Source organism: Bubalus bubalis, chromosome 7, assembly GCF_019923935.1.
Source record: "Bubalus bubalis isolate 160015118507 breed Murrah chromosome 7, NDDB_SH_1, whole genome shotgun sequence".
In the NCBI taxonomy this organism is placed as follows: Eukaryota; Metazoa; Chordata; class Mammalia; order Artiodactyla; family Bovidae; genus Bubalus; species Bubalus bubalis.
The window spans coordinates 80515216-80648586 of NC_059163.1; the positions used below are offsets into that span (position 1 = coordinate 80515216).

At 38.2% G+C, this 133371-nt stretch overlaps 1 protein-coding gene and 1 long non-coding RNA gene across 9 annotated transcripts; one reads left to right on the plus strand and one right to left on the minus strand.

Moving 5' to 3' along the window:
- Positions 1-55389: 55389 nt before the first annotated feature.
- On the minus strand, positions 55390-111656 carry LOC102402718. 8 transcript variants are annotated; one of them, XR_006552358.1, is made up of 6 exons: positions 111517-111651; positions 89136-89161; positions 60920-60966; positions 60618-60677; positions 56038-56236; positions 55390-55531 (listed from the first exon to the last, which is right to left on the minus strand). It is a non-coding gene; the product is annotated as an uncharacterized LOC102402718 (long non-coding RNA). The 8 variants fall into 8 exon arrangements; XR_006552359.1 differs by having other exon boundaries at positions 89136-89286; positions 111517-111642; XR_006552353.1 differs by lacking the exon at positions 60618-60677 and having other exon boundaries at positions 111517-111648.
- A 2182-nt stretch (positions 111657-113838) lies between these two features.
- On the plus strand, positions 113839-120931 carry SPP1 (secreted phosphoprotein 1). Its single transcript, XM_006042272.4, has 7 exons — positions 113839-113994; positions 115084-115151; positions 115270-115308; positions 117791-117871; positions 118364-118405; positions 119177-119482; positions 120183-120931. Exons 2-7 carry the CDS (start codon positions 115098-115100, stop codon positions 120501-120503), a joined length of 843 nt encoding a protein of 280 aa, XP_006042334.3. The 5' UTR covers positions 113839-113994; positions 115084-115097; the 3' UTR covers positions 120504-120931.
- Positions 120932-133371: the final 12440 nt, after the last annotated feature.

Genomic DNA, 133371 nt, shown 5'->3' on the forward strand with positions numbered 1-133371 from the left:
GAGGATAATTTGCAGTTAAATATAATAAGTATGTATCTAAAATTACTCTGAACCATACTTTAAAAAACATTAATAGCTAGACAAACTAATCAAATAAAAATTTGTTGGCTTTGGAGTAAACATACAGCCTTTCCATTTTTTTTTTAATTTAGTTATTTACTGCAGAGTAAAATCACAGAAAAGAAGAAACATTATCTGTTTGAAGGTTTAAGCAAACACTTTCTGTGTTTGCCTAATTTGAGTTCACACTGCAAGAACTGACCAGGTGCTCTGGGCTATGGGTCTTGTTTCACAAAGCAAATGCCCTAGAAAAATGTCAGGAATGTGTTCCTCTAAATGACTACACAGGTATTCAACAATTTTGTCCTTTAATTTAAAATGCAGGAAAGTGAGCTGACCATAAACTCAATATGAATCAAAGGTGGGACATGTGTCAAAAAGCTAGGAATTACTTTAGCTCACAAACAAATACTCTGGCCAGATTATACCTGTCTGAAAAAGTTAAAAAGCTAACATGTATTAGGTATAGATATTGTCTATTTTTACAAAGAGAATAGCACTTAAAATGGAAATTGGAAGAAAAGATTTCAGCCCAATAAAAAGGAGTTTTCAATTAAAATAGTTGATCTTGCAAATTAGTAAATCCTCCGTGCCTCTCTCTACAGGTTTAAACAAAGAATGCAAACTTCTCAGGAAATGTTAGAGTGGGGATGAAAAGTTACAACAGAGATGCTAAGGATTTGAAATTCTAAGCATGAAAAATTTTATATTCCATGTCTCACTAAGTCTTATGAACACAATCTAAAACTTTCAATTCAAGCAAAGTTGCTAGAACTCACAGAAATGGAGAAAATGTATTACAGGACTATGGGAGAGTAGAAGTTTTACGGGAAATTGATTGAAAATACCTATTATACCAGTTCCTCCATTTGAAATGTATTTAATCAAATAGAAGTTACTAAATATGAGCATGATCATACTTACTGGCTGATTTATTTCAAAAAGCATAGTATTCTGTTACTCTTTTGAAATCTAAAAATACCCTTCCCCTTGAATAAATAAAATATGTTATTTAGACATAATAGTGAGGGAACATGTAGGCTTGACTTTGGTTTAAACAGCAAAACAAAGCATCCTGCTTTTGCCAGTTACAAAATATGGAAAATTGTAAGCAGTACTGTTGGTTGCACTAATCATAAGACCTAGTGTTTCTATTTTTCCCCTCCTCTGCATACTGCTTAGACTTGTTGCTTTCCTTTGCTAAATATAGCTAGCTTCCTGCTATTTTCACAGCCAACTGGAGAATTTCATTAGGAAGGTGGAAAGCTAACACTGTCACTCCGATGAGTAAAGTGGTCAGCTGATATCTCTCCTTGCTCCAGTGGAAAAATTTACAATGACTAGAGGTGCTGAGAGGCAGAGTTTCACTAAAATAGCCACTTAGTGCAATAAGCAAAAGGTAAAAGGTGTTAGTCTTCTTGTCACTGTTTTCTTTTGGCAGGCAGGTGTTAAAGCTCCTGTTGGCTCAGAGTACAAAAGAATATAGTCTTCTCTTCTTGTTCAAACCTCATCTCAAGGGTGATTTCATGCCTGTAGCCTTATAAAATATGATAAGTGATCACTCTTCCCTGATTCAGTGCAGTTCAGTGAGTCTCTCATCTACCAATTAATCCTATAAGTTTTCAGTGACTTCTCACTGACTGCAGAATAAAGGCCACACCTCTAAACCAGGCTTCAAGGCCCAGATACATTTTCTAACCATACCTGCTTGCACTTCCTCTCTAAGTGAACCCTTAGTGCCAACCAAAGAAGTCTGCTCGCCTTTGTCCAAGCACATCATTACATCTTTGTCTGAAATGCCAATCACACCTGTCCTACCTATCCAATGTACCAAGTCAAGCTCAGTCTCCTCATCTCATCTCTGATCATTCTTTCTCCAGTTAGAACTCATTGGTCCCTCTATCACTTACATAATATCATGCCCTAATCCAGTGTTCTGACCTCCTTCCAACTGACATGAATCATCAATGCAAAGAGCTAAAGTTCCTAACTATTGCTCATTGCCATTGGTTAATAATGCTCAAGATTTAAAGCGAGATTGACCCTCATGATTTAATGACTGTCAACTGTAAGATTCTGCATATGCACTAAATGTCCTTCCAGAAATACTGAACTTCTATCAAATTATTTTCCCCATCTTATCTAAAATTATAGATTACTTATTAGGTTTTATTTTTCTTTTAAAAAGTATTTTCATTTTTTAAAAAACTGTAGGATTGTACACAATTCATAGAAACAGACTTCTACTTCCTGCTGGGTCACAAACACTGAGTTCACAGACTGTAAACTCTCCATATGAGTACACAAAGGTTTACTTAATACTTTCTAAAAATGTCACAGCAGTTCACTTGCTAGGATGTAAAACTGATCAGTCTTCTGCTAAAGGAAATTGAGGGTTTTCCCCCTTAGTTTTTATTATAAATAATATTTTAATAATTTATTCATATATCCTTGGAAATTTATCTATAGGATAAGTTTCTTAGAAGTGGAATTTCTAGTTCATAGGTTTTCCTGCATTTTTGATTTTGAGAGATCTTGCAAAATTATACTTTAAAAATACCAACTAACTCCCTAACCAATAACTTAAAAGTTGTTTTGGTGCTTACTAGTTGAATTAATTCATTAATTTTTCTTATGACTTAAAGATATTAATGTTCCAAATTATTAAGAAGAAATACATTACTTTGATTCTTGTATTTCAGGAACACATGACCTTAATTCCAAGCCCATGCAGATGTGTCAAGGAACTTGTTGATAAAAGTCGACAAATTTATGGTTACCAAAGGGTAAAGGGGAGGGGTGGGATAATTAGCAGTTTGGGATTAACATATACATTCTTTAGGTAGCTCAGTGGTAAAGAATCCACCTGCCAAGCAGGAATCACAGGTTCCATCCTTGGTTCGGGAAGATCCCTTGGAGAAGGAAATGGCAACCTACATCAGTATTCTTGTCTGGAAAATCCCACAGACAGAGGAGCCTGGTGGGCTACAGTTCATGTGGTTGTAAAAGAGTCAGACACAATTTAGTGACTAAACAACAGCTACTATATATAAAATAGATAATCAACAAGGAGGACCTACTGTAGAGAACAAGGAACTATATTCAATATTTTATAATAACCTATAATGAAAAAATCTGAAAAAATAGATATATATGTAAAACTTTGCTGTATATCTGAAACTAACACAACATTGTAAAGCAGTTATACTTCAATAAAATAGTTAATTAAAATTTAAGTCTATAAACATTAATTCTAAGTTGTACCTTAACATTTGTGAAAAATTGAGAATTCTTTTTTTTTTTTTAGTTTCCTCTCTTTTATTGTTTTTTTTTTTAATTTAATTTTATTTCTTAGCTTTACAATATTGTATTGGTTTTGCCATATATCAACATGAATCCGCCACAGGTATACACATGTTCCCCATCCTGAACCCTCCTCCTTCCTCCCTCCCCGTACCATCCCTCTGGGTTGTCCCAGTGCACCAGCCCCAAGCATCCAGTATTGTGCATCGAACCTGGACTGGCGACTCGTTCAGGTCCTGATTCTTGTTGGGAGAGGGAAGAACAGGACATAAGTCATTCTATTACTAAACAGAGATTAAAAGTCAGTAAAATAATACCATTATTCTTCAACTCTAATGAATTAATAGGTATTTGTTAACCTTACAAAAATGGAGATAGCCAGGAAATGTGTGCCTCCTGATGAAAGCACTTGTAGAAGTATATACTGAAACACTTATAAATAATATGACATGATACCTGGCATATGCCTCAAAATACCCTTGATGGGAATAGAAGTGCAGAAGAAACAAGATTGGCTAAAAGTTATTAATTGCTGAAGCTGGTTGAGAGGTACATGGAAGTTTGCTTTGCTATCCTCTGTATTTTCTGTAGGTTTGAAATTTTCTACAGTCAAACATTTAAAAACAGACAAGGTTTGCATTAAGATGTTTTGGAATATTCCTTCCTAACTACTAGGATGCATTTAAAGAGGGTCGCTTTAGGAAATTTGAATGCTCTCACATGATGGCCACAAGCTTCACTAAATGCCCAGAGGCTCTTTTCCAAGCACTCTGCCTATGATTTCAGGCAAGAGCAGAACAAGAGTTAGATGGTATGGAAAACATACCACCAAGTTGGATCATAAGCCAAATGAAAACTATAATTAAGGGAAGGAACTGACTATCCTCTTTAGCTTTCAAAATGTTTTTGAACTCAGAAAGGAGCACGAATGGTGCTCCAGCACAAACGTGTAATCTTTGGCGCAGACAAATGGATGCTTTTGTGGACAATGACAATGTAGAATTTGTCATTTCCTTCACATGGAATTTCTTTGGTTACACCGTCTCACCACATCCTTCCTTAGGGGTCCTCTTTTTCCTCTTCCACTTTATACATTCTCCTCCCACTTCAAACTTGTACCAAAGTAAGGAAAACATACTAGTTTCTTTGCCCAGCTATAGAAAAATGTCAGTGTGAGAAATTACCTTTCAATTCATAAAACACTGGATTACTTCTGACCAGTCTTGTTTATTTATTTCTTTATTATTTATTTGGCTGCACGTGTCTTAGTTGTGGCATGCAGAACCTAGTTCCCTGACCCAAGATCAAAGCCAAGCCCCCTGCACTGGGAGCTCAGAGTCTCAGATTCTTAAAATGGACCAGCAGGAAAGTCCCAGTCCTCTTTATTAATCAACTCTTTACTTATGATGCTGGGAGGGATTGGGGGCAGGAGGAGAAGGGGACGACAGAGAATGAGATGGCTGGATGGCATCACTGACTCGATGGACGTGAGTCTGACTGAACTCCAGGAGTTGGTGATGGACAGGGAGGCCTGGCGTGCTGCGATTCATGGGGTTGCAAAGAGTCGGACACGACTGTGACTGGACTGAACTGAACTGAACTTACTGCAGTCAAAGCCCCAGACTGATTAGTTTATCAGAAGGCTGAAAACATTGCCCCTCTACAAGTTCACCATTGTTTACCAGAGTATTCCTAGAGAAGGAAATGGCAACCCACTACAGTGTTCTTGCCTGGAGAATCCCAGGGACGGGGGAGCCTGGTGGGCTGCCGTCTATGGGGTCACACAGAATCGGACACGACTGAAACGACTGAGCGGTGGCAGCAACCAGAATATTCCATCATTTCTTTGTTTTTTTAATTAAAACTCAACATAGAGTGACCTTGAAATGTGCCTTTATTTCTATTCAGTCATAACATTACTCCTTCAGCTTCATCATTTCATTAATTATATGTAATGGTGGTGGTTTAATCACTAAGTAGTGTCTGACTCTGGCAACCTCATGAATCTAGCCTGCCAGGTTCCTCTGTCCATGGATTTCCCAGGCAGGAATACTGGAGTGGGTTCCCATTTCCTTCTCCAGGGGATTTTCCTGACACAGAGATCGAACCCTAGTCTCCTGCATTGCACGTAGATTCTTTACTGACTGAGCCACTAGGGAAACCCAATTATGTGTAGGGGTCATTTAGGAATCTTGGAGCTAGAGCTCAGGAAGTATGTTCTAAATCTCTGAAAACTAGCAAGATATTCCAAAGCTAGTATAAGGGAATAAACCCAGGAGTTGTACATGTTAGTCCAAGGAAAGAATCTTCCCACAAAGTGACTTAAAGTCTCTACTTTCATTGTGTACCTTTTTTGCTTTCAAACTTTCATGCATTTTAATATGTAATTTTGTCTGTTGGTGGGTGGGTGAAAATATTATTCTAAATCTTAATGCAAAATTTTTAAATTATAATTTACTTGGTTATCCATATTATTATGTATATCACTCCCTGTCTGCTCCTCGAAATAATGAATTTATCAGCCTATTCCCCTATTCAGGAATTTATTACCTGGGAAAGTTGGAATATACACTAACATTAAAAGTCCTCAGAAATTCAGCAGTAAAGGAAACTATTTAGCACAGTTTTCCTAAACTTACTCACCTTTTTACTTGTGAGATATATTAATATCCTGAAAATACATTTTAGACTTGTGAATCTCCCTCTCGATCACTTTAGGAATACTTTGGATTAAGGAAAAGCCAAAAGAAAGGGACAGCAAAGATGAGTAAGTTGTTTCTTTGAACATTTTCATGGGACTTTTATTTTAGAAATGAATACATGGCATATTCTCTTCTGGGAAGATGGCATGGTCATACTTTTCCATACTCTTCCCACTAAGGGAAACTACAAACTTTGGGCATTATATATAAAATAAACATAAGAAGACTGCAAGGCAGACTGGCTAGGGACCTTGGGACTTGAGAAACAACACAGTGGTTAAGTTCCCTAGGGTGTGTTTGTTTGTTTTTTTTTTTTGTCTCATACATTCCAGACATGAAGCTGAAAATCCAGCAATCAAGAAAGGCCAGTGGGAACAGACTATAATCCCCAACAAAAGTCCTATCTCTCTAACCAAAGAATGAAGCCAGGGTAGTCTAGCCAAACAGAAAACTTTCAGCCGATAACCTCTCTGTGTGCTGTGCTGTGCTTAGTCGCTCAGTCATGTCCAACTCTTTGTGACCCAATGGACTGCAGCCTGTCAGGCTCCTCTGTCCATGGGGATTCTCCAGGCAATAATACTGGGTTGGGTTGCCATGCCCTCCTCCAGGGGATCTTCCCAACTCAGGGCTCAAAACCAGGTCTCCTGCATTGCAGGCAGATTCTTTACCAACTGAGATACCTGGGAAGCCCAATAACTTTTCTACTCCAATCAAATGCCACAGAAAAACTGATGTCCCACTCCTTTCTTCACCAGCAAAGACTCAGTAGGAAGCCTAGGCTTCCACCCTCGAGAGGCTGTGACAAGGCATATTAATCCTTCCATCAAGGTGGCATCTGAGAAAGCCAACTAGGAAGCCAGGGCTTTCATCTGCATTAATCTATAAAGAGCCTCCACACACCCCTTCCCATGGTGTCATGGGGGCTCTGTGAGGCATCTGGATTTCTACCCCTTCCCAGTAGTAAAGAAGTAGTACTCCTTCACCAGAGGAAATCTCATGGAGATTCAAGACTTTGACCACTGTTCAGCATAATGAGGCCACCACCTATGGGGTCACTGGAGACCACATGGGAAAACAGGCCTTTCCAGTGACAAAAAGGAGCCTCTAATACCTTTCAGAGTATATATGTGTGTGTGTGTGTGTGTGTGTGTGTGTGTGTGTGTGTGTTCCAATGGGAAACCTGGGTTTCTATCTCTACCAGACAGTAATGGGTAGAAGTTTTCTTTGCTGGAAAAAAAAAAAAAAAGGTAACAGTCCCCAAAAAAAGCCAATTAAAAGAGAAGGTTTGAAAAAGACACAGTCTCATAGCATAATCTGAAAATGTCTAATTTTCAACTAAAAAAAATCACTCATTATACCAAGAAACAGGAATCTCAAACTGACTGTAAAAAGAAAATTCACAGATACTAACACCAAGATGATGGAGCTATTAGAATTATCTGACAGAGATTTTAAAGCAGCCATAATACAAATGCCTCAGTGACCAATCACCAACACATTTGAAACAAATGAAAAAAAAAATCTTAGTGAAGAAATTTTAAAAGAACAAAATTAATTTTAGAACTGAAAAGTGCAATAATCCAGACAAAAACATCAGTTAATGGGTACAAAAATAGAATGGAGAAGATAGAAAAAAGAATCAGTGAACTGGAATATGGAACATGGAACAATATAAATTATTCATCTTGAATAACAGAGAAAAAATGGAAAAACAAATAAATAGAGCCTCAGGAACATTGGAACTATACCAAAGGAACTAACATTTGTGTCATTAGTGTTCCAGAAGGAGGGGAAATTTTTTTTAAGGCAAATTTTAAAAGTACTTGTAGAAATAATGGTTGAAAATTCCCATATTTGGCAAAATATAAAAACCTACAGATTCAAGAAGCTGAATAAATGCCAAGGTACATCATAATTAAACTTTTGGAAACTAGAGACAGAGAAAACCTTGAAAGTAGCCAGAGAGAAGAGACACTTTTGTATGAATGAGAAAAACAAGTCTGATGGCAGATAATTTCTCATCAAAATTCATGGGGCCAAAAGAAAGTGGTATGTGAGCCTACAATTATCTCAAAACAAAATGTTTATTTTTTACAAATCAGTCACTGTGATACACCACATTAATAAACTGAATAATAAAAACCATACAGCTCTCGAATAGATGTAGACAAAGCTTTTGACAAAATTTAACATCCATTTAAGATAAAAACTCAGAATAACGTGGGTATAGAGGGAACATACCTCAACATGATAAAGGCCATATGTGGGAAGCCCATAGTGTAACATCATACTCAACAGAGAAAGGCTGAAAGCATTTCCTATAAAATCAAGACAAAGATAAGGTGACTTACCTTCACAGCTTTTATTCAACATAGTATTGGAATTAGCCACAATAATCAGACATTAAAGAGAAATAAAAGGAATTCAAATTGGAAAGGAAGAAGTCAGATTGTCAGTGTTTACAGATGACATGATACTATATGTAGATAATCCTAAATACAGTTCGGTTGCTCAGTCATGACCGACTCTTTGCAATCAAATGGCCTGCAGCATGTCAGGCTTCCCTGTCCATCACAGACTCCCGGTGCTTGCTCAAACTCATGTCCATTGAGTCGGTGATGCCATCCAACCATCTCATCCTCTGTCGTCCCCTTCTCCTCCTGCCTTCAGTCCTTCCCAGCATCAGGGTCTTTTCTAGTGAGTCAGTTCTTCACATCAGGTGGCCAAAGTATTGGAGCTTCAGTCCTTCCAATGAATATTCAGGACTGATTTCCTTTAGGATTGACCTAAAGGTCAATAATACATAATCTTAAAGATTCCCCCCCAAAACTACTAGATCTCATCAATGAATTAAGTTACAGAATTCTCCAAGCCAGGCTTCAGCAATACGTGAACTGTGAACTTCCAGATGTTCAAGCTGGTTTTAGAAAAGGTAGAGGAACCAGAGATCAAATTGCCAACATCCAAGGGATCATCAAAAACCCAAGAGAGTTCCAGAAAAAATCTATTTCTGCTTTATTGACTGTGCCAAAGCCTTTGACTGCGTGGATCACAATAAACTGTGGAAAATTCTGAAAGAGACAGGAATACCAGACCACCTGACGTGCCTCTTGAGAAATCTGTATGCAGGTCAAGAAGCAACCATTAGAACTGGACATGAAACAACAGACTGGATAGGAGTCTAACAGATAGGAAAAGGAGTACGTCAAGGCTGTATTTTAACGTGTATGCAGAGTACATCATGAGAAACACTGGGCTGGAATAAGCACAAGCTGGAATCAAGATTGCCGGGAGAAACAACAATAACCTCAGATATGCAGATGACACCACCCTTATGGCAGAAAGTGAAGAGGAACTCAAAAGCCTCTTGATGAAAGTGAAAGAGGAGAGTGAAAAAGTTGGCTTAAAGCTCAACATTCAGAAAACGAAGATCATGGCATCTGGTCCCATCACTTCATGGGAAATAGATGGGGAAACAGTGGAAACAGTGTCAGACTTTATTTTTCTGGGCTCCAAAATCACTGCAGATGGTGACTGCGGCCATGAAATTAAAAGACGCTTACTCTTTGGAAGGAAAGTTATGACCAACCTAGATAGCATATTGAAAAGCAGAGACATGACTTTGCCAACAAAGGTTCGTCTAGTCAAGGCTCTGGTTTTTCTTGTGGTCATGTATGGATGTGAGAGTTGGACTGTGAAGAAGGCTGAGCGCCGAAGAATTGATGCTTTTGAACTGTGGTGTTGGAGAAGACTCTGGAGAGTCCCATGGACTGCAAGGAGATCCAACCAGTCCATCCTAAAGGAGATCAGTCCTGGGTGTTCGTTGGAAGGACTGATGTTGAAGCTGAAACTCCAATACTTTGGCCACCTGATGCAAAGAGCTGACTCATTTGAAAAGACCTCGATGCTGGGAAAGATTGAGGGCAGGAGGAGCAGGTGACGACGGAGGATGAGATGGTTGGGTGGTATCACTGACTCAGTGTACATGAGTTTGGGTGAACTCCGGGAGTTGGTGATCGACAGGGTGGCCTGGCATGTTGCAGTCCAAAGAGTCGGACACAACTGAGGGACTGACAGAATTCAAAATTAATATATAGAATCTGTTGCATTTATATATCCTACTAACAAATTGTCAGAAACGGGAATTAAGAAAATAATCTTATTTACAGTTGCATCAAAAAGAATAAAGTACCTAATAATAATTTTAATCAAGGAGGTAAAAGACTTGTTCCTGGAAAACCACAACACTAATAAAAGAAAATGAAGACAACACAAACAAATAAAGAGACACACTGGCCTTATGAATTGGAAGAATTATACTGTTAAAATGACCATATGAAAAAAGACAATCTACAGATTCAATGAAATCCCTATCAAAATTTCAATGGCATTCTTCACAGAACTAAAACAAATACTTCTGAATTTGTATGGAAGCACAAAAGATCCAAAATAGACAAAGCAGTCTTGAAAAGAAAAAGAACAAGAAAGAAGATTTCAACATACTACAAAGTTCCAGTAGTATTAAAAAATATGTATGGTAATGGCACAAAAACAAACGTATAGAACAATGGAACCGAATAGAAAACCCAGAATAGCCCTCACTTGTATGCAGGTCAGTAAGCAACAGATAGAACTGGACACGGAACAACAGACTGGTTCCAAATAGGAAAAGGAGTACATCAAGGCTGTATATTATCACCCTGCTTATTTAACTTATGTGCAGAGTACATTATGAGAAATGCTGGACTGGAAGAAACACAAGCTGGAATCAAGATTGCCGGGAGAAATATCAATAACCTTAGATATGCAGATGACACCACCCTTATGGCAGAAAGTGAAGAGGAACTAAAAAGCCTCTTGATGAAAGTGAAAGTGGAGAGTGAAAAAGTTGCCTTAAAGCTCAACATTCAGAAAACAAAGATCATGGCATCTGGTCCCGTCACTTCATGGGAAATAGATGGGGAAACAGTGTCAGACTTTATTTTTCTGGGCTCCAAAATCACTGCAGATGGTGACTGCAGTCATGAAATTAAAAGACACTTAGAGACATTACTTTGCCAACAAAGGTCCGTCGAGTCAAGGCTATGGTTTTTCCTGTGATCATGTATGGATGTGAGAGTTGGACTGTGAAGAAGGCTGAGTGCCGAAGAATTGATACTTTCGAACTGTGGTGTTGGAGAAGACTCTTGAGAGTCCCTTGGACTGCAAGGAGATCCAGCCAGTCCATTCTGAAGGAGATCAGCCCTGGGATTTCTTTGTAGGGAATGATGCTAAAGCTGAAACTCCAGTACTTTGGCCACCTCATGTGAAGAGTTGACTCATTGGAAAAGACCCTGATGCTGGGAGGGATTGGGGGCAGGAGGAGAAGGGGACGACAGAGGCTGAGATGGCTGGATGGCATCACTGACTCGATGGACGTGAGTCTGAGTGAACTCTGGGAGTTGGTGATGGACAGGGAGGCCTGGCATGCTGCGATTCATGGGGTCGCAAAGAGTTGGACACGACTGTGCGACTGAACTGAACTGAACTGATACAATCAACTAATCTACAAAGGAAGCAAGAATATACAATGGAGAAAAGACAGCCTCTCCAATAGATAGTATTGGGAAAACTGAACAGCTGCATTCAACATACTCACTTTTCCACACCATATACAAAAATGTGCTTGAAATAGAAATAAAAACTTAAATTTAAGACCTGAAACCATAAAACTCCTAGAAGAAAACACAGGCAATAGATTCTTTGACATTGATCTTAGAAATATTTTGGGGGGCAGGTGTCTTCTGAAACAAGAGAAACAAAAGCAAAAATAAACAACTGAGACAACATCAGATCAAAAAGGTTTTGCACAGTGAAGGAAACCATCAAAAAAACAAAAGTGTAGCCTATTGAATGGGAGAAGATATTTGCAAATGACAGGTCTGATAAGATGTTAATATCCAAAATATATAAAGAATTCATACAACTCAACAGAAAAAAAAAATTTTTAATAGATATTTTTCCTAAGAAGACATACAGTTGACCACAGACACATGAAAAGATGCTCAACATCACTAATTATCAGGGAAATGAAAATCAAAACCACAATGGAATATCACCTCATACCTATCGGAATGGCTATTATCAAAAGCAGAATGAATAACAAGTGTTGGTGAGGATACTGAGAAAAGGGAACATAAAGTGGTACAGCTAGTATGAAAATCAGTATGGAGGCTCAAAAAATTAAAAACCTAACTACCAAAGGATACATCAACTCCACCTCAGTGTATTTTTCTGAACAAAACAAAAATAGTAATTTGGAAAGATATATTCACCCCTATGTCCATTACAGCATTACTTAAAATAGCCAAGATGTGGAAGCAAAGTGTCTATTGATAGATGAAGGATAAAGAAGATGTGAGATATAGATATATATCATATATGTATCATATGTGCATACATATATATAATTTATATATGAAGTTACTTAGCCATAAAAAGAATGAAATCTTGCCGTTTGTAACATGGATGTATCTACAGGGTATTAAGCAAAGTGAAATAAGTCAGACATAAAAAGACAAATGCTGTATGATTATACATGACATTTCTCCAAAAGAAAACATACAGATGACCAATAAACACATGAAAAGATGCTCAACATCTCTCATTATTAGAGAAAAGCAAATCAAAACTACAATGAGTTATCACCTCACACTGATTAGGATGGGCATCATAGGAAAAAAAAAAATCTACAAACAATAAATACTAAAGAGGATGTGGAGAAAAGGGAATCATCCTGCACAATTGGTGGGAATGTAAATTGATACAGCCACTATGGAGAACAGTGTGGAGTTTCCTTAAGAGACTAGGAATAAAACTATCATATGACCCAGCAATCTCACTACTGGGCATATACCCTGAGAAAATCATAATTCAAAAGATGCACGTACCCCAATATTCATTGTATCACTATTTACAATAGCCAGTACCATGGAAACAGCCTAGATGTCCATCAATGGATGAATGAATAAAGAAGTTGTTATATATACAATGAGATACCCCATGCCCCTAAGCCCGAGGCCAGGGGCGGCGGCCGGGAGGAGTAACCCCAGGACCGAGGAGCCATGGCTGTGCGGACGCAGGAGGGCCTAGAGGAGCTATCCCATGTTGAAGGTCAGGAAGGGTGACGGTGAGGAGATACCCTTCGTCCAAGGTAAGGAGCAATGGCTGCACTTTGCTGGAGCAGCAGTGAAGAGATACCCCACGCCCAAGGTAAGAGAAACCCAAGTAACACAGTAGGTGTTGCAAGAGGGCATCAGAGGGCAGATACACTGAAACCATACTCACAGAAAACTAGTCAATCTAATCACACTAGGACCACAGCCTTGTCTAACTCAATGAAACTAAGCCATGCCCGTGGGGCAACCCAAGACGGGGGGTGGGGGTGGGGGAGGGTCATGGTGGAGAGAGCTGACAAAATGTGGTCCAATGGAGAAGGGAATGGCAAACCACTTCAGTATTCTTGCCTTGAGAACCCCATGAACAGTATGAAAAGGCAAAATGATAGGATACTGAAAGAGAAACTCCCCAGGTCAGTAGGTGCCCAATATGCTACTGGAGATCAGTGGAGAAATAACTCCAGAAAGAATGAAGGGATGGAGCCAAAGCAAAAACAATACCCAGCTGTGGATGTGACTGGTGATAGAAGCAAGGTCTGATGCATAGGAACCTGGAATGTCAGGTCCATGAATCAAGGCAAATTGGAAGTGGTCAAACAAGAGATGGCAAGAGTGAATGTCGACATTCTAGGAATCGGCGAACTGAAATGGACTGGAATGGGTGAATTTAACTCAGATGACCATTATATCTACTACTGCAGGCAGGAATCCATCAGAAGAAATGGAGTAGCCATCATGGTCAACAAAAGAGTCCGAAATGCAGTACTTGGATGCAGTCTCAAAAACGACAGAATGATCTCTGTTCATTTCCAAGGCAAACCATTCAATATCACAGTAATCCAAGTCTATGCCCCAACCAGTAATGCTGAAGAAGCTGAAGTTGAACGGTTCTATGAAGACCTACAAGACCTTTTAGAACTAACACCAAAAAAAGATGTCCTTTTCAACATAGGGGACTGGAATGCAAAAGTAGGAAGTCATGAAACACCTGGAGTAACAGGCAAATTTGGCCTTGGAATACGGAATGAAGCAGGGCAAAGACTAATAGAGTTTTGCCAAGAAAATGCACTGGTCATAACAAACACCCTCTTCCAACAACACAAGAGAAGACTCTACACATGGACATCACCAGATGGTCAACAGCGAAATCAGATTGATTATATTCTTTGCAGCCAAAGATGGAGAAGCTCTATACAGTCAGCAAAAACAAGACCAGGAGCTGACTGTGGCTCAGACCATGAACTCCTTATTGCCAAATTCAGACTGAAATTGAAGAAAGTAGGGAAAACCACTAGACCATTCAGGTATGACCTAAATCAAATCCCTTATGATTATACAGTGGAAGTGAGAAATAGATTTAAGGGCCTCGATCTGATAGAGTGCCTGATGAACTATGGAATGAGGTTCATGACATTGTACAGGAGACAGGGGTCAACACCATCCCCATGGAAAAGAAATGCAAAAAAGCAAAATGGCTGTCTGGGGAGGCCTTACAAATAGCTGTGAAAAGAAGAGAAGCGAAAAGCAAAGGAGAAAAGGAAGGATATAAACATCTGAATGCAGAGTTCCAAAGAATAGCAAGAAGAGATAAGAAAGCCTTCTTCAGCAATTAATGCAAAGAAATAGAGGAAAACAACAGAATGGGAAAGACTAGGGATCTCTTCAAGAAAATCAGAGATACCAAAGGAAATTTCATGCAAAGATGGGCTCAATAAAGGACAGAAATGGTATGGACCTAACAGAAGCAGAAGATATTAAGAAGAGATGGCAAGAATACACAGAAGAACTGTACAAAAAAGATCTTCACGACCCAGATAATCACGATGGTGTGATCACTCACCTAGAGCCAGACATCCTGGAATGTGAAGTCAAGTGGGCCTTAGAAAGCACCACTATGAACAAAGCTAGTGGAGGTGATGCAATTCCAGTTGAGCTATTCCAAATCCTGAAAGATGATGCTGTGAAAGTGCTGCACTCAATATGCCAGCACATTTGGAAAACTCAGCAGTGGCCACAGGACTGGAAAAGGGCAGTTTTCATTCCAGTCCCAAAGAAAGGCAGTGCCAAAGAATGCTCAAACTACTGCACAATTGCACTCATCTCACACACTAGTAAAGTAATGCTCAAAATTCTCCAAGCTAGGCTTCAGCAATATGTGAACCGTGAACTTCCTGATGTCCAAGCTGGTTTTAGAAAAGTCAGAGGAACCAGAGATCAAATTGCCAACATCCGCTGGATCATGGAAAAAGCAAGAGAGTTCCAGAAAAACATCTATTTCTGCTTTATTGACTATGCCAAAGTCTTTGTCTGTGGATCACAATAAACTGTGGAAAATTCTGAAAGAGATGGGAATACCAGACCACTTGACCTGCCTCTTGAGAAATTTGTATGCAGGTCAGGAAGCAACAGCTAGAACTGGACATGGAACAAGAGACTGGTTCCAAATAGGAAAAGGAGTACATCAAGGCTGTATATAGTCACCCCATTTATTTAACTTATGTGCAGAGTACATCATGAGAAACGCTGGACTGGAAGAAACACAAGCTGGAATCAAGATTGCCAGGAGAAATATCAATAACCTCAGATATGCAGATGACACCACCCTTATGGCAGAAAGTGAAGAGGAACTAAAAAGCCTCTTGATGAAAATTAAATTGGAGGGTGAAAAAGTTGGCTTACAGCTCAACATTCAGAAAACGAAGATCATGGCATCCAGTCCCATCACTTCATGGGAAATAGATGGGGAAACAGTGGAAACAGTGTCAGATTTTATTTTTCTGGGCTCCAAAATCACTGCAGATGGTGACTGCAGCCAAGAAATTAAAAGACGCTTACTCCTTGGAAGGAAAGTTATGACTAACCCAGATAGCATATTCAAAAACAGAGACATTACTTTGCCAACAAAGGTTTGTCTAGTCAAGGCTATGGTTTTTCCTGTGGTCATGTATGGATGTGAGAGTTGGACTGTGAAGAAGGCTGAGCGCTGAAGAATTGATAGTTTTGAACAGTGGTGTTGGAGAAGACTCTTGAGAGTCCCTTGGACTGCAAGGAGATCCAACCAGTCCATTCTGAAGGAAATCAGCCCTGGGATTTCTTTGGAAGGAATGATGCTAAAGCTGAAACTCCAGTACTTTGGCCACCTCATGCGAAGAGTTGACTAATTGGAAAAGACTCTGATGCTGGGAGGGATTGGGGGCAGGAGGAGAAGGGGACGACAGAGGATGAGATGGCTGGATGGCATCACTGACTCAATGGACGTGAGTCTGAGTGAACTCCGGGAGTTGGTGATGGACAGGGAGGCCTGGCGTGCTGCGATTCATGGGGTCGCAAAGAGTCGGACACGACTGAGCAACTGATCTGATCTGATATATACAATGGAAAATTACTCAGCCATAAAAAGGAATGAATTTGAGTCCATTGAACTGAGGTAGATGAACATAGAGCTTGTTATCCAGACTGAACTAAGTCAAAAAGAGAAAAACAATATCATATATTAACACATATATATATGGAATCTAGAAAAATGGTACTGTTGAACTTATTTTCAGGGTAGGAATAGAGATGCAGAGATAGAATCAGACTTGCAGACACAGTGGAAAAAGAAGAGAGTGGGATGAATTGAGAAGTAGCATTGAAACATACACATTGTTGTTGTTGTTGTTGAGTTGCTAAGTTGTGTCCGACTCAAAGCCCCATGAACTGCAAAACATCAGGCTTTCCTGTCCTTTATTATCTCCCTGGGTTTGTTCAAACTTATGTCCATTGAGTCAGTGATGCCATCCAACCATCTCATGCGTTGTCACCCCTTGCTCCTCTTGCCCTCAATCTTTCCCAGCATCAGGGTCTTTTCCGGTGAGTCATCTCTTCCCATCAGGTGGCCAAAGTCCTGGAGCTTCAGCTTCAGCCTCAATCCCCCCAGTGAATATTCAGGGTTGATTTCCTTTAGGATTGACTGGTTTGATCTCCTTGTTGTCCAAGGGACTCTCAAGAGTCTTCTCCAGCACCACAGTTTGAAGGCATTAATTCTTTGATGCTCAGCTTTCTTTATGGTCCAACTCTCACATCCATCCACGACTACTGGTAAACCATAGCTTTGACTATATATAAAAATTAGCTAATGGGAAGTTGCTGTATGACACAGGGAGCCCAGTCCAGTGCTCTGTGATAGCTTAAAGGGTTGGGATGGAGTGAGGTAGGAGGAAGGTTTAAGAGGGAGGGCACATACATAGGTCTATGTCTAATTTGCACTCATGTATGGCAGAAGCTGATGTATGGCAGAAATCCACACAATATTGTAAAGCAGTTATATGCCAATTAAAAATAAATAAATTTTAAGTAAAGAAAAAAGATAATTTTGAGACTTAGAGACAGTGAATACTAAGAAAAAGCAATTTTAATTCAAGGAAATTCTGCCCCTATCAACTATAACACAAAATGAAGCAATTTTATAAGATCTGTTTTTCCATGTTCCTTGAGAAAGAGTTAAAATACAACCATGAATTCTTAATCTATTAAATAGTACATCCCACTGATATTCAATTCTAGTTAGTATGTTTAAGGACATTAAGTTATTATTTATCTTAGTAGAATATTTCTGAAATAAATGAAGGAGGCTGACTTGGTTAGAGTAGGCAATTTAGGGTAAGGAATTATGAATAACAATAAAATTTGCATATTAAATAGAAACACACTAGGTATTTATAGAATACTAGTTTCTTACGTAAGCCCACATTTACTGAGAGGTTCCTTGTGTGTCACTCATTGCACTGGGATCTACAGGCAATCCATGAATCATTAAACAGATTGTTTTCTAAAGATATATTTATGAAACTGTCTTTGAGTTGTGTCATTATATGCATTTTTTTACATAATGTGTTAAATGTGTTATATCTATTAATCAACAGATATATACAAAATCAACATGTACAACAAGATATAAACATAATCAACATATACAAAACATACCACTTACACATTTATATAATATTTTTATTGATTCCCTGGTGGCTCAGATGGTAAAGAATCCACAAGCAATGAGGGAGACCTGGCTTCAATCCCTGGGTTGGGAAGATCCCCTGGAGAAGGGAACAGCTACCCACTCCCGTATTCTGGCCTGGAGAATTCCATAGACAGAGGAGCTTGGCAGACTATGGTCCATGGGATTGCAAACAGTGGGACACGATTGAGCAACTTTCATTTCACTTTACTTCAAACATATAACATATATACCTAAGAAATCCGAGGAAGGCTGAAATAATTTTATAAATATATTTTATATGTGTATATATAAATAAATAAACATGTATATATATGTGCACACATATAATTCTAGAAAACAAAAAATACTCTACATCATACCTATACAAATTTTGCAAACCAAATAAAAAGGGTGAAAGCTTACCTAAAAAAATACCTGGATACAATCATTAGAGAAAAAGAAAAACTAACATTTTGTAAAACTTTCATTCCATTTAAAACTCACAACCACCCATGAGAAGATCATCATATTTATTTTACCAGTGAGGAAATGAGACTCAAAGAAAGTAAGGGACTGACTTAAGGTCACAAAATCGGCAAATAACAGAGCTGAAATTAGATTTCAGGTCTTTTCATCTTCAAGTCTCTGCTTTCTTCATCACAGTAAATTGTATTATAATACAGGCAAATAAGAATGTTTTAAATGTGTGAAAGTATCTGAATATGCTGTAATGGAATCCTAAAATGATCCCATGAGTTCAGAGGGTAGATGTTATTCTATGCACTTTACAATCAATGAAACAGACATGGGAAAAGGATAATGACTTACTCAAGGTCAACTGGCAAATCAGGGCTGAAGTCAGGGCCAGAAGCCAAATCCCCACTTTACTGGGCTGGAGCTATGTTTCACAATGTCATACCCTCTCTGGTGTCCCTTTAAAATACAAAGTTCATGACAGGCCTAGGAGCTGTTGAAGGAAAATCCTCACCAGCCTCAGGAAGTGGCATTGAGCTGGCAGGAGAGGGTGGCACAGCTATGACTCAGAGCTAACAACGTCCCAGGAGGGCCGGGAAACCCACCCTTCAGGTGAAGCAATAAGCCACATCCTTGACTATTTCTGTGGAGACTAGAGGAGGTCCCCTAGGACCTTCTTTAAGCACTGCTCTTTGACCTAAACTTGCGAATTTCAGTTGAACAGAAATACTTTTCCAAGAATTGTAACTAGATACCCTTTTCTTGACTTCTTGACCTGCAAGTGTTCCTCAGCCCTGTGCAGTTTTACATGACTCTCTCTACCCTGGAAAAGCCTGTCCTTTCAGGATAATCACACTATTCACAGTAGTAAAGTTCAGGTAAGAAGAAGAAGAACATAAGAAAGATAAAATGAAGAAGATGAACAGAGAAGGAGCTAATGTTTCAGGGCTCGGTCTATGCCAGACATCATGCCAAGTTCTTTATATGGATAAACTCATTCAATCCTCACAACACACTGTGAGGTAGGTGCCATTATCATTACATAGAGAGGCTGTGTAATTTGCCTAAAGTCACACAGCTTGATAAAACTAAGGTTTGAAGCCAAGAGACTCAAAAATTTTAACTCTGCTGGATATGATATCATTTAACCATCCAGCTTTTATATCCTTGTCTAGAGAGTAAACAACTAATGACCCATACTTATAAGCTGAAACTACTACGTGTTGTTGCTCAGTCGAAAAGTCATGTCCAAATCGTTGCGACCCCATGGATTACAGAATGCCAGGCTTTCCTGTCTTTCACTGTCTCCTGGAGTTTGCTCAAACTCATATCCATTGAGTCAGTGATGGTATCTAACTATCTCATCCTCTGCTATCCCCTTCTCCTTTTGCCTTCAGTCTTTCCCAGCATCACGGTCTTTTCCAGTGAGTCAGCTCTTCGTATCAGGTGGCCAAAGTATTGGAGCTTCAGCTTCAGCATCAGTCCTTTCAATGAATATTCAGGGTTGATTTCCTTTAGGATTGACTGGTTTGATATCCTTGCTGTCCAAGGGCCTCTCAAGAGTTTTCTCCAGCAACACTCTTTGAAACCATCAAATTCTTCAGTGCTCAGCCTTCTTTGTGGTCTAATTCTCACATCTGTACATGACTACTGGAAAAACCATAGCTTTGACTATATAGACCTTTCTTGGCAAAGTGATGTCTTTGCTTTTTAATATATTGTCTAGGTTTGTCATAGCTTTCCTTCAAAGGAGCAAGTGTCTTTTAATTTCATGGTTGCAATCACTGTCTGCAGTGATTTTGGAGCCCAAGAAAATAAAACCTGTCACTGCTTCCACTGTTTCCCCATCTATTTGCCATGAAGTGGTGGGACTGGATGCCATGATCTTTGTTTTTTGAATGTTGAGTTTTAAACAAGCTTTTTCATTCTCCCCTTTCACCCTCATCAAGAGGCTCTTTAGTTCTTATTTATTTCCTGTCATTAGAGTGGTATCATCTGCATATCTGAGGTTGCTGATATTTTTCTGGTCAATTTTGATTCCAGCTTGTGACTCATCCAGCCTGACATTTTGCATGAGGTACTCTGCATGTAAGTTAAATAAACAGGCTGACAATATACAGTCTTGTCATACTCCTAACCCAATTTTGAACCAGTTGTTTCATGTAAGGTTCTGTTCTTGATCTGCATACAGGGTTCTCAAGAGACAAGTTAGGTGGCCTGGTATTCCTATCTCTTGAAGAATTTTCTACAGTTTGTTGTGATCTACACAGTCAGAGTCCCTTGGACTGCAAGGAGATCCAACCAGTACATTCTAAAGGAGATCAGCCCTGGGTGTTCTTTAGAAGGAATGATGCTAAGGCTGAAACTCCAGTATTTTGGCCACCTCATGCGAAGAGTTGACTCATTGGAAAAGACTCTGATGCTGGGAGGGATTGGGGGCAGGAGGAAAAGGGGACGACAGAAGACGAGATGGCTAGATGGCATCACCGACTCAATAGACGTGAGTTTGAGTGAACTCTGGGAGATGGTCATGGACAGGGAGGCCTGGTGGGCTGTGATTCATGGGGTTGCAAAGAGTTGGACACGACTGAGCGACTGAACTGAACTGAACACAAAGGGTTCTGTGCAGTCAATGAAGCACAAGTAAATGTTTTTCTGGAATTCCCTTGCTTTCTGTATTCTACAGTGAATGTTGGCAATTTGATCTCTGGTCCCTCTGCCTTTTCTAAACCCAGCTTGTACATCTGGAAGTTCTTGGTTCACATACTGCTGAAGCCTAGCTTGAAGGATTTTGAGCATAACCTTACTAGCATGTGAAATGAGCACAATTGTCTCATAGTTTGAACATTCTTGGCACTTCTTTGGTATTGGTATGAAAACTGACATTTTACAGCTCCATAGTCACTGCTGAGTTTTCCAAATTTGTTGGGATATTGAGTGCAGCACTTTCACAGCGTCATCTTTTAGGATTTGAAATAGCTCAGCTGGAATTCCATCACCTCCACTAGTTTTGTTCATAGTGATGCTTCCTAAGGCCCACTCGTCTTCACACTCTAGGATGTCTGGCTCTAAATGAGTGATCACACCATCATGGTTATCTAGGTCATTAAGACCTGTTTTGTACAGTTCTTCTGTGTATTCTTGTCACATCTTATTAACCTCTTCTGCTTCTGTTAGGTCCTTACCATTTCTGTCCTTTCTGTGCCCATTCTTACATGAAATATTCCTTTGATATCTCCAATTTTCTTGAAGAGATATCTAGTCTTCTCCATTCTATTATTTTCCTCTACTTCTTTGCACTGTTCACTTAAAAAGGCCTTCTTATCGCTCCTTTCTTTCCTCTGGACCTTTGCATTCAGTTGGGTGTATCCTTCCCATTCTCCTTTGTCTTTCACTTCTCTTCTTTCCTCAGCTATTTGTAAATCCTCCTCAGACAACCACTTTGCCTTCTTGCATTTCTTTTTGTTTGAAATGGTTTTGGTCACTGCTTCCTGTACAATGTTAGAAACCTCCATCCATAGTCCTTCAGGTACTCTGTCTACTAGATCTAATCCCTTGAGTCTATTAATCACCTCCGCTGTATAATCAAAAAGGATTTGATTTAGGCTATACCTGAATGGCCTAGTGGTTTTCTATACTTTCTTCAATGTAAGTGAATTTGGCAATAAGGAGCTCATGATCTGAGCCACAGTCAGCTCCACATCTTGGTTTTGCTGACTGTAAAGAGCTTCTCCATCTTTACCTGCAAAGAATATAATCAATCTGATTTCAGTATTGATCATTGGGTGATGTCCATATTTAGAGATGTCTCTTGTATTGTTGGGAAAGGGTGCTTGCTATGACCAGTGTATCCTCTTGACAAAACTCTGTTAGCCTTTGCTCTGCTTCATTTTCTACTCCAAAGCTAAACTACCTGTTAGTCCAGATATCTCTTGACTTCCTACTTTTGCATTCCAGTTCCCTATGATGGAAGGACATCTTTTTTTGGTATAGTTCTAGAAGATCTTGTAGGTCTTCATAGAACTGGTCAACTTCAGCTTCTTTGGCATTAGTGGTTGGGGCATAGACTTGGATTACTGTGATACTGAACAGTTTACCTTGGAAATGAACTGAGATCATGCTGTCATTTTTAAGACTGCACCCAGGTACTGGATTTCAGACTCTTTTGTTGACTGTGTGGGCTACTCCATTTCTTCTAAGGGATTCTTGCCCACAGTAGTAGGTGTAATGGGGATCTGAATTAAATTCACCCATACCTGTCCATTTTAGTTTATTGATTGCTAAGATGTTTCCTCTTGTCATCTCCTGCTTGACCACATTCAATTTACCTTGATTTATGGACCTAACCATGGTGTGATCACTCACCTAGAGCCAGACATCCTGGAATGTGAAGTCAAGTGGGCCTTAGAAAGCATCACTATGAACAAAGCTAGTGGAGGTGATGAAATTCCCATTGAGCTATTTCAAATCCTGAAAGATGATGCTGTGAAAGTGCTGCACTCAATTTGCCAGAAAATTTGGAAAACTCAGCAGTGGCCACAGGACTGGAAAAGGTCAGGTTTCATTCCAATCCCAAAGAAAGGCAATGCCAAAGAGTGCTCAAACTACCGCACAATTGCACTCATCTCACACACTAATAAAGTAATACTCAAAATTCTCCAAGCTAGGCTTCAGCAATATGTGAACCGTGAACTTCCAGATGTTCAAGCTGGTTTTAGAAAAGGCAGAGGAACCAGAGATAAAATTGGCAACATCCAATGGATCATCAAAAAAGCAAGAGAGTTCCAGAAAAACATCTATTTCTGCTTTATTGACTATGCCAAAGCCTTTGACTGTGTGGATCACAATAAACTGTGGAAAATTCTTCAAGAGATGGGAATACCAGACCACCTGACCTGCCTCTTGAGAAACCTATATGCAGGTCAGGAATCAACAGTTAGAACTGGACATGGAACAACAGACTGGTTCCAAATAGCAAAAGGAGTACATCAAGGCTGTATATTGTCACCCTGCTTATTTAACTTATATGCAGAGTACATCATGAGAAACACTGGGCTGGATGAAGCAGAAGCTGGAATCAAGATTGCTGGGAGAAATATCAATAACCTCAGATATGCAGATGACACTACCCTTATGACAGAAAGTGAAGAAGAACTAAGGAGCCTTTTGATGAAAGTGAAAGTGGAGAGTGAAAAAGTTGGCTTAAAGCTCAATATTCAGAAAACTAAGATCATGGCGTCTGGTCCCATCACTTCATGGGAAATAGATGGGGAAACAGTGGAAACAATGTCAGACTTTATTTTTTGGAGCTCCAAAATCACTGCAGATGGTGATTGCAGCCATGAAATTAAAAGACGCTTACTCCTTGGAAGGAAAGTTATGACCAACCTAGATAGCATATTCAAAAGCAGAGACATTACTTTGCCAACAAAGGCCCGTCTAGTCACTGGTTTTTCCAGTGGTCATGTATGGATGTGAGAGTTGGACTGTGAAGAAAGCTGAGGGCTGAAGAATTAATGGTTTTGAACTGTGGTGTTGGAGAAGACTCTTGAGAGTCCCTTGGACTGCAAGGAGATACAACCAGTTCATTCTAAAGGAGATCAGCCCTGGGTGTTCTTTGGAAGGAATGATGCTAAAGCTGAAACTCCAGTACTTTGGCCACCTCATGCGACGAGTTGACTCATTGGAAAAGACTCTGATGCTGGGAGGGATTGGGGGCAGGAGGAGAAGGGGACGACAGAGGATGAGATGGCTAGATGGCATCACCGACTCGATGGACATGAGTTTGAGTGAACTCCGGGAGCTGGTGATGGACAGGGAGGCCTGGCATGCTGCGATTCATGGGGTCACAAAGAGTTGGACACAACTGAGTGACTGAACTGAACTGAACTGAACTGGACTGATGGACCTAACATTCCAAGTTCCTATGCAATATTGTTCTTTACAGCATTGGACTTTACTTTTACCACCAGACATATCCACAACTGAGTGTCAGATTTCCACTTTAGCCCAGTCACTTTATTCTATCTAGAGCTATTAGTAATTGCCATCTGTTCTTCCCCAGTAGCATACTAGACACCTTCCAATCTGGGGGGTTCATGTTTTGGTGTCATATCATTTTGCCTTTTCATACTGTTCCTGTGGTTCTCACAGCAATAATATTGACTTGGTTTGCCACTGCCTCCTCCAGTGGGCCACATTTTGGCAGAACTCTTCACTATGACCAGTCCATCTTGTGTGGCCCTGCACATCATGACTCATAGCTTCATTGAGTTATGCAAGCCCCCTTCTCCATGACAAGACTGTCATCCATGAAGCTACTAAACTACTTCTAGTATCATTAATACCAATAATCACAGTCAATATTGTTTGTGTACTTGTCATTGCTAAGTACTTACAGCTATTATATTTAATATCTGTAGCAATTTTTGAGGAAGGTATTATTATTACAGTCAATGAGCAAACTGGAAAATTGAGATGAAGAGACATTAAGTAACATCTATTTCTGCTTTATTGACTATGCCAAAGCCTTTGACTGTGTGAATCACAACAAACTGGAAAATTCTGAAAGAGATGGGAATACCAGACCACCTGACCTGCCTCTTGAGAAATCTGTATGCAGGTCAGGAAGCAACAGTTAGAACTGGACATGGAACAACAGACAGGTTCCAAATGGGAAAAGGAGTACGTCAAGGCTGTATATTGTCACCCTGCTTATTTAACTTATATGCAGAGTACATCATGAGAAACACTGGGCTGGATAAAGCAGAAGCTGGAATCAAGACTGCTGGGAGAAATATCAATAACCTCAGATATGCAGATGACACCACCCTTATGACAGAAAGTGAAGAAGAACTAAGGAGCCTCTTGATGAAAGTGAAATTGGAGAGTAGAAAAGTTGGCTGAAAGCTCAACATTCAGAAAAATAAGATCATGGCATCTGATCCCATCACTTCATGGCAAATAGATGGGGAAACAGTGGAAACAGTAGCAGACTTTATTTTTGGGGGCTCCAAAATCACTGCATATGGTTACTACAGCCATGAAATTAAAAGACACTTATTCCTTGGAAGGAAAGTTATGACCAACCTAAAAGTTAAAAGTTAAAGTTAAATTGCTTGCTCAGTCATGTCCAACTCTTTGCAACCCTGTGGACTGTAGCCCACCAGACTCCTCTGTCCATGGGATTCTCCAGGCAAGAATACTGGAGTGGGTTGCCACTTCCTTCTCAAACCTAGACAGCATATTAAAAAGCAGAGACATCACTTTGCCAACAAAGGTCCGTCTAGTCAAAGTTATGGTTTTTCCAGTAGTTGTGTATGGATGTAAGATTTGGACTATAAAGAAAGCTGAGTGCTGAAGAATTGATGCTTTTGAACTGTGGTTTTGTAGAAGACTCTTTAGAGTCCCTTGGACTGCAAGGAGATTTTAAATTAGTTTTTACTGTTGCATAGTTGCCTACAAGGAGATCCAACCTATCAATCCTAAAGGAAATCAGTCCTGAATATTCATTAGAAGGACTGATGCTGAAGCTGAAACTCCAATACTTTGGCCACTTGATGCAAAGAACTGACTCATTGGAAAAGACCCTGATGCTGGGAAAGATTGAAGGCTGGAGGAGAAGGGGACGACAGAGGATAAAATGGTTGGATGGCATCACCTACTCAATGGACATCAGTTTGGATAAACTCTGGGAGTTGGTGATGGACAGGGAGGCCTGGTGTATTGCAGTCCATGGGGTCGCAAAGAGTCAGACACAACTGAGTGACTGAACTGAACTGAACTGAAGATAGTAAAATCCAAGAAGTATAATTACAGTACTATCAATTTAAAAAAATTATTTGTTTATTTATTTTTGCTGCACTGGGCCTTTGTTGCTGTGTGTGGGCTTTATCTAGTCACAATAAGTTGGGGCTACTCTCTAGTTTTGGTGTGTGGGCTTCTCATTGTACTGGCCTCTCTTCCTGCAGCACATGGGCTCTGAGGCACTCAGGCTCAGCTGTGGTGCATGGTCTTAGCTGCTCCTCAGCATGTGGAATCTTCCTGGACCAGGGATTGAACCTGTGCCCCCTGCATTGCCAAGCTAATTTTTAACAACTGGATCACCAGGGAAGTCCAGTACTATCAATTTTTAAAAATTTGCTTTTTAAGGAGAATCTTTGATCAGTTAATAGGACCAAGTTTATTCATTCAAGAATCATCCACTCAACTGTTTTAAGAGTATTGTTCTAACCAGCTAAGTGAACTAGCTCTTGACAAATCCAGAAAAGAAATATAATAGCAATCATTTGAGAACATTTCAATAGGAAAATATCAGTGTTTCATATGCAATTGAGTTTCAAGAGCTCTACAAGGTACCCACTGACAGCAAATTTTTCATATCTCCTCCTTAGCACATCATATTCCACATGGTAATTTGCTATTTACTTAAAAATACTAGAAAATTATCAAATCTACTCACAGCCAAAATAAAATAACCTCGATATTTCAAAATGTATTACACCTAAAGCATTAACCTTGTCTAAAAAAACAGGGTAAAACAGACTTTCCACTGTGTTTGGGTACTGAGATTCTCAGATCTAGGACCTCAGTATTCCTATACTTTTAAAGAAAGCAGGAAAAATGTTTAATTGTAGCAGTAGTTTCCTATTACTCTGGGCAGTGGGAGACTTCTTGGGGAAAAGAATGAATTTGGCACAAAACATAATGGGTCTTCTAGCTGTGCAAAAGTGAACGTCCAGCCTTCAGTTAGAGAGAGAGAGCTCTAAGTCTTCACGTAAAAAGCAGTCTTCAGTGCAGACTGAGTTCAACAATGATCATGATGAGGAGGAAGATAACTGGAGGGCTGGCATGCACAGTCCATTTCCCTTGGGACTGAAGAAACTAGGACATGAGAACTGATACATAGCCATCTGGAATAGCACCTGGACTGCCACCAGCAAGAAGATGGGGCCTAGAAACAAATGACTTTCAGCGATGGTGTGAGGCTGACAGATGTTACAAGAACCTTGAACTTATATCTTGATCTAATACAGAGTTTCATGGTTTTCTTTCTTTTCTGCATTTTAATTTCCCTCTGTCATGCATGAGTCTTCTGCAGAGCTTTGCTAAATGCAACTACCTGGTGATAGTTATGCTTTGGGGAAGTAAGGAAGTAGCTTACATCCACAATTGGGGAAAATCTATAAGGGGACAAAAGAAGACTGGAAAGTCAGCTCAATGGTAAGAGGTGACAAGGGAAATAAACGGCCAACAACAGTAAAACAGATAGAGTAAGAGAGAAAGAATCTGATAAACTGACTGGATTCCTATGGCCATGTCTGATGGGAGTAGGAACCATTTGAGTTTTAAACAGGAGATGCCTGAAGGCATCTTGGATAGGTTTACTTACATTTTTTTTAACCTTAAAATTTTCTGAATTATTTTTATCATGAGCAAATAGTCACTAATGGCTCTACTATACACACATTGTAGAGCCATAAGAATTCCATGGACTGTACGATCCATGGGGTCGCAAAGAGTCAGACATGACTGAGCGACTTTCACTTTCACTTATCACTTTCTTACACACATAGTTGCCTTGAGGAAAATAGGGTAGACTACACTAGTAACAGTTTGATCCCTGAGTCAGAAGATCCCTGGGTGGAGGGCATGGCAACTCAGCCCAGTATTCTTGCCTGGAGAATCCCATGAACGAGGAGCCTGGCAGGCTACAGTCCATAGAAGCGCAGAGTTGGACATGACTGAAATGACTTAGCACGCATGCATGTATGCATTCTAGTAAGAGCATTTGGTACAGGGTTAGAAAGCCCAGGGTTAAAATACCAGTTCTGTCCTTTATTCTCTCAGAACCTCAGTTTCAGTATCAACATAACATGAACAATCAAGTTGTTTTTGTTCAGTCACTAAGTCACATCCGAGTCCTTGCAACCCCATGGACTGCAGCATGCCATACTTCCTTATCCTTCATTATCTCCCAGAGTCTGCTCAAACTCATGTCCATTGAGTTGGTGATGCCATCCAAAATCATACCAAGATTTATATGGTTTTATGGTTATATGATGAAATCAAGTATTAACAATATATATTAAGTGACAGTATTTTTTTTTAATTAGAAATGAAAAAATCTAAACAAGATGCAAAAAATTAAATGTTTAAAAAGGAAGGGTTAACTGAGGAAGTTCATACAATCATTCATTCAGTGCTATGGCAAGTCCATTAATGTTGTATTTACCATATGTCAGCAAAAACAATACCGGAAACTGTCCGTCTTCTTTAATACTAACTCTCTAGTTGCAGTCTCTCTTTTTTTAAAAAAAATATGTATTCTGTATCCTATGAACATTTTCCTAAAAAAATAAAATAAAATAAAGGAAATAAAGAGTGGCCCTCCCCAAAATATTGAACAGTCAAGTGTTCCTTTGCTCTTGGTCTACCAATGCAAGAGGAAGAATTGCTCTCTTTTAGGGAAAACATAGCTTTTCTTCAAAGGCATTAAGGAAAAAGAGAATATAAATTGGTTGTGAATCTTACGTTGGTCTAGCACACTTGCTTAGAAATCTGTCTTATTTTTCACACTCATCTTACCTGAGCTCCCCAACACCACCTATACACACAAAAGAAACCTGTCTTCCAGTGATACAATTTTGAAAAACTTTAGATCACTCAGCAAAAAAAAAAAAAAAAAAATTAAGAAACCAAGAGTTTTTTAAGTGAATGAATCTTCATTCTGAATACATCTTAAAGGATACAGAGTGGCAAAATAAGTCTTCTCATCTAGAACTGAACTGTGTGCAAAGAGAAAAGAACAAAAGAGCAGCAGCATTTTCCTTCTTATGTTAGTTTTAAAACTGTTGGTAAGATCTTGCCTAGTTTAAACTGTATCCAAAGCAGACGGTGAGCTGCCCACACAAAAAACTAACAATTTAAAATTCCTACCTCCCTTTTCCTCCTTCAAGTTTAAAAAGTGACCAATATTAATTTCAGTGTTCTGCATGGTTATTAAGTCCCAAGCCACACTGGCTGGTGAGAAACAAAGAAAGAAAAGAGCCATTATTCCAGGCAGACCAGACAGTCTCACAAATAGCTCCAGAAAAGTCAACCAGTTTATGATGTTCACTCCTTCATGAGTCAGAAGAAAACGGTTCTAACTATCCAGCTATGCAAGTTTGGGGTGCCAATTAATTAGACAAGTAAACAGAGTGTACTTAAAGGAGATAAACGATCAGTAGAGAAAGTATAGTCGGGTAGGGAAAGATGGGCCAACTTTTCCTCTTCTGCTGAAAATGCGATATAGGGCCCAGTGAGCCTGGGATCAAATGGGGTTCTCGCCTTGTCTCCTCCCCATGTTATTGCACACTGCAGGCCACCCCACTGCATAGTTCTGCCCTACCTTGCTGTCACAGGTCTTTCTTTCTGCCTTGCCTTTCTCCCTCATCCCACTTGCTCTCTGCTTCCTCTCCTTCCTCCCAGTAGAAACTTCCCACTCCCACTTTCCTTCAACCATAATGGACATCTCCCCCTCCAATTCGCCCCAAACATTTTATATTTCCATTGTATTACTTCCCCTCATTCTTCTTTCTGAGTGTTGACCTAGGGCAACCCCTGTTCCTCTGCATGCCACGTATATAACTGCACATTTGTCTCCTTGCTTCATCTTTCTTGGCGTGGCGTGATGCTTAGTCGCTAAGATGTATCCAACTCTTTGTGACCCCATGGGATATAGCCTGCCAGGCTCCTCTGTCCATGGGATTTTCCCAGCAAGAATACTGGAGCATGTTGCCATTTCCTTCTCCAGGGGATGTCAGTGACCCAGGGACCTAACCCACATCTCCTGCTTGGCAGACAGATTCTTTGCTACTGAGCCACTAAGAAAGTCCTTTATCTTTCTTTGTCCTGCCTTATTCTTGGCTTCGAAAGTATATGGTGTATGGGAGACAGGAGGAAGCTGAACTTATTAGTAAAAGATTATACATTAGAAAATAGTGAAATATATGATGTCTGTTTCATGTTCAAAGCACCCCCAGTAAATGTCTTATTCTCTCATCAGAATCCAAATCAGATCTATAGAGAAAAAATTTTGGAATTTATTAGTATTTCTATTATTTTCTGATGCAGCATATTCTTAAAAGTTTCTGGGTTTTGCCCTCAAAGCTAAATTTGAATATCAGTTTTGCCCCCTGTTAACTTCTTGATCGTGACAATCTCTCTGAACCATAATAAAATAATAAAATTAATTATTTCTTAGAATTATAATATCAATTGAGTATCCACAATAAAGTTTGTGTGAAGATTTAATGAGATGATGAATTTAAATTTCTTAGTGCTGTGCCTGGCCTGTGGTAAGTCAGGATGTTAGCTATTGTGAGACAAGTACTAGAGTAAGGATTTAGTGTGTGTTTATTATATTTAATCCAGACACTAGCCCTGGGATTTGGACATTATTATTCTCCCATTTTAATCAGGGAGGGAACAGGTTTAAAAAGGTTATTCACTCAGCTGGATTGTTAATAAATAGTGACAGAGAAAATTGACAAGTCTATTTAACTTCTCATCTGTGAAATGGGGATAATAATATCTACCTTACAGCACTGATGTCAAGATTAAGTTAGCTGCTGGAGCATATAGTAGTCATTCACTATGCTTTCATTTTCCTCTCCTTTCTGCCATCACGTAACACTGTCTTTTGCATTCAATCCAATTAAATAAAAAAGTATTAATGTTATTCCTTAGTATCACTACCCCCAAAAAGATCCAACTTTTGCCAACAATTTTTTTAGTAGAACTATTCACATTCCCATATAGAGCATGTTAATATTTAACTACCACATTGCCATATTCCCAAAACAAAGATAAATGCAAACTCCCAAGTTTACCATTACCTATTGACCATAATAGATATTTAGATGGTAAACCAAGTAGCAACTTACTTGATTTACTCAGATTCAACATCATTCTAAAAAAAGATATGGATATATAATCAAGATTGATTTATTCTTTAGAATTATTTTTAAAGGGCTCATTTTTCCTTTTTAACGCATTCTAAAATCATTACATTTTAAATTTCCCCAACCCCTAGGCAATTCCCAGCCTCTTGTTTAAATTATTTTCTCCTGAAGTATCCTTCTGAGGTCAGTCTTAATCCTTATTTGTAAGTCTGTGAAGGTTTCCTGCTACTCATTGAATTAATTGCAAAATTCTTAATCTGACATTCAAAACCATCCAAGACCTTACTCAAAATGGATTTTTCTGCCTTAATCTCACTCCCTGTTGTGTGTATCCCATCCTGTACAATACTGTTCCCTAAAAATGACCACTCACTGTCTTTACTCATGATATTCCCTTTATCTACAATCTTTCCTCTCCAACTCCTGGAAAGGGGGTTAACCTCTTGACCTCTTTCTGTTTTTTCCAAATGTTTTCCAGAAACATTTTGAACACTTTAATTAAGTTTATTCTTTAATACCTTATAGCTTGTGTCACTATTTTGAGTAGTATCTTTTTTTCTAATATGTTTTCAAATAGATCACTGCTTGGTAAAAGAATATTACTGATTTTTATATGTTGGTCTTGCCTCTAACAAGTGTGCCAAATTCTTTAATAAGTCTATTGCCAGTTTTCTATGGAGTATACATTATTTTTATAATAAAACCTAAAAAAATAATAGTAGCAATCACTCTCATACCACTAATACATATGGGAGCTGTTCTAAATGCTTCATATGGGCAAACTCATTTACTCTTACTGAAGTGCACTTTTATTTTTAACCCTCATTCACAGATGAAGAAAAGGATGCATTAAAAAATGAAATTATTTGCAAGAAGTCTCCAAACCAGGAAGTAAGAGAACTGCAATTGAAGTCCTGTTAGTTTAGCTCAAGTATCCATATTCTTAATTTTAGGGCATATTGTTTACTCCTATGAAGACGGGCCATGGAGTCAGAGACCTGAGTTTAGGTCCTGGGTCTTCTGATATAGGAAAGTCACTGCCTTTCCATGACCCATTTTACTCATCAGGAACGTGAAGTGAACAATAGCCACTTACAGAGTTTTCCTAAAGACTCAGTGAGAAAGTATGTGATGGCATTCTATTAAGTGTAGCATAGAAATAGGGTTACAGATACCATCATTTCCTTCTCTCTCCAAAGATTCTTAACTGCTTTTTTTGTTAAAATCTCAACCATCTGGCTCTGAACTCCCAAGAACTCTGTATTTTTCTCTTGGTAGTTATCATGTACTTTCTTGCCAACCATTTGGCCCCAGTCTAATCTTCTCTGCTGGACTATATCCTACTTGAGGACAGGAAGTACACCCCATTTATTTCAGGCTCCCCACAAAAACAGTGTCTCGTCTTACACGTTGAATTTGCTCAGCAAATGCATGTACCTGAAAGAATTTTCAAAATCACTGGTTGTAAGAAAATGTAAATGTATCTAAGTCTGGTAATTGTTTACAAAATAATGTTTTCATCTCAGAAACACAAATTTACATAGAGGTAATCCTGCAAGAAAATCATCTTGCTTTCCATTTATACACTGTGGGCATTCATATGGTCTATTTACTACAAACCCTTTGTATTTTTACATAAAAATTACTTATATTCAATATCCTATAAGAAATCATAATGGAAAAGAATATGAAAAAGAATATATATGTGTATAACTGGAACACTTTGCTGTAGATACAAATTACCTATTAGCTTTCAGGTTGAAAAAAAAAAAAAAGTCCCTGGTGATTTTATGTGAAAATGGGTTAATCCTAGTGACCTGCTTGGTTTTCATTCACAGGAGACAGTGGTTGGTGGAGGGAAATAAAAACAGGGAAGCTATGTTGAAATCACCGTCAGAGAATGAGAAGCCATCTCTGAGTAGAGCAGCCTGCCCTGCATCACGCCCAGAGAAGCTGACTCATTTCCTCTTCTCCCCGTCATCACCTCGGAAGCCTTCTCCCCTTACTCCACCTCTCACTGAAACCCACCACCCTTGCCATTGATTCAGTGAATCACAGGAGGAAAATCTAAAGTAAGAGAAGAAATAAACTTTCTTTTTTATAATTAGAGAAAAACAAATGGAACTCTCCATTGGAAAGTGTCTTACAATTATTAAAAGAGTTTATTGGACTACGCAATAATCTTTTCTTAAAAATCTTCTTGTTGGGTTATAACATGTACCATAAAGTTCACAAATGGTAAGTATGCAACTCAATGAATTTTTACATATCGGCAAGATGCCAGTTCATACATATGTGTGTACATGTGTGTAAAAAACATGTAATCCCACCCCAGATAAAAGATAAAATATTTCCAACACACAAAAAGACTCATATCCCTTCCCAGTCAATAAACACCATTTGCCTCCACAGAGGTAACTATTCGGACTTCTCTCACCACAGATTTGTTTTCCCTATTCTTGAACTTCCTGTTATTGAAATCCAGGATACAATTTTGTGTCTGGTTTCTTTCACTCAGCCTTGTGTCTGTCTATGAGATTCATTTCATATTAGAGTGTATATCAGCAATTTGTTCTTTTTTATTGCTATTGATCATCTACTCTATTGATTTTGTGAATAAAGGTGCTGTTACGAAGGTAGTACCATAAACACTAATGCATATCTTTTGGTGGATATACAAAGACTATGCATTAGCCTGTTACCTAATCTCCTACTTACGCTTCTCTACCTCAGCCCCCAGCATGCCAGGACTCTCCCCAGGTCTTCTCAGTCACTGGATCCCTACAGAGCCTTCAGTGAATCCCCACAGTCTACAGAGTTAGTTAAAACTCAAACCAGGCCTTCCAGGCCCTCTGTGATTTGCCCATGTCCTACCTTCAGGCTTATTTCCTGAATAATTTCAAGATTTATTACCCTGCCACAGTCTCCAGTCAAAACACATAACTCACCTTTCTCCACACACACCTCAAAATTATTTATGAGCATACCAATCCCTCCTTATTCAGAAAGTATTTTCTCACCACTTGTAAATTAAGAATAAATATTTCAAATTTTAAAAAACGGTTGGTCTCAGATTATTTTAAAGGCATCTTCCTGATATGACATTATGGAGAGGTTATAAAAAGTAACAACTTGAATGGAATTTTCCATTCAGTCTGGAGGAAGTTAGAAGCATACACCTGGGACAATTTTACACTCAGGTTCAGGTTATGGTTTGGGGAATACCAGTTCTGCCATTTCCTAGCTATGTGACCTTGAGTAAGATATTAGTTTTCTCATCTGAAAACTAGAAGCAAAAACTTTCTTCATAGGGTTGTTTTGAAGAATAAGTGAAATATTGCATAAAAACTACTTTAAAAATGATGACAGCCACAAAGGAAGCACAAAATAAATAGTATTTGTCATTATTAATAAAGAAGCTGTACATCATAGAGGTTAAGAGTAAGACATTGGGAACCAGATTACCTGGGTTCAAATCTCAGCCCCACCATTTACTAGTAATAAGACTTGCACACATTGCTAACAAACTGTGGCAGTCTCCTTGTACATAAAAAGATAATTACAGTAGAATCTTCTTAAAGAGGCTATCAGAAGGATTCAAAAACTCAGTATATGGAAATGCATATATTTTCAATGCATCTGCCACACAGTAAGTGGTACATAAGTCTCAGCAGGTGGTGCTAGTGGTAAAGCACCCGCCCCTGCCAATGCAGGAGACACAAGAGACACGGGTTCAATCCCTGAGTCAGGAAGGTCAGCTGGAGGAGGACAGATGGCAACCCACTCCAGTATTCATGCCTGGAGAATCCCATGGACAGAGGAGCCTGGCAGGCCAGATCCATAGGGTTGCAAAGAGTAGGACACAACTGAAGTGACTTAGCACAGCACAGCACAAGTCTCAGCCACTCATAGAGCTACCATTATTATGTATCAACACTGCCATAACTAATATCATTAACAGAACACTATCATTCTTATAAATTTAAGTCTTGATCGATAAGAAAAACACTAAAGGAGATTAACATAGAGATAGAGAACGTTTTAGAAGGGTCATTCCAAATGAGAGAAATTCTGTAGAAGCAGAATCGTAGACTCCAAAGTAACAGTAGTTTGAACAGAGTGTAGCCAATGAGATGTGGGAAGCCATATTACAAAGCTGTCAGTGTCCAAGGTGAATTCATGATTCAAAATGGGCATCTCTGAGAGTCTTCAGTTTTAACTGATGGGCAACAGGCAGAAGGTGGTGCCAAATCATTCACACTGATGCCATCTCTGCATCTTGAGACCCAATATCAGCTTCACCTTTAAAGCTTTATTATCTCAGGAAAGTGGCTAACGCTAGCTTCTAAACTGTTCCAGAGTAAGTCATACTTTCTGAAGAAAAGTAACAAGTTAACAAGAGATGGAAACTAGAGTTCAATGTCTATAGTGGAAAAAATGATTACTTATTATCTTATTACAATTTCAGATAAACAAACTGAGATAAGAGCAAATTCAGTAAGTTGCCTATGACCAAAAGCTCAGTAGGAACAAAGACAGGATAGAAATTCACAAACTTGAATCTAAAGCCTATGCAATTCCAACACATAAAGCAAACTTTAAAATTTTTCTGTTGGTAGGGATTTCTTAATAACTCTCAACAGAACCTCTTGGAAAAATAAGTTCAGATAAGAAATTCCTCCATTTTAGAGTCAATGAAATAAAAGAAGCAGTGACTTCAGGGTCTATTCTTTCTGCGAACTTCTCTGGAGTAGAGCTTGCTGGCTAAAAAGAAATGCAGAGTGGAGGAGGCCAGACAGGAGTAAACTTGGGCCTGCCTTCCACAACAACCTAATTCTCTGATGAGAAGAAACAGATGGACTTCTCAAAGTTGAGCAATAGTCTCTGAAATCTCTAGGTGATGCATATGTATTGCAGGAAGAGGGATCCCTTCCAGGGCCCAAACAGGGGCTCTAGTCTAACACTCAGAAATGAATTCACACATGCTGACAAAGTAAAAGACTTTTTTGGGAAGGGGTGCCCGGACAGAGAACAGCAGGGTAAGGAAACCCTGGAGGACTGCTCTGCTGGATGACTCACAGTCTTGGGTTTTATGGTGAAGAAGACGTGGCAAGAATACACAGAAGAACTTACTAAAAAGATCTTCATGACCCAGATAACCATGATGATGTGAACACTCACCTAAAGCCAGATATCCTGGAATGCAAAGTCAAATGGGCCTTAGGAAGCATCACGACGAACAAAGTGGAAGTGATGGAATTCCAGCTGACCTATTTCAAATCCTAAAAGATGATGCTATTAAGGTGCTGCACTCAATACACCAGCAAATTTGGAAAACTTAGCAGTGGCCACAGGACTGGAAAAGGTCAGTTTTCATTTCAATCCCAAAGAAAGGCAATACCAGAGAATGTTCAAACTACTGCACAACTGCACTCAGCTCACACACTAGAAAAGTAATGCTCAAAATTCTCCAAGCCAGGTTTCAACAGTACGTGAACTGTGAACTTCCAGATGTTCAAGCTGGGTTTAGAAAAGGCAGAGGAACCAGAGATCAAATTGCCAATGTCTGTTGGATCATCGAAAAAGCAAGAGAGTTCCAGAAAAACATCTACTTCTGCTTTATTGACTATGCCAAAGTGTTTGACTGTGTGCATCACAACAAACTGGAAAATTCTTCAAGAGATGGGAATAGCAGACCACCTCACCTGCCTCCTGAGAAACCTGTAGCAGGTCAGGAAGCAACAGTTAGAACTGGACATGGAACAAGAGATGGGTTCCAAATCGGGAAAGGAGTACATCAAGGCTGTATATTGTCACCCTGCTTATTTAACTTATATGCAGAGTATATCATGTGAAATGCTGGGCTGGATGAAGCAGAAGCTGGAATCAAGATTGCTGGGAGAAATATCAATAACCTCAGATATGCAGATGATGCCACCCTTATGGCAGAATGTGAAGAAGACCTAAAGAGCCTCTTGATGAAAGGGAAAGGGGAGAGTGAAAAAGTTGGCTTAAAACTGAACATTCAGAAAACTAAGATCATAGCATCTGGTCCCATCACTTCATGGCAAATAGATGGGGAAACAATGGAAACAGCGAGAGACTTCATTTTCTTGGGCTCCAGAATCACTGCAGATGGTGACTGCAGCCATGAAATTAAAAGACACTTGCTCCTGGGAAGAAAAGTTATGACCAACTTAGACAGCATATTAAAAAGCAGAGACATTACTTTGGCAACAAAGTTCGTCTAGTCAAAGCTATGGTTTTTCCAGTAGTCCTATATAGATGTGAGAGTTGGATCATAAAGAAAGCTGAGTGCCAAAGAATTGATGCTGAAGCTGAAACTCCAATACTTTGGCCACCTGAGGGGAAGAACTGACTCTCTGGAAAAGACCCTGATGCTGGGAAAGATTGAAGGCAGGAGGAGAAGGGGACAACAGAGGATGAGATGGCTGGATACCATCACCGACTCAATGGACCTGAGTTTGAGCAAGCTTCAGGAGTTGGTGATAGACAGGGAAGCCTGGTGTGCTGCTGTCCAAAGAGTCAGACATGACTGGGTGACTGAACTGATTTAGTTTGCAGGTTTTCTCTGACTCAAGAGTCCTTCCTGGTGGTACACACATTGCTCAGACAAGATAGATTCCAAGAAGGATTCTAGAAGGTGATAGGACACATGGTATCTCCTTTTGACCTTTCCTGAGCTTTTCTGGTTGGTGGTAACTTATCATTAATAGTTCCATGTTCCTTAGTAGGACCTCCTGTCATAAAATAACTCACACACATGGTTACTGTGGTGCCTGGCCAGGGTGGACGGTTTTGGTCTGTGTTTTCCCTAACATAGGTAGCTTGAGGGCCCTATTGTCACATCTGTACCCTTAGAATCTTTCTAGGTCCCATCACCCACCTTATGCCCCCGACTTCACCAAATTTTTCACTTTTACTGAATCATTTTTTGTTAACATACTAAAAGAGAACAGATTTGAAGGGCTTCTTTGGTGGCTCAGTGGTAAAAGAATCTGCCTGCCGATGCAAGAGACACAGGTTTGATACCTGATCTGAGACGATCCCCTGGAGAAGGAAATGGAAATCTACTCTAGTATCCTTGCCTGGAGAATCCCATGGACAGAGGAGCCTGGTGGGCTATATTCCATGGGGTTGCAAAGAGTCAGACACGACTTAGTGACTGACCAACCAATCAACAAAAGATTTGAAATGCTCATTTTTAAAAAAGATGACATCAGTATTCTACTTTAGGGTTGGAAACTTTCTCAATAAGCCCTGCTGTGACTTACAAATGTTAAAATGAAACTTCTTTTTTAAATGTCTAAAGCACTATGTTTATTTATAACTTTCAATCATTAACTGAAGCATTAATCTGCTTTAATGGATTCTGTGTTAAATATTGCTTAGAGCTCATGATCATTTTGGACAGAGTCACAAATACAGACATAAAAGGGGGAAAGATAACTAAACAGAAAAACTGCATAATCTAAATATCCCCAAAACTGTATTGTATTCAGGAAAAGTGATGAAGGCATTTTGTGTGGTGGTTAAGTGAAACAAATTAAGGATGAGCCTGTGAGTGGCAGAGGCAATGGTCTTATTACTACCTCTTTTGTTTGGCAGGAAATGCTTCAGGGAGGGTAGTGGGGTTTTAAGAAAGGAAAAGAAGATTTAGAAGAGTCCTATTCAAGAAGTGTCACTTAGAATAAAAGTTTCAAGAAGATAGAGGATGATAATTAGTCTGTAAAAAGGGAACTCCAAGGTCACTTCAGAAAACAAAGCAGTTGGACATATTTTATGTGAATACATCACCTCTCATGGGATCTCATTTCTCTGTGCTCACTACTCCTGGTCCAGGGTTTTATTTCATTTTTAGGATATTGACATTTTCCGAGTAAATTAGTCATTTCCATTGTCCATTCCTAAATGAGACTGCCCTTACTGTGTTTAAAATTAAATAATGACAGTTCAGTTCAGTTTAGTCGCTCAGTTGTGTCCGATTCTTTGTATCCCCAAGGACTGCAGCACTCCAGCCTTCCCTGTCCATCATCAACTCCAGGAGTTTACTCAAATTCATGTCCGTAGAGTCGGTGATGCCATCCAACCATCTCATCCTCTGTCATCCCCTTCTCCTCCCAACTTCAATCTTTCCCAGCATCAGGGTCTTGTCCAATAAGTCAGTTCTTTGCATCAGGTGGCCAAAGTACTGGAGTTTCAGCTTCAGCATCAGTCCTTCCAATGAATATTCAGGACTGATTTCCTTTAGGATAGACTGGTTGGATCTCCCTTCAGTCCAAGGGACTCTCAAGAGTCTTCTCCAACACCATAGTTCAAAAGCATCAATTCTTTGGTGCTCAGCTTTCTTTATAGTCCAACTCTCACATACATACATGACCACTGGAAAAACCAAGCTAAATTAAAACCTCTCCCAAATTTCCATTTCCTGTATACATATAGGGAACATCTGTTGTATTATTTTCTATCAACTTCCATTTTCAAGTGTTTTCTTCTTGACAATATGAATTCAGTGAAGCTAAAGAGCAAAAATGGTGCTTCTTTGTTGAAGTCCCATTACACCTGCTCTGTGCATATTGCTTAAATATAAATACTGGTGGAATATAATTATAAACTCAAAATGGCATATTTATGTCCTTCAGTGGAAACCCTAATGTTTTCCATTCAAATTTATGAATGTTGCTGTGCTTCATATTCAACCTACTATAATTCAACTAGAGATTATACTGAAACACATGAATTTATCAAGGGAGGTAGTTAAGAACATACACCTAAAATTGCCCTTGTTTTTGGTTAATATATCCAACCTTGTGAGTATGTAACTAGATCATATGTAGTATGGAAAATATTTCAACTTCCTCCTCAGATATTTTTTCTGCTGAGGAAAGAAAATGTGTAGTTTAATTTCAAAACAGGGAAGTCAAAATTTGCTAGAATGGGGCTAGAATTATTGCAAAATGTTCACTACCTATTCAGATGGTTCTGCTGTAAAGATGATCAGGAAATATAGATTCTGAGCTATAAATATTCTCAGAGAACCATGAAGCATATGCTTTTAATTTGTGCTTGGTTGGCTTATCCATCAGACAGGAAAACATCTTTGGTTTTAAGAGGTTTGAACAGATGCCATAGAGTAAGTTCCCATTTCTGAGTGTTTGTTGTCATTTTGGTTAGTGAACTCCACCTTCCAAAACAAAAATGAACACTATACTTCAGAGGCTGCCCTTTCAGCCCAGTTTTAACATTTAAAGAAGAAAAAAGGAAGGAAATCTTTTTGCCTATCTGCCATATAGATGTGTTTTTAACCAATAATTCAAAAAATATTGTCAACATTTTATATAAGCCAATTATGGCATCTTTATACAGCTCTTTAATTTTGGAGTTAATTCAATCTTAGTTTCTTTGCCTCTTTGCCCCATCATGGTTCCTGTTGTACCCTAGATCTGCCTGTTTTGTATTTAACTTCACACAGCACCCATTAATCTGATTAATGCTCCATTTGATCACTTTTATGAGTAATGTCTTTACAGCTTAAGAAAAGAGGGTAATTGTGGTTGCATCTAAAAGCTAGGCAGTAGTTGCCACTTAATGTAGGAAAAATTGGGTCAAATTATGGGAAGTCGACCATGCAGATTGGCAAAGCCTCTCTCAGGCCTTTCATTCTTCAATTCTGCCCCATTTATGTCTTCCCACATTTATACCGTGTAAGTTCTAAATGATGCAAGAATCAAAATCTTCTATAGGATTTCTGAAAATATAAATATTATTGTGAGCAAGGGCAGACAGAGTCTTGGTAGAATTGGGGCTTGATCTAGACCATAAAGAATGGAATGATTTGAGAAGGTAAAAGAAGGTTGAAGGACATGTGCTTTAGATGTAAAAGCAAAGAGCAGGAAATGAACTTGTATCAGATAAACAGTGAGAGGCAGGGCTGAAGAGATAAGGGCTTTATTGTTCAGGTTTCTGAGAACCTTATGTCTGAAGTTCTTCTGTTGACTATTTTCACTTCTTGATTAGTGCTGGAGGACCCCTTAAGCTTTTCCCTAGGGCAAAAAACAACTCTCAATTGTCTGCATGAGAAAGTAAAAGAGCAGAGCATTTGGATTTCCTAGATAGCTACTAGCCAATGGACATTTTGGAAATGTGTCAGTGCCTTAGCCCCTTGTCTAGTCTTCCAGATGCACTCTGTTGAAAGAGAAGGAGGGAGGGAGGGAGAAAGAAAGGAAGGGAGGGAGGCAAAATGGCCACATTTGTATAATTAGTGACAGCTATCAATCTTTATTTCAGATATGAAGGAAAACAGCACAGAATATAGGAGGCATGGCGATACAGTCATGTAAGTGATTCTTTACTAAATGCAGCAAAATGTGCAACATCAAACAGTTTTGTCTTTTTCAAAGCAATCCTATTGAAAGGCTGTGTGATTATTCAAAGATGCTTCCATTTTTCAAGTCATTTTTAGAGCCCTTCTTTTTGAATTATTCTGGGAGCCTGAGGCACAGTCTTCAGATGAGCTTCTTCCCCAGAGCAAACCCTCCACCCCTGCCTCCTGCCCTCTGCATCTTGTGTGCTGACTCTTCCCTGCCAAACTGGTACACCTCCCTTTGCTCTGCTCTTGTATTGTCTATCAGTTCCATTCCTGTCCCAGCATTCAGGCAGTGCAGGGTAGGGGCAGAGGATGGCTTGAACCTGGGAGATATACTAAATTATGACACAAGAAGAAGACAAATAGAGAGATGACAAAGATGTGAGAGAACTCAAATGGGTAATCAAAACATCAACCACAACCAAAAAGTCCTTTTGCAGTGGGTGAGTAGCTACAATGCTGTGGGAAATGAATAGAACATATGCCACAATGCAGGGGAAACAGCACAGACACTAAAACCTGTGGTGAGAGATACTAGAATTGTAAACTAAACATGATAAAAAATATTGATAAGTTAGAAAAGATACATGCACCCCACTGTTCATAGCAGCACTGTTTATAACAGCTAAGACATAGAAGCAACCTAAATGGGTAAAGAAGATGTGGTGCATATATACAGTGGAATATTGCTCAGCCATAAAAAAGAATTAAATAATGCCATTTGCAGCAACATGGATAGACTGAGAGTGTCATACTAAGTGAAGTAAGTCAAACTTAAAAAGACAAATACCACATGATATTATTTATATGTGGAATCTAAAATATAAGACAAATGAACTGAAAAAACAGAAATAGACTCACAGATACAGAAAACAAACTAATGGTTACCAAAGAGGAAAGATGGGGGTGGGGGATAAATTAGGAGCTTGGTATTAACATATACACACACTATTATACATAAAATAGGTAAACAACAAGGGCCTACTATATAGCTCAGGGAACTATATTCAGTATCTTGTAACAACCTATAATGGAAAAGAATCTGAAAAAGAATATACATATATGTATGCATAACTGGATCACTTTGCTGTACACTTGAAACTAACACAACATTGTAAATTAACTATACTTCAATTAAAAAACACTGAATGGATGCAACTACAGATTATCACACCCAAGTGAAGTAAGTGAGAAACAGAAAGACAAATACCACATGATATCACTTATATGTGGAATCTAAAATAAGACACAAATGAACTTATCTATGAGAGAAACAGAATTAGGGACATAAAGAATAGACTGGTTGTTGCCAAGAGGAAAGGGCTGGGAGAGGATAGGAGTGGGAGTTTGGGATTAGTAGATGCAAACTGGTATGTATAGAATGGATTAACAGCAAGGTCCTACCGTTTAGCAGAAGGAACTATATTTAATAGCCTGTGATAAACCAAACTGGAAAAGAATATGAAAAAGAATGCATATATATGTATGTATGTATAACTGTGTTACTTGGCTGTACAGCAGGAATTAACACATTATAATTCATCTATATACTTCAATTAAAAATTATTAATAAAAAATATTGATAAGGGAGTATTAACAAGGGAGATTCTCCCTCTTCCCCACCCCTCAAAAATTACCAATTGATTCCTGACTTATCAAGCCAATTTTTTATCCAATTTCTCTGAAGTAGTCCATCTCTGCCAAACTCTTTTCTAGCCTTTTGGAATGTATAATTGGCAAACAGAACACTACAGAACCCAATAGCCAAGAGAAAGGAAAAGGCTTAGCAAGAGAGGGGGAATTGGAGCTGGCAAATGAGAATCTGGAATGTCAAAGAGAATGAAATGTGGAGGAATAAGGGTCCAAGAAAGAGTCCAAAAGACCATTAAGTTCTATACACTTTAATGCTCTTCAAGGTTTTCAGTTAATAAATTGAACATCTTTTTAGGGTAAGAACCGTGCTCCTTGAACAGACTGTCACTCTGAGACTCGACCACATGTGACATAAACAGATACAACCACTACATTGTTCAAGGCCTATAAATGATGAGCTACCCACATGTGCTTTCTCACAGGGTAGTAAGGCAAGTGGTGTTGTGGCTGGCCAGGCATGGACATAGGCACTGTGCCCATTACCTAAACTATGAGAACAGACTGCTGACTATGAATAGGCACAAACAAACCCCTATGCATCAGTGCTTTGAAGTCCATGGACCCTTCCAGGGTAGGACCTAGGACAAGAGACTATGGCATCACTGATATCAAGTCAATTCATTCCCTTCTTTGGTGAGTTCAGTCAACCTCAATTGGGGAAAATCCAGTTTACACACATGCCTACTTTTTTAAGACTCTCATCACACTTATCCCAAACCACCTCTTCAGCTCATAAAATAAAAAAAAAAAAAAAGAAATTTACTTCTTGAACCCAGTAGGCCTGGAGTTGGAGGGCATCTTTACAGTTTTCACTTGGCACATTTGTCTCATTATAACCCTGGGCTGTTACATCTACCATGACCAAGAGGTAGAACCATAAAATACTAACATTATTTTTTCACTAATCAAAATACAAGTGAAAGTAAATGTGTTATTTCCAGAAGGTCACCATCGATGATTTTATGTTAAATCCAAATATGCTGACCTGTTCCAAGTATTTCTGAAATAATTTTTGGAAGTGACATTCAGAGATATTTTATGAGCACACAAGAAAGTGTCATTTTATACTTACACCTCATTAATTGTATTTGGTTGCACTGAGTTTTAGTCATTTTCAGTATTACATTCATCCCCAGGGTATGAAAACTTGCCATCAAAGACTATATTCAAAGAATGAGAAACAGCTGAGGGGTCAAGTGAAAAGGGAGAGTTTAATCCCATTTCAAGTACTGCTAACCTAATTTAAATGTGAAAAGTAAAGAAAGAGAAAGTGTTAGTTGCTCAGCCATGTCCAACTCTTTGGGACCCCATGGACTGTAGCCTGCTAGGCTCCTCCTGAAGACCAACTATAAAAAGGAAAATACTAACTTTGAAAGTCTATGTTTTGGGGAGGGAGAAGACTTTTTAACACATTTTCATTGAGCTATAATTCACATAGCATAAAATTCCTTGAAAGTGTACACTTTTTAGGATAGTCACAGATTTGTACAACCATCACTACTAACTAATTTTAGAACATTTTCATCACCCTAAAAAGGAACTCCATTCCCCTAGCAATCATTCCTCATTTCCCCTCACTCCAGCCCTGGTAGCCACTAAGGTGCTTTCTGTTCCTATGGATTTTTCCCTATCTGGACGTTTTATTTAAATATAACCATAAAATATGTGGGCCTTTGTTATCCTAAAATCACAGTCTTCAGTGGAGAATGTTGATACCAACTTTAGTCTTTCAATGACAAGAAAAAACAATTTCCTGAGTAAATTTTCACATAGAACTATAAGTAATAAAGCATTTTGCAATCAGGCAACCTTTTATTCCTAAATGTCCATAACATTTAAGAATAGTCATCAAGGGACTTCCCTTGTGGTTCAGTGGCTAGGACTCTGTGCTCCCAATGAAGGAGACCCAGGTTCAATTCTGGTCAGGGAATTAGATCCTTCCTACATGCCACAGCTGAAGATCTTACATGCTGAAACAAAGATTGAGGATATTGCATGTGGCAACTAAGACCCAATACAGCCAAAAAAAAAAAAAAAGAACAGTCATCAGGTTATCAGTTTAAAATAGTTTTTGAGAGTTTGGTTTTAAATAAAAAATGATAAAGAACTTCATTCAGTGTTAAAGCATGTTGGTGACAGAATGCAAAAAAATTTCCCGATTCTCAAATTGAAATGTATTCTGTACATGTTCCTTAAATATAACAAAGAACCTATTGACCCACAAATTTGTTTAGAATTTCTTCCATCGTATCTCCCTTATGATAACATATACAAGATAGTCATCCAGGAGAGTGAATAAGGATGAGAACACGATGTTCAGAAAATAAAATGAAAAGGCTAATATAATTAATACTAATAACTAAAATTCTAGTGGAAGGATCACATCACAGGCTCACAACTTCATAAAATAAAAAGAAGATAAAAATATTTTAATTTCCAAAAAGTAAAAGAGAACTTTTAAATATAACTCAATATTAATTTTCAAAAGGCATTAGAGTTAAAATGCTGCTCATATATTAGGGTGGAATGACAAGGAAATTGTCATTCGGTTCTTCCTTCCTCTTTCTCCCATCGTGCTCCTTGCCTCTGTTCTTTCTCCTACAATCATTAGATGCTGAGAACATTTATTGGCACTGGAATTCAGCCAGGAACAGGTCACCTGGAACAAGTCAGAGATAGTACTTGATCTGCTATCTTCAACATTGCTGGGAAAACATATTAATCAAGTTTGAAGGATATAATTAAAAGAAAAAAATCAATTTTTATTTTTCACTCAAATGACAAAAGTAATCTTAGTCTAAGTGATTGTTAAGATTTTCAGTCTCTGTACCTTACATTAAAAATATCACATCTCTTCTTCTGAGATGACATCTGATTGCTAGTAATCACATTTAAAAATTTTTCTCATAGATATAATCCAATAAGGATACTGCTAGCATGACTGCTAATTCTGTTTAGCAGAAGTTTTTACTATTTTTGCATCTTCATTCTTTTAAAAGCCAAACTGCTCTTTTTCTGTCCAAACCAGAAATATTTAGATTTTTCTAACTTTAAATTTGAAATTGTTAACATGTACTTTCATTCTGAAATATGTCAAGTCAAAAAGATTTGATAGAATGAGGTATCAGTATACATTTCATCAGCCCTTTTCTAGGGCTTTCATAGCAAAGTACCACAAATTAGGGGGCTTAGAACAACAGAAATTTCTTGTCTCACAGTTTTAGAGACAAGAAGTTGAAATCAAAGTGTTAGCAAGGCTATCCACCCTCTGAAATCTGTAGAGAAGGATCCTTTTTGGCCTCTTTCTGGAGCCTTTGGTGGCAATCATTAATGTCCCTTGGCTTAGAGATGCACCATTCCAATCCTCCATCATCAAGTGGCCATTTTCCCTCTAGACAGGTTTGTCTCTGTGTCCAAATTTCCTCTTTTTACATATTGGATTAGGCCCACTCTAATGACCTCCTTTTAATTTGATTACCTCTATAAAGAACCTATTTCCAATAAAATCACATTGTGAGGTACTGAACTGCAACATAACAATTCAACCAATAATGGCCCCCAACCAAACTGATACATTTTTATTGACCATTGTGTTAAACAACTAGGCTTACTGAACCACTCTACTGTGCACTGTGTAAATCAGGTTTTTTTGGTAGAAAGTTTTACGGACTTTTGAAAGTCAATCTAAAAATTCTACAACTATAATTTTTCTCCATTGTTCATGAAGAAGAGTCCTGAATTAAATACAAACTCTTAGGTCCAATTTTTTTTTAATGTGGAAATTTCCATCACTTTGAAAAGAACTTGACAACACCAGAAAATTAATAAAGGAACATTACTACAGTACAGAACTAGATTTATTTTTTTCTTAGCATGATCTATTCCTTTATATCCAAATGACTTCAGCATCTGGTTATGATGAGAAAGGTACAGTTAAGGCACTGGGAAATGTTAAGTTAGCTCTACCATGAGGAAGAATAATGGTAAACAGTTGAGTTTAAAAAACATTTATCAAGTGCAGTTGTGTGTAGCTATACCAGGCAGTGTGAGGATGCAAAGTTGACTACAACATGGGCCTACCTTTAAGGAATTTATCTCCCCAAAATAAGAAATAAAATAAATGTTAAGATATATATTACACAAAATATTTTTAAAAAACAGAGGAGGCAAAGACAGATTCCAGTGGAAAATGAGAGAAAATAAAGTAGAACTTTTAAATAGAAGTATATTTCCAACAGTCAAGATAGAATAATAGTGATTAAAATAGCTGTTTTAGATATTCCATGGCATTAAGTATTAAAATAATAGTATTTTTGTGGTGGAACACTGTAACTTAGATTTTTTAAACTGAAATCTTAAATTTTCATGTCTTGAGAAGTAGCCAAATGATTAAAATTTTGAATTGAACCAAGCATTCATTTTTAAAAACATTTCCATTTCCCTATAGTACTCATGAGGACAAAGAAAATCACAATGGACAAAGCAAGCATCTATAACAAGATGATTTTTACTCTATCTCAAGAACCAGAAGTATGGTAGTATTTAAGTTTATGTAAGTAATTAAGAATCAGAATTTCTATCTATACATAATGAATTACAGAGATAAAGATGACCCAGAATTCTTTATTTGAAACAAAAACTAGAGCTGACTATCAATTGAAACATCTTCAAATACACACTGGAATATGCCCTTATATATGTTAAAGTTTTTCACAAAGATGTCTTTAAAGTTATTAAACAAGAAATGGAGTTAATGGACAACTTCTGTTTGGAGTTAGCATATAATTAGAGCTTTACCATTTCCATGCTAGGGCAAGGTCAGAAGAGTTACAAAAATAACTCAATGTTGGTACAATTAATGGATTTTATTGTTAAAGATTGTAACAGTTTTAAATCATACTCATTTTCTTCATTTTTATTTTGTTAGTTTCATTTTTATTTCATTAGCTTTTTATACAATATTTATTTTAATAATTTTTATCTGCTGATATAGAGTGAGAGTAGTGGTAACCAGGCTGAAAGGTAGGTGGATGCCTGATTGCAGAAGCTACAAAAGAATTCTAATCTGAGCATGATTAGAGTGTAAGGAGTGACATGAAGGCAAAAAAGAGAGCAGTAAGGTAAGAGATGCAGAGACCAAATGAAGTAGGTCCACTGACACTTTTATCTGAATCACAGTCAGTAACACACTGGATGGTGATGTACAAGAAATGGCTGGACATACTGAGAAAGACTGTGCCATGCATGGAGTTAAGTCTGCATTACCAACCACCTCGTCTTTGGTCCATTTCTACATATTTCACTGTCCCCATGTCCCAAAGAGAGCTTTTCTTTTTCAAAGATTTTTTTTAAATTCTTGACTGAACTGTCCTTTTAAAATTTTACTTGTATGTATCACTGGCTCCTCAAATTCCACATCTAGAAGCTAACCCATCATTCCCACCCACAGCCTATACACACGCTATTCCTCCTGGATTCCCCGTCTCACCTGTGACAGTTCTGTCTTCCACAGCACCCAAATGAAAACTTCAACCTTTCCTAGTTGGTCACCCAGTCCAGTATAATTCACCTTCCAAGAATGCCTAGAAACTACTCTTGTTTTCCATTACCACTGGTAATCAAGACTCTTGCCTCTTCTTGCCTGGACAATATGATCATTCTAAATGGGTTTCCCTGCTTTGGATCTTCTTCCTCCTCTCAATAATCCACTTTTCATCCTGCTACTAAAAAGACTTTTCTTAAATGCAAATATGACTTCATTAGGGCTTTGCTTTACATCACTGAATATATTTTCATTTGTCTTCAAAAATTAAGAAAAACTCCTTAATGTGAGTTATAAATTCATCCAGCTTCCAGCCCCTGCTCATGACTAGAGCTTTCTCTCCCACTGTGTTCCCATGTGTGTGTGTGCTAAGAGGCCAACCTGCCAAACTGGTGCCTTGTAATATCCTGAACAGCCCTTGTCCTGTAACAGCCTTTGTTATGCTATTCTCTTGCCTAGAATGTCCTTCTCTGGGTTCCCCCACTGTATTAAATTTCCTGTTGCTGGAAATGTACACTGATACCTCAAATTATCACAGACTTAGTGGTATAAAGCAACTTTACTTTCATTTCTCTCAAACTCTGGAGACCAAAAACTGAAATCACTTTCACTGGGCTAAAGTCAAAGTGTCAACAGATCTGGTTCCTTTAAGGAGCTCCAGGGAAGAATCCATTTCCATTCCTTTTCCAGCTTCTGGAGACCATGAACAGCCCTTGGCTGGTGTTCCCTTCCTTTCATATGACTCTAGCTTCTTGTTTCCATCTCCTGTTCTGTTGTCAAATCTCACTCTGCCTTCCTTTTATAAGGACACTTAGGATTACATTTAGGAACCGCCTGTATCATCTGGGATACTATTTTCATCTCAAGATCCTTAATTTAATTCCATTTGCAAAATTCCTTTGCCATAGAAGGTAACATTCACAGGTTCCAATGATAGGACCTGAGTCAGCCTATAATGCCTAATTTTTTTTTTTCTCTCTCCACCTTTCTAGACATAGTTTAAGTGTTTTCCTCTCCTCTGGGAGACTTTCTTAGATTCTATTCTCCATTACTATCCCCAGTGACTTACAACTGGGTATATCTCACTAAGATGCGCAACTGTCTGGATTTGGCTGGAACGGAGGGGTTTCCCAGTCAAAACCAGGACTGGGCTTTCAGTGCTAAAACCAGAACACTACCAGGCAAATGGGGATGAGTCAGTTACCCTAAGTCCTCATTTTTCTTCCCACATCACACTCTATTTAGCACTCATCACTCTGTATTAGATTTATAATTCTCAGTTCTCTTTCATACTCTTTTGCTAGACTACGGGCAGGAATAGGCTGCTTTCCTGCAGATCTTTATGTCTCAGCTTCTGGCACACAGCAGATAAGCTAATGAATGTTAATGGAGTTTGTGGCTCAGCCCTGCAGTGGCAGCCAATCTAGGCAAAATGGAAATTTTTATCCTGTGACTAGAACAAAAACAAAACAGAACAGGACACTAAACACCCATATGGTGTGCTATATTCCCTTGGATATGTTTTCTTCTCTCATCTGCACTTGCAAATTTCAGTTAAACTAGACACAGTTCTTTGCAAGAATCCAAATATTCACATTGCAGAACACACTGTCTTCAAATAAACACAGGCTCTATTTATAGCTGTTTGCTTTGCCACTTTCTGGTCTTGACTGTTTCTTGAATGCTCCCTTGCCATAAACAAAGCAAACTGAAAAGAGATTTTCTGGGCATCCTATGAGATTTCTTTATTCTCTTAAACATTGATAAAAAAAACTGACCCGTTCTGGGAATTTACATCCTTGCTGTCAGCTGGAGAACCAGAGCTGTGACTCACTGTGATATCACTTTTCATTACCTACATCCAACTTTGTTCACCTTTACTTAAATTCCTTGGGAAAGGTGCCCTGCATCTTTGCCAGAGTTAATGGAAATGTAACTGAGTAAATATTAGAAAGTGAGATTCAGACAAAGACATCATTTAGCCAAAGCCATTAATTCTACAGTGTCTGTTGAGAAAAAAAATTTCTATTTCTGAATAGTAAATATATTTACATCCTGATATCAGTTATAACTATCCTGATAGTCATAGCTATGATTGGAATGATTTCCATTCCAATCAAATGAATGGAAACCCTGGACAGAATAAGAAAGGGGGCAAGAAAGAAATACACTGTTTGCCTATATTTTTAAAAAGAAAAAGTAGAAACTCAAAACCTATTTGTGTTGCACAGAAAGCTGTGTAAGAAGAGACATTCCTGATGAATGAGAAAATGGAACTTTTAAATGAAGACTGACCATATTTTATCAATATATACCTAGATCTACAATGATAAGCTCTGCCTTTTATATGGAATGGAATCACATCAACAAAAGTAAAGAATTCAGTATAAATTAGAGGGAAATATTTGGAAAAGCCTTCCCCCTGCCCAAAATATAACAATGTAGTTAAAAATAGATATATTTTAGTTTGGAAAGATATCTTAAACTCTGCTTAAGGTTTATAAATCTTGTCTTCAGCATGCAATAAGAGAAGAAAGCTTTAAATGATTTTCCTTAAGAATATTATAGTTAAGTGAATTAATTTGAATTCTTCCCTGAATAGTGATAATCCATAAGGAATAAGATGGAGCTACTCAAATACAGCCACTGAAGCCCTGATTTGAATCCTGGTTGACAGCTCTTTAAGTTCACCTATTATTTACCCACAAATAAGTCACTACAATTATAACTTACCTCTAAACCCAGTGATGAGTCATCTATCAAAAGACGACCAATTGGTTTTTACTACCTAGTGACATGCAAGGCTGAAATTTAAAACCAGCTCTATAGAGAAAACCACATTTTTTCAGTTTTTATTGTTAATATATGAGGATATTAAGCTACTCAAAAGGAAATGTCTCCTCTCTTTTTCTACAGTCTGGCTTTCTGCTTACCCTGCTCCATCAGATTAAAATTGAAAACTGAGATTAGTAAAGCTTGTTTAGATAATCTCTCTCATCTAACCATGAAATAAATTGGAAGGCTCAACTAAGGACATGTTAAATGTTAACTTTTATCAGGAATTGAGACTGAAAGTTCTACCAGAACAGGGAAGTTACGTTGTGTGAACCCACAGTTACTGCCCTCTATTGTGTTTACAGAATACGGGGTAGCATTAATAATCCAAAATGGCTAAAAATCCACACAGGATTTGTCTTCACAATATTTTTTGTTTTGATTTTATTTTTTTGATTTCTGATTCTCTAACTAGGTGAGGGTTTTACTGCTCTGAGTCCCTAACATCTTATCTTAGAGCTTTAGGATTTTAGAGTTGGAAGGGATCATGTAAGGCAGTGGCTCCCAGATTTTTAAATTACATTAACTAGTAAAAATTTCCTTAATTTGGTAACTGGTTTAAAGTTGCCAACTTTGTATTTTTGTCTTGGTACATTAAAAAACAAGGCAGAACAAATAACTACCAACTATCATCAGCATCACTTCATAAAAGAAAGAATATTTCCACTCCAAAAGAGAGTAGAAGGCTATAAACTTGAGGGAAGAGAGTGGGAGAGAGAGAAAGATATACTTGAAAACATTTGATTATCTTAAAAACTTATCAACTGCTTTTCCTTTTTATAAGAGACTGGGTAGAATTTTGTCCAAAATGAACACTAATCCACAGACTACAGTTTGAAAACCAATGATCTAATTTCCTCTCCTAACCTTCAGCTGAAGAAATTAAAACTTGGGGTCACTTAGCCAAGTTCTCTGTATTAATTACAGTTAGGGGAGAGAGAGAAAGAGAGAGAGGGAAATTTATTTTAAGGAATTGGCTAATGTGATTGCAGGGAATGGCAAGTCCAAACTCTGAAGGCCAGGCCATCAGATGTGAGTCAAAACGTTGAGGCAGAATTCCTCCTTCTTCAGGAAACTTCAGCCTTTGTTCTTAAGACCTTTAGCTGATTAGATGACGTCCACCTATGCTATAAAGAGTTCTATTTTACTTTTTATTTTGATTGTGGAAAAATATACATAACATAAAACTTACCATTTTAACCATTTTTATGTGTCCAGTTCAGTGCTGTTAGGAACATTCACATTGTTCTATACCCATTACTACTACCCATCTCCAGAACTTCATCCTCCCAGACAATCTGATTTACTAAAAGTCAACTGGTTATAAAAGTCAATCATATCTTTAAAAAAATACCTTTGCAGTGACATCTAGACTTGTGTTTGACCGAACAACTGGCCACCATACTCTAGTAAAGTTGATACAAGAAAGTACTCATATCAGTCACAGACTTGATTAGTTTTGGGTGACCAAGTCTCCTGACTTCGTTTAGTATGTATTTTATCCTTCTCCACCTAACCCCACTCCATTTATGCTAATGCTACTTCTTTTATATAACATTAAAAGTCATTTACAGAATTAAACAAGATGGCTTATATTTTTTAAACCTGATAATACCAAGTACATAATAAGATTATAAAAACTAAGACTTTATTCTTAGATCGGTAATGATTTATAAGTTATAGTTATAGTGCCATAGTGTAATACATTCCCATATTCAAAAGAAAAGTAACAATTTAAGGCAGTGAACTAATTTATCAAAATGACAGGTGATGCAAAAATTAAAATATTTTATGATAAATTTATTTTATTTTTATAGTAAAGCTATTTTAAAAGCATTATGCAAAATTATATGGACATAGTTATCTCAAAAAAATAAATTATATATAAAAATATGTCTGAAAGATATAAAGCACTATTCTAAAATAATAATGGTTATATCTGATAATAACATTATAGATATATTTTTCCTTTTAATACTTTTCTTACAGTTTTTAGTCTTTTTAACAATGTTCATGATTTCACTTTTTGTAATCATAAAAATCAACTATACTTTTAAACCCAAAGAATAAAAATAAGTCTAACATTATGTTTGTGTCAGTATGTTATGCCAACATGCTCTTAAATTTTTTTCTAAATAACATAGATGTGTCCATTCAAATAAGTTGACATTTTCATTTTGGTTTCATCTTGGTTGAATGGTTTGATGAAAGTCCAAATCACATGCCAGTGAGCAAACTCACTGACCCACATGACCCTGTTCTGAAAAAAATTTTTTAACTATATAATTGTGTTTCACAAACATTGAGGAGCAATAACTTTGGGAAGGAGGGAGTTTGGGAAGTTGATCATTTCTTGACCAACATTTGTGTAAAATGCATGTGCCAGAAATTCTAATGAAAAAAAGGAATCTGACGTCAAACATTTCAGCCAATTATACTTTGTACTCTAGAAACACTTCCACGGGGAGGAGACCATCAATTTGAGTGGATGTGTATTTTCTGTTTTCACAATGCAATGTAGGCAGATTATAAAGTAATAAATGTGTATGCAACTGTGTGAGTTTTTAATGTTTAAATGTGAATAATAAGGATCAAGCTTGTTGTCAAGTTAATGGAACTTAGAAGTCAGACAGAAAATAATGCATTTTATTTCACTTCCCATGAGTCAGTTTTTAAAAGAATTAAAAGCTCAAACAACTAAAAAGTTTACAGGAAAGAAAATGGAATCAACAGTGTCAAATTCTGTCCTGAGTTCATCTCATATTAAAGAGCAAACAGATGCCTGGCCGTGTTAATAGAACTATGGATCACAGTAATGAGTAGCCTCTATGAAGATTAAATGGGTTGTTTTTTGTTTTCTTTTTAGTATTATTTATTTTAAATTTTATCACAAAAATTTTAAAAAGAAAGAAGAGTACATAAGAGTAGAAAGGAAGAGTACAATATAGTAACAGTTGGGAATATTTGCTTTGCAAGTTTCAAAAATTCAACCCAAGTTAGCTTAAGGAAAAGGAGAACTTATTGCTTCATATATCTGAAAAATCAAGGGAAGTGCTGGCTTCAGCTGTGGCTGGATCTGGGAACATATATGATGTCATGAAAACCTGGTCTCTCTTAATCTCCTGAACCTGCTTTCCTCCATTTTATTTTATTTTTGCTGGAGTATAGTTGCTTTACAATGTTGTATTAGTTTCTGCTGTACAGCAAAGTGAATCAGATACATGAATACATAGAACCCTTCTTCCTTGGATTTCCTTCCCATAGGTCATAACAGAGCATTGAATAGAGTCTCTTCCTTTTAAATTCTGTTACTCGTTCTCATTTGAAAACAACAGAAAACAATTATGACTAGTATAAGCAGAAATTTTTATTAAAGGATTTTAGCTAGCTCACAGCATCATCAGAAAGACTTGAGAAACTTTTAGCCAGAAACACATCCCAAGAGAGGAATAACAGCAAATTCTTCATAGAGCACTTGTCCACATATGGTCGACTGGGAAACAAAAAGAAAGATGATAAATCATCTTTTAAATAGCAAAATACCAAATCTCCCTCACTAGCAGTTACCTAGAATCTTATTAAATATCACCAATGACAGGTATCACTCTCTGTAGAATCTACAGTATGTAGGTAAGATAATGGATTCTGGAACCAGATTGTCCTGGTTCAAATCCCAGCTATTCTACTCAAACAACCATCTGACTTTGACCAAATTACTTAACATCCTGTGCCTCAGTCCTTTATTTGTAAAATGGAGGTAATACAGCCAATGGACAGCCATGTGGGCTTCCCATGTAGTCCTAGTGGAAAAAATAATCTGCCTACCAAAGCAGGAGACATAAGAGACCTGGGTTCGATCCCTGGGTTGGGAAGATCCTGTGGAGGAGGAAATGGCAACCAACTGCAGTGTTCTTGCCTGGAGAATTCCATGGACAGAGGAGCCTAGGGGGCTACAGTCCATAGGGTTGCAAAGAGTCGGACTCAACTGAAGCGACTTACCATGCATGCACACAAGGAGAGCTGTGTCCACATTTCCAAGTAGCTTCTACGGTTTAAGGCTGGTCACAGATTTGCTGTCCACAGACAAAGGTGTTTTGTTTACCCAGTTGACTTACTCTCCTCACTCATGTCATGTGATTCCAAGGAGGAGCCTCCCCAAGCCTCTTACACAAATCTGTTAGTCACAATACAGTTGCAACTGAAAGACAATTTAGTACCAATGCACTTTTATTGTCAGTTTCCATATTTGACTTAGCAATTTTTAGTTTTTACTAAACTGTTCTCATCATGTTAAATATTGAACCTGTGGCAGCAAAGCTGATTACATTCATATGTACTATGAGAAGTACATTGTTGTCCCCTACCATAAAATCATTGTCAAGCACCTTGAGTGGGGAACTGTCCTAGGCAGTTGCTATGCATCAGTGAACAAACAGAAAAATATTCCTTCTCTCCTAGGGCATATATTTCAACAAGGAAGTAAGAATGATATGAAAAGATTTCAGAAAGTTCTTTAAAATATCATGAATCGATGCTGTGAACTGAGATAGCAGAATCCAACAAAACTAGGACATGGAATCCAATATATTCAATAATTCACGTCTGACTCATTCTGAGTTACTGCCAGTACTAAGGAGCTACTGAGATTGCTCACAAATAAATAAAAGAGTCAATCTTTCCAGTTCATCTAATAACCATTCATTGCTCATTGAAATTCTGCAAAGAAAAAAATCACTGTGGATGCCTACTAATTAAGTAACTAATTAATAAAACTCTCCCTGCCTCACAAATTCTGATTAAAGTCAAGCCCACATCAAACTCATATTAGTAAGTTCTGCTTATGTTACTCATCTTGATTTTGATGGCTTGTCTAAGGCTAAGCAGTTAAAGTAACAGCAGTTCCTAAATGATAGAAGTTGTCATTAGACAAATTGGTTAAAATAGGTTCACATTTTTAGGCGTGTATTAAGTTATACACAATTGTGATCAGAAGCATCACTCAAAAGCAAAGAAAGTTTCTTTTCATATGAAAAGAAATACTTTGTTTAATGTGTGTAGGGATAAAATAGTCTTCTAAAAAGATGGTTAAACTGGTTAACTAAAAGATTCTTGATTCCTGAATACCTTGATTAGATAAGTTTGGCTATCCATATTTGATTAGCAGTGGCTGGAGAGAGATAAATTGTTCTGTATGATAAATAAAGACCAATGTTTATTTGTAGGGGTCTGAAAGACAGGACATGAGAATCAAAGAAGAGAGGTAGAAGACGGGCAACTAGGATGAACAAATCTCTGGTAATGGGATAGCTAGCTTGTGGGGACTTGATTATTTTTTAAAGCCTCTTCTTTTTATTGTGTCTTTAATAGACACAACATATATGAAATATAAATGTAAAATTCAATGAATTATCACAAAATAAATTCCCATATAGCCACCACCTGAACCAAGAAGTAAAATATTATGAAACTAAGAGTTGATTTTTTGAAAAGATAGACAAAATTGACAAACTTGTAGCTAGACTAAAAAAAAAAGACTCAAATAACAAAAATCAGAAAGAAAAAAAGAGTAATTACAAAAATAAAGAGGATTATAGGTATCTACTATGAACAATTATGTGCCAACAAATTGGATAACTTAAAATAAATGGATAATTTATTAGAATCAGAAAGAAATTTAAAAAAAAATTTGAACTGACCTATAACCAGTAAGATTTAACCAGTAATCAAAATTCTCCAAAAAACAAAGATCCAGGACCAAAAGGCCTCAACTGTAGAATTCTACCAAACATTTAAAGAAGAATTAATACTAATCTTTCTTAAACTCTTCCAAAGAATTTAAAATGAGAGCACACTTACAAACTCATTCTATGAGGCCAGCATTACCCTGATACCAAAGCCAAAGATATTACAAGATAAGAAAATTATAAACCAATATCCCTGATGCACATAGATGCAAAAATTCTAAACAAAAAAATACTCAGTAAACCAAATTCACCTTAAAAGGCTTATACACCACAATTAAGTGGGTGTTATTCTTAGGATGCAAATATGGCTCAACCTACAAACAATAATCAATGTACTACATTATATTAACATAACAAAGGATAAAAATCCCATGATCATTTCAACTGATGCAAAAATAGCATTTGACAAAATTAACATGGTTTCATGATAAAAAAACATTCAACAACTGAGAGTAAAAGATTACCTTAAATAATGATAGTCATATATGATAAGCCCACAACTAACATCATATTCAGTGGTGAAAAACTGAGAGCTTTTGCTCTAAGATCAGGAACTAGGCAAGATGCCTACTATCACCACTTTTACTCAACACAGTGTTGGAAGCCAAAGTAGTTAAGCAAGAAAAAGGTATTAAAGGCAAATAAATTAGCAAGGAAAAAGTAAAACTACTTCCATTAAGAGATGACACAATCTTGTTTGTAGAAAAGCCCAAAGACACTGCTGCTGCTGCTAAGTCACTTCAGTCGTATCCGACTCTGTGCAACCCCATAGACGGCAGCCCACCAGGCTCTCCGTCCCTGGGATTCTCCAGGCAAGAACCCTGGAGTGGGTTGCCATTTCCTTCTCCAGTGCATGAAAGTGAAAAGTGAAAGTGAAGTCACTCAGTCGTGTCTGACTCCTAGCGACCCCATGGACTGCAGCCTACCAGGCCCCTCCGTCCATGGGATTTTCCAGGCAAGAGTACTGGAGTGGGTTGCCATTGCCTTCTCCACCCAAAGACACTACACACACACAAAGCTGTTGAACTAATAAACAACTGCAACAAAGCTTTAGGATAAAACATCAACACAAAAATTACTTGAATTTCTATACAATCTGAAAAGTAAATTAATAAGACAATCTTATTTTTAATAGCATTAAAAAAAGCTATTTAAGAATTAAATTTAACAAGGTGAAAGTCTTATATACTGAAAACTACAATATATTGCCGAAAGAAATTAAAGAAGCCCACAAATCAATGGAAAGACAGTCTATGTTCATGGATCAGAAGACCTAATATTGTTAAAAATGTTCATAGTATTCAAACTGATTTACAGACTTAATACAATCCCTGCCAAAATGCTAATGATGTTTTTTGCAGAAATATGATGAAAAATCTAAAATTCATATAGAATCTCAAAGAACCCTAAATAACTAAAGTAATCCCCAAAAGGGAGAAGGCAATGGCACCCCACTCCAGTACTGTTGCCTGGAAAATCCCATGGATGGAGGAGCCTGGTAGGCTGCAGTCCATGGGGTCACTAAGAGTCAGACACAACTGAGCGACTTCACTTTCACTTTCCACTTTCATGCATTGGAGAAGGAAATGGCAACCCACTCCAGTGTTCTTGCCTGGAGAATCCCATGGACGGAGAAGCCTGGTAGGCTGCAGTCCGTGGGTTCGCACAGAGTCGGACATGACTGAAGCGACGCAGCAACAACAACAATCCCCCAAAGGGACAAAGTTAGAGCCTTGCATTGTTTGACTTCAAACATATTACAAAGTTTCAATAATCAAAACTGTGTGGTACTGGCACAAAAACAGACACATAGACCAATGGAACAGAATAGAGAGCTCAGGTATGGTATATTTAAAAGTTGTTAAATCCTAAGAGGTCTCATCATGAGGGAAAAGATACATTTTTTCCTTCTTTTAATCTGTTTAAGATGCTGGATGTTAACTAAATTTATTCTGGTTAATCACTCCATAATATATGTAAGTCAAGTAATTATACTGTACATCTTTAACTTATACACTGTTATGTGTCAATTATATCTCAATAAAACTGGAATAAAAAGTAATAGAGAGCTCAGAAATAAATTTCACATATATACTCAAATGACATTTAACAAGGGTGCCAAAACTACAATGTGAGGGAAGGATAGTCTCTTCAACAAATGTGTTGGCAAACTAGATATCCATATGCAAAAGAATGAAACTGGATCTTTACTGTATATTGGGTACAAAAATCCATTCAAAATGGAATAAAAACTTGAAACTATAAAAACCCTAGGAGAAAACACAGGAGAAAAACCTGATGGTATTGGTCTTTGCAATGATTTCTTAGCTGTGACATGAAGACACAGGCAACAAAAGTAACAGAGACAAATGGAACTACATCAAACTAAAAAGCTTCTGCATGGAAAAGGAAAGTATCAACACAGTGAAAAGGCAACGTACAGAATGGCAAAAAATATTTGAAAACAATTTATCTGATAAGGGATATCTCAACAACAACAAAACCACATAACCTGATTTTGAAATGTGCAAAGGACTTGAATAGACATTTCTCTGAAGAAGATATATAGGTGGGCCAACAAGCATATGAAAAGATGCTCAACATCACTTATCAGCAGGGAAATGCAAATGAAAACCACAATGATATCAGCTCATATCCATTAGGATGACCACCATCAAGAAAATCAGAAAGCAACAAGTACTGATTAAGTTGAGGAAAATAATAGAACCCACATGCACTGTTTTGAGAAAAAAATTATCTGGTCACTATAGTCTTGAGTATACTTATCTTCCATTGTGGCAGATGATGCCAGACTGTTGCCCAAAGCGACCGTACCAGTTTACAGTCCCATCTGTTTGGGGACTCTGTAATCATCCTATTGGTCTATTGTCAATTCTTGCACCAAAAAAAAAAAAAAAAAAAAAAAATTCAATTTTGTCACTTAACAGTAAATCTTTCTATCCAACAAAGCAAATCCTTTCACCTCATTTTTGTTCAATAGTATATACTCTGTGTCTTAGTGTTTCCATTTGCATCTTAGATTCACCTTTTACCAAATAAGCTCTGGGAAACAATAATATGACCAATAACAGCAATCCCAACTATGTTTAATTTCATGAATATATAACAATACTCACTGGTTATCTATGGAGGGTATTAGGGCACCAACAGATAATTTTGAAACCTATTAAATAAAGGGAAAAAACCAAGCATTTAACAACACTTTTCTAAGTGAACTGTATCTCAAAGTAACCCAAGAGTTCATGAAAGTTTTTTATAGAAGCATTGCAGCTAATAAAGGAAGAAGTGTCAAAGAATTACAATATCACCATTTTGTAACCCCTAAAAAATAAATGTTCAATGACATTTAATATCACAAAAAGGACACATCTGGGTGTGGTGCATCTTCGAACACCACCACCTATGAAGTGTTCTCATGAAAGGAAACCAGAATCTGATCAAGACTATGTCAGTTTCTGGGAAACACTGGAGAACTGTTAAAAGGCACCACAGAGATTCAACTAACAAATTCCAGGTTGCTAACATTCTAGTGTACCAGTTTCTTCAACAAATAAGTTGTGGGGCTGGAAGGGCAGGAGCAAAATAGACAGGGGAATTTATATATTAAAAGATACTTCAGACATTGTTTTGGGTAAAAGTTCTTCACAGGTGTTTCTGAAAGTCTTGTGAGCAGAGATATTAACTGGTTTTTGTTGTTGTTGTTGTTCTACACTATATTTCAAGGATGTTTTTATAGTGTACAGATTTGGAAGACTGAAATAGTGTCTCCTTCCAGAGCAGAGAGCAGGGTATGGTTTGTGTCCACTACAATAATGACAATGTCTCCCTCCATGTTTGTGGCTGGCAGGTTAGCTTACAGCTTATTACAAAATTTTCACATTTCCTAAACTTGAAGTTCTTCATCTGTATACTACGTACAGTGTGTACACTGTCTATGTATGATGTCTGTCTGGCCACTCCAGAGAGGTAAAGAGAAACGGAGGGAGAGAGAGAAGTATCTAATATACAAATCTGTTTGTTTGAAACAGTATGCAATTCCTTTCTCCTCTGGTAGTCTACTATAGCCATTGAATGATGTGGTTTTGTATAGGGAGGAAAGAAATATAAATTGGCGAAAGGATTAAATATCACATCTGGGTCATTATGGTGCAGAGTGTTTATTAAAAAATATTTACGACCTAAAAGCTGAGAGTTATGTTTTAGTCAGCAGACATATTGAGGACTCAAGCCCAAGAGTCAGCATTGCAAATAACCCTGGGAAAACTGCTCTGAGGAGGTGAGGGGGGAACTAGAATATATAGGAGTTTTGCAACAAAGAGCAGGAGGTAGAAACAAAAGATTACTGTTAATAAAAGAAAACTAGATGTCTCAAGTGAAGGAATTTAGCGGCTTTTCTATGTGTGGGAAGATGCAAGAGTCTGGGCTGAGTGAAGTCATTCCTTTGATATGCACCTCAGCTTTCTGGGCCAATATCCTGTGTTTTCTCATCCTGAGTTTCCTCTGGGCTCACCATGGGGAGTGGCTGCAGTCTGATGATTGCTGGATGGCAGGTATTCTTTGTTTCCTTCCTGAGTGCCCTCAGGGCTCACCAGCTCACTGTTGGCAGTCATTGCAATCGCTGATGACTGTGACATCCTTTGTTTACTGATATGGCAGGCAATATTTTATTTCTCAAGAGCATGAGAACAGGAGCCCAGGAAATGGAAGAGTTCCTGAGAATTCACAGAAATGTTGGCTAGAGCTTTGGATATCCTCACTACATGAACCTCTGGATGGCATTTGGGTTCAAATATAAAGAACCATGCAAGTGACATGCTATTCAGTTCCTCGCCTGTTCTTTACCCATGCATTAAAAAACTTCTTTTGTTTGTGGTCATTTTAAACTGTGCTGCAAACACAATTATAAGAGCAAGTCAAAGTTAGAGATAACAGAGCAAACTGAGAGGCTTCTGCTTAGATAGATGAAAAGGTAAGGAGGATGCTTCTAAGTCTGGTTTCTGTTTCTGTCTGTTTTTCTTTAAATTTATTTATTTTTAACTAGACTGAACTGAACTGAACTGAATCGCTTTACAATATTGTGTCCATGTTGATAAGCCAACTTATTTAGCATTCAATAACAGTTTATCCTTTATAGTTTGGAAAACACTTTAAAAAACACTTTACTAAAGCACTTTAGAAAACACTTTACGAAAATTTCTGTGTGGAAAAACAACTTCATTCTTGCTATTCTTATGTATTCTAGTCCCAAGTCCCTTTTCCTTATTGAAACCTCTGCATTTTTAATTTTTTTAAAATATCTTCGGTCTTCCTAGAAACTTAACTCATATTACAGAACAGACTACAAACTACAGCAGTGCAGACTGTATTGGAGGTAGACAACTAGCAGACTGCTTTAGAAATTGTCTGGATCTGGACAGAAGACATCCATAATAGACTTAAAAATGTTTCAACACTTTTACCAGAATAGTTAGGCTATCAGAAATAATATGTGGTCTGACCAGAGAAATAAAAATTTGGCAGACACTTACTTGGAAAAAAAAAGCCTTCATGAAACTGAATAAGCCACACATCAGAACAAAATTTAGAAGACGCCAATACAAATATATTCTTTCTTCTCTAAAGACAAAATAATTCTTTATTAAATGTATCTGTATAATGAAATTGTTCTGCCAACATGATCTCTACCACTGGAGATTTAACTTCATGTTTACCCACTGTGTTCCAGGAAATGCATGCTTTTTAAGATGTTGATAGGATTCTCATAAAAGTATTTTCTATGCTGATCAATTTTGGTAGCTGTACATCCACCTCCTAGAAATTCACAATGTACATATTAAAGTCTCTAGGAATCCCTACAGTAAAGAAATGGGCTTAACTCAGCATTTAGCAAAGTTATTTTGGCCACTGAATTATCGAACACTTCTAATATCTTACTGAATTGCTCAGCAGAATGTTTGGAGAGAAACTGTAATTCAATATCCGGAAGCAATTCATTTCCAAGCCCATTTTGGGTGAAGAAGATAAGAGACCCAGAATTATTTTTCTAGGAGTTTTGGATCTGATTAGTTGAGAATGTGCTCACTAGCCCCTCTCTGATGGCATTCTGTCTTCCATGGCTTTTTTTTTTTTAATCAGCGTTTTTTAATTGAAATATAATGGATTTACAATGTTGTGTTAATTTCTGCCATACAGCAAAGTGAGTCAGTGAAATATATATTCTTTTTAAAATACTTTTCCCATTATGGTTAATAATAGTATACTGATATTGTGCTATACAGTACAGCCTTGTCCTTTAGCCATTGTATATATAAAAGCTTACAGATTCTGTTTCTGTTTCATAGTCATTTGTCAAATGTTAGATTCTACATGTAAGTGATATCATGTGGTATTTGTCTTTTCTCTGTCTGACTTATTTCACTTAGTATGATAATCTGTATTTGCATCCACATTGCTGCAAATGGAATGATTTCATTCTTTTTTATGGTTGAGTATCTCATTGCATTGTTGTGTTCAGTAAATCAAATGGGGAACGGATCCTGGCATATGGATATCAGAAGTCACAGGTGCTGATTCTGCCACCAGTAATTGTGAATCCTTGAGGAATTTAAAACCTCTGAACTTCTGTTACTTTATCAATAGAACAGAATTAATCCCTGATTTTTTACTCAGTATCAACAAATATTAAAAGCCAGTTCTCAGGAAATTTACATTTTAGAAAGGAGGAGGGGCCAGAGGAGGGAGAAAGAGAGAGGGGGGGATAAATAGATTTTATAAATATAAAAATAAATAATAAAATATCAGCTAGTGATAAGTTCTGTAAGAAGAGTTAATATGGGATGGTGTGATAATACCTGGATGACTACTTTTGATTGAACGGTTAGGGAAAGACCCTCGGAGGAGATGATATTTAAACTGAAATCTGAATGACAGGCAGGCAGATATTTGAGATGAGACTCTCAGGAGAAAGAGCAGTGAATGGTCTTGGAGAATGAGGCAGAAACCAGATCAGGGATGGCTTTGCAAGTCATGCTATTTGGATTTTATTTCAAGTACAATAAAAAGCCACTGGAATGTTCCGAAGACAGAAGTGACAGGATGCATCCAACTTATATCATAGCATGTTTATAAAGATTAGATGAAGTATTGTATATGAATCAGTCAGGGTTCCAGGAGAACATATTGAGACCAGGTAAGCTGAGGAGAATTTTTAAAAAGAGACCATTTGCCATGAGTAAGTTTTAGGGAACAACCCAGAAATATTTCTAGTTCAGGACCTGTGTGCTATTAACAAGGGAGCCCAAAGTCTACGAGGACTGGCTAACCAAACCCAGAGAAGGTAGTTACATGGAGAATGTCAACTGAAAAGAACTTCAAGAAATGGACTTAGACAACCTGCAAGATCAAAAAGGAAGGAAGCCACCATCTCATGCTACTCTGCATCTTACTGGCTCAACCCATTCAGGAGTCAGAAGTAAAGAAGTCCATTGATGAAGATCCACACAGAGAACGATGCATGAAGATGGAGAAGCAGCAGGAAGTACCTAGCACTCTCCACTCCTCTTGCCTCTCAGCATTCACTCCTGGCCTTTGCCCAGGTGAAAAACTTGTGTCCCCAATCCGTTACCATCCCTTCGAGGTCAATTCAGTCCTGTCACCACTTGCAACCAAAAATGGTAACCACAAACAGTGTTCTTCATAAACTGAGTGGGAGGAAACATGCAGAAAAGAAACAATTATTATATGGCAAAGATGTTGCAATCTCTGCTTCTGTAAATGGTCACTAGATCTAAATTGTTAACACAGTGACTTTCTTCCAATCCTTAGTCCATGTTTTCCCTGTCTTCTTAAAGCACATTGGTTGGATGGATTCTTAACCTAATGACTTGAGTCAAATCTTTAGTCCTACAGGACCTGGGTCCTTTAGAGATCCTGTCTTTATCATATTGCCAGTTTTCTATTGCCAAGGGCCATGGTGTAATAGGGTCCTAAGTAGCTAAGAGTCCACTTGGGTTCCAGAAATAGTTCTCATCACCCTGAACTGAATAGCAATTACTCAATCTCCCCTTGATAATCAGGATCATCACCCCAGAGAGTACAATAACCTCTTCTCTATCTATTGCTTTAGTAGTCTAAAATGGCCAGAGGGAAGACTCATTTTAATTCAATGGAATTATTATTGAATTCCTTCATGGATGCATCCCTCCCTCTCCAGTACTATAAATCCACTCAGACCAAGGGTGAACAGACAGGAAGAAAAAATTCCCCAAATTATACATTTGGTGTAATAGTTAGAAAGTCCATTCTCAACTCCAACTCCCAGATACATGGAAGATAGTACCTTATATTGGACCTGGATTAAGGTGTTTACTGAACCTTGTACACAGAATCCTTACTTCTTAGGACTTTACTCATGATGGTGCCAAAAATGAGCCTTCAGATGCCATCCCACAATTCCAGGAGACTAACATGAACACCATGCATGGTACCATATTGAGAGCAAGCCAATGGCCTTTGGTACAGGTGAACTGGACACATAGAGATGCTGTCGACAAATCAGCCTTGATATGAGTGTACCCCTGTTTGTGAGCCTACACATAGTCTCCATTCTTGTCATCATATCTACTTAATATATCTCCATTGACCAATCATATTAAAGGGAAATAGGCTGACTGACACCCTGAGGAGTTATCATCTTATTCTCTTAATTTTCAAAAGCACTCATCTACCCGTATGATACCCTCTAGTGGACCTTTACATGGAACACAAATATCCCCCCACCTCTGCTATGCTGAAAGGCCTATCCACATACCTCTCCCCAGACCTTGTCACCAACATTCCTATGTTCTACTTCCCAAAGCCTTAACTGCTGGCCTACCTAGTTTATATAAATTCATACTGCAGGCTAGCTCTCCTTCCATATTAACTGGACAATCAGATGACTGCTTAAAGTTCTGCCCGTTGAAAATACTGTCTTTCATTGCTGTCTTTCAGTGCCACTCCTCAGTGAGGCTATACATGGTGACTATCCATTTCTGTGTGATGCTCACATACTATGCATTCACAAACCACCCTCTTTTATCCACTTTCAGCTGGCCATAGAGAGCTCCCCATGAGACTGTAGGTGTCATTTGAGGGAATGGCAGGAAAGCAGTAGGAGCAGTGACCATGGGAGTCTAAGCTACTCATTCACACCATTTATTTATGCTTTCTGACTCTCCTTGGCCCTGTCTCACATACACCATTTTCATTTTATATTGGAATGGTACATACATGTCTACATTATTGTGCAATGGATTAGGTGCAATGTTCTCTAAACAGGCAGTTCACAAAGAGCAGTTTGGGTCACATTTTCACTTACATTCAAGGATCAGGTGTTCAGTCTTTACCATGCCCAGTAGCAAGTTAAAAGATATTTTTCAAGTGGAGAATAGTTGTCAGAAGAGGTCAAGTTTTCCAACCACATAAGGGTCTGGTATGGTTTTTTCCAGTGGTCATGTATGGATGTGAGAGTTGGACTGTGAAGAAAGCTGAACGCCAAAGAATTGATGCTTTTGAACTGTGGTGTTGGAGAAGACTCTTGAGAGTCCCTTGGACTGCAAAGAGATCCAACCAGTGCATTCTGAAGGAGATCAGCCCTGGGATTTCTTTGGAAAGAATGATGCTAAAGCTGAAACTCCAGTGCTTTGGCCACCTCATGCGATGAGTTGACTCATTGGAAAAGACTCTGATGCTGGGAGGGATTGGGGGCAGGAGGAGAAGGGGACAACAGAGGATGAGATGGCTGGATGGCATCACTGACTCGATGGACGTGAGTCTGAGTGAATTCCGGGAGTTGGTGATGGACAGGGAGGCCTGGCGTGCTGCGATTCATGGGGTTGCAAAGAGTCGGACACAACTGAGCGACTGAACTGAACTGCGGGGTCTGCACTGTGAGCCTAAAGGAAGCCCTGTACACCTCTGCCTGAAACAAATGCTTAACGCCATCAGGTCTAACAGGTCACAAGTGTGACCAACACAGTCTTGCCAAATAGCCTTTTTTGTTTTTCTTACTCCAACCTCTGCTCAAAACTGGCAGCATTACACATTTTCCAATAAATGGTAAGACTAGCATCTCCACATGTGGTATATGTGGTCTCCCAGATCCAAAGAGGTTCAGAAAAAGGTGCCTGTTCCTTGGAGTGAACCATGTAAGGCACAAGGACTTACATCTCAGTTTAGAAGGGGTATTTCAATACATCCAAGATGACTGATACCTAAGAAACTCCACCTACGTGACAGGTCCTTGAAATCAGCAGTTTTTCACTCTCCCTCTGACACATATCTCTTTTAAGATGGCACATAGATGCTTCATAGTTTCTGTTCACTAGGTCCAATAAACATAATTTCATCAAATTAATGCACCAGCATCATGTGCTATAGAGTATCAAGAAGATTGAGTTCCCCTTGAACCACATTATAAGAGGACTGAAGTGGGCTGACAGAGATTAGCTAGCCTTTAGGCAAGTCAGTATTCTCCTATCCCTGTTTCTAGAAAGTAAAGTACACCTTACGAATTTAGCTGATAGTGATGCCAAAAAGCATTTACTAGGTCAACAGCTATGTACCAGGCAGGGGACTATGGTTATTTCTTGCTTGAGTGAAGATATACCATCCAGAATTGCAACTGCAACCACATTATCATCTTCTTATATCTGTGATGATCTACAGCCATTAATAAAGGGTAAAATATAAAACAAAATCTTAATGAATTTCCCCCACTGCTAAATGGACTTACAAGCAAAAGCATGCAATGCCCAACTGGAGTGGACAATGGCACCCCACTCCAGTACTCTTGCCTGGAAAATCCCATGGATGGAGAAGCCTGGTAGGCTGCAGTCCATGGGGTCGCTAAGAGTCAAACACGACTGATCGACTTCACTTTCACTTTTCATTTTCCTGCATTGGAGAAGGAAATGGCAACCAATTCCAGTGTTCTTGGCTGGAGAATCCCAGGGACAGGGGAGCCTGGTCGGCTGCCGTCTATGGGGTCGCACAGAGTTGGACACGACTAGAGCGACTTAGCAGCAGCAGCAGCAGCAAAAGCATGAAAAGGTCATTTCCTCAAATAAAAATAATACCTGGCCTCTTTTTCATGAATGCTGGGATCTCTTGCCCAGGTAGGTGTTAATATGCTGTGAGTTCAGGCCTAGAGTAGTAAGAAAGTAAATTGCCCTGTTAGTGGTTGGTGGAGATCTTGGACTTTGAGGTCAAAGGGAGGTCTGATCTTACTCCAGGAGACAGTTGGTTTCCTTGAGTTTAAAGGGATGGTTAAGTGGTGGTTTCCATAAGAAGTAGAATTCTGTATTTTATCCAGGGTAGCACCCTTGGGAATTGCCAGACCTCTGAATGGAGTGGCAGCATGGATCTGGAACTAAGCCACGCAGCACCCGCACATCATGCAGCGAGGATGTGGACAGCCAAGCCAGTGGAACTTCCCATCTGGGAATGAGAGTAAAAGCTCCGGCACAGAGCACATCCATGGTGACTAGAACGGACTCAAACCCGAGGCCAGGTCTTGTGTAATCCCAAGAGACAAGGAAAAAAGGTCCATGAAAAATTCTTAGATTTGGATATCACATTACTCTGGCAACCTGCAGCTGAGACAGACTGCACATATTCAGTAAGATTCTTACAGGTATTTTGTCTGAGTGTATAAAGCATGTTGACACCTTGATATAAAAATACACAGAAAGCAGACTCCTAACCATACTCTGACAATGTGTCTAAACCCATGGATGATAATGCAGAAGTGAGCTAATGACAATGGGACAGCCCTTTGTTTTCCTTCTCTTTGTCTGTCACTCTTGCTTTCATGCTGCTGCTTCTCAAGTCTTTTCATAATAGTCATAACAGTCATGTCAACATACCAATTTTAAATATAGTTTAAAGAAGTACTACTATTGGAACACTGTATTCAAAGGAGAGGTTGATCCCCTGCTGCTCACATCCCTTGGATCAAAAAAATCTTATTTTAAAAAGAACTAAAACTAAAATATTTTGTATAATATTTTCACAAGGAATATTTTTTAAATCACCCTCGCTAGAAAAACAATGTAGCTCACTCCATCAGGACAGAGTTAATTAAAGGCAGACTTCTCTACACACTTTGAGAAGTAATTTGCCCAAGGTCTGTGGCTTTCTGCATTATTCTAGCTCCAGCACAAAGAAAGCATTCTCTGCTTGCCTCTTGCCAGTTGCATAATGGCTAAAAAACTAGCAAGAGAATTTTCAGCCCAAAGTTGGAAGCTATGTTTTATTGGATTTTAAAAACACCCTTAAAAACACCCAAGAATTACATGTTTTTTACAAAGTCAATGGTTCCTCTCTAGTTGGCAGAACTAATGGCATCTTATTTAACTCAATAGATGTTATTCTTGCAATCTACCTGTCTGCTCACATTCTCCTCTTAGGGTTTGAAATGATGCAAATCCCTAAAGAATTTTTTTTCTTCTAGATCAATGAATACTTAAGCATACAAAAAACTGCAGAATCATCCCAAAAATAACTCTATAAAAAATATTTTTTAAAATCCTACTGCAAGATACTCATGGAAACCAAGAACATTTAAATTATGGCCATTATCGATTCAAGAGTCATGACATTCCACAAAGGAAAAAAGAAGAAAAATTGGCATCTAGGTCATTATATGGTACAAGCTGGGATGCTCAGGGGTTTAAAGGGAAAAGACTCAAAATGCCCCCTAGAAGCTTCTGTATACATATTTTTACAATTTATTCCCATTCGTTCTCACTTTTCTACTTGTGGCCCAATAATGATGTAATAGGATCTGGAAACATCATTCATCGAAATAACAGGTAAAGGTTTTTTCATCAACATCAACTCATACATGGTACAAGTTATGGCAGGAGGTCACTGCTTTTTGGGTCTATAAGCATCAAAATTTTGTTTTAATTTAACTAAAATACTATACTCTGGTGTCTCCCTAGATCATGAATGTTCAAAACACTTGGAAATAGTGTTCTCTAGGATGTTGTCCAGAGAAGTTAGAGGTCCAGTGCTGGATACCTCTAAGAGGTGTTTGTTTCTAATATGTACCTTTCCAGCTTTTGCAAAGAGTAGTCCATGTTTGCCTCCTGGGACACCACAGCCTTAGAGCTGTAATAAGCAAGTATAAGAAGGTGATTTCTCTCAGGATTCATAGTCAATGTTTTAAAGCTTCCTTTCCTTCCTTCAGCCAAAATTTGAGAAAATTTATATGCCCTTAAAAGTTGCAAATGAAAGAGTACCACTAAAAACAGCACAGTGGGAAGCACTGGTAGAGGAGCTTTCAAATCTACTATCAGTAAGGGAACTGAGTAAACAGATATAAAATATGACCCATGAGAGCCCTTCTATGATTGCTTTAATTAAGTAGTGTCCTAATGAACCTAAAATTAGTGAAATGTATTAGAATCAGCACCAGATGCCTCACTCTTAGCTTGCTGACCAAGAAATGAGATCCTCAAAGTTCACACTGGTGCTAACAATATAAAATGTATCTTCAATAGATGGATAAAGGACACTTCCTTCTTTTCAGAATTTATCTTCTCTGTAGTACTCTTGTTGGCAGGAACAGTGTGTTGCAGGTTTGGGGGCAGTTCCTTTGCAAAGAAAGAAGACTTCAGTGGTAATAGTCATTGTTGATTAGTTTTTAGGGGGGAGGGTTCTGCTTTCTCCCCATGAATAGCAATGTGAATTCAAGTTTGATGTAAGACCTACAGTAACCCCATGTTGGCAAATATTTTATGATTAAAATGAAAACACATAGATTTTACGTCTGAATTGATGATGGAATCCTCTGAGATTAAAAAACAATACAGAGCAAAGTTTCAGTTTCTAGTTTCAGGGTGACCATATCCTGCTTTGTTACTGACAATTGCCTGCAATTCATCATCTCCCCCAAAAGGACTGCATAGGCCCACAGTTACTGCACCAAGAAATGCTAACTTGTTTGTTCCCATTCTCCATTTCCAGCCACACCACCCTCATAATTTCTGATTCCTGTTGTTACATAAATTTAAAATGTAATCAAACTCATGTGTCTGTGTGGTAGGGGAAGGGACAGTAAATGAGTTGGGAGTACTTCTTCCTACCCATCTGTCATCAACCTTAAAAGACTTGATTGATTAGTTGAATTGTTTGTTTTACTAGAAAAGACTTACTAAAAGGAAGTCAAGTAATGTTATGGGTTGGGTAAGGCTGGTCAAGGCAATGTACTTGACCAGAACAGCATTCCTTTAAGAAAGAGCTCGCTACTTTCTTCAGGATCATGTCTGTGTTCTTCTAAGAACAGACATGTATGATCCATCCTAGTTGCACACTGGCAAGGCAAGTCTGAATTAAAGCAAAAGATGTCCACTTGTAGGTACCTCCCATCTAATATAACCAATTTAATCAAGTCAAGAGCAGAAGGATGTACAAGTGAAACCAAACCCAGTACTTGAACAACTTCACAGAACAGTATCAGAAGATCTAGTAAAATATATCAGATTAAAGACATCTTCTCTTCCCAAACTCACTACAATGATCATAAAAATACCAAAACTTGTAAATTCAGAGAGAGAACATAGAAGATGAAATAAGGCTGGACCAAAGATGCTGACCCATTAGAAGACGGGAAATAGAAGGAGTGGTAATAACTGAAATGGCTGATACAGGAGCGGCATCCGAAGGAGGAAGTATGACAGTCCTGCCAGGATAAGAAAGGCCCAGGGCACTGGTTATTGACGGTGGGATAAGGTGTGAGGTTGATGGCAGGAGACCAGTTGAAAGCCAGGTAATTTCCTCCACTTGGTTGATCAGGGCAACTATTCCTCCTTATCCCCACCACCTACACTGCAACATGTAGACCAAAGGTAAATTTCCTGGAGACATTCAATCAGAAAGGCTTCAGATTGGAAACACTGGCTTCAATGAGTATGCAGAGACTTGGGGCTGAAAGTGAGATTAAGTGAAGTCTGCTTAGGTTTTCATTGCCTTCTCCCATGGAAACTTCTCTCTAGTTTCAAATGCTGGGAGCCAGAAATGTATCTACCATGAAAGTGACTGAAGGACTCCTCTCTGGAGATATTAACTAGCCACAAAGAAAAGAGCTAGAGTTGTAGACATTAAGGAGTATCCCAGTTTTAAAAAAGCACTTCAACTCCCCAGTCAAGCTCTGATATGTTAAACAACAAGTCCTGCCCAAAGGCAAGAATGTCCAATCAGAAAGGGAGTAGAACATTGGTGAAGGGCTCAGATTCAAGTATCCCTTCCCCCTAATGGCCTTGGCTAATATTTAACCTCCCTGTGCCTCTGTTTCTTCATGTGTGAAATGAGGATAATAATGATTTCTTTGTCGTGGTTACTGTTGTTGAGATAGGTGTTAGTTAGCCACCCACACACTGGGTGATGTATTCATCAATAACACAAATGCATTGTCTCATGGATCTGGAGAATAGAAGTCCAAGGTCAAGTTTTTGGCAGAGTTATTGCCTCTGAGGCCTCTCTTCTTAAGATGTAGTCGACCACCTTCTCTCTGAGTCCTCACATGGTCTTGCCTCTATCTGTGTCCATGTTCTAATCAGCTCTGTTTATAAAGACTCCAGTCATATCAGATTAGGGCCTACTCAAACGCCCTCATTGAACTTAGCTACCTTTTTTAAAAACCTTGTCTTCAAATACAGTCACTTTCTATCATCCATATCACCATACAATTCATACTTTGGTATTGTTTTTTTTTAATTAATTTACTTTTTATTGAAGGATAATTGCTTTACAGAATTTTGTTGTTTTCTGTCAAACGTCAACATGAATCAGCCATAGGTATACAAATATCTCCTCCCTTTTGAACCTCCCTCCCATCTCCCACCCCATCCCACCCCTCTAGGTTGATACATAGGTTGATACAGAGCCCCCTGAGCCATACAGCAAATTCCTGTTGGCTATCTATTTTACATATGGTAATGTAAGTTTCCGTGTTACTCTTTCCATACATCTCACCCTCTCCTCTCCCCATGTGCGTAAGTCTATTCTCTATGTCTGTTTCTCCATTGTTGCCCTGTAAATAAATTCTTCAATATCATTTTTCTAAATTCCATATATATGCTTAAGAATACAACATTTATTTTTCTCTTTCTGACTTACTTCACTCTGTATAATAAGTTCTAGGTTCATGCACCTCATTAGAACTGACTCAAATGTGTTCCTCTTTATGGCTGAGTAAATATTTCATTGTGTGTATGTACCACGACATCTTTATCCACTCATTTGTCAGTGGACATCTAGGTTGCTTCCATCTTCTAGCTATTGTAAATTGTGCTGCAATGAACAATAGGATACATGTGTCTTTTTCAATTTTGGTTTCCTCAGGGTATATGCCTAGGAGTGGAATTGCTGGGTCATATGGTGGTTTTATTCCTAGTTTTTTAAGGAATCTCCATACCATCTTCCATAGTGGATGTATTAATTTATATTCCCACCAACAGTGCAAGAGTGTTCCCTTTTCTCCACACCCTCTCCAGCATTTATTGTTTCTAGACTTTTTGATGATGGTCATTCTGACTGGTGTGAGGTGATATCTCATTGTAGTTTTGATTTGCATTTCTCTAATAATGAGAGAGTCCCTTGGACTGCAAGGAGATCCAACCAGTCCATTCTGAAGGAGATCAGCCCTAGGATTTCTTTGGAAGGAATGATGCTAAAGCTGAAACTCCAGTACTTTGGCCACCTCATGCAAAGAGTTGACTCATTGGAAAAGACTCTGATGCTGGGAGGGATTGGGGGCAGGAGGAGAAGGGGACGACAGAGGATGAGATGGCTGGATGGCATCACTGACTCGATGGACGTGAGTCTGAGTGAACTCTGGGAGTTGGTGATAGACAGGAAGGCCTGGCGTGCTGCGATTCATGGGGTCGCAAAGAGTCAGACACGACTGAGCGACTGATCTGATCTGAATAATAATGAAATGTTGAGCATCTTTTCATGTGTTTGTTAGTCACCTGTATATCTTCTTTGGAGAAATGTCTCTTTAGGTCTTTTTCCCACTTTTTGATTGGGTTGTTTGTCTTTCTGATATTGGGTTGTATGAGCTGCTTGTATATTTTGGAACTTAATGCTTTGTCAGTTGTTCCATTTGCTATTATTTTCTCCCCTTCTGAGGGTTGTCTTTTCACCTTGCTTATAGTTTCCTTTGCTGTGCAAAAGATTCTAAGTTTAATCAGGTCCCACTTGTTTACTGTTGCTTTTATTTCTGTTACTCTAGGAGCTGGGTCATAGAAAATCTTGCTTTGATTTATGTCATCAAGTGTTCTGCCTATGTTTTCCTATAAGAGTTTTACAGTTTCTGGTCTTTCATGTAGGTCTTTAATCCATTTTGAGTTTATCTTTTTGTATGGTGTTAGGAAGTGTTCTAATTTCATTCTTTTATATGTAGCTGTCCAGTTTTCCCAGCACCATTTATTGAAGAGGCTCTTTTTGCCCCAATGCATATTTTTGCTTCCTTGTCAAAAATAAGGTCCCATAGGTGCATGAGTTTAATTCTGGGCTTTCTATCTTGTTCCACTGGCCTATATTTCTGTTTTTATGCCAGCACCATACTGTCTTCATGACTGTAGCTTTGTAGTACAATCTGAAGTCAGGAAGGTTGATTCCTCCAGCTCCATTCTTCTTTCTCAAGACTGCTTTGACTATTCTGGGTCTTTTGTATTTCCATATGAATTGTAAAAGTTTTTGTTCTCAGTTCAGTTTAGTTCAGTCACTCAGTTGTGTCTGACTCTTTGCAACCCCATGAATCGCAGCACGCCAGGCCTCCCTGTCCATCACCAATTCCTGGAGTTCACTCAAACTCATGTCCATTGAGTCGGTGATGCCATCCAGCCATCTCATCCTCTGTCGTCCCCTTCTCCTCCTGCCCCCAATCCCTCCCAGCATCAGAGTCTTTTCCAATGAGTCAATTCTTTGCATGAAGTGGCCAAAGTACTGGAGTTTCAGCTTTAGCATCATTCTTTCCAAAGAAATCCCAGGGCTGATCTCCTTCAGAATGGACTGGTTGGATCTCCTTGCAGTCCAAGGGACTCTCAAGAGTCTTCTCCAACACCACAGTTCAAAAGCATCAATTCTTCGGCACTCAGCCTTCTTCACAGTCCAACTCTCACATCCATACATGACCATAGGAAAAACCATAGCCTTGACTAGACGGACCTTTGTTGGCAAAGTAATGTCTCTGCTTTTGAATATGCTATCTAGGTTGGTCATAACTTTCCTTCCAAGGAGTAAGCGTCTTTTAATTTCATGGCTAGAGTCACCATCTGCAGTGATTTTGGAGCCCAGAAAAATAAAGTCTGACACTGTTTCCACTGTTTCCCCATCTATTTCCCATGAAGTGATGGGACTGGATGCCATGATCTTTGTTTTCTGAATGTTGAGCTTTAAGCCAACCTTTTCACTCTCCTCTTTCACTTTCATCAAGAGGCTTTTTAGTTTCTCTTCACTTTCTACCATAAGGGTGGCGTCATCTGCATATCTGAGGTTATTGATATTTCTCCTGGCAATCTCAATTCCAGCTTGTGCTTCTTCCAGCCCAGCGTTTCTCATGATGTACTCTGCATATAAGTTAAATAAGCAGGGTGAGAATATACAGCCTTGATGTACTCCTTTTCCAGTTTGGAACCAGTCTGTTGTTCCATGTCCAGTTCTAACTGTTGCTTCCTGACCTGCATACAAATTTCTCAAGAGGCAGATCAGGTGTTCTGGTATTCCCATCACTTTCAGAATTTTCCACAGTTTATTGTGATCCACACAGTCAAAGGCTTTGGCATAGTCAATAAAGCAGAAATAGATGTTTTTCTGGAACTCTCTTGCTTTTTCCATGATCCAGCAGATGTTGGCAATTTGATCTCTGGTTCCTCTGCCTTTTCTAAAACCTGCTTGAACATCTGGAAGTTCACAGTTCATGTATTGCTGAAGCCTGGCTTGGAGAATTTTGAGCATTACTTTACTAGCATGTGAGACACGTGCAATTATTTTTGTTCTAGTTTTGTGAAAAATGTCATTGGTAATTTGATAGGGGTCACACGGTGAATGTGTAGATTGCATTTTGTACTATAGCCATTTTCACAATATTGAGTCTTCCCACCCAGGAACATGGAATATCTTTCCATCTGTTTAAGTCTTCTTTGATTGTTTTCATTAGTGTCTTATAGTTTTCTGTGTACCATTCTTTTGTCTCCTTAGGTAAGTTTATTCCTAGACATTTAATTTTTTTATTGTTGTTGCAATGGTAAAGGGGATTGATTCCTTAAATTCTCTTTCTGATTATTCATTGTTAGTATATATAAATGCAAGTGATTTCTGTGTATTGATTTTGTATCCTGCAACTTTGCTAAATTCATTGATTAGCTCTAGTAATTTTCTGACACTATCTTTAGGGTTGTATATGTACAGTATCATGCCATCTGCAAACAATGAGAGCTTTACTTCTTCTTTTCCTATCTGGATTTCTTTTATTTCTTTTTCTTCTCTGACTGCTGTAGCTAGGACTTCCAGAACTATGTTGAATAATAGTGGTGAAAGTGAACACCTTTGTCTTGATCCTGATCTTAGGGGGAATGCTTTCAGTTTTTTACCATTGAGAATGTTTGCCATATGTTTATCATATGTGGCCTTTACCATGTTGAGGTATGTTCCTTATATGAGTTTTAATCATAAATGTGTGCTGAATTTTGTCAAAGGCTTTTTCTGCCATCTATTGAGATGATCATATGGTTTTTACCTTTCAGTTTGTTAATATGGTGTATCACATTGATTGATTTGTGTATATTGAAGAATCATTACATCCCTGGGATAAACCCAACTTGATCATGGTGTATGAGCTTTTTGATGTGCTGCAAAATTCTGTTTGCTAAAATTTTGTTGAGGATTTTTGCATCTATGCTCATCAGTGATATTGGCCTGCAGTTTGTGTGTGTGTTATCTTTGTCTGGTTTTGGTAGCAGGGTGATGGTGGCCTCATAGAATGAGTTTGGAAGTGTTCCTTCCTCTGCTCCTTTTTGAAAGAGTTTTAGGATAGGCATTTGTTCTTCTCTAAATGTTTGATAGAATTCTCCTGTGAAGTCATCTGGTCTTGGGCTTTTGTTTTTTGGGAGATCTTTTATCACAGCTTCAATTTCAATGCTTGTGATTGGGTTGTTCATAACTTGTATTTCTTCCTGGTTCAGTCTTGGGAGATTGAATTTTTCTAAGAATCTGTCCATTTCTTCCATGTTATCCATTTTATTGCCATACAGTTGTTCATAATAGTCTCTTATAATCCTTAGTATTTCTGTATTGTCTGTTGTAACCTCTCCTTTTTCATTTCTAATTTTGTTGATTTGATTCTTCTCTCTCTTTTTCTTGATGAGTCTGGCTAAAGGCTTGTCAATTTTGTTTATCTTCTCAAAGAACCAGCTTTTAGTTTTATTAATCTTTACTATTGTTTCTTTCATTTCTTTTTCATTTATTTCTGCTCAGATCTTTATGATTTCCTTCCTTCTACTAATTTTGGGGATTTTTTTGTTCTTTTTCCAGTTGTTTTAGGTGTAAAGTTAGGTTGTCCATTCGATGTTTTTCTTGTTTCTCGAGGTAGGATTGTATTGCTATAAACTTCCCTCTTAGAACTGCTTTTGCTGCATCCCATAGGTTTTGAGTTGTCATGTTTTCATTGCCATTTGTTTCTAGAAATTGTTTGATTTCCCTTTTGATTTCTTCAGTAACCTGTTGGTTAAGAAACTTGTTGTTTAATCTCCATGCGTTTGTGTTTCTTACACTTTTTTTCTTGTAATTGATATCTAGTCTCAAAGCATTGTGGTCAGAGAAGATGCTTGATATGATTTCAATTTTCTTAAATTTACTGAGGCTTGATTTGTGACCCAAGATGTGGTCTATCCTGGAAAATGTCCCATGTGTGCTTGAGAAGAAGGTGTATTCTTCTGCATTTGGATGGAATGTCCTGAAGAAATCAATGAGATCCATCTCATCTAATGTATCATTTAAGACTTGTGTTTCCATGTCAATTTTCTCTTTTGATGATCTGTCCATTGGTGTGAGTGTTAAAGTCTCCTACTATTATTGTGTTACTGTCAATTTCTCCTTTTATAACTGTTAGTGTTTGTCTTATCTGTTGTGGTGCTCCTATGTTGGGTGCATCAGTTCAGTTCAGTTCAGTTGCTCAGACCCCATGAATTGCAGCACGCCAAGCTTCCCTGTCCATCACCAACTCCTGGAGTTCCCTCAAACTCACATCCATCGAGTCAGTGATGCCATCCAGCCATCTCATCCTCTGTTGTCCCCTTCTCCTCCTGCCCCCAATCCCTCCCAGCATCAGAGTCTTTTCCAATCAGTCAACTCTTTGCATGAGGTGGCCAAAGTACTAGAGTTTCAGCTTTAGCATCATTCCTTCCAAAGAACACCCAGGACTGAAATCCTTTAGGATGGACTGGTTGGATCTCCTTGCAGTCCAAGGGACTCTCAAGAGTCTTCTCCAACATCACAGTTCAAAAGCATCAATTCTTTGGCGCTCAGCTTTCTTCACAGTCCAACTCTCACATCCATACATGAACACTGGAAAAACCATAACCTTGACTAGACAGACCTTTTTGGCAAAGTAATGTCTCTGCTTTTGAATATGCTATCTAGGTTGGTCATAACTTTCCTTCCAAGGAGTAAGCGTCTTTTAATTTCATGGCTGCAATCACCATCTGCAGTGATTTTGGAGCCCAGAAAAATAAAGTCTGACACTGTTTCCACTGTTTCCCCATCTATTTCCCATGAAGTGATGGGACTGGATGGCTTTAAGCCAACTTTTTCACTCTCCACTTTCACTTTCCTCAAGAGGCTTTTTAGTTCCTCTTCACTTTCTGCCATAGATATTTACAATTGTTATGTTTTCCTCTTGGACTGATCCCTTGATCATTATGTAGTGTCCTTCCTTATCCCTTGAAATCTTCTTTATTTTAAGGTTTATTTTGTCTGATATAAGGATTGCTACTCCAGCTTTCCTTTGCTTCCCATTTGCATGGAATATAGTTTTCCATCCTCTCACTTTCAGTCTATATGTGTCTTGAGGTCTGAAGGGGGTTTTTTGTAAACAGCATATATGGGTCTTGCTTCTGTATCCATTCAGCCAGTCTGTGTCTTTTGGTTGGAGCATTTAATCCATTTACATTTAAAATAATTATTGAGATATATGTTCCTATTGCCATTTTCTTAAATAGGGTTGATTTTGTAGATCTTTTTTCTTCTTTTGTATTTCTTGACTCTATAAGTCCCTTTAACATTTGTTGTAAAGCTGGTTTGGTACTACTGAATTCTCTTAACTTTTGCTTGTCTGAAAAGCTTTTTATTTCTCCATCAATTTTGAAGGAGATCCTTGCTGGGTACAGTAATCTTGGTTGTAGAGTTTTCCCTTTCAGTACTTTAAATATATCCTGCCATTTCCTTCTAGCCTACATAGTTTCTGCAGAAAGATCAGCTGTTAAGCATATGGTGTTTCCTTTGTATGTTACTTGTTGCTTCTCCCTTGCTGCTTTTCTTTCTGTTTAGTCTCTTTTAGTTTGATTAGTATGTGTCTTGGCATGTTTTTCCTTGGGTTTATCCTGTACGGGACTTTTTGTGCCTCTTGGACTTGATCGACTATTTCCTTTTCATATTGGGGAAATTTTCAACTATAATCTCTTCAAAATTTTTCTCATACCCTTTCTTTTTTCTCTTCTTCTTCTGGGATCGCTATAATTCGAATGTTGGTGTGTTTGCTTTTGTCCCAGAGGACTCTGAGGTGATCCTCAGTTCTTTTCATTCTTTTCACTTTATTCTGCTCTTCAGAAGTTATTTCCACTGTTTTCTCTTCCAGCTCACTGATTTGTTCTTCTGCTTCAGATATTCTGCTCTTGATTCCTCCTAGAGTATTTTTAATTTCAGTAATTGTGTTGTTTGTCTCTGTATGTTTATTCTTTAACTCTTCTATGCCTTTGTTAATTGATTCTTGCATTTTCTCCATTTTGTTTTCAAGGTTTTTGATCATCTTTACTATCCTTATTCTGAATTCTTTCTCAGGTTGTTTGCCTATTTCCTCTTCATTTATTTGGACTCCTGTGTTCCTAGTTTGTTCCTTCATTTGTGTAGTATTTCTGTGCCTTTTCATTTTTTTGGCTTATTGTCTTTGAGGTCTTGTTTTCCCAGGCTTCAAGGAAGGTTAAATTCTTTCCTTAAAGAAATTTGAAATTTTTCTTCCTTTTGGTTTCTGCCCTCCTAAGGTTGGTCTAGTGGTTTGTATAAGCTTTATAGAGAGTGAGATTTGTGCTGAGTTTTTGTTTGTTTGTTTTTCTTCTGATGGGCAAGGCTGAGTGAGGTGGTAATACTGTTTGCTGATGACTGGGTTTGTATTTTTGTTTTGTTTGTTGTTTAGACAAGGCGTCCTGCCCAGGGTGCTACTGGTGGTTAGGTGATACTGGGTCTTGTATTCAAGTGGTTTCATTTTTGTGAGTTCTCACTACTTGATACTCCCTAGGGTTAATTCTCTGGTAGTTTAGGGTCTTGGAGTCAGTGCTCCCACTTCAAAGTCTCAGGGCTTGATCTCCCAGACAGGGACGTAGATCCTCTGGAAGGTGCAGTGGCTGTGAGCTGGAGTTTAGGGATTGTGGAACAATCACAGGGCGAAGGCTGCTGTTGACTGTGGAGAGACGGATCAAGGGGATGCAAGGGAGAAGATTGTGGTGGGAAATGCCTGTGGAAGAAAGCTGGGCAACCATGGAAGCAAGGTGATCTGTATTGTTTTTCAGTTAGGTTTTCTCCTAGAAGAGGATGATTATTTATATGAAGAGTTTGAAGCCTGTATGTTAATTATTGCTGAATATTTTTTAAATTTTCAAAAATTAATAAATGTTACACTAAAGGAGAATTTAAAATGCAAGTCTGAGCACGTCACCACTCTGCTCAACATCCTTCTTTGGCTTTCCACACAGCTTATCATGTACATTTAGAGGTGGAATCAATCTACACATCCTCATTCCTACAGCTTCACTCTGCAGGGGTATGTTGGAAATGTTCAGAAGAATTCTGCCACATGTATTAGCAAACATATGTAAAAGCAGTTGTTAGCAAACATCTATAAAAACACACTCACTGATAAATGTTTTGAGAAAGAAATGAATCATACTTCCTTGTTCTGTTGAAATTTTCTCATGGGGAATTCTGTTAAAGAATCATGCCAATGAAAAGATAGTTGAACTAACATTTCTAGTCCAGTCTGCTCTTATCTTTAGGATAATACATAAAAGAAGAACTACTTTCAGGAAAACATTTTGTTCAGAAAGTACCCTCTCCTCTTATCCACACTGTCTTGAGGTACAAAGATCATCATGGGAATTTTAACATATTACCCAGGTCTACTAGTTCTTAAAAAATGTCTGTGTAAGCAATGAATCACTGTAGCACTGGATATCTAGAATTTCTGAGACAAACCATAACTTGAATGGAACGTCCCAACCCTGTAGAGTGGGAATGTTGTTAAGACAGTGTTATTTTGTAAAAGAAACATTGGAATGAATCCTTGTTCATGTATTACTTTCAGTTTCTGGGTAATGACAGCAGTATCATGGGTAACATTTATGTGAAAGGACAATCAGAGGTAATATTTATATGGGCACCAAGTTGTGGGATGACACATAGAAGATACGTCATCTCGTTAGCAGAGCTCTCCTTCATCCTCTTCCAAGCAGAATTCATTGGATACTCATTTGTTTACATTGTATCATTATTTTATCTCTCAACACATTGCACAGTAATCAGTTCAGACCCTTGCCATGCCACTTACCCTTTGTGCAACCCTGGGTTGGGAAGATCCCCTACTGAAGGAAATGGCAATCCATTCCAGTATTCTCGCCTGGGAAATCCCACAGACAGAGAAGCCTATCGGGCTGCAGTCCATGGGACTGCAAGAGTCTTAATGACTAAACATGGGGCTGTTAGTAGGATTTAAGCATTCAATAAAAATTAGCTATTGATTATGTTTATGCCTCTCTTCTCTATCATGATGACTTAGGAAAAAAGGAATTCAGAAGAACCAAGAATTTAACTTAGATACCTATAACACAATGATTTTTTATTATAGGTGGATTAGGTCCCAAAGTTCCAGTTCTGGTGACATTTTAACTGGGCCCTAATGACACATACACAGAAATGCATGAAAGGCAATATCAGCACAATCAAAAGTTTTGTTCTTAAACCCCTCTTCAACCTGTGTTTGTTTCCTTTGGACGCTAGCCACCGTGTTTCATTCTCTTGTCTCTCCTACTGGGTTTTTCATCTTGATTCACCTTTTGAACTGTCTCCTGGTTCATGAATGTTTCATTTCTTTCCCAAAACTTTCACTGACTTGTGGCTTCCTGGAATAGTGTCTCATTATTTACTGTCCTTTGGCACTGACCCAGCACTCCTTCCCTTCAGGGCTTCCCACCAACCACTGAGCCCCTCCCCCTGCTGTGTAGGACCCTGACCGGCGTGACTTTTTTCACCCTGCTGAAACCAGGAGGGGCTGGCCACAACTGCCAATAGGCAAACTGATGTCAACTAGGATGGGAAAGTAAAATGCAAAATTACTAACAGTAATCTTAGAGGATTATGAGTTAGGGATAATCCCCCAAATATTCTTTTTCATATTTAGAAAGAGTCAAGAGGAACATAAATTTGGACAGATCTTACGGTATCCAAATATTGAAGACAAGACTTAACAGTGTCGAGAATTCCAAACTCTTTTGAGAGTTTGAAAAGTGGAAGTCTCTTATTTCAACTATTCTTGTGCAGTACAGAGTGGAGACAGTAGAACCTGGCAGACAGAGATTAAATTCAGATTCTGTCACTAAATAGCATAAGACTGAGACTCTCATCAATTAACTCTCGTCTGTAGTTTAATAATATCTACCTTACAGGAATGCTGTAAAGATTAAAGACAATATAGATCAATTGTTCAATAAAGACTTCTTGAGTGATGAGTCCGAGAGTGCCCTTGAATTGAAAAGGAAGTCTTCAGTTCCAAGTGGAATTGAAGGAAGAGCTGTCAGGAGAGACTGTGGATGGAGAGGCATGATGAGTCAGGTGTTACTTTGACTTATTGATGATGGGTAACGTTATGCAATGGATAAACTTTTATTTTTTAAAAAATCCTGAAATGCATGTATTAGCAACTGACAAGGTATTCCCTTTTCTCTGAGTTAATTTTTATGAATTCTTTTTGTAACTTAAGTGAATAAATTCAAGAGAAGATATATGAGTTGGAAGAAGGAAAAACTAAGCATCTCAGCCAACTCCATCCCATCCACTGGGTCTTGAGGGAACTCTGGGACAAGGAGAATAATCATATGTGTTCCTCACATGTACAAAGACTGATGGAGTACTGCCATAGAATTTATTTATATTGGAGGAGAAATTATACTTTTGAAACTTTCACCTGAGCTAAAAAAAATGAAATCTGAAAATAAGACATCATTTTGTTTCAAACATACAGAGAGGTTTTTTAATGGAAAACAAAGTTGTTCTGCTTTAGAAAAGGAACTGAAATTTGGGGATTGGAAAACTGGCAATAGAACATAAAAGAAAGGACTTGGGAAATAGTAGACTTAATTGTGTCCTCCTCCCTCCAAATTCTTATGTTGAAGGCTTAAACCCTCAGAATGTGACTGCATTCTTATGCTGAAGGCTTAAACCCTCAGAATGTGACTGCATTTGAAGACAGATCTTTACAAAGATGATTCCATTCAAATGAAGCTGTTAGGTAGGCTACATTCTGACCAGTGTCCACAAAAGAAGATGGGATTAAGACACAGGAGAGTCCCTAGGGATGCATGCACAGAGGAAAGGCCCTGCCAGGACACAGGGAGAAGATGGTCATCTGCAAGCCAAGGAGAGAGACCTCAGGAGAAATAAAATCTGCCAGCACCTTGATCTTGACTTCCAGAGCTCAGAGACAATAAATTTCTGTTCTTAAGCTACCTGATCTGTGATATTTTATTCTGGCAGCCTAAGCAAACTAATATGAGAGACAACAGGGAAAGGTCAGGAGATGGAGGGTGAGGCCTTGACCAGAAGTGAAGGCAGAAAGCCTAAGGAGACAAAGCCAGTAAAAAATGGTGGATGGATGACAAATAGAGGCCATGATAGGACCATGATGACTCCTGTTAAATTTTAATTTTTGGCTTGTAGTCAATAATGTATCGCCACTATAAAACTTTGAAACTTCAGCATGGTCTGCTAAATATAAATGCCTTGTGTTACTGTTATTTTAGTCAATAAAGGAATGGAGCAGAGTTCAGAATGGAGAAAAGTGACTCAGAGAAAGGACTGCAGTTGCAAGAATCAAGAGAGAAGTTAAAAACTAAAAATTCAGCAGATCCAGGTATCAAAGCAAGAGGAGACAATGGAGATTTGACGACATCCAAACAGCCGCTCCTGGAGTCGCTGGTATAACCTGACCATACTAAACAAATACCCTGTGGGAAGATACATTTCTACTCTAAAGAGCCCAGAGGGATTTTAGCATTCCTGGAAAGTGAATCTTAGGTAGATATGAAAAAAAAAAAAAAAGTTTAATACGTAGTTACCACTTGGCATATTACTTCACACTGAATTTCACATTAATGCAAGACCCACTGACTGAGCCCAGATTCCTTCTGAAAAGCTTCAGTGAAGTAGATAGTCAGCATTGTGCTACCATAGCAAGAGCAGAAAATAGGCACTTAGGTAATATGTGTTGCATCTCTACTTAGGCTTCCCTGATGGCTCAGCAGGTAAAGAAACCACCTGTAATGCAGGAGACACAGGAGATGCAGGTTCAATCCCTGGTTAGGAAGATCCCCTGGAGGAGGAAATGACAACCCACTCCAGTATTCTTACCTGAAAAATCCCATGGACAGAGTAGCCTGAGGGACTATGGTCCGAAGGTTCCCAAAGCATTAGACACAACGGAGAGACTAAACACAACCTTGATTAGACTAATGTCTCAGCACTCATCTTTCAGCACTCATCTTTGTCTTGATAGATTGCCACATAGTCACTAATAAATAAATATCCTAGTACATAACCAAGAATAAATATCCTAGTACACTGATATAAAAGATAGTGAAAAGAATGAAAATGGACTGAAATGATTCTCACATTCTAAATACTTCAGTACCTCTAAAGCACAATTAGATAACTGTCTTGTCTAACATATAAAATAAAGCACTGTTTAACAGACTACTTAATTTTACATTTTACTTTATTTTCCCAGTCAGCTAAAGAAGTGTTTCTATATAAAAGGAATAGAATTTTCCATCTAGTGACCACTTTTTTTGAAGAAGAAAATTTTTTTATTATTGAATTTTGCCTCTAGTAATTACTATTATAAACAATGACTTTGGGGTGCTCAAGAACTGCTCTTGTTATAATTGTAATCTTTGTCAGTTTAGGTTTTCCAGTATAATTCCTAACTTCTAAAATGGGAATGTGGATAGTACAAGTTTTGTCAATTCAGCAAAATGTACATATATGCTGTGGTGAGGGTTTCATCTTCTTAATGCTATGCTTATGGGCAGGAAAAAAACAAAGTTTGCCAACAAATAAACTGTCATTATCGCTTGGTCAATAGTAGACTTTCCTAGACTTCTGTTCAACTACTTAAACAGGAAGTTAAAGAGACAAGAGCTTTCTTCACAAACCTAACTTTATATATTTGAAAAAAATGTTTAAACTAGAAACCAAAAATAACTGCTTATTTAGCTCCAAGTTACTTTCCAAATTTCTATACCTTATAAGGTATTTGACTGCATTTTACAAAGGAGTATGCTTTCCATTATTTTCTAAAAAGACAAAAATTAAGTTTTATAACGACCAAATTTGAATATAAGTACATTGATAATTAACAGTATGAACACAATCCACTACTTTAATACATTTATCATTATACAATGTTATATTGCATATTTATTTGTTAACTTTATTGCAGTTAGCTTTGTCACTAAAATTCAGACTCTGAAGGCAGAGACTTTGTATGGTTCACTGCAGTTTTGTTAACGGAATGAATGAATTTCTGATAGTTATTAGTACGCGCTTGTATATCACATTCCTTTCGTTCTAAAAATAATTAAATTAATTGCACCATAAAATTAAGCTACAAAATTAAATATTTCTGTCACTTCATGACTACAAACCTTAACAAAATTAATCAAAAGATATTTTGTGACCACTTTGGGTACATTGCTTATATATTACTTTTCTATGTTCAAATACATAGGCAGAAAGTAGATGACATAGTAATAAAGATCCTTCTTAAGACCATACATCTCTCAAAATGATGAGATAACAAAAGGATGCATTTTGTAAAAATGTGATTATCTTGTCTTGAACTTTCAGTATATTTTTAAATGGAAATGCATCCAAAAAATTCTATACACATTATGAACAAAACTAAACTTTTTAAGTATAAATTTGAATTGACAATTATCCTTTTCTGTTTCAAGCTTTCCAGTAATTAACAAATCATTTCTGCATTATCTTCATTATACAAAGCATGCTAAATAATATGGATAAAACTACTGTGTCTAGTCAAGCACTATAATCCAGAAAATAATGATGGGGAACACGTGTATACCTGTGGTGGATTCATGTTGATATATGGCAAAACCAATACAATATTGTAAAGTTAAAAAATAAAATGAAAAGCTAAAAAAAAAAAACCATTTGACCAATGAAATTAGATGTGGTACAGTCAGGCTCTCTTCTTTTATTTTTGGGGAGATCAGGGGATATGCTGTGGCCAGTGGTTTGGCTGGGTGATCAGGGACTTGGAAGAAACATGATTGGGAAACTGGGGGCAAAGAAACTGGGGGAAGAGATATATGGATCAATTACCAGAAGAGCGAAAGATTGTGAAGGTATTTGTGTCCTATGTGAATGCTCACCAGCAGAGGCATACGTAATAACCAGTAGCAGAGGATGATGTGTTCTGTCGACACCAGTCAGCCACGTTCTCTAGTCATTGCTGTAATCACCCAGTGGGCTCATTAGCATGCCTGGAGGTTATGCATGGGCTCAGCAGCACGGATTCCCATTCACCAAGGCCCATCTGCTATGCCCACTGCTGAGCGTCTGATCTGCAGCAGCAGAGACCAATGCTGAGTCCCCTTATGTTGCCACTCCCCCAGGGCAATCAGCCAGCTCCCAGGTAGCCAGTTTATTACACTGGAACATTTCCATTATGGAGGTGAAAAGTTGTTGCTGAGCCATGAAAGACGCCAGGATTCTTGGCAACCAGAGGGGAAGAATTCAATTCAGGGCCACTGACGAGGCTTGATCACTCAGAGCTTTTCTGTAATAAAAGTTTTATTAAAGTATAAAAGAGAGAAATCTTCTGACATAGACATCAGAAGGGGGCAGAAAGAATGCCGCCTGATAGTCTTTAGCCAGATGTTATACAGCTACTAGCAGTCTGCTAATTGGAGAAAGGAAATGTCTCAAAACTCAGAGACTGGCACCAAGCCCCTCAACCACAACATGCATTTTGAGATAACATTGGCACAAGGTGAGTTGTCCCGGGCCATAAAATGACTGACATGAATCTTGAAGAAAGGCAGGTTTCCAAGCAAATGGAGCCTTCCCTAAGGTTCCCTTCTGCTGTGAATGTTCACTGAGTTCCAGTCAGATTGGCCTGCAATCAGCTCCTCATGCACACCCACGGCCCTTTCTTTCCTTGGGGCCTTTGTGCATGCTGTCCTCTCTCTCAAACATTCTTTCCTCTGTTTTTACAGCCAGTTCCTGCCCATTCTTTATATATCTACTCCTCAAAGAGGCCTTTCTTGAACATACTATCCAAATAACTTATTTGTAATTACCAAATCTGTTTGTTTAGATTCACTCGCTGTATTATTTTTTTTTACCTTTTCTCCCACCCTCATCCAACTGAGAGGGAGAAGAGATGTGAGTTACCATAAAAGGGGCATTTTTAAGTTCTACAATAACTTAGATAGAAATACTACTACTCTGAGGATGGCCTAGAAAAACTGCGTAGGAGAGATGCTGCTCCTTGCACACAGTGAGTGAGATGGCATTCCTCCTTGTCCAGGTGGCTCATGCAGTGTGTGAACATTCAGGACAAAGGGAAGAGTTGTCCCACGTGAGTCTAACTTCCTGTCTTCTGTTAGCTTTGTAATGTTGCTGCCTAGTTGTCAATCTCACTACCTTCACTATGTTCCTTTTTCTTTCCTCTGTTCATAAACTAGTTATTAAAAAGTTGTGATTCATCTCATTTACCTTAGCTGTTCTGAGGCTTCATCCTTCTGAGTGTTTGCAAAATGGCACAGTCACATGGGAGGCAGGAGTCCAGGAGCAGTGGTGCAGTCACAGATCCACAGAATATGTAAATAAAGCCAGAAGAAAGAGTGAGCCGCCTGAGAGAGTAGTACTGAAACAAATACATTAACATATGTAAAGAAGACAGCCAATGGGAACTTGCTGTATGATGCAGGGAACCCAAACCTGGTGCTCTGTGAAGACCTAGAGGGGTGGGATGGGGAAGGAGGTGGGAGCACAGTTCAGGAGGTGGGGGACCTATAGCTGAATCATGTTGATGTATGGTAGAAACCATCATAATATTGTAGAGTAATTATCCTCCAATTAAAAATAAATTCTAAAAAGTGGTACAGAGTGTCATGGGAGGTGGGAGTCCAGGAGCAGTGGGTATGGTAACAATTCCACAGACTGTGTTAATAAAACCAGGGGAAAGACAGTGAGATGGGTTTTTTGAGCCCCTCCTCAGGCCCAGGCACATAATGACTGTTCACCCGCATCGCTTTTACTCACTACCATGTACTCTCATTTCTGGTTCTGTAAATTTTGCTCTACATTCATCTTTAATCAATGTTCTCTGCTACCACTGCACACGTGAGAAAGTGAGGGCATTAAACTACTCAAAAGCCACAGGTGCTTCCCAATTCTAAGGAGGAGGTATTGGTGTCAAAATACGGCCTGTGTTCTACCTAAAGTGCTGCAGGTATATCAGTGGGTTCACTGTAAAGAGCTGCTCAACACTTAACGAGCTCAAAATCACTTCCCATATTTTCCTAGATTCATGGGACTATCCCACTGGCTTGGAAATTTGTTCCAGTCAGATGAGTTGTGAGAGATGGAAACACCAGCTTATTTGAGCCACCAAGCATTAACTTTGTTCTAGCAGGGGAAATTATGACTGTAAGGTCCCTGACAGTATGTACACGGTTATTTACACTCTCCTAAACTTGAGTGTATTTACAAATAGTGCCATTTAGCTATTTTTAGTTAAGTCTTTCATTTCCACAGTTCTCAAACAGGAAATCCTGCATGGACCTGATCCACCATTAAAGTCATTCTAGCAGAACTTGGTCAAAACCTAAAAATTTGTGTTTCAATGATGATAGTGATAGACTGCATGTCCACTCAAAATGCAGGTGGCAGCCTTTATTGCTGGGTTGATATTTGTTAATATGAAGACTGAGACTACCACCCATCAGAAGGAAGGAAGGTGGGGGTAGAAAGAGGGAAAGAGAGAGAAGGAAAGTTTCTATCAATTGTTTTCTATCTAAACACTTTTTAAAATTTTCATTTTCACTTCTTATGGAAAAGGTGATGTTACTCAGTTAAGACATGTGCTTATTTTCCTAAATAGCTCATAATTTTCCATCGGTTAAAAAAAAAAGTCATTTGACTTAGTAGGCTAAAAATTCTCAAGAAGCAGAGGGAACCTAAGATGAGTATTAATCACAGTCTCAGACCTAATGTATGTCCAGCTAAATGTGGTGACTTTTTTTGCTGCAGATTACCCAATCCCAGTTATTCTGCTTTCTTTGCTACTATAACAGAGAGTCACTTTTTTCTTCAAGATGTACGTGCAGAATGTGCCTGTAGAAAGGAATTTCATTTTTTAGTGTTTTAAATGTTTTTCGGCTACTATCTATTTGTCAAATCTCCCAGCTGTCAATACAGTGTTTGGTTGTTTTTTTTTTTCTTCTCCTTGGGCTTGTAAGCTAGAAATTATAAACCAACATAATTTTTACATCTAATATCATATATAAATGTATGCATTTATCTAAAATATATTTTCTATGCTTTGAACTTAACACAGCTCTAAAATCACAGGTATCACTTCTGAGCTATAATAATGTTTAGCTTTTATTGTTTACTGAATTACAGGTGATGGTCTAAGCTGTATATGTAGGCACACATTTAATCCTCACAACAGAGTTCTGAAGGAGGTGTTATTTCTGCCCCTACTTAACAAAGGAGGCCCAGAGAAGTTAACTTGCTCAAGATGCCTCAGTTAGGAAGTAATCAAAGCAGCGTAACAGCAAAGCTCTTGTGGAAAATGGTACACTGTATGGCAATAACGCCTTGGGACATTTAAGAAAGGCATTTATATTTGATGCCAGAAAGCAGTGAGTGGATCTGTGACTTACACAAATTCTAGTTCAGGGTTTGACCTTGCCTAACAGGTCAACTAACAAGGCCCTTAGCTCACAAGATGAAAGGTAAATTTCCTGGAGTAAGGCATTTTACACTTATACTAACCAAGGCTATGCGTGTACCACCCCTCCATCAGGTTTGTGCCATTGCTGCCCATTTGTCAAGGACACTGCATTCACTATGTAAGACTTTCCTTATCCTTTGAGGGCAAACAAAGAGTTCACTGAGAGGTTGTGATTATTAATATTTACAATGTCTATAACAAATATCATTTCCTATATTGTCTAGGGCTTATGATTTCACTCAAATAACTGAAACATGTTCCTGAACCTACAGGGTTATGAGCAACATTTTGAGAAAATAGATTTTTTTAATCCCCCTTTAATCAAAGCTATTGCCCTTCTCTCCAAGAGGATAGCTTATTATCTGATTCCATGTCATCTTCCTATTTTTCCCCTTATCTCTGAACTCCTTTTCCCCTTCCATTTTATTCTTTGTTCTCTTCTCCCTTACATATTCATTTTAAGGATTATTGATCTAGAAATGATAGCATCCCCCCTCCACTAAAAAGAATGGAATTGTCTATATTCCTTAAGAAAATAATGGAAGACTTTGTTTGAGGCCAAGTGCAGGTTCATGCTCTACTAGCCAAACATTCTTATGAATCGTTTTCTCTGGAAGATCCTGATCCAGAGCCTCTTGAAACAGAGAAATCATTAGTGCTATAGGAACAGTTGTTCACTCATTTATTTGAAACTCCGTGAAGATGATGTCAAGGAGAAAAGAACATGGATCTTTAATTTTCTGATATTCTCTTAAAAATTTCCATGTTCCCTGTATCGAGCTAGGTCTATCTGGAAAACTAGAAACCAGTACATAAAACAGAAAGACTTTAACACAGGGCTACCATGAAAGATCTGAGAAGCCAAACAGGCTCCATGAGGCAAACCCTCAGGGGCCACTGCCCTCCTGAAACCAGAGCAGAGAATGGGAACGGCAAGAGAGCCCAGGGCCTGCGGCCACCAGGGGAAGGCTAAGGCCAGGAGGAAGGCACGGGTTCTGTCAGAGCTGCTGCCCAATGCAGAGAACGAGGAGAAATCCCAGGCTGCTCCCTTCTTCCAGCCTGCCTATCTCCTGTCAACACCATCCTTGGACTTTTGAAACTAGCCAAAGGCAGGATGATGCAGGGGCTGGGGGGATGTGCTTGGGAATGCAGCCTATGGGGCCATTCTCTCTGATTCAGAGCTGAGCCCAGAGAATGAGAGGACTGGAGCTGACAGCAATCAGGTCCTGGACGGCACACACTCCCGTTCTATCTTCCACTTTTCTGTGGCTACACATAGTCATCTTTTCCCCACCAGAGAGCTATTAGTCAATCTAAAAAAAGTGGAACTTTAGAACTCATGTGGTAATTGGTCAGTCATCCAATCACATTACATCATCAAGATAAATTTCAAGGAATAATGTGTTTAAAACTGCAAAAATGTCTCCTAAATCAATGTACAAAGGACCTTGACACAAAGCTCCATCTCTGGGACATTTATTGAAATTTAGTTGCAGACTATTTCCTTATTGAGTTTTGTTTTTCTATTTTCCTGGAAAATAGTTATAAAGTCAAATTTGGCCAACTTATACTGATAAATCATATTCTGCAAAATACCATTTCTTTTTTATACTTCCACAAAGAGATTTCAATGATTATTTCAGAAGGGTAGAAAAGTTGATGAAGATGCAAAGAAAATAATGCAATGTTTGAACTCTAAAGTTTTTTTTTTTTAATTTCTCAGTTTTCAGAAAAACATTCTAGTCTTAAGCATTCACTGCTGCTAAGTCCCTTTAGTCGTGTCCGACTCTGTGTGACCCCATAGACGGCAGCCCACCAGGCTCCCCCATCCCTGGGATCCTCCAGGCAAGAACACTGGAGTGGGTTGCCATTTCCTTCTCCAATGCATGAAAGTGAAGAGTAAAAGTGAAGTCGCTCAGTCGTGTCCGACTCTTCGCGACCCCATGGTCTGCAGCCTACCAGGCTCCTCCATCCATGGGATTTTCCAGGCAAGAGTACTGGAGTGGGGTGCCATTTCCTTCTCCAATGCATTAAAGTGAAAAGTGAAAGTGCAGTCGCTCAGTCATGTCCGACTCTTAGCAACCCCATGGACTGCAGCCTACCAGGCTCCTCCATCCATAGGATTTTCCAGGCAAGAGTACTGGAGTGGGGTGCCATTTCCTTCTCCAATGCATTCACTATAGTTGTAAATTAAATTATAATTTAATTATAAATTAAAATTTATCATTTTAAAAACTTCGTTGTTCAGTTACTAAGTTGTGTCTGACTCTTTGCAATCCCATGGACTGCAGCATGCCAGGCTTCCCTCTCCATCACTGTTTCCCAGAGTTTGCTCAAACCCATGTCCATTGAGTCAGTGATGCCATCCAACCACCTCACCCTCTGGTGTCCCCTTCTTCTCCTGCCCTCAATGTTTCCCAGCATCAGGGTCTTTTCCAGTAAATCGGCTCTTTGCATCAGGTGGCCAAAGTATTGGGGCTTCAGCTTTAGCATAAGTCCTTCCAATGAATATTCAGGGTTGATTTCCTTTAGGATTAACTGGTTTGATCTCCTTGCTCTTCAAGAGACTCTCAGGAGTCTTCTCTGGCTCCACAATTTGAAAGCACCAATTCTTTAGCACTCAGCTTTCTTTATGGTCCAACTCTCACATCCATACATGACTACTGGAAAAACCTTAGCTTTGACTATATGGACCTTAGGCAGCAAAGTAATGTCTCTGCTTTTAAATGTGCTTTCTACAATTGTCATAGCTTTTCTTTCAAGGAGCGTCTTTTAATTTCATGACTGCAATCACCATCCACAGTGATGTTGGAGCCCAAGAAAATAAAATCTGTCACTGTTTCCACTTTTTCCCCATCTATTTGCCATGAAGTTATGGGACTGGATGCCATGATCTTAGTTTTGTGAATGTTGAATGTTAAGCTAGCTTTTCCACTCTCTTCTTTCACCCTCATCAACAGGCTCTTCAGTTCCTCTTCACTTTGTGCCATTAGAGTGGTATCATATGCATGTCTGAAGTTGCTGATATTTCTCGCAGCAATCTTGATTCCAGCTCATGAGTCATCCAGTCCACCATTTTGCGTGATGTAGTATGCATATAATTTAAATAAGCAGGGTGACAATATACAGCCTTGATGAACTCCTTTCCCAATTTTGAACCAGTCTGTTGTTCTCTGTCCAGTTCTAACTACTGCTTCTTGACCTGCATACAGGTTTCTCAGGAGGCAGGTAAGGTGGTCTGGTATTCCCATTTCTTTCAGAATTTTTCAATTTGTTGTGATCCACACAGTCAAAGGCTTTAGCATAGTCAATGAAGCAGAAGTAGATGTTTTTTCTGGAATTCCCTAGCTTTTTCTATGATCTAATGGATATTGGCAATTTGATGTCTGGCTCTTCTGTCTTTTCTAAATCCAGCTTGCACATTTGAAGTTGTCAGTTCATGTACTGTTGAAGCCTAGCTTGAAGGATTCTGAGCATTACCTTGCTAGCATGTGAAATGAGCACAATTGTGTGGTAGTTTGAACATTCTTTGGCATTGCCCTTCTTTGGGACTGGAATGAAAACTGACCTTTTCCAGTCCTGTGGAATCTGCTGAGTTTTCCAATTTGGGTTAAAAAAAAGGACAAAACACCCAAAACACCAAATTCAAATTTAACAAGGCTTCTTTTTCTTATATTTTCATTTGCTAAATCTGGCAACACTGTCCCAGGATTAAATATTCTGTTTTATCATGGTTTAAAAATGGCTTAATTATCAAACATACTATAGAATATGAGATTAGAATAGAATAGAGATTGCTACCTAAAGAGATTATCCAGGCATCAGAAAATAAACTAGTATCTATCATTCTTATAAATAATTTTAATAAGTTTTATGAATAAAACAATTTAGTTCAGAAGCAAATAATCCAATAAATAAATAGGAAACAAATCTGTGACATTTAGGAAAGTTATGTTTGAATCCTGATCCTATGATTAAGTGAACATATGCCATTGGAATACCATTTATCCTCTATAACTTTATAAAATTGTTCTAATTTCTTTTTCTTGGAAGAAAACAAAGACACAGATTAAACTATTAAATTTCCTTTATACTCATTCCTCTCTCACTCCCTTCCATAGAAGTAATCACTGCTATAGTATGAATACTTTTTGTCTTTTCAAAATTCTATATTGAAGCCTAATCCCTAGCATGTAGACTTTAGGAGGAAGGGTCTTTGGGAGGTTCTTAGGTCATAAGAGTGGATTGCTTATGAATAGTACTAGAGATCCCAGAGAGCTCCCTAATCAATTCTGCCATATGAAGACACAGCAAAAGGTGGCCATCTATGAACAAGGAAGTGGGCTCTCAGCAGACATCTAATCTGCCAGTGTCTTGTCTGGGACTTTTCAGCCTCCAGAACTGTGAGAAATAAATCCCTGTGTTTATATGCCACCCAGTATTGTTATAGCACCTTGAACAAAGACAAATCATTGATCTGTATCATTCCCAGCATTTTGTGTGCATTTATAGACATACATGTATTTATGCGCATGTCATTTTTTATTAAAAAAAAAACAAAAATATTTCACACATTATTCTGAGACTTCATTTTCATTTGTCTTAAATGCCTAAAATTATTTATTTCATTTCAGTAAATAGATAATACACACAGGTGACAAGCAGACCCTAAAATGACCTCTCTAGGATCCCCAACTCCTGGTATTCATGCCCTCAAGTAATTCCCTACCCTTGAGTGTGGGATGGTCTAATGACTTGTTTTAGCACAAACAGGCAAAGAAGTCCCACAGAAGTATACGATGTAAAATTTTGACTTCTGTGTTGCTATCAGACTCCTTCTATTGCCTTCTCAGCTTGCATGCTTTGATGAAGAAAGCTGTCATGTTGGGAGAGGAACAGAGGCCTCCAGCCAACAAACAACTATGAACTGAGGCTCTCAATCCAAAAGTTCTCAAGGAGCTGAGTACTGCCAATAATCATGTAAGCCTGGAAGCAGATCCTTTCACAATCAAGTCTTCCAATGAGACTCCAGCCTCAGCCAACACTTCACTTACAGCTTGTAAGGGCCCTGATACAAGGGACCCTGCTAAACCATGCCTGGCTTCCTGACCTACAGAAACTCCGAGGTAATAAATGTGTGTTATTTTAAGCTTCTAAATTTGTGGTTATATTGCTATTCAGTAATAGGTAACTAATACACATACAATGCAAAATTTAAAAGCCATACAAGTAAGGTCTGTGAAAATTTAAGTCTCCTTTGCATCCTTGTCTCTAGCCAATCAGATCCCTTTCCCACAAACACCATTGCAAGATCAGTTCACATCATCAATGTGAAAGCACTTTAAATGTTTACAAGACAATAAATAAAGGTATTAAAATAGTTTATACTAAAATTCCCAGATTTACAAGAGATACTAAGATTTTGAGTTGCTGGAGAGTAGGAGCAACAGGTGTCATTATACAATTATCTCACAAGGGATCATATGGACAAGGCAGAAAAAGTGACAGATAGGTTTCAGATGAGCACAAGGAAGAAGGGCTATTTACACACAACAGAAATTCCAAGGACATGTACCAGATTGTATCCAGCGAACAATTGCTCATAATCAGAAAGAGTTCCAAGGATCATTAAACGCTTGTCTTTAATACAGTTGGTTCAGTGTCCTGTGCTCACTGTAAAGCAGGGCATTATGAGGATGAGGGAAAACAAAATAGAAAGCATTGTATTGCATGATTAAAGCCAGGTACCTACATCAGACACCACACATGGAATACTGTTCACAGCTCAAAATTGGCTTGAAGTAGCTAGAAATGACAGGGCTGGAACTAGGGTGAGAGACTGACTCACATACTTGAGTTAAAGAACAGATTTTAAAAAAAAAGATCTTTCCTCTGGAACAGGAGTGAGCCCTTAAAGGGACAGATGGTATTAAATATTTTAAGCTTTGCAGGCCAGATGGTCTCTATTCCAACTACTCAACACTACCTTCGTAGCTCTAAAGCAGCCATGAAAAGTGAAAGTGAAGTCTCTCAGTCGTGTCTGACTCCTTGCGACCCCATGGACTGTAGCCTGCCAGGCTCCTCTGTCCATGGAATTCTCTAGGCAAGAACACTGGAATGGGTTGCCATTTCCTTCTCCAAAAGCAGCCATAGACACTACATAAATAAATGGGCATGGCCATGTTCCAATAAGACTTTATTTACAAAAATAAGTAGTGGATTTGGCCCAAGAGCTTGCTGAGAGATATCTGGAAAGGTATAACAAAAGGTAAATACAGTTGAAGTCTTTCAGTTTGGCACCTGGTTAAAATCAGATACCAAAAAGTCCCCCAGCTCATGCCAATTCCCATGATGCTTTCTGAATACAGACGCTTTCTGAATACACTGATTTGACTATATTTGAAGATACCTTTCTTTGTTTTATTTTTTATTAAAGTATAGTTGATTTACAATGTTGTGTTAGTTTCTGGTTCACGGCAAAGTGTTTCAGTTATGTGTATATATTCCTTTTCATATTTTTCCTTTATAGATTATTATAAGATATTGAATATAGTTCCCTGTGCTGCTCAGTAGGTCCTTGTTGTTTACCTATTTTGTATATGGTAGTGTGTATCTGTTAATCCCAAATTCCTAATTTATCCCCCTCCCTTTTCCCTTTGGTAACCATAAATTTTTTCTGTGAGTCTGTTTCTGTTTTGTAAATAAGTTCATTTGTATCATTTTTTTAGATTCTACATATAAGTGATACTAAATGATATTTGTCTTTGATTTACTTCACTTAGTCTATGATAATCTCTAGGTCCATCCTTATTGCTGTAAATGGCATTCTTCCACTCTTCTTCATGGCTGAGTAGTATTCTACTGTGTGTGTGTGTGTGTGTGTGTGTGTGTGTGTGTGTGTGTGTACCACAGGAGATACCTTTTTATTTGAACTGAGACTGGTGCTCTGATCTCCATTTTTAGTGATTTTCTGCTCATCTAGAATCCAAGCAGTCTTAGAACTAGAAGAGAGCCACAAGTTAAGAACTACCCCTCCTTTTCTCAATGCCCTGCCCTGTTACCATTCCTCTTCCAGGTACTTGGGAGATTCTAGGACTATAACAATAGTGTTAGATCGGGAAATGCTATCTTTAATAGAGGGCTCCTCTTTATCTTTTGGGATTCCTACTACCTATTTTTTTTTTCAAATAAAATTTATTATTAGCTGAACAGTATACACAATCCACATTTTAAAATTCTGTTGACTAAATTAGTGTTTCTAAGCATTTAATACTAAATTATGTTGCTTCAAGGCAACTAAAATTAATATTTATAAGCCCACATATATAATGACATTTTCTCATTTTCTATTTTTCTGCTAAATTTACTCCAACATCTGTAAGTTTTATTAATTTCATAGCATTTTCCCCAGATTTCTCAAATATTTATTATACCTTTTTATGTTTCATGGATTTTTGTTTAAAAAAGGAAAAAGACTCCAACCCTTCCTATGAAAGAGCCACACACAGACTGCTTTATGTTCACACATACCTGGTACAGTGGAATAAAATTTAACTGAATTTATTTCCCAATCCTAGTTCTCTTGTTCATGTGGTTAACACTCAGGAGAGAAGATAGGATCACCAGATATATCACAGTTGCCCAATTTAATGAAAATACTATGAAAGTAAAATATATTTTAGGAAAATAGACTTCCTGTGTGTACGATTCTTATCTTTTTCTTTAAAAAGAAATTAAATGCTTTCATTAATTTACATCCCCAAGCATTCAAAGATTATGAGGTTTAAATGAAAGTGTGTCTCTTTCATCTTTCTAAATTCAGAATACTATCACCTCTAAAACACAAACTAGATCCTTAAGTGACCAAGCTTGATGAAGCAAGATATAAGTCTAAAATCTTACTAGAGGTTAAGACACCACAATTTTACTTGTGTCTGAACCAACTCCACATAAACAAAAATAAAGTGAAACCCCAGCCTGAGACATTCTGGTACTGTCTAAAAGCGGGAAAGGGCTGCTCTCCTGACCCCAGCCTCCACTTCCTCCCAAACTAGACGAGTGGGTGTACCAGCTCTGCTGAGATGCCATAGGCCACCGCTTTCACTGCCTCACTAAGAACTCTGGCTCACCTCCTGGCTAAGCTATGATCCACAGACCAAAAGACCACTAAGGTTTGGGGAATATCAGTGAAATATACAGGAAAGTGTCAAAACTCCAGCTCCCAACCATAGACGGTTTCTAACTTAATCTACCGTTTCCTCTAATTATGGTCATCTCTATAGTGGGAACCATGGTAAAATGTTTTAAAACTCTTCAAGTTTCCTTGAATTTACCACTTACACAATATTTAATCTGGTAAAAGGCAACTGAAACTAAAATTAATCTATAAATACATTCCTAGCAGGGAAAAGAAGTCATCCAAAACCTTCAGAGGATATGACTTCAAGTCCTCAAATATAACTAGGTAAATTGATTTTACTTTCATCCCTACTTGCCCACCCACCCCTTGATGAACACAAGGCCCAAAAGCAAAAGGTACCCAAACAACACTAATTAGTCATCTAATTAAGAAGTAAGAGCAAATGATACTGTGCAAATAGTCAGAAGTTCCAATATCAATTTATTATTTATTGGGAGATAACTGTAGCCTCTCTCTTTTCACAGGCAAACTAACTGAATATTTAATAGAGCTTGCGGTATAGTCAACAAAGACCTCAGGTTCCCTGGTTTCCAACATCGGACTCTATTCACTAAAACCTGTACCAAGGCTAATCCTCTTCTGTTAAAAGTGGGAAAAACAAAAATAGACAATCAAGAGAAACCTGTTAACCTAATCACTTAAAATATCTACTGATACTACACATCATCTCCTTTTAGAATTGATGTACTTAATGTATAAAGTAATTAACTCCAATTTTAATAGATGAGAATTTCACAAGGACTAATTCAGTGTTTTAGAAATGGGGAATCAAAAATGAATAGAAATTTAAGTAAATAGAAATTATAAAATAGAAATCATATATATATATATGTATAATATATACATATGCGTCATGATACCACAATTTAAATCCAAACTTGTGTGTTTAATGATCTGCCACACAGATGCTAACATTCAAAAACTATGGACTGAGAATTTAATGTGTACAGGGTTGTATTAATCTGTTACACCTATTATTGTAACAGGTAACAGGGATATATGGTAACAGAAACATGTTTTTCCTTCATAGAGTATCCAATACCAGGGTCTCTAGTCAACAGACAGTTCAAGCTATCTCCTCCTTGGATTTCTGCCCTCCAAAAATGCTTCAGAGTTCTTTCCATTCAGCCAAATGGTGAAGAAGACTATGAAGGAGACATACTTAGTTTTGAGGCACTTCAGCTTAAATGTGAAACATACAACTTTGTTTCACATTTCACTGGCAACAGCTAGTCACTCAGCCACACTCAGCTGCAAGGAAGGCTGGGAAGTATAGTATCAGCTGGGCAGCTGCTTCCCAGCAACTACTTGAAAATTATGAATCTTCAGTGTACAGCCAGCAGTTACTTACCACAACTATTATGGTAGGTATATAAGTGCTTAGTCATTCAGTCATGTTGGATTCTGCAACAGTATAGCCTTTCAGGTTCCTCTGTCCATGAGGATTTTCCAGGCAAGAATAGTGGAGTGGGTTGTCATGCTCTCCTCAGGTATCAGTTCAATTCGGTCACTCAGTTGTATCTGGCTCTTTGACACCCCATGGACCACAGCACACCAGGCTTCCCTGTCCATCACCAACTCCCAGAGCTTGCTCAAACTTATGTCCATTCAGTCAGTGATGCCGTCCAACCATCTCATTCTCTGTCATCCCTTTTCTCCTCCTGCCTTCAATCTTTCCCAGCATTAGGGTCTTTTAGAATTAGTCAGTTCTTTGCATCAGGTGGCCAATTTATTGCAGTTCCAGCTGCAGCATCAGTCCTTCCAATGAATATTCAGGACTGATTTCCTTTAGGATTGACTGGTTTGATTTCCTTGCTGTCCAGGGGACTCTCAAGAGTCTTCTCCAACACCACAGTTCTAGAGCATCAATTCCTCAGCACTCAGCTTTCTCTATGGTCCAACTCTCACATCTATACATGACCATTAGAAAAACCATCACTTTGACAATATGGACTTTGTCAGTAAAGTAATGTCTCTGCTTTTTAATATGCTGTCTAAATTTGTCATAGCCTTTCTTCCGAGGAGCAAGCGTCTTTTAATTTCATGGCTGCAGTCACCATCTGCAGATTTTGGAACCCAAGAAAGTAAAGTCTCTCACTGTTTCCAATGTTTCCCCATCTGTTCGCCATGAAGTGATGGGACTGGATGCCATGATCTTAGTTTTTTGAATGTTGAGTATAAAAGTACTAAATGTAGTAAGACATAAGGCTAACTATGAAATATGCCTTTGTCTAGATTTTTGGTCCCTGTCAAAATATGATGAGTGATTCACTCAAAATTTAGCTAATCAAAACAACTAATATTTAAGGTCATCATATGTATTAAGTATGGGATTCCCAGGTGGCACTGGTGGTAAAGAACCCGCCTGTCAACACAGGAGACGTAAGAGAAGTGGGTTTAATCCCTGGGTCAGAAAGATCCCCTGGAGAAGTGGGTTGCATGGCAACCCACTCCATTATTCTTGCCTGGAGAATCCCATGGACAGAGGAGTTCAGTCCATAGGGTCAAAAGAGTCAGACACAACTGAAGCAACTTAGCACACACACATGCAATGATATTAACCCACAATCAGTAATCATTGAACTGCTGATTCACAACAGTGTGATTAGCAGAGACGTACTAACCTTCTATCACACTGTGTGGCTCATGACTATACCATGACGTTAGCTGCATAGCATATGTGGAAAAATAAAGCTTTACATTTTTATTAGATTTGAACCTATTAATGAAAATGTTATTCACCCTCTAAAGGATTTCTCATCAATATCATTGTAACTTACAGCTTTTGCTGTATGCTTGTTTTTTGTTTTTTTTTTTCAAGAAAGACTGGTCAAAGTTGAACGCTTCTAATTTTGATTCACATCTTAGAAGTTAGTCTCTCAAAACTACAATTCAAAAAGATACATATATGCCTATGTTCACAGCAACACTATTCACAATAGCCAAAACATGGAAACAGCCTAAATGTCCATCTGTAGATGAGTGGATAAAGATGTAGTACATATATACAATGGAATACTACCCAGCCTTAAAAAATGAATAATGCCATTTGAAGCAACATGAATGGACTTAGAGATTATCACACTAAGTAAATTAGAAAGAGAAAGATGAATACCATATCATATCACTTATATGTAGAATATAAAATATGACACAAATGAACCTACCTATGAAACAGAAACAGACTCACAGAGAACAGGCTTGTTGTTGCCAAGGGGGAGGGAGGAAGGGGCGATTGGGAGTTTGGGGTTAGCAGATAAAAACCATTATATAGAGAATGGATAAACAAGGTCATACTGTACAGCACAGGGAATAATATTCAATATCCTGTATTAGGCCACAATGAAAAAGAATTTTTAAAAAAGAATGCATAAATATATGTATAACTGAATCCCTTTGCGGTACAACAGAAATTAATACAACATTGTAAATCAACCATGGTTTTTTTTAAATAAAAAGATTCCTGATGAACTATGGACAGAGGTTCGTGATATTGTACAGGACACAAGGATCAAGACCATCCCCATGGAAAGAAATGCAAAAAAGCAAAATGGTTGTCTGGGGAGGCCTTACAAATAGCTGTGAAAAGAAGAGAAGCAAAAGCAAAGGAGAAAAGGAAAGATGTAAGCATCTGAATTCAGAGTTCCAAAGAATAGCAAGGAGAGATAACAAAGCCTTCCTCAGCGATCAATGCAAAGAAACAGAGTCAATCAATAGAATGGGAAAGACTAGAGATCTCTTCAAGAAAATTAAGAGATACCAAGGGAACATTTTATGCAAAGATGGGCTTGATAAAGGACAGAAATAGTATGACCAACAAAAGCAGAAGATATTAAGAGGTGGCAAGAATACACAGAAGAACTGTACAAAAAAGATCCTCATGACCCAGATAATCATGATGGTGTAATCACTCACCTAGAGCCAGACATCCTGGAATGTGAAGTCAAGTGGGCCTTAGAAAGCATCACTACGAACAAAGCTAGTGGAGGTGATGGAATTCCAGTGGAGCTCTTTCAAATCCTGAAAGATAATGCTGTAAAAGTACTGCATTCAATATGCCAGCAAACTTGGAAAACTCAGCAGTGGCCACAGGACTGGAAAAGGTCAGTTTTCATTCCAATCCCAAAGAAAGGCAATGCCAAAGAGTGCTCAAACTACCGCACAATTGCACTCATCTCACACGCTAGTAAAGTAATGCTTAAAATTCTCCAAGCCAGGATTCAGCAATACTTAAACCATGAATTTCCAGATGTTCAAGCTGGTTTTAGAAAAGGCAGAGGAACCAGAGATCAAATTGCCAACATCTGCTGGATCATGGAAAAAGCAAGAGAGTTCCAGGAAAACATCTATTTCTGCTTTAATGACTATGCCAAGGCCTTTGACTGTGTGGATCACAATAAACTGTGGAAAATTCTTCAAGAGATGGGAATACCAGACCACCTGACCTGCCTCTTGAGAAACCTATATGCAGGTCAAGAAGCAACAGTTAGAACTGGACATGGAACAACAGACTGGTTCGAAACAGGAAAAGGAGTACATCAAGGCTGTATATTGTCACCCTGCTTATTTAACTTATATGCAGAGTACATCATGAGAAACGCTGGGCTGGATGAAGCACAAGCTGGAATCAAGATTGCTGGGAGAAATCTCAATAACCTCAGATATGCAGATGACACCACCCTTATGGCAGAAAGTGAAGAGGAACTCAAAAGCCTCTTGATGAAAGTGAAAGAGGAGAGTGAAAATGTTGGCTTAAAGCTCAATGTTCAGAAAATGAAAATCATGGCATCTGGTCCCATCACTTCATGGGAAATAGATGGGGAAACAGTGGAAATAGTGTCAGACTTTATTTTGGGGGGCTCCAAAATCACTGCAGATGGTGAGTGCAGCCATGAAATTAAAAGGCGCTTACTCCTTGGAAGGAAAGTTATGACCAACCTAGATAGCATATTCAAAAGCAGAGACATTACTTTGCCAACAAAGGTCCATCTAGTCAAGGCTATGGTTTTTCCAGTGGTCATGTATGGATGTGAGAGTTGGGCTGCGAAGAAAGCTGAGCGCCAAAGAATTGATGATTTTGAACTGTGGCGTTGGAGAAAACTCTTGAGAGTCCCTTGGACTGCAAGGAAATCCAACCAGTCCATCCTAAAGGAGATCAGTCCTGGGTGTTCATTGGAAGGACTGATGCTGAAGCTGAAACTCCAATACTTTGGCCACCTCATGCAAAGAGTTGACTCATTGGAAAAGACCCTGATGCTGGGAAGGATTGGGGGCAAGAGGAGAAGGGGATGACAGAGGATGAGATGGCTGGATGCCATCACTGACTTGATGGACATGAATTTAGGCAGGCTCTGAGAGTTGGTTATGGACAGGGAGGCCTGGCATGCTGCGATTCATGAGGTCGCAAAGTCGGACATGACTGAGTGACTGAACTGACTGAACTGAAACGTCAATTCCTCCTCCGTATTATATTCCAGAGTCCCCTAGGAAGCCTTCTTGCCCAGAATGGTAGAACTAACCGCTCCCTCCTCTGGGCCTTTACTTACCCTAAACATATTACATTCAAAGTTTTTGTAAAGAGTGAATATAATCATGTATATAGAAGTGACTGCACAGCAGATGTCTTCTATTATAATTAACTGAAAAATTAAGGTCATAATACTGAATCCATAGATTGTTAAGCATATTAAACATAATATATACTTTCAAATCTAGTACATTATAGGTGTTCCATGAAAACCTATATAATTCCAATTCTTATTATTTTGAATAGGTCTCCTTTTAATGAACAAAGGCAGAAACTCTGGAATTACTCTTTGTTACTATAGAGAAGATAAATTACAGGGAAGTATTTCTCACAGAAAAAACAAGCAGAAATTTGCTAAGCATGAAATGGGTGAAAAGAGGAGAGGAATAGGTCACAAACTTTGATTCTCGAATAATTTCATCATGTATAAAGTGAAATTAGTAGGTTTCTAAACCATTCTTATCCACAGATGCTTTAAAATTAAGAGGATACGAGTGTGGGAAAGGAAAATCTAAAAACAACACTAGATTATGCAGAAGCCTGATGTTCCTGATCTGTTTGGCAATGAAATTGCCTCCTAAAACCACAGAGGGCATCTTCCAGGAAAGAAACAAGACAACCTTTTCAGTTACTTTGTCCTTGATCTCCTATTCTTGGTGTAAAAGAATCTGAAAGAAATTCACATAACCCATATTGAGAAAAATGTCTCTAGAAAACTCATTTGGGGGGAGGTAAGAATATAAAATTCTCAGACCATCAAAGATTGACTTATTAGAGTCATATGTTAGGAGGTATTTCTCTACTCTTTAAAAAAAAGAAAGGTTTTACTTGTATTAATATTATTATAAAATTATATATAAATTTTTATCCATGATTTAAAAGATATGAAAAACACATGATAGTTTACTAAAAAATACCCTTAAGACTCTTCAACTTTTCACATTAGGGATTCTTTGTGTTTAAATCTTCCCCTTTTACTGATCGACCTATTTGCAGGGCAGGAATAGAGATGCAGACATAGAGAACACGCTTGTGGACACAGCAGAGGAAGGACAGAGTGGGATGAATTGAGAGAGTCGTGTTGATATATACACCCTACAGTGGGTAAAACAAATAGCTAGTGAGAGGTTTGCTGTGTAACACAGGGAGCTCAGCCCAGTGCTCTGTGACGACCGAGAGGGGTGGGATGAGGGGCAGGGTAGGAGCAAGGCTCAAGAGGGAGGCAATATATGTATACTTATGGCTGATTCACACTTTTATATGGCAGAAACCAACACAGCACTGTAAAGCAATTATACTCCAACTAAAAATAAATTTTTAAAAAATCTTCTTTTTCTGGTTTTTAACCTGAACTTCTCTTACAAGCTTGACATCATCTCTGTTTTTAAAACCTGTTTGTTTTTTCTATTGTTTTGGCAATATTTTATTACTCATGGGCCTATAAAAAAACAAAATTGCAAACTATTAGAGCTTTTAAAAATCATCTCAATTAACTTTATCAAGAAATCTGAGACCCACACAAGTTAAAGAGCTTGGCCAGAACCACTTAGAGAATGAAAGAGGGGGCTGGCTCTTCAAAGTCTGCAATAGCATTTTTAAATGTGTATATAAGTTGTTCTGAGGACCCAGCAGTTGTGCAGCTCTCTGGAGCTGATAGTAAAATTAAGTGTTAGTTGCAGCCCCCATAGGTGTAAGCACTATTAAAGTAGTGTTCCTTCATTCACTGTTGCCCATTTACTGAGTACTGAGTGACTTCAGATCAGTCGCTCAGTCGTGTCCGACTCTTTGCGACCCCATGAATCGCAGCACGCCAGGCCTCCCTGCCCATCACCAACTCCCGGAGTTCACTCAGACTCATGTCCATTGAGTCCATGATGCCATCCAGCCATCTCATCCTCTGTCGTCCCCTTCTCCTCTTGCCCCCAATCCCTCCCAGCATCAGAATCTTTTCCAATGAGTCAACTCTTCGCATGAGGTGGCCAAAGTACTGGAGTTTCAGCTTGAGCATCATTCCTTCCAAAGAAATCCCAGGGCTGATCTCCTTCAGAATGGACTGGTTGGATCTCCTTGCAGTCCAAGGGACTCTCGAGTCTTCTCCAACACCACAATTCAAAAGCATCAATTCTTCGGCACTCAGCCTTCTTCACAGTCCAACTCTCACATCCATACATGACCACAGGAAAAACCATAGCCTTGACTAGACGAACCTTTGTTGGCAAAGTAATGTCTCTGCTTTTGAATATGCCATCTAGGTTGGTCATAACTTTCCTTCCAAGGAGTAAGCGTCTTTTAATTTTATGGCTGCACTCACCATCTACAGTGATTTTGGAGCCCAGAAAAATAAAGTCTGACACTGTTTCCCCATCTATTTCCCATGAAGTGATAGGACCGGATGCCATGATCTTCATTTTCTGAATGTTGAGCTTTAAGCCAACGTTTTCACTCTTCGCTTTCACTTTCATCAAGAGGCTTTTGAGTTCCTCTTCACTTTCTGCCATAAGGGTGGTGTCATCTGCATATCTGAGGTTATTGAGATTTCTCCCAGCAATCTTGATTCCAGCTTGTGTTTCTTCCAGTCCAGCGTTTCTCATGATGTTCTCTGCATATAAGTTAAATAAGCAAGGTGACAATATACAGCCTTGACGTACTCCTTTTCCTATTTGGAACCAGTCTGTCGTTCCATGTCCAGTTCTAACTGTTGCTTCCTGACCTGCATACAAATTTCTCAAGAGGCAGATCAAGTGGTCTGGTATTCCCATCTCTTTCAGAATTTTCCACAGTTTATTGTGATCCACACACTCAAAGGCTTTGGCATAGTCAATAAAGCAGAAATAGATGTTTTTCTGGAACTCTCTTGCTTTTTCCATGATCCAGCAGATGTTGGCAATTTGATCTCTGGTTCCTCTGCCCTTTCTAAAACCAGCTTGAACATAAGGAAGTTCACGGTTCACATATTGCTGAAGCCTGGCTTGGAGAATTTTGAGCGTTACTTTACTAGCATGTGAGATGAGTGCAATTGTGTGGTAGTTTGAGCATTCTTTGGCATTGCCTTTCTTTGGGATTGCAATGAAAACTGACCTTTTCCAGTCCTGTGGCCACTGCTGAGTTTTCCAAATTTGCTGGCATATTGAGTGCAGCACTTTCACAGCATCATCTTTCAGGATTTGAAAGAGCTCAACTGGAATTCTATCACCTCCACAACTTTGTTCGTAGTGATGCTTTCTAAGGCCCACTTGACTTCACATTCCAGGATGTCTGGCTCTAGGTCAGTGATCACACCATCGTGATTATCTGGGTCGTGAAGATCTTTTTTGTACAATTCTTCTGTGTATTCTTGCCATCTCTTCTTAATATTTTCTGCTTCTGTTAGGTCCATACCATTTCTGTCCTTTATCGAGCCCATCTTTGCATAAAATGTTCCTTTGGTATCTCTGATTTTCTTGAAGAGATCTCTAGTCTTTCCCATTCTGTTGTTTTCCTCTATTTTTTTGCATTGATCGCTGAAGAAGGCTTCTTATCTCTTCTTGCTATTCTTTGGAACTCTGCATTCAGATGTTTATATCTTTCCTTTTCTCCTTTGCTTTTTGCTTCTCTTCTTTTCACAGCTATTTGTAAGGCCTCCCCAGACAACCATTTTGCTTTTTTGCATTTCTTTTCCATGGGGATGGTCTTGATCCCTGTCTCCTGTACAATGTCACAAACCTCATTCCATAGTTCATCAGGCACTCAATCTATCAGATCTAGACCCTTAAATCTATTTCTCACTTCCATTGTACAATCATAAGGGATTTGATTTAGGTCATACCTGAATGGTCTAGTGGTTTCCCGTACTTTCTTCAATTTCAGTCTGAATTTGGCAATAAGGAGTTCATGGTCTGAGCCACAGTCACTTTCACTTTTCCCTTTCATGCACTGGAGAAGGAAATGGCAAGCCACGCCAGCATTCTTGCCTGGGGAATCCCAGGGCGGGGGAGCCTGGTGGGCTGCCATCTCTGGGGTCGCACAGAGTTGGACACGACTGAAGCAACTTAGCAGCAGCAGCAGCAGCAGGAAAATACAGATGCAAACATGAATAAGACCCATATGGACTCAACCATAGCACCCACGCATTGTATTGATAAGCAAGAACTATATGCTCAGAATTAGTTGCTGTGGATGGAGAGTTGAGTGCTTACTCATTAACACTTTATTGAATATTTATTTACTCTATAACAATTCTATGGGTCTAAAATGAAACTTTTTTCTGTGACATTAATGTTTACCAATAGACTATTTTTTAAGGAGATGAATTTTGTTGCCTAATTTATTGAGCAATAGGATACAAAGTTTGGGAGATTTTTTTTTTTATATATTTCTTAAATATTCTAATTTCATGTCTGAACTTTTAAAAATAACTTCAAACGAGTTCCTTTTATGGCTGAGTAATATTCCATTGTATGTATGTACCACAACTTCTTTATCCGTTCATCTGTTGATGGACATCTAGGTTGCTTCCATGTCTTGGCTGTTGTATACAGTGCTGCAATGAACATTGGAGGACATGCGTCTTTTTCAATTATAGTTTTCTCAGGGTATATGTCCAGTAATGGGATTGCTGGGTCATAAGGTAGCTTTATTCCTAGTTTTTAAAGTATTATCCATACTGCTCTCCACAGTGGCTGTATCAATTTACCTTCCCACCAACAATGCCAGAGAGTTCCCTTTTGAGTCAGGTATAGTGAGGTGGATGAACCTATTGCCTGTCATACAGAGCAAAGTAAGTCAGAAAGAGAAAAACAAATATCATATATTAATGTATACATATGGAATCTAGAAAAATAGTACTGATGAACCTATCTGCAGGATAGGAAAGATCCAGACATAGATAACAGACTTATGGACATGGTGGTGGAAGAAGAGAGTGGGACAAATTGAGAGGGCAGCATTGAAACACACACATGGCCATATGTAAAGCAGGTAGTTAATGGGAAGTCACTGTATAACACAGGGAGTTCTACTAGGTGCTCTGTGACAATCTGGAGGGGTAGGATGGGGGAGGGGGAGGGCTCAAGAGGGAGGGGATATATGTATACTTATGGCTCATTCATGTTGTATGGCAGAAGCCAACAAAATATCGTAAAGCAATTATCCTTCAATTAAAAACAAACAAAAAAAACCCTTATCATCAACCCTTGCTTCCCTCCAATAAATAATTCCCTTCTTCCCTAGACTACATATGAATAAATAATTGAATAGTAGGCTTCCAATGAAATATAATTCCCAACTTCTCAATGACAGATAGCAATGGCACAAGATCAGCTTTTTATCTGAACCTTTACTCAAGGGAAAAAATATTTACAGAGCTGAAAAAGTCAAAATTGTTGATTATACTTAGTAAAATATAATTACAAATATCCAAATAAACTAGAAGTCAATATAATAAAGTCCACCCAAACTGGATACAACTGGACACAAATTTTCTTATTATATGAAAATTTTCATGTAATTTGTGGGAAGAAAACATAATGTTCTTTATGCCTCCATACATCCTCTTACAGTGTTTATATTTTATGATCACAACTCACTCTCCATTTCAGTTTAACACTAAACTTATTCCCTTTCTGGATACAAATTTTACAAGGAATTTGATCATGTTGACCTTTTGGTTATATTAACCAAGGATTAAACTGATTCAAGAATGGAAATAGTGTGGAAATGCTACAGATCAAGCCTCTCTGATTCAAGTCATTCAACATGCTAATTCCGACAGCTGGAAAACCTTACTCAGGAAAAAAAAAAAAGTGTCAGCAGCATGTTTGACTATGAAAAGCTGGAAGCAGGAGTCTCTTCAAAAATCAGAATGGGGATTCCTCAGTGTCTTAGTGTCAAGAACCCGCCTGCCAATCTAAGAGACCTGCAGGTGCAACTAATCCTGTGAGCCACAGCTATTGAGCCTATGCTCTAGAGCGGGGGGAACTGCAAATACCGAAGCCTGAGAACTCGAGAGCCCGTGCTCCGCAACGAGACGCCACTGCAACGTGAAGCGCAGACATTACAACTAGAGAAAAGCCCAGCAGCAACAAAGACCCACCTCGGCCAAAAATAAATAAGTAAAATTATTCAAAACAATTAGAATGACGCACTATACATCTCATACTTTACAGAACCGTCTCTACCATAAACCATTTTATCCTCTCATCTCTGAACATGCCAGACGTGTTCTTTAACCATGAATTCACAAGCCTTTACTCTGAGTGAGCCTTGCGATCAGTAACCTCTTGAGCGAGTGTGTTAAACAGGGAAGGAGTCCATAGCTTACACCTGGCGTCGCGGAAGACAACACAGCAGAAAAGAATGTTTTTCTTCTCATGTCCTCTGTGTCCCCTGTTAATGTGTAGCGGGTCATTGTTGGGAAATATATCCTCACCTGACATTCCAAGAAATGGAGGGCCTCACGGTTGTTTTATGGCTCAGTCATTAAATGCATGAACGTTCCATCCTGCCGGAAATCCCTGATGCAGCCAGGCTGTGAAGTCCTTCTCAGAAACGCTGCCACCGTGTGGTAATTTGGAGGTATGACCGGAAGAGCCGTATGGGTCATATGGTTCATCTCAAGATGGCTGGGCTCCAGCAGAATCTATTCCTATAACTTTCTAACTTCCTATTAAATCATTCCCGTGGGCACAGAGTAAACCATAGTGAATCCTGTGGAAATCTTGGGTTTTTTTTTTAGAATGTGTGCGCTTCCCTCCACTACATTGACAATGTGACAGTTATGTGGGTAATGTGTTTAAAGGGAAACAACAGTTTTTAAGAGCAGAAATAAGAAATCTGTTTTTGCAACTTTATGACCTATGTGTTTTATATTTTATAGAGATAGCTGCCAATTGAGTTATTAAAATGTGTGTTTAGAACCCACAAATAAAAAACATCAATTTATTTGAAATGCATCCAATTTAAAAGAGACATATTCCACCTGCTCCCCACCCTCAGCCCGCCACCAAATACCTACAAACCTATGGATTTAATCAATTAAATTTTGATTTTTTAAAAAATTATTTTTGATTAAATAGTCAAAACATTATTTAATTAATATTTATATTAAAAGCAAAATTGGGGGAACTTCTCTGGTGCCCCGGCATCTAAGACTCCACACTCCCAATGCAGGGGGCCCGGGTTTGATCCCTGATCAGAGAACTAGATCCCACATGCCACAACTAAGAGATCCCACATGCACCTAGCACCCGGTGCTGCCAAAGAAAAGTTTTCTAAAAAGCAATTTTGGTAAATAGGAGCTGACATCTTACATAGGGCCATTTATAATAAATAGGCCATTATAATAAATAGGACCATTTATCTTTACTCTCACGTTTTACATGATTCTTACAATGGAAGTGCGAGATAAATGAATAGTGCAATCTCCATTTCGCAGCTGAGAAAGGTAGATGAAGAAGTTAAGTAATCTTGAAACAATTTTAAATGTTTAAAATGAACTCAGAGCTCTGCTACCCCTAACTTCTGTTCCAATATTCAACCTTCATCCATAATTTTCTTTCAAACACCTTTTAAATGCCCAGTAAAGTTTTTTTTTAATATAGAATTTTTATTTTCTTATTCAGTAACCAATTTTATATATCCTGAGAGAAAAATTAGAAAATGACAATTAAGAAATCTAAGCCAGTCCTTCAGAGACATGCAAATTATCCTGTTGACATACAGTATAAAAATCTTATATCGGATCTCATTACAATAAACCATTCCATTTAGAGTTAATACAAATCATGACTACCTTTTTCTCCTAAAAATCTTAATAATTGTTAACATACAATTAAATATGGTTAAAATATGCAGGGTATTTGCAAATATGTGGGAGGTATTTTTAGTTTTACACATTCTAATTCACTTAAATCTCTCAAAAACCCCAGGAACTCTGCATTTGACAGATGAAGAAACAAGTATAGATAGGCTAAATGATTTGCCCAAGGTCACACACCTAATTTGTGCAGAGCAGAATTCAAAGCCACGTGCTGGCTCCTGAAACAGCACTTTCAAGCAGTAACCCTGCTCGGTCATAAACTGCTTTACCTCTGCCACACTGAGAATAAATTACCATTCTTTTATTTTATATAGCAGTTATCAGATCAATCAGCTCCAAATAATTCAAACCATGTAACAAAAATCCATGTCCTTGAAAGTCATTGTGAATCCAATTTAATGAACGTGACTGGGGATTTTAATGTTTCTAATGCCATTTGTCTAAATGACAAGCTGCTGCACGCTTGAAACTCAAAATGAAGCTTAAGTAAAAATGGAGGAAGGGTATCTGAACTCTTTGTATGTATCTGAACAATAGCCTGGTACCTCTTAAATAAGTATAATTCCGTTGCATATATCACATTAATCTGTTATTTAAACCAAAAGAAACAAGACTATTCTATTTAATTTTATCTAGGACTAATTTAGATAATATTTTCTTCTAACTCAGAAATAAACCCTTTTCCCTCCCTCTACGTTTTCATGGGTCCTCTAGATGCCCTTCCAGGATGCTGGAAGTCAGTGCTATGAATGAAAAAAGATAGTTAATGATATTGTCCATAAGTAATGTTTTAACTTTAACTAGCAGGGTAGTGGGTGTTTGTGTGCGTGTGCGCGCGTGTGTGTGCATGTGTTCGTTCTGTGACCACAAAACCAGAGGGGGAAGTGTGGGAGCAAGTGGGCTGGGTAGTGGCAAAACGCCCCATGACACATCTCTCCGCCCCCTGTGTAGGTGGAGAGCATCTGGAGCAGCCTTTAAATTCTGGGAGATCCTGGTTGTCAGCAGCAGGGAGAGCAGGCCAGGAGGGCAGCACTGAGCCCTGCATCAGCATCACAGGGCACTGGACTCTTCTCGCCGCCGCAGACCAAGGTAAGCCTGCAGTTTGCTACAGACTCCTGTCCTCTCTGTGCGCTGCCTCATTTCATTGGAAAGGTCAATTTGTAAGGAAAAGAGTATAATGGTAAACGCTGTTAATCAGACTTGAGTTGTTCTTGTCTTTTGAATATGCATGCCAGATCCAGGGCTGATGCAGGAAAGGTAGCTGGTTATTTTGAAAGACAGTCGAATATAAAACTTGAAAATATTTCCATGGAGTCCTCAAAAGAACTGAGACTACTTTTTTCAGTCAGGAAATAAAAGAAAAATTCTATGCCCTTTTGGGATGATTGTATATACATCATTTTAAATGGATAAATGACCATGGGACATTTAAAAGGAAAATGCTTTTTAGTATTCATATAACCTGATGTTAATGCTAATTTTTAATGATTTGATTTATCCCTTTTTCAAGGAAAAAAAAAAAAAAAAACCCTTTCTGAATATTTTCACCTCTGTATTTAGCTATTAAAATTTCACCCAAATATCTATATGATACTGTTTAGACTTACAAATAGAAAAGCTGTTGACTTCAGTGTTTTCTTTTTCATTTCAAACTTTTAGAATACCTTGACTTACTAACTTTAGAGACAGCTACATTTCACCTAACTAATACCTTTTAAATAATTTAAAATCACATTTGAAATGCATGTTGGAAAATGAGACAGCAAGTTTCTCTTTCTTATTTTTATCTTCTCTCTTCATGTTTTTCTTCTCTGAAAAGTAAATATTCTCATTCTTGCTTTATTATTTTAATTCAATTACTGCTGATCTGTTTTTAGGTTTAGATAGCTGGAGATATCAGGTAGTAATGGTGTAATCTCTGAAACTCTAAATGTTAAAGTCGAATAAATATAGATTTGTAAAATTCCTCTCTCCCTTGCCTAATAGTGAGAGATGGAAAATAGAGGTGGCAGTACAAATATTAACTCAAAAGATCATAATATTAAAAAGAAATTAGTGGAGTGTTTCCACACAAAATACATATTTATTTGTGATGATTTTGTAATGTGGTAGCCTAAAAAAAGTATCACTGTTTTGACCTTAGAAAAGATAAAATATTTCTTACAAAATATTTTGCAGGAAAAATCATTACCATGAGAATTGCAGTGATTTGCTTCTGCCTCTTGGGCATTGCCTCCGCCCTTCCAGTGAGTACAACTGAATCTTTTTTTTTTTTTAATGTCCTTAAAATAAATGAATTGTGTGTTTCAATGCTGTTAGAAACACATTCACACTGTAATCTTTCTTCACCTTTCTATTTCAAAGGTTAAACCGACCAGTTCTGGCAGCTCTGAGGAAAAGCAGGTAAGCATCTTTTTGGTTTATTATATAGTTATTTATGCAACTGCTGCAAGATGTACTACAAACATATGACAATTTTACTTATTTGCACAAATAAAATAACTGTTAAGTATTTATTGCGTGCCTGCTATGGTTCTAGTGCAGTACCAAGCATAGAATTGCTTTTAATTAATACAGTCTCTTAAAACTAAACTAGATTTCTTAATACAATAAAATGATGCTTTAGGTCGATCATTTCTATAAAATGAGTTCTGTGAAGTTGTGTGACTTTTGTTTCCATGAGTCAACTTAGTTCTAGAAGTAAAAAAATCCATCTTTCACTTTACTTAATGGCAAGCTAAGTTTAAAATTCACTTCACATATTGGAGAGTTGGCATACCCATAATATTCACAGTATCTCTGAAGATATTTGCTAAGAAACCCATTATCTTAAAAAAAAAAAAAAAACAGCATATTTATGCTGTTTGTATCTATTGTGCTTATCAGACAACTTTAGATTTTTCTAACCAAACATAAGACCAAATCAAACTCTTCATAATTATTCCACCCAGCACCATAGATGTACCTGTCCCTCCACAATAGGTGAAACCATGCCAGCCAAACAACAAACGGGTATTGTCCCAAGGAGCTTGAACAAAAAGGCACACAGGGTTCAATTCCAGATAAACAGAATAAAGGCCAATATAGAGCTGTCTGAGGTCACTGCAGTTAGATTGCTCAATGAAGATGTTAGGAGAAGTACTGCAGTGGGTGTTTGGATATGCAAATAGGCATGTGTAAGTGTGTCTGTTTTCCAACTGATCTAAGAACACAAGTATTGAATCCCAATAATAAGCCAGAAAATTAACATTTCCAGAGAAAATAGAGGTCACAGTCTTTAAGGCAAGAATTAGTGCCTTTTTAATAGAATAAAATATGGCACATGAAGCTATGGCAGTGTAAGTGGTTAAATGTTAATTAAGAGATAAGTGGAGAGCAGAATCTTCTAGAATCCTAGAAATGTAGAGCTAGTAGGAAGTATGGAAAGTCTATAAAGAGACACCCCTGAAGATGAAAACACTGGTTATCTATGAGTGATATGATTACTGAGCAATTTTAGTTTGTTTTTCTTATCTGTATGCTCTTCATATTACTTTTTAAAAGTTATAAATTTATCTTATAAATACAGATAAAGAATGATTACATCTATCATCAGAAAATATATTAAGTATATATCAATTATAACATTTCTGTAAATATTATATATATATTTATATAAATACATATTTTAAAGAAAAAAATAGGAACCTTTGAACTCATCTACAGCAATAGTTTTCACATTTTTTAGTTAAAGAAAACCCTTCTTTCAGCAAAAACCTTCATAGAAGTCCAATATGAAACTGCTCTGGTTAGAGCCAGACATGGGGAAACTCAACGTGCTACTAACTAGTTTCCTTCCTTTCTTCCCCTCCTTGCCTGTGAAAGAATTCTTGGAACCCCTAGGGTAACTCTTCTCAGTGACAGAGATGTGAAGTGATTGCCCTGGGCCATGCAGCCCACCAGATGACACTTATTCAGAGCAATTTCCACTCCTCTGCACCAGCATCTTATTGCCATTTCCCAGATAAACAATTTGGCTGAGTGAAAGACCATTCCATTCATGTCTTTGGCAGCTTACAACAAGAGAACTTGTATGCAATGGTGTTGATATTATATTTCTGCACTGTCCACAGGTAGCCATAAACACATGTGACTGTTGGACACTCACAGTGTAGCTAGTGCCAGAGAAGATAGTTTTCTTTATTAACTTAAATAGCCATGTGTTTCATGGCTAGAGGATACCATTCACGACAGCACAGCCTGAGAGTTTCTTCTTCCATAGAGGAAGGAAAAAAGGAAGACCAGTGCTAATTAAGGGCACCTCTGCTTTAGTTGTGTTTCATCTGAGGAATTTCAGCTATCAGACATAGAACAGGAAGGCAGTGTATCATCAGTGTGAGGAGCCATTGGATTTAAACCCTGGCTCTGCTACTTACTATCACTTAACTTTATTGTGGGCTTCCCATCTGGTGGCTCAGATGCTAAAGAATCTGCCTGCAGTGCAGGAGACCCAGGCTTGATCCCTGGATCAGTCAGGAAGATCCCCTGGAGAAAGGAATGGCTATCTACTCCAATATTCTTACCTGGAGAATTCTGTGGACAGAGGCCGAAGGAATAATAATAATGATGATGATACTCATCTCAGGATTAAATGAATTAGTATTTATAAGTCACTTTGAAAGTGTGCCTGACTTACAGTAAGTGCTATGTAAAAGTCTGTTAAATGAATCTATCAGAAAGAATAAATTATGAAAGGTATCACTAAGGTTCTAATTGACTAAATAATGCATATTATGCTTATTTGTCAAGATTGGGGAAGAACAGTTGTTATTTCAGCTTATCACTTAGAGACCCCTGTTTCTTTAAAAAATAAGAAGAATGACAAATATGCAACTCTCTTTTGTAGCTTAACAACAAATACCCAGATGCTGTAGCCACATGGCTAAAGCCTGACCCATCTCAGAAGCAGACTTTCCTAGCACCACAGGTATTTTTCATTTTAATTAATTCTAAATATTAAAATTCTCACAATTAAAGAACAACCACTCCAAAAAATAGCCACCAAGCAGGCCATTTGGGCTGGTTAAATGGATCTTCCCTACCTGTTGGGCTTCCCTGATAGCTCAGTTGGTAAAGCATCTGCCTGCAACTTGGGAGACCCGGGTTCAGTCCCTGGGTTGGGAAGATATCCTGGAGAAGGAAATGGCAACCCCCTCTAGTACTCTTGCCTGGAAAATTTCCATGGACTGAGGAGCCTGGTAGGCTAAGAGTCAGGCAGAACTGAGCTACTTCACTTCACTTTCCTGCCTGTTTGTAAAAGTGAGCTTAGGACACCAGTTAATCTGTCAGGTTGTCTTCCGGCTTAATCCTTCCACAATGAGGCTAGAAAAATAAGACCTGCTTTGGATGGAAACAGCTAACTTTTGAGTAAAAAAGTTAAGTTGTATGATGTGCACTGATTTGTGTCTTTCTTCTTCAGAATTCTGTGTCCTCTGAGGAAACTGATGACAACAAACAAAATGTGAGTTTTTGCTTTGATTCTGATGTCTGTTGTGCCTTAGACTCAGGAAGGCACTCTTTCTCCTAATGACATTGCCCAGGTTCAAATTCTGGCAAAATTCCACTAGCAAACCCTCCAGGAACTACTTTTTATTGGGACTATTAATAGGCATAAGTTAAATTTGCTTTCCTTAAGATTCTATTTGAAGATGCTGAGAATCTATAAGAGAAGTTAGATAAATGACCCAGGATATTTGCAAATCAGAAGTGTAATAGACATTAACTGAGCTATAGTTTCTACACATGGATAAGAGAGTCACCTTTTGATTATCCAGGCTAAAAGGCAGGTGATTTTAGTTTTGGGGGTGTGCATTAATACATGGATTCTCTGATCCCCTGAGAGTTTTCATTTCAAATAGAAAAGGTAATCTCACAATTATGTATCTGTATTTATTGGATCATTGAAATTTGGTAAATTAGTGTTTAATATGAACAAGGAAAAACAGTGTCATTGATACAAATATTATAACTCATACGTTTGGCTTGAAAATATCTATGAAAATCGTTTTTATGAGAAACCAAGAAAAATGCCTTAGAATAGGATTCCATTTACCCTTGTGTTAAAGGGGAAATTGGAATAAGCTCATTTTAGCATTTAAAAGCCATTAAGTGCTTTGTTGTGAATACAAAGATTCTAAAACTAAATAAAGATAGTAAAATACTAATGCACTGTTGAAGCCTAAGGGACAGTAAAAACCCTGACACCCATTTTTCTGGCCATCTTGATTTCTAGACCCTCCCAAGTAAGTCCAATGAAAGCCCTGAGCAAACAGACGATCTAGATGACGACGATGATGATAACAGCCAGGACGTCAACTCTAATGACTCCGACGACGCTGATACCACTGACGACCCTGACCATTCCGATGAGTCTCACCATTCTGATGAATCTGATGAAGCTGATTTTCCCACTGACATTCCAACAATCGCAGTTTTCACTCCATTTATCCCTACGGAAAGCACAAATGATGGCCGAGGTGATAGTGTGGCTTACGGACTGAAGTCAAGATCTAAGAAGTTCCGCCGATCTAACGTTCAGGTAAATCTTGAATAGACACATCAGATGGTTATAATTAGAGCCCAATTCTAGGAAACTAGAGTCTGCGTGCTCACTTACGTGTTCATTCAGCAACTATTATTACTTTATGATCACTGAATACAAAACCTTTCCCACTTGGTTTTTGCATTCAAGTCCATATAATTTCTCCTTAATTTTGTCTCTCAATCACAATGCAATTTTTCCAAATCCTGCTTATAAAGCACTTATTGTATTCACTTTTTTTAATTTAAAAAGACTTTGGAAAAGAGTAATTATTTTCACAATATAGTGGTCATATCTTGAAGTTAAACACATAAGAACTGGAGAGTTGCAAATCACACTGACTTTATAGTCAAAGGATCTGGATATGGCACATAGCCTTGCGATTTACTGTTGACTTTACTTTTAACTTTCAATCCATTTTCTCTTTATGTAAAACAGATAATGAGACCTACCTCATAGATTTCCTCATATACATAATTCATGTACTTATTAAACTAAAGGAGATGACATAATGAAAGAACTTGGTTTTTTAAAAGGTAGCATGCTATATTTTCTTTTCTTTTCTATTTTTGCTTCAGCCAAATTTAGACATTTTTATAGAATACTTTGGTGTGGAAGTTAGAAGGCATTAGAGAATTACAGTGCTTCCCTCCCTAGCTGTTCACTGAATTCTTCTCCTGTTTGTGCTGTGATTCAGAGTCCAGATGCCACAGAGGAGGATTTCACATCACACATAGAGAGTGAGGAGATGCATGACGCACCTAAGAAGACGAGTCAGCTGACTGACCACAGCAAGGAAACCAACAGTAGAGAGCTTTCCAAAGAACTCACGCCAAAGGCCAAGGATAAGAACAACAAGCATTCCAATCTGATTGAGAGTCAGGAAAATTCCAAGCTCAGCCAAGAATTCCATAGCCTTGAAGACAAGCTAGACCTAGATCATAAGAGTGAAGAAGACAAACACCTGAAAATTCGCATTTCTCATGAATTAGATAGTCCCTCTTCTGAGGTCAATTGAAAGGAGAAAATACAATTTCTTACTTTGCTTTTAGTAAAAAGAAAAGGATACGTTAAAGCAGGGTGGGAGACAATATGAAATGCATATTTCTCAGCTTAGTTGGTGAATGTATATGTGTGTAGATCTGGAAACAGATCATGTTTTTGATCATTAGTTTAATGTGTGGCTTCATGGTAACACCCTTATAAACTAAAAGCTTCTGGGTTTAGTCTATGTTCTTTCCACTTACAAAATGCAAACCATCACAGCATTTTAATGTTTGCTACCCTTTTAGGAATAGAAATTCATGTAGAAGCAAACAAAATACTGTTACACACTTTTAAGAAAGAATATAAAATTTCATGTCACTATGATCTTTTGTTTTTTAAATTAGTATATATTTTGTTGTGATTATTTTTTTCTGTTGTGAATAAATCTTTTATCTTGAATGTAATGAGTCTGGTGGTATTGATTGTGTTTCTTATTTGGTTTCCTACAGTTGCCTAGCAATTATAAATGTAATCATTTTAATTACATTAATATGCTGGACATAATAGAGAGCAATCTAAGACCTTCTGGGTCAGTTATACAGACTCTGACTGAGCTAAAGTTCCCGTCGAGGAAAGAAGAGTCAAGCAGGGGTTGATATTCAATCAGGAATGCTCCAACCATGCAGGGCTCCGTGGGTCACTTCCACTCTATGAAAGCCACCTTTTTCTAATTTTCACAAAGCTAATAAAAAGTTAATAAGGGCTTCCCTGGTGGCTTAATGGTTAAGAATCCTCCTGCCAATGCAGGGGACATGGGTTCAATTCCTGATCCAGGAAGATCCCACATGCAGCCCAAGCACCACAACCACTGAGCCCACATGCCTAGAGCCTGTGCTCCACAACAAGAGAAGACGCCACAAGAAGCAGCTCCTGCGCTGCAACCAAGAATAGCCCCCACTCCCCACAACTAGAGATGGCCTGCGTGCAACAACAAAGACCCAGCAGCCAAAAAACATAAATAAATCTTTTTTAAAAAAAGAAAAGCTAATGAGTGCCTAGATGCAACAACAAATCAATTTTACTGTTTTTTCTTATCATTCTCCATCAATTCTCTCAATATTGGTTTCTTGCCCTTGGATGACAACTTGATAGTTCCCATAGCTATTCTGATCATCTGTAGATATTGAACAAATAGTCCTTTTTTTATTGGAAAAAACCTAATGCAGTTTCAGCTAATACTCAAAATTTTCAACTTCATTCAAAACTAAAAGTTCTGGAAACCTGAAGTGGAGCATGTGCCTTTATTTCATGCTTTGCTCCTCTGCTCTTCCTAAAACTAGAAACCCCATTGGAAAATTTTTAATTCTTTATTAAACAACTCTTGGGATAAAGTGGAAAATTTTAAATTGCAGAATTTCTTTAAAAGTGTTGTAATGAAATGTAAAGTCAATAGAGTACAGTTAAACTGGTGATCAAAGAAAATCTATAGCCTTAAATTCTTGCAGCAACAACAAAATAAAAGAATGAAAATAAATATATAAATACATTGAGTTCGCATCTTAAAAATTAGAAAAGAACAACAAAGGAAAAGAAAGCATAAGGAAGGAAATAATAAAGTTAAAAGTAAAAGTAATGAGGTAGAGAACAGAAAAGCAATAGAAACTAATCAATCAAAATGCTGATTCTTTGTTAAAAAAAAACAAATCAGCACAACAGATAAACCCCTAGCTGACCCGATAAAGGAAGAAAGGGAAAAAACACAAATAAGAAATAAAAACAAGGAGATAACCAAGGACATGACAAAATTTTAAAAATCAAAAGTGACTCACTTTGTACAAGTCAAACAGAAAATCTAGGTGAATTGGATTATTTCCTAGGAAAATACAATTTACCAAAATTGACTTTGCTAATCATAGAAAACACAAATGGAAATTTTCTATAGTGGAAAAAGAAAAAGTTATCAAAGAACTATCTATAAAAACTAGGCCCAAATGATTTTACAGTGGAATTTTATCAAAACTTCAAAAACTAGATAATCTCAATACCATTTAAATTGAGGCAGAAAAGGAAAACTCTCAAATGACCATTATAAAACAAGTATTACTTTGACACAAACCTGGTAATGATTGCAAACACACACACACACACACAACTATAAATCAGTCTCACTTGTGACTGGCAATGGGAAAATCCTAAATAAAATGCCAGCAAACAGAATCTAAAATCAAGTTTAAAGAATGCATCATAATCAGGGGGATTTATTTCCAGACAATGATGCTTCAGTATTAGTAAATTCATTCCTATAATAGACCATATCATTAAATCTAGACAGAAAGCTGTCATATGATTAGATCTCCATCCGAATACTAGCATCATTATTAATGGAGAAGCATTACATATTTCCATTGAGAACAAGTACCAAGTAAGCTTCTCCTTTCTCTCTGCTATTATATAACATAGCTTTGGAGATAAAGCTAGCAATTATAAGCATTTAGAGGCATAAGAAGTGAGAAATAATTTATGTTTTTATGTAAACTAATACTACACTTAGAAAACAGGGAATAAGTACTAAAAATAACAACTAACAAGTTCTGTAAGGAAGCATGATATAAAATTTAGCTGAAAGCATATTTACAAAAACACTAAGTGATCATTTAAAATATATAATGTTATTAATATAGAAACAAATAAAGATAAAACACTTAACAGAAAATGTGCTAGAACTGTTTTGGAAAACTGTGAAACACTCCTGTAAACCAAAAAAAAAAGAGGCCTGAAACAAATGGAAAGGCTCTGTTTATTCTCACACAGGAAAATCCATCATTAACATATCAATACTCCCTTCATAATATATAAATGCAATGTGATTCCAAATAAAATAAGTCATTTTTTCCCTGAAGCTATGCAAGCTAATTCTATAATCCATATGGAAAAGTAAACATACAACAATATGAAGGAAAATCCTGAAAAATAAAAGCAGTAAGCGAGAACTAGCCCTAACAAATATTAAGACCATAAAGCCTCCCTAATAAAAACACTGTGGTATCAGCAAATAAATATATTTGTTGTTGTTCAGTTGCTCAGTTATGGCCAACTCTTTCTCACCCCATGGACCGCTGCTGCCAGGCTTCCCTGTCCATCATCATCTCCTGGAGCTTGCTCAAATTCATGTCCATTGAGTCAGTGATGCCATCCAACCATCTCATCCTCTGTCACCCCCTTCTCCTCCTATCTTCAGTCTTTCCCAGGATCAGGGTCTTTTCTAGTGAGTCAGCTCTTTGTATCAGGTGGCCAAAGTATTGGAGCTTCAGCTCCTTCCAGTGAATATTCAGGACTGATTTCCTTCAGGATTAACTGGTTTGATATCCTTGCTGTCCAAGGGACTCTCAAGAGTCTTCTCCAACACCACAGTTCAAAAGCATCAATTCTTCGGCACTCAGCCTTCTTTATGGTCCAACTCTCACATCCATACATGACTACTGGGAAAACCACAGCTTTGACTAGATGGACCTTTGTTGGCAAAGTAATGTCTCTGCTTTTAATATGCTGTCTAGTTTTGTCATAGCTTTTCTTCCAAGGAGCAAGCGTCTTTTAATTTCATGGCTGCCGTCACCATCTGCAGTTATGTTGGAGCATAAGAAGATAAAGTCTGTCACTGTTTCCATTGTTTCCCCATCTATTTGCCATGAAGTGATGGGACCAGATGTGATGATCTTCATTTTTTGAATGTTGAGTTTTAAGCCAGTTTTTTTCATTCTGTTTTTTCACCTTCATCAAGAGGCTCTTTAGTTCCTCTTTGCTTTCTGCCATAAGGGTGGTGTTATCTGCATATCTGAGGTTATTGATATTTCTCCTGGCAATCTTGATTCCATCTTGTGCTTTGCATAACGTATTCTGCATAGAAGTTAAATAAGCAGCTTGACAATATACAGTCTTGACGTACTCTTTTCCCAATTTGGAACCATTCTGTTGTTCCATGTCTGATTCTAACTGTTGCTTCTTGACTGAAATAAATAGGTAGAGTGAACCAAAAAGCAAGCTACACCATATCTACTGATGCTTTGATCCTGCACTTTCCAGCTTCCATAACTGTTGGTATTTGTAAGGCACCAGTCCATAGTAGCCCAAACAGACCAAGACACCACCATCCTTGTTGTCATCATTAGTCAAGTATATTGGACTCCCAATATACTTGCTTTAATATTCAGTTCATCACAATAAACTGTAGGTAATATCTTTATTAATTGTTACGGTGTACCAAAGAAGACAAGAACCCATTTCCCATTGGTTAAGTGATTTAGCACTATACTCAAATCCAAGGACATGACCAAGTTAATCCTGAAACTGCAGTTTTGAATGGTGGTACCATTAAAGACCATCCTCTGCACTGTATCGGTTAAGATTCAGTGAGAAGACAAGGAACACATCGGTTATTTAAAAAGGGAAAATTTAATATAAAGACTTATTAACAAGAAGCTGGGGATGAACCAGAGGACATTAAAAAAAAAATCACCTTAACAATACCATAGGATTACCTGCTTGCTCAGTTATATCTGACTCTTTGCAACCCCATAGACTGTAGCCTGGTAGGCTCCTCAGTAGATGGAATTTTCCAGGAAGAATATACTGTCGCTATAAAAAGGAACACATTTGAGTCAGTTCTAATGAAGTAAATGAACTGTTATATTATACAGAATGAAGTAAGTCAGAAAGAGAAAGACAAATATCATATATTAATGCATATATATGGAATCTAGAAAGATAGTACTGACAATCCTACTTGCAGGGCAGCAAAGGAGACACAGACATTTGGGGCACCATAGGGGAAGGAGAAGGTGGCATGATTTGGGAAAATAGCACTGAAACATATACATCATCATATACAAAATAAACAGCCAGTGGAACAATGTATGATGCAGTGAACAAAAAGCCAGTGCTCTGTGGCAACATAGAGAGGTAGGATGGGGAGGGAGGTGGAAGGGGAGTTCAAGAAGGAAGGCATATATGTATACCTAATGCTGATTCATGTTGATGTATGGCAAAAAATATTACAATATTGTAAAGTAATTATCTTCTAATTAAAAAAAAATTTTAATTAAAATTAAAAAAAAAGAATACTGGAGTGGGTTGCCATTTCCTCCTTCAGGGGATATCCCCAACCCAGGGATTGAACTCATGTCTCCTATGTCTCCTGCATTGGCAAGCAGACTTGTTTACCACTGCACCACCTGGGAAGTCCACCCTAGGATTGAGAGTACTCAGGAACAATTTGGAAAGAGGGGCCCTCTCCCCAAGGCTGAGATTCAGACTTCATTAAAGAGAATGTAGCTGTAGCCCAGGGGATAACGGAGCAGTTTGTGGTGTTACCCTGGGCCAGACCTGGTCCATAGCTGGTGGGCTGAAGTTGTCAAACAGGGCACTTCCCACTGGAGTGCCTAGGTCTGCTCAGGAAACTATGGGCCATGACTGAGCAGGAGACTGAGTAGGAACTGCCTGCCAGCATGACAGCAAAACCAGCTGGAGAGTGAGCTGCACTGAATGTTCTGCAAGCACATTACGGCAACCTTTCTTTAGAAGCAAAAAGAGAGGACCTACACAAGCGCGAGCAGCCCGTTCCTGCGGTGTCCTTCCAGTGCCCTCTGCTGACGAAGCCTGCCATCGTGCCAGCTGGCAAAGGAAACATGCTGACAAGGTCCAACTCCATTATTACAAAGCACAGCAGAGGCAATGGCCTCTGAGAAGGACAGCAGTCAACTGAGCGCTGTCACAGGCCTTGGGAGGAGGAAAGGGTTATTCCTGTTCTTAAGCAAAATGAGTTAAAAAATAGGCCTGGAAAATCGCTTTGATGATAAAAGCAAGGAATCATTCAAAGACAAAATGAAATCATATACAAGGGACAAAAGAGCAGACTTCAAGGAGACTTCTATTGGCCAAAACTGGAGTAATCTGAGACTAAAAAGAATAATGGAAGTAATAGATTATAACAAATTGAATTTCTTAATTCCATTAGTATACAGTGAGACTGTAAGAGAGCATAAAAGAAAGGTCTTCTTTGTAGATGAATGCCAGTTAATAATAATAAATGTAGAGGAAAGAGAAAATTACAAACTCATTTTGCAACCCACAGTGTAATATTGATTCAGGAAATGATCACTAATGAATGTTAAAACTCATTGCAGAGGTTATTGGGAACAGGAAATTCGACTGGTCTCAGAACATTACTCTACTAATTACTAATTCCAAAGGAAGACGATGCTTTTAACTAGAAAGATTTACTACTCACTCTCTTCATCCAGTAATCAGACAGCTTCACTAATGGAACTGCTAAATATGTGCCTTCTGCTGCTGCTGCTGCTAAGTCACTTCAATCGTGTCTGACTCTGTGAGACCCCAAAGACGGCAGCCCACCAGGCTCCCCCGTCCCCGGGGGAGTGGGTTGCCATTTCCTTCTCCAATGTGTGAAAGAGAAAAGTGAAAGTGAAGTCGCTCAGTCCTGTCCGACTCTTAGCAACCCCATGGACTGCAGCCCACCAGGCCTTCTAAGGTGATCCAATAAGAAGATATACCATCACCTATGAAAAAAAATTTTCAAAAACTGTTTAACTGATTCAAATCAGAAGAAAACAGAACACATCTAGAAACGGAACTGTTCAGTTATACAACAGGCCTCAACTTTCCAAAAAGTAGAGTTGCCAGATAAAATACAGGACACTCACTTATATTTGAATTTCAGACAAACAACAAATCATGTTTTCGTATAAGCATAGGGCATATGATAATAAAAGATGATTCATTGCTTTTCTGACTTTCAAATTAACTGAGCATCCTGAGCATATTTTTATTTTCTAAAATTGTTCAATCCTACCCACACCCCCAAAAAAAGTCAATGTGATGAGAGAAAAAAGAGGGAGAAGATGAGAGAGGATGCTAGATTAAAAGTTCAAACAGGCATAGCCAAGGGCAAAAAAAAAAATTTTGATTGACTCTTAGATTAAAAAAGAAATAAAGCTACAAAGCACATTTGAGGAACAATTATGGCAATTTGAATATACACAGTATGTTAGGTGATTTGTGGAATTATTAATAAGTTTCTTAGGTGTGATCATTGCATTACATTTTTGAAAGTGGTTCAGGCTTTATTCTTTAATCAAATATTTAGGGGTAGATTTAGGAAAACCTCTAAAGCAATCTTGAGACAGAAAAGCAAAGCTGGAGGCATCATTTCCTGATTTCAAACTATTTTATGGTACTGGCATAAAAAGACGCACACCAATGGAACAGAATTAGGAGCTGAGAAATAAATATATGGTCAACTAATCTTTGACAAAGGCACTAAGAATACTCAATAGGGAAAGGATAATCTCTTCAGAAAATGATGCTAAGAAAGCTGGATGCCCACATGCAAAAGAATGAAATCAGATCCTTATACCAAACACAAAAATTAACTCAAAATACATCAAACAGTGTATTATAGTGCTGGTGGAAATGTAAATTGGCACAGCCCTTAAGAAAAAAAAAAGGAGGTTCCTAAAAAGTTCAAAATAGAATGAACTAACAATAAGCTGTATGAACTAACAATCCCACTTCTGGATACATATCGAAAGGAAATGGGATCAGGATCTCGAAGAGATACCTGCATTTCCATGTTCACAACAGCACTATTCACAATTGCCAAGGTATGGAAACAACATGTCTATTGACAGATGAATGGATAAAGAAAAAAGGGTATGTACGTATACAGTGGAATATTATTCAGTCATTAAAAAAAACAAGGCAATCCTGCTGTTTGCAACAACATAGATGAACCTAGCTGGAGGAAGGCATGGCAACCCACTCCAGTATTCTTGCCTGGAGAATCCCATGGACAGCGAGCCTGGCAGGCTATAGTCCATACGGTTGCAAAGAGTCAGACATGACTGAAGCGACTTAACACACATGCATGCATGCAGATGAACCTAGAAGACATTATGCTAAGTGAAATAAGACAAGACACAGAAGACACATACTATATGATCTCACCTATACACAGAATCTAAAAAATCCAGACTCAGAACCAGCCATTGCCAGGGCTGGGGTCTGACAGAAATGAGGAGATGTTGGTCAATGGTACAAACTTTCAGTCACAGGGTGAATAAGTTCTGGAAATTTGATGCACAGCAAGGTGATTATAATTAATAATACTGCATTTAGTTGAAATTTGCTGAGAGTAGATCTTCAGTATTTTCACCATGACACACATCTACCCACAAAGTAACTATGTGAGCTAATGGGTTTGCTAATTAACTTGATTATAGTAATAATTTCACAATAAATAGGTATATTAAATCATCCTATTGTACAACTTTTAAAAAATCACATCATACAACCTAATTATATACAACTTTTAATTAAATCAAATCACAATAATGCTGAAAAAAAATGTTAATAGATGAAGCCCCTATGTTCAGAGACGATCAATATAAGGAGAAAAAAGTAATAATCATAAAAAATGCTACATCATTCTCTTTGTTTTATGTGTTTTCCTTATAAACAGATTCATTTTTAAAAAATGATTGCAATATTACTGTCAAATAAGTAGAATTAAAAAGCAAATAGCACACAATGCAGCTCTAAGTTTATTCTGTATTATTAAAGGTCCAATAAAAATAAAACTATTATGAACCATCACACACCAAATAACAGGAAGACAAAATGTTACATAATAAAAACTATTACAATCACAGTAAATAATTGATGAAAACATAATAATAGGAAAACCTAGATGACCTTGGGTATGATTATGACTTTTTAGATAAGATACCAAAAGTGTGATCCATGAAAGAAAGGATTTCTAAGTTGGACTTTATTAAAACCTAGAAGTTCTGCTCTGCAAATGATAAAGTTAAAAGAATAAGAAGACAAGCTACAGATCCGGAGAAAATATTTTTAAAAGACATATTTGACAGAAGACTGTTATCCAAAATATAAAAAGAACTCTTGAAACTCGACAATAAGAAAACAAACAACATGATTAAAATATGGTCCAAAGACCTTAACAGATATCTTACCAAATAAGCATATAAAAAATCTCCATATCATATGTCAGGAATTCAGTTCAGTCACTCAGTCATGTCCGACTCCTTGTGACCCCATGGACTACAGCATGCCAGGCTTCCCTGCACATCACCAACTCCCGGAGCTTGCTCAAACTCATGTCCGTTGAGTTGGTGATTCTATCCATTACCTCATCCTCTGTCTTTCCCTTCTCCTCCTGCCTTCAATCTTTCCCAGAATCAGGGTCTTTCCCAAGGAGTCAGTTCTTCGCATCAGGGGGCCAAAGTGCTGGAGCTTCAGCTTCAGCATCAGTCCTTCCAATGAATATTCAGGACTGCTTTCCTTTAGGATTGACTGGTTTGACCTCCTTGCTATCCAAGAGACTCTCAAGAGTCTTCTCCAACACCATCAGGGAAATGCAAGTTAAAACAATGAGATACCACCACACACCTATTAGAATGGCCAAAATCCAGAACACAGATGACATCAAATGCTGGCAAGGATCACTGTTGATAGGAATGCAAAATGGTACAGCTACCTTGGAAGACAGTTTGGTAGTCTCTTACAAAACTAAACATACTCTTACCACCTGCGTTTGTGCTCAGTCATGTCCAACTCTGCAACCTCAGGGACTGCAGCCCACCAGGATCCTCTGTCCATTGGGATTCTTTAGGGAAGAATATTGGAATGGGTTGCCATTTCCTACTCCAGGCTCCAGGGTATCTTTCCGACCCAGGGATCAAATCCACATCTCCTGCATTGGCAGATGGATTCTTTTACCACTGTGCCACCTGGGAAGCCCCAGTTCTTACCCCAGGATACAGCAATAGCACTCTTCGGTATTCACCCAAATGAATTGAAAACATAACCACAAAAACCTGCACATGGATGTTTATAGCAACTTTATTCATAATTGCCAAAACTTGGAAACAACCAAAATATCTTTCAGTAAGTGAATGGCTAAATAAACTGTACTTTTTCAGCACTGAAAAGGAATGAGCTATTAAAGCCATTAAAAGACACAGAGAAAAATTTAATGTGTAGTAGTACTAAGTTGGGAGAAGGCAATGGCACCCCACTCCAGTACTCTTGCCTGGAAAATCCCATGGATGGAGGAGCCTGGTGGGCTGCAGTCCATGGGGTCGCTAAGAGTTGGAGACGACTGAGCGACTTCACTTTCACTTTTCACTTTCATGCATTGGAGAAGGAAATGGCAACCCACTCCAGTGTTCTTGCCTGGAGAATCCCAGGGATGGGGGAGTCTGGTGGGCTGCCGTCTATGGGGTCGCACAGAGTCGGACACGACTGAAGCGACTTAGCAGCAGCAGCAGCAGCAATACTAAGTGGAAGAAGCCAATCTGAAAAGTGTATGACTCTTAACTAGATGACATTCTGAAAAAGACCAAACTATGGACACAGTAAAAAGATCATCCCTCATGGAGGGATGAACAGGCACCACTCCGAAGATTTTTACAGCCGAGAAACTATTCCATATATGCTAAAATAAGGGATATAATACATGTCATTATGTGCTGTGCTATGCTATGCTTAGTCGCTAAATCATGTCTGACTCTTTGTGACCCCATGGACTGTAACCCACCAGGCTCCTCTGTCCGTGGAGATTCTCCAGGCAAGAACACTGGAGTGGGTTGCCATGCCCTCTCCAGGGGATCTTCCCAACCCAGGAATTGAACCCAGGTCTCCTTTATTGCAGGCGGGTTCTTTACTGTCTGAGCCACCAGGGAAGCCCAAGAATACTGGAGTGGGTAGCCTATCCTTTCTCCAGGGGATCTTCCTGACCCAGGAATTGAATCAGGGTCTCCTGCATTGCAGGTGGATTCTTTACCAGCTGAGCACCAGGGAAGTCCATATGTCATTATACACTTGCCCAAAACCATATAATGTACAACACCAAAAGTGAACCCTAATATAAACCCTAGATTTTGAGTGATAATATTGTACCAATATAGGCTCATTAATTGAAATTCATGCATCATCCTGATCAGTATGTTTATAATTGGGAAAGCTAGGCAAATGTGTGGGCAAGGGTTAGATGGGAACTCTGTATTTTCTTCTCAACTTTGTGTGAAACTACACTGACTTAAAAAATACAAAGTTGTTAAATACAGGGAAAGAACATAACAGTAGTAAAAAAATTTAATGTATCACTTAGATTCACTTAGAAAACGTGACATACTCAACAGACTATTTTGACTAGATGTTCTAGGCTAATGAGTTTGTAGGTTAATGAGTTTGGGCAAGTTCTGGGAGATGGTGAAAGACAGGAAAGACTGGCATGCTGCAGTCCATGGGGTCGCGAAGAGTCGGACAGGACTGAGCGACTGAACGACGATGAACCCAGCCCCATTACTGAGGCATGACCCTTCTGAGGTTTCTACTCAACACCCATGGATTACAAAGTTTCTCTACTCTGGACGTTTGAAGAATTTTAAAAATTCCCCATTCCATGAAAGCACTGAGAATTTTTTTACCTGCTGGTAGTTTAGTCGCTAAGTCATGTCCAACTCTTGCAACCCCATGGATAGAGGAGCCTGGCAGGCTACACTCTCTGGGATTCTCCAGGCAAGAATATTGGAGTGGGTTGCCATGTCCTTCTCCAGGGGACCTTTCCAACTCAGGAATCGAACCCGGTTTCCTGCATCATAGGCAGATTCTCTACCAACTCAGCTACAAGGGAAGCCCCAAATTTTTATTCATTTTTTAATTTATGTTTTTGGCCATGTGGCATGTGGGATGTTAGTTCCCTGACCGGGGATCAAACCTGCATCCCCTGCATTGAAAGCATGAAGTCTTGACCACTGGACCACCAGGGAAGTCCTGGTAATTCTTCCTTTTGCCTAGGCAGATTCTTCAAATGCTTTGAAGACTTCAAAGGAAACACCTTGGACATCTCTGGAGCTCTTTGTGCAGCTCTCTCCTCTCTGGTATGCTGTGACTTCCATAAACCTTGGCTTCCCCAAATTCTCAACTTACTCTGCCTTTTCAATGAAGGAAGACTGTACTGTAGCCTGGAATCATGCTTTAGAGAATTACTGGAGAAACCGTAGGAACCATGTTGTTTAGTTTTCTTCTTTCAAGGATTACTATTCATCACCATCTATTGTCCAGTGTTTGAAACCATTTTTCATAAGTTTTAATTGGTTATTTATTTATTTAAGGGAAGTGGGTAAATATGCTTCTGTTGCTCCATGAGGTCCAGGAACAGAAATCCTTTAAAAATAATATTAACTTAAAAAATAAAAAATGAATGAAAAAGATCAAATAAAATACATGGCCAGGCAGAAATGAAAAGTGAGTTGGCATAATTCATGAAAAGAATTAAAGATTTAAAATGAATAGCTAAGTAACATTTAAAACTACAAAAATATGAAAGGTGGAGTAAAATGAGGGACAGGATATGTAAAAATCCTATTGAAAACAAAACCAGAAAATGACAAAAGGAGAAACCATTGGAAAGAGGATAATATGTAAATTAAATAACTTCAACATATACATAATTGGTATTCCTGGATTAATGGAACAAAACAAATGAAACAGAATATTTCAAAAGTATAAAAGTAGAAAGCCTTTCTAAAATACATGAAAATCTTGATTTACTGATTAAATTGTACAGTATTTTCCAGAAAAAAATTATGCAGAATGATCAACCCATATATATATTCTTGGAACGGAATTATTTTAAAAACTCACTAAGCAGGTAACTTTTGGACAGAAAAATCAACTCATATGAAAGTTGAGTTGAGAGAAAAATGTGGGTTTAATCGGACCTCCTACTTCTCCATAGCAACATTTAATGACAGAGGAAGGTGGAAGAATGTTTCCAGAATCCTGAAAACAAGAGAAAA

Bases quoted from the DNA above. Each gene is read 5' to 3' on its own strand.
- SPP1 (XM_006042272.4), top strand. From the start codon at position 115,098: ATGAGAATTGCAGTGATTTGCTTCTGCCTCTTGGGCATTGCCTCCGCC. The intron at 118,406-119,176 runs GTGAGTTTTTGC...CTTGATTTCTAG, and splicing joins CTGATGACAACAAACAAAAT to ACCCTCCCAAGTAAGTCCAA. The intron at 119,483-120,182 runs GTAAATCTTGAA...GCTGTGATTCAG, and splicing joins TCCGCCGATCTAACGTTCAG to AGTCCAGATGCCACAGAGGA.